This window comes from Pleurodeles waltl, chromosome 6 (genome assembly GCF_031143425.1).
Source record: "Pleurodeles waltl isolate 20211129_DDA chromosome 6, aPleWal1.hap1.20221129, whole genome shotgun sequence".
Classification (NCBI taxonomy): domain Eukaryota; kingdom Metazoa; phylum Chordata; class Amphibia; order Caudata; family Salamandridae; genus Pleurodeles; species Pleurodeles waltl.
The window spans coordinates 796097110-796241288 of record NC_090445.1 but is presented as its reverse complement, the minus strand read 5'-3'; the positions used below and the strand labels follow the sequence as shown (position 1 = coordinate 796241288).

The 144179-nt window shown below is 45.3% G+C and overlaps 1 long non-coding RNA gene across 1 annotated transcript; it reads right to left on the bottom strand.

Annotated features, from left to right (window-relative positions):
• Positions 1–43618: 43618 nt before the first annotated feature.
• Positions 43619–100218, bottom strand: LOC138302046 (uncharacterized). Its single transcript, XR_011205242.1, has 4 exons — positions 100140–100218; positions 53529–53613; positions 44784–45022; positions 43619–44079 (listed from the first exon to the last, which is right to left on the bottom strand). It is a non-coding gene; the product is annotated as an uncharacterized lncRNA (long non-coding RNA).
• Between the last annotated feature and the right edge of the window lie 43961 nt (positions 100219–144179).

Here is a 144179-nt window from a genome sequence, read left to right as displayed (position 1 = left end):
ATGTTATTAGTTGATACCTGGGATGAAATTAAGAGATTACAGGAGGAGGCAACAAAGGAAGAACTCAGAAAATGGAGTGGAACAGGTTGTGTACAAAGAGAGGAAGATGATGTCTGGATTTCAAATGATGGGAAAGTAGTTTTGCCAAATTGTTTATTGACCGTTACGGCTAGATATTACCATGGTCAAGTTCATCTTGGTAGAGATGCAAAGATTCATACATTCGAACAGACATGGTACAACTCCAGATTTACGTTAATTGCAGAAGCAGTATGTTACAGATGTGTTACATGTCAACAAATGAATGTAGTGAAATGCACTGTGGTTAATTTGAGCCACATAGGCAGATCGGGTGGTCCATTTAACGGAATGCAAGTTGATTTTGTTGAAATGTCTGCCTGTAATTGATTGAAGTATGTGCTGGCAACTATGTGTGTCTTCACATTGGGTAAAAGCCTACCAAACACGCAGGAGTGATAGTCGTAATGTAGCCAACTTGCTGCTCAGGGAACTGATACCTATGTTTGGCTTCCTGACTTCTTTGGAATCAGATTGAGGAACTCATTTTAATAACAAAATCATAAAAGTGTTGTACGCAGCACGTAACATTGAGCAAACATTGCACTGCAGTTACAGACCAGAGGCATCTGGATTGGTGGAACAAATGAATGGAACATTAAAAGCTTGATTGGCAAAGGTTTGTGCCTCTAAAACATTAAAGTGGACTGATGCATTACCACTTGTCCTGATGAGCATGCGTAGCACCCCTCTCAGGAAAACAGGATTGTCTCTGCATGATATCCTTATGGGGCGTGCCGTGAGGTTACCAGCAGTACCTGCCAATGCACTTGTAAATATAGCAGATGACTTAATGCTGGATTATTGCAAAGGTCTGGCTGATGTGGTTCACTCTTCATCTCATCAGGTTGAAGCAACAATGGTTCAAATGGCTCAAGAGCAGTGTCACGGCTTGAAGACTGGTAAATGGGTGCTCATCAAAAATATGTGAGGAAGACTTGCACCAAGGTGTAAAGGACCTCATTAAGTTTTCTTGTTGACAACAACAGCTGTGAAGTGTGCTGGTCATGCGAATTGGATTCATGCAGGCCACAAACGCAAAGTTCCATGTCATCTTGAATACACAGAGTCAAATCCCCAAAGAGTGAATGCAGAAAGTGAAGGGGTTCAGATTAACCAAGCTGTGAGGACTAACAAGTGGCTGAAACAGAACACAAGCGAGATGGTGAAAATGCAAGCATTCCAAATGCAGATAAAGCTGCAGGGGAGCAAAATCAAAGCCAACTGAATCCTGCCAACACAGCAAACATTGTGAGTCCTGTTGCACCTGGAAAGAGAACTGTAAAAAGAGACCAATGTCCTGCAGCCACACCTGATCTGGTTGCAGAAAATCTCCCAACTACAAACAGAGGTTGTTGAAGAGTTGAATCAAAGTGAATGTGAAAGTTGTTCTGTGAGGAGAACAAAAAGGAAAAGAGTGCCAAGCTGAAAAATACTCTTCACCTATCTTGTTGCAAATGAATCAGAGAACGAGTTTATGTCCTTTTGTTTTGACCGTGAGAATTCAGTTAAACATTCAGGAACTTTAACTAAGTTTTGAATGAACCTTCTCAATTGACCAACAGAGACATTACACACTGGAAGTGAAAAAATGTATCATCAGACAGTGATCTATTAAAGACAGAACACTTTGAACTATTTTTGAGACCCTTTTAGTTGAAACTTGATGAACTTTCTTGATGATCGAGAATTATTGTAAACAAGCGCCACTATGAATTGAAGTTTTTGCTCGCTTTTTGCTTTTGAATTTCTTTTTTCCTTTTTCTTTTCCCTTTCTGATTATACAGAAGCCATGAACCCAGAACAGGGTAAACGTAGCAGATGTAAATATGTCTGCAATGGTTTAGTTATACTTATGCACACAGATTCCTTCTTCAGTGCAAGAAGGGATCACCTGTTATGGCTTACCATTGATTTATGGCATTAGTTGCATGTCATTGTTAACACATTTGTACAATCAAGAGTATATTCAATATTGTTATTCAAAATTTGACCTTGTTTTCTCTTTTGTTCCTATTAATCAGCATTTAAGCAGCATTGCAAAGGCTAAGAATATAGATATAGCAGGTGGGTTCTTTGATCCTAAACTAACGTTTGGCACAGCATACGCACACAGGAATAATCTGACATGTATTCTTACACAAGAAGAGAAAGAGTTTATTAATCAAGTTGATGACAGAAGTAAAGCAATGAAAGAAAAGAAAGATAGAAAAGAGCATAGTTTTGCATGATTACAGAAATAAATCTGCTCATAACATGCCTGACACATAAGGATGCTTAGTTTTAGATTGGCAACATGTAAGGAAGCTTTGTATATATGGGCTGCAATCAAAACCTTACAATGAGTTTGTTAGGACGAGTGAATGCAGACATGTTTTTGTTAAAGAATGTACGGATTTTTATGTTGAATGGACAAGACCCTGTTGTGTCTGATGTATAATATATTTGTGGGAAGAACACTTATTACAGATTGCCAAAAGGCTGGTATGGCATATGTTATTTAGGGGTGTTTTTTCCTGAAAATCTATCAAGTAGACAAATATTGACAATCCAGCAGGGAATGAGAGATTTAAAATGAAGATTAAAAGAGGAGCAAGTACTTCAGAGATTACCAAAGATATTTTTGGAGCTTTTATTCCATCGATGGGTGCGATCGTGAATGACATAAATATAAGGAAATGATCATCCATGGTAGATAAACTGTCAACTGATTTCGCTAGTGCAGTCCTCCTAATTGATATGGAAACGGTTGCGGTAAGATCAATGGTTTTTCAGAATCGCCTTGCGCTACACATCCTTTTAGTGAAGGAAGACGAAGTCAGTCAAGTTTTAAAGATGCAACATTGTTGCACTTACAGATCTGACAAAAATAAAGAGTTAAGGAAATACCTTTCTAATCAGACGATTCTGAAAATTGACTTGAATGACCAGAAATAGACAAATATTTGGGAAACAACAGTTGATTTAGGAAATTGAGTTGTGGGAATGATCCTGAAACCTTTATTAATTGTGATAGTGTGCATAATTTGTGCTCTTGGATGTTATAAGATTTACAATTTCTGGAAGATGCAAAGACCAAAGGATAAACAGAGGATGGAAGATACTGAAATGGAGAATATGAAAAACACATATTACAAGACCTATGTGTTATCATACTAAAACGCTTTCAGTTGTCTCATTGTTAATGAGAATGTCCTTTTGTGAAGGCATAAATTGCCGTCAGAGGAGGGACTGATAGAGATCTAATTTTACTAACACATTAGTGCCATAGAAATTAGCAAATAGTGACTTACACATTTCATTTTAAAGGCCTAATTGAAAAACTAACATGAAATGTAAAAATGTGCATGTTTGCATTATGGCTGACATTGTGAGCTCCAGTCATTTTGGACATTGTGTTTTGCATGAAAATGCTGTCCATTTATATTCAGGTGGATTACTGGTGTGAATTAATATTAAAGGCAACAATGAAATAAGTAGAGGTGACAAATATATTATGAGCATTAAAGGAACATTAATTAATCATACTCATGTTGAACAAAATCAATTTACTAATGAGTTACATGTGTGCAAAAAAATGCATGTCTATACTGTTTCTTATGTCAATTATAATGATTGCAAATAAATATTTTGCTTTGCATATTTGTTTTAAAATGTAAGGTGTGCAAAAGGATTTACATGTATTGATTGCATTGAAATATGTATTCAGGCTTTCTTAGCTAGACTAGGCCTGAAGATTTATTTTGCAGCAGTAGTGGAAGGAATGCAAACTCAATATGTTTCTTTTGGCCTGAATTAGTTCTTAGGTAGCTGACGTGTGAGAGAAGGTCCTATTGTATTGAAAACAGAGGATTTGTTTTAATTAATAACAAATGTAACAATATTGGTGTAGTTGTTGAACAAGATAGGAAGAATTATTGAAACCTGCATGGGAACTGTAAGAGTCATCTTGTGTACCATGAGAAAGAATTGTAAAGTTATAATTGATAGATAAGTGTTATATTTTGGCTGAACTGAGTTGACTTCACATACACCCAGATACAATCCAGAATAGTTGCAAACTTTATGTTGTCAAGATTTTTCATTGGATACTGAGCAGTTTGCACAAGATGGGCCTCCACAGCCAAACAATCAGAACTTCATGGACCTTTCTAGTTAGGGAGAGACTGTTGAAACCTTTAGGGCAGTCTTGCTTAGGATCCCTGACTGTAATGATACTCTCTCATTCCTAAATTCCTTTGACCCTAAGACACTGTATGAAGGATCCAAGTCATTCTTTCAATTTGCACCATTTGCTTCTGCTGTTAAGTAGTAATATGCTCAACAGTGAATTCCTGACCTCCCCTATGTACAGCCCATGTTATTCACTGCCTCTGATGCTGCTATCTACTGATGCTGAGAAGCTGTGCACGATGTGACCTGGTCCTATCTTCTGTCCGATGAGGAGAGGTATAAAAATTGCAATGTGGTTCTCCGTATTTCCTTTCCCGCTTAGAAGATTACACCAGTGTATAATTATAGTGAGTTACCCTAGCTAGATGATTTTTCCAAATTATTTTTGTCTCTTCTTTTGTTTTGCCTGAATGTGTTAGTCCAGCCCCACATATGCAAGTCCAAATGCACATGACAGATAAGGATGGCCCAACCCCAAAAATTGATTGTTGTAAATTGCATTTTGATAATTTTCTGATGTCACCATTATCTGCTTTGACATCTGATTTTTATGTACATATTACAGTTCTGATAATTTGTGCTATCCTCTTCCGTGGTTAACAGTATTGATGTTTAGTAGGCCTAATCTTTATAGACGTTTTGGTCAGTCTATTATTTTCATGTATGTTTATAATTTAGTCTTGCGCATCATTTTTGTTACATTTACTTGTGGTTGTAGTAAAGCTTTGAAACTTTATTCAGTTTGGAGTTTGATTTTGAGGTTAAATTGGACATGGTGTTCAAAATTGTTTATGTTTCTTATTGTTATTTGTTTATGTTGAATGAATCTGATTAACACACTCCTCACTGAGTCCAAAGATCTGGATGACTTCTAGTGTATGTGGGACAGGTTGTGGCATCTCATCAGAGCCTCTGCTTCTTTTGAACCCTCTGTGGGAAGTAAACCTCCGCATGCACTCCAGCAGCTGAGCTAACTAGAACTTGTGGCCCGCCAAATAAATATCTGCACTATAATTCTCCATTTATATAGAAATTGGCAATAAAAATATATGACAACTCTTTAATATCAGCGTGCACACATAAAACCACAGGTGACTAATGTATCATAAGAAGAAGCTTTAGTTTGTCTCATATATTTTATGAGGCCTTTGGATTAAGTCACAACCTATTTGAAAAATGTATGTCAGAAACTCACATTACTTGTGCTTAGCCTCTTTCTTGTTTAAATGAAATACTGCTTGCGCTTAAAACTATACCCACTGATAAAGTGTGTACTATATAATGTTGCCCATACTGAATGAGATTTGCCTCCAATAGTACACTGTTTCTATTTCAGTATCAGTAGTTTGAATGATGTCATCAGTGACGTGATAAGCGATGTCATCAATGATGTCATTTGTGATGTGATGTCTTCAGTTACCTCAGTTAACATGTTATATTCATATGTCATACCTGCACATTCCGATACTCGCTGGAAACTAAAAGCATGAGAAGACATATTTATTCACGAACACCATCATTGCAGGGGTCAGTATAAAGGGTCGACACAGAAATCACAGAACAATGTCCTGCGGTGGCTTTCTACCAGACAGGCTCCTAGCCCTGGAATGTTGCTCCCTTTTGAGAGATTTGCTTAGCGCTTCCAAGGCCTTCACAGCGCACTGCTGAGTGCCTTCTGCATACATAATGGAATCTGCAGTTCAAATTTACGCGCTCTATGCCATCATCTAGTGGTGAGTCAGAGTGTTTCCTGCGGTAAATGCTTTTTTACTTTCCCTGATAATCTGCAAATGTCCTCTTCGGTTTTTTACACTGTAGCATCATGTTTATATTGTGTGACCGGAAAAGCCGCCATAACGCAGCCAATCATTAGGCCAATGCCGTTGTTCGAACATTTCTTTTTTTGCCCATACCATGACATGACTTTGGTTTCTCTTTTCTTTTGAAAACATCGCATGCTTACCCTTCAGTGAAAAGCCATTCATCACACACAAGAAAATGATTAAGGCTACAAGGTTACAGGCCGAGGAACTATCCATAGCTATTCTTCTCACTGAATTAAAATCCAAAACTAATTAAGAATCTGCTAAATCTGTCATTCCATGCACCCTTCCTTTTTTAATTATATCAAGGGCATCCGGATAATGTGATCTTCTTTACAGTATATCACTTGATTGTTTCCAAATGTGAAAGTCAAAATAGTAATGATTATCTCAGAAGTAGGATGTGAGAGGACTAACTTGTCAATATTCCCGATATGCGGTCAGTGATGAACCTCAGGCGTAAAGTGAAGATTATTTACAGTGGCCCGGTTGAGGCTTCTGTGTTTAACGCAATATACCAGGAGATGACGCCAGAAATAAAGACATGTGGGACTGGTTCCCTAGGTTGTTTCAAATACCTCGTCTGAACAGTGCTCAATGTCAGTAAATTGAATTTTATGTCACATTATATGCAGTTTTATAACCACGTTATCACTGCGAGCCTTTCTGGTTCGTTTGTTGCACATTCTACTGCTCTGTGTTAGTATACCATGGTATTGTGCGTGCTGTGAAATACACCCTACAGTGTTCAGTTGCAGGCTGGAATATAACTCTCCTTAAACGCAGTGTAAGCTGTGAAATTAGTGACACTATATTAGTTTACCACCTACATTCTGAGCATCCGTCCTACAGAACCTCAATCGTACTTAGGCCTACAAGCAAGTCAGATCGCAATAATACGTTTCTTGCGGTTGCACTTTCCCTTCTTTGTGAACGTTAACATTATGTTACGAGTGACGCTGACTTATTTTTTTTTTCAACCTTTTATTGTGTTTGCATGCATCAAAAGCCACCCTCAACAACTTGTTGGATAACTATCTCATTCGTGTCCTTTTATTATTTGACATGGGTGCCAGCACTGCCCCTAATAAACCGCTATTTGTGAACGATTTGAAAGGACCAGATAAAGCAAGTGTAAAACTGTCAGATGCCGTCATAAATAGAAAACAATCAAAACTTTGTTTCAATCGAGCATAGATCAAAATAACAAAGTGCACTGAAAGTAGAGCTATAAATATAAAAAGCAGACACGTTGAGGAAAATTTGTGTTTATTTGTTTGCCCTGCTATTCTCCTATACTTTCCTTGTTCCAGGAGACTTAAGAAGTCTTACTGGGATGAGTCCCAATACATAAAGATGCTGGAATCCATTGTTCAGGTATGTCGCTCTTTCATAAAGCATCTGGGTAGAGATGTTGATAGGCGTATGTCCAGATACTCCACCAGAAACAGGATACCCTTCTGTTCAGCCTCCTTTTCCACTGATCACTCCATTCACTGAATTACATCCCTAACATTCCATACAGAACATTTTTCAAGTTGGAAAATAGTTCCTAATGTCAAACATTTACCAGAGGTACGTACAGTATCAGGGAATCAGTGCCTCCTTCATTACAAAGGGATCATCATCAGAATACCTTATGGCCCACTCCAATGATTGCTTGGTAGTGTACAAAGACACAGGCCCTCATTATGACTTCAGTGGTCTTTTCATACGACTGCCAAAGCCGTGGGCGCCGAAAGACCACCAGTGCTGGTGGTCTTAAGACAGCCCTATTATGACTGATTTTGGAATTCCACCTGAATTCAGGAGGAATTCTGAGAACTGTCGTGCTGGTGGTTGGTGGTGAAAAGGTGGTTCCCCCGCACGCCATATTTTGACACATAATATGGCATGGCATGGCAGTGTCCTGATGGTGGGGTGCTGCTGGCGGTGGAAGTGCTGGGACCCCCCCTTCCCGGACCACGGATGTGGTAAGTGGATTGTCTGACAGGAGAGGGTGTGTGTGTGTGTGCGTGTGTGAGTGAGTGTGTGAATATTGTGAATGCGGGGGGGGGGCGGTGCTTGTGAATGCAATTTTCTGGTGTTTCTGAGATGTTGCAAATTCCAAGGGTTATCTGCTGTAATTCCACTGCAAAGATGGTTCAAATTCATTTAGATGAAATTGTTAAAATATTTCATTTTGTATTCATACATCTCTGGATGGACGGAGGACTCTGGGTGCTTTCTTATAATAAGAGAGTGCTTATATATTGAGGTAATGACATTTACACTTCTGATTTGCTAAAGATTTGTCACTTACCGTCATGCCATGATGAATCTTCTGTTTTAGCTAATTTGGTATGCAAAAATTGTGCCTAAGCGCCTTTCTGTTTTGGGGGTGAGCCAGAAGTCATTCCTCTACTATTAGGGATGCTGTCTGACTTTTTCCAATTTTGTTACTAATTTAGGATTTAGAATGAGTTATGATTTCTGACTATTCAGTATAATTCTACATTTGAGCCTTTATGAAATTATTTCGGTATCATTTGATTTTGAAAGTTCTGTAATAAATCCCCTTAACTTTCTCCCCATCTAGAATTCAATTATTAGTGGTCCCAGTTACTTGCTTTTCTACTCTGCCAAAGTAGGGGGCATTTTGCGCAATTTCTTATAATGGGTTAACCGTCTAAGGTAAAATTTCAGAGTTTCAAAAAAGTTGGGATGTTCTTAATATTGGGGTACCATTCTGCTCCTACAAATTGATAGCAGTGTAGAGTTGCATAATAAAGAGCACCTTCTCTTTGTAAGTGGTCCCAAAAGGGGCTTCTTCATCCCAAATGCCCATTCGGAGAGAATGGTGGATTTTCAAGAACCCCACTGGTGGTTCATGATGCCAGAGTTTGCCCAGGAGGACTGTCGTACAGTGCATTCCTAAATAATGTGGAGTGTGATTATGAATAGGGTAAACTGATTAATGTATGGTGTGTGCATTTGAAAATGTGATGAAGTATGAGTTTGTGAATTGGATTGCTATGCTTTTTGTGAGTTGTTTGAATATGCAATATTGATCATAGATTCGTCAGTGGATTGATCACTGTACTGTTGATGTTCTATTCATATTAATGACATTATTTTGTTCAATATTTGTTTGTTTTGCTAACAGAGTCATTAAAATCCAATATATGGAGTTATGGTGGTTTTACTTCTGTGCACATGGTAATGTATAGTATGAGGCACCACATGCACACAGATAGGGGTTCCAAACTTATCATTTTTTCCTTTTTCAGGATTGGGTGTTCAATCTAGGTTGGCATATGTCTACTTCTAAGTGCACAGAAGGAAGAGCATTAATCAGGGTGGATTGCCACTGGATGAGGAGCGACCTAGTCTGAATTGCAATTTTAAACAGGTCTATAAAGGGTTCTATTGTGTTGCTCTTCTTGTAATCAATTGTGAAATTAGATTTTTTTAGGTTGAGCAGACAGGGTTTATTTCATTTGAATTGGCTTGAAACAGCTTTCCAATTGTGTTCCTCGTTCATGGACAAGTCACCACAAGATTGGTTAGTCAGCCAGGGAGTTGCGCTGGGATTGGTGAGATGTCACCTCAAAGCTATGCTGTTGTTGGTTGTTTGCTGACAGAGGTATGCTGTGATAAGCTAGTTTTGATAAAGCAGTGCTGTTATTGGTTGTTGTTCCCCAGTTCATTTATTGTGAGTTTTACATTGTTTTAAGTGAGAATAGTGAAGAATGTACCAAAGAAGCCTAAGATTTCAGTTGAACCTGCTACTAAGGGTTGGACAATGTAGTGTCTTGCAAGTTGTATGATAGAACCTTTTTGGCTCCAAACTGACTCCGTAGCAGTGTGACATAATTGCTAGAATAGAATGTAATTAAAGCTTGGTTTGAATGTGGGAGTTCACAGGTACAGGCAGAAGAATAAAGACGTGTGATTTACAGCTCTCTGTGTGAATTAAGTCATTGGTGGGTACCAAGGTGTAACCGTGCGGGTGTGGAGAAACCACGCTAGACTGTGTTATAGTCTTAAAAATAGGAAATTTATTGATGATATTGGATGTGGCATAAAGCAGGTGAGTTTGTTTCAGTCTTGGGTTGCTGGGTTTTGGGTGGTGGGATGTTCTTGAGGTTTGGTCTTCACTCTTCTCTTTCTGTCTCCCTTGTTCACAGGTCGTTCCCCGGGAAGCGCATGTGGAGAGAAGAGAATAATAGCCGTAAGTGACCGTGATACTTGTATCTCGTTTGTTTCCTTATACTTTCTTTGTTGTCCCTGTCTTACTGTTCTTGTCAAGATTACATTTCTCACATTAGTTCAGGTTAGTACGTGCTTTTTCCACCTGTTTCTTAGTGGTCTAATTCCTATTCTTTCTGTCTTTGTATTTTCCTTCCAGCGCTCAACCGTTCCTGCGCTCGGGTCTTGGCTGGCCTAATTAAGGTGACCGAGTTCTATGGTGCCCGAAGGTAAGTCTTTTATCTCTCCCTGTAGGTTCTCTCCCTTGTCCTTGTCCGTTTCACTTTCCCACCCCTTCCCTTTTCCCCAGTGCTCGAGCGTTTATGTTTTCCCGGTTTTGTCCTTCCCCCTCCCTTCTCCCTGTGTTACCTTTTACCCCTTTCACCCTCCTCTCACTCCGCTCTTTTATCTCTTTTACTTTCACTCATTCAGGGACGTAGTCCCATGCACCTGAATGGTCACGCTTCTCCTGAAGCGTGGCGGGATGCTGCGTTTCGTCCTCCCGGTTGCCTGGAACAGGGTCGTCCGTCAATCGTCTTCCGCTTTCTCCTCCGATACCCGGACGGTACGGCTGGCGCTGGTTCTCAAGTGGGCTCCGCTCCTCGTCTTCCTCCGATGGCTGGTTCTCGGCTGTTGTCTTGTCACCCGCTTTCTCCTTCCAACCTCTGAATGCCGCAAGTGCTGACAGCTGCACATTTGACCTTCTGGCGTCCCGCCACTGCGGATCCACCGACCAATCACAGGCAGAGTGACCAGGAAGCTTCGGAGTAACAGGGGCAGTGTCAGCACAAGTGAGAGCCATGTGCAAGCGAACTGGCTCCAGCCCGTCACATACACTCCCCCTAGAGAGCGGCCTGTCGAGGCGCTCTAAAGCCGGATAACGGGAATGGAAACCCGCGTCACCATATGTTTCCTTGGCAGATGCTGGATCCGAAAGGAGAACGGCTGTAAGGAAAGGAACCAGCGGAGAACACGGGAATTAGTGTCCTTATGATGGGCGAGCCAGGTAAGAGGAGCGTGATCAGTAATCAGGGTAAAGGTTCTGCAAGACAGGTAATATCTGAGAGATTCAATCGCCCATTTAATCGCCAAACACTCCTTCTCTATAGCTGGATAATGTAATTCCAGCGGTAGAAGTTTCCTGCTGATGTATAATACTGGGTGGAGGGAATCATCATCCTGTGGTTGGGATAACATAGCCCCAAGCCCCACGTCGGAGGCATCGGTTAACAATACAAAGGGTTTACCAAAATCAGGATAACATAGCACAGGTTTAGACGTGAGAGCGGTTTTTAGCTGATCAAAACTACGTACTGCAGTCACAGTGGGGGGTCCAAGGGTGTTGGGACAGGAGGTTTTTAGCATATTAGTAAGAGAATCAGCAATTGTTGAGAAATTAGGAATAAAGCGCCGATAATAGCCAATCAATCCCAGGAAAGCCCTAATGTCTTTTTTCTCTTGGGAAATTCCATTTTAGAGATGGCATATACTTTTTCTACTTGTGGGCTAATCCGACCGCTCCCCACAATATAGCCCAGATATTTGATACTAGTCTGTCCAAGTCTACATTTTTCAGGATTGGCGGTTAAGTGGGCCTTTCGTAGAGCATGTAATATGGTACCGAGATGTGTCATGTGCTCCTCCCAGGTCTTGCTATAGATGACAATGTCATCGAGATAGGCAGCAGCATACTGCTTAAAAGGTCGTAGGATTTCGTCCATGATCCTTTGGAAGGTGGCGGGGGCCCCATGAAGCCCAAAAGGGAGGACAGTAAAGTGATATAATCCCAAAGGGGTAGCAAATGCTGTTTTTTCTTTGTCTTCCCTTCTTAGGGGTATTTGCCAATAACCCTTCGTCAGATCTAGGGTGGATAGGTACTGGCTTGGCCTAATCTCTCAATCAGTTCGTCGATTCTAGGCATGAGATAGGCATCAAAATAGGTTAAGTTGTTGACACCCCGATAGTCTACACAAAACCGAGTACTGCCATCTGGCTTGGGTACCAATACGACTGGCGAGCACAAAGGGCTGGTTGACGGCTCTATGATGCCAGCTGCCAAAATGGTTTGGACTTCTTCTTCAATTATCTTTTGTTTTGCTTCGGGGATGCGGCATGGCCGCTGTTGTGAGACAGTATTCATTTTCAGGCGAATGGGATGTTGGACTAGGGCGGTTTTACCCGGATATTTAGAGAAGACATCTTGATTGTGATGTACTAAACGGGTTAGTTGGTTGTGATACCCCTTAGTAAGATCGGGATTGATCCATAGTTGTACCTGGTTGGACCGGTCCTGGGGAGATATCTTGGGATACGGGATGTCGTCAATAACCTCTGAGTTGATAAAGTGAACAGAATTGTCTCCTGTGGGTTCTAGCCATTTTTTAAGTAGATTGATCTGATATATTTGCTCCCTTCCACTTCCTTGGGGAATGGCCAGCTTATAGGTGGCGGGGTTGATCTGTGCTATCACTTCAAATGGTCCCTGCCATATTGGCTAATAACTTATTGTCAGTGCTAGGGAGTAAGACTAGAGCTTTGTCTCCTACTGTTAAGGTGCGAACAGTATTTTGGGTATCATATATTTGCTTCTGCTTATTCTGTGCTTCCTGTAGGGCAGTATGGGCTTCTTCCCATACTGTATGAAGATTCTCTCTTAAATCCCTGGTGTAGGTTAAGAGGTCTTTTACTTCCTCTTCTGTGTCCTCCCACTGTTCGGCTAACATATCTAACAGTGTGCGTGGCTGTCGGCCGAACAACATCTCAAAAGGGCTATGGCCTAGGGACGCTTGTACATGTGTACGGATAGCATAAAAAACCAACTGTAGTTTCTTTTCCCAGTCCTTCCGAGCCTCAGATATACTTTTTCTGAGTAAGGATTTAATGGTTTTGTTGTACCTTTCTACTAGCCCATCTGTTTGCGGATGATATACTGAGGTACGGATTTGTTTCACCCCCAGTAATCGACATACTTCGGCCATTAACCTGGACATAAAAGGAGTCCCTTGGTCAGTCAATATCTCTTTCGGGAAACCCACCCTGGAAAAGAACTCTATCATTGCCTGAGAGATAGCTTTAGTGTGTATACTGGGAAGGGGAATGGCCTCGGGATATCGTGTGGCATAGTCCACCAAGACTAGCACATACTGTTTACCCCGAGTGGAAGCGGTAAGGGGACCGATAAGGTCCATTCCAACCCGGGTAAAAGGAATATCAATAATTGGAAGAGGTTGAAGGGAAACGGGTTTTTGTGGAGAGGGTTTGTACAACTGGCATTTGGGACACTCAGAACAATGTTTACGTATCTCGCCATAAACCACTGGCCAATAAAATCGGCTAAGGACCGCTTCTTCTGTTTTCTCCCTTCCCAAGTGCCCTTCCCCGTTATCCCCATGTGCTAATTGTAACACTTGTTGACGGTGACTTTTAGGCACTACTAATTGTAGGTTATTTCCTCTTGTGGGTGTGGGATTTGTATATAAGAGGTTATTACGAATCAAGAATCTGGGACCTACCCCTTGTGCTGCCCCGGACTCGGCCTGCTGCCATGCGTGTTTTAAGGTAGGATCCTCATTTTGATTCTGCCGGAAATCCCCAGTGATTGTGCAAACCTTCCCAATACCAATAGGACCGTCTTGGGATGGGCAGTTCTGTGTATAGGAACGTCGTTGCTCTCTTTTTTGTCTCCTGCTGAGGGCAATTCGTACCCGTTTGGGTTCCTCTGTAACCATTCCACTAGGTGCTTCCGTCCACCAATCCCTCAGAAGGTGCTCTTGTCCGGCTTTCTCTAATAAGGAGGAAAAATCCTCATAATCTGTCCCGAGGATTATATCCTCATTGAGGGTGGAGAGCACCCCTACCCGGAGGGTCTCATTTTGTTTTCTCCATTTCAACTTTATATTAGCCATGGGATAATACTGTTGATCACCATGTACACAGGTAATGAGGACCTGGGTCTCTGTATCTTCCTGCCCCAGCAATACTAAATCTCCCCTGATCATGCTCTGGCTACATCCAGAATCGATTAGAGCCATTCTTTTCACTTCATTGACAATGATAGGGAGGGTATATTTAGGTTTCTCCCCTCCAGTCCAGAATACTCTTCCCTTGGTCAGGCCTATCTCCATGGGCTCCTCTGCGTCTTTTTTTTTAGGGCAATGCCGGGATATGGCCCCACTCTGAACAGTGATAACACTGGGGACCATGACCTGCCTATCCAGAGGGACCTGGACCAGCTGGTTGTGATCGGTCAGCTCCGGGATTCACTACAGGCCGCAGCAGATGCATTCTAGGTATGGCCGGTCTGACCGGAGGTGGAGGGGCCCGACTAACGGTAGCCCGGAAGTCCGAGCCTCTATGATAGGCACAGGCAAGCTCTATGGCTGTTTCATTCGTGAGTCCAGGATGTTGTCGTACCTAGTTCCGGGTGGTAGGTGGTAAAGCATCTAAGTACTGTTCTAAGACTATGATGTCAAACATGTCTTCTCTTGTTTTCTCTGTGGGATGTAACCACCTCCCGGCTGCATGTTGGACTCTGTAATATAAGGTACAGGGGTTCTCCTGATGCTGCCATTTCATTTGTCTAAACCTGGTGCGATAACTCTCACTCTCCAAACCTACTCTTTCTAAAATGGTTTTCTTAAGGTCTTTGTATGGAAGATTACAACTCGGGTTAATAGCTTGGTATGTTGTTTGTAAATGGCCGGTGAGTAGGGGGGGCGATATACTGACCTCGTTTATCCTCTGGCCGGTTAACAGTGCTGGCCACTCTTTCAAAGTTTGTGAAGAAAGAGTCGGGGTCTTCCTGCTCCTGATAACGTTGCAACACACTACTCGGTACCGTGGGGTGTACTTTTGTATGAGCGATGGTATCGGTAAGTTTACCCAATGCTGTCTCATGTACCAGTTGGTTATTGCCCATAATCGTTGCCTGGCTCTTAAGGGCTGTTTGCAGCGCCTCCCGTTCCTCGTTCCTCTTTGGCTTCTTTCATTTGTTGTTCCCATATTAACTGGAGATGCCGTTGCCCTTCTGCCAACTGAGCAATTACATCTGCCATTGTTGCCTTTCCTTCCATGGTGGCGGTGTCTCCACAAATCCCACTTCTGACACCACTTGTAACCGTGCGGGTGTGGAGGAACCACTCTAGACTGCGTTATAGTCTTAAAAATAGGAATTTTATTGATGATATTGGATGTGGCATAAAGCAGGTGAGTTTGTTTCAGTCTTGGGTTGCTGGGTTTTTGGTGGTGGGATGTTCTTGAGCTTTGGTCTTCACTCTTCTCTTTCTATCTCTCTTGTTCACAGGTCGTTCCCCGGGAAGTGCATGTGGAGAGAGGAGAATAATAGTCGTAAGTGACCGTGATACTTGTATCTCGTTTATTCCTTATACTTTCTTTGTTGTCCCTGTCTTACTGTTCTTGTCAAGGTTACATTTCTCACATTAGTTCAGGTTAGTATGTGCTTTTTCCATCTGTTTCTTAGTGGTCTAATTCCTATTCTTTCTGTCTTTGTATTTTCTTTCCAGCGCTCAACCGTTCTTGCGCTCGGGTCTTGGCTGGCCTATTTAAGGTGACGGTGTTCTATGGTGCCCGAAGGTAAGTCTTTTATCTCTCCCTGTAGGTTCTCTCCCTTGTCATTGTCCGTTTCTCTTTCCCACCCCTTCCCTTTTCCCTAGTGCTCGAGCGTTTATGTTTTCCCTATTTTGTCCTTCCCCCTCCCTTCTCCCTGTGTTACCTTTTTCCCCTTTCACCCCCCTCTCACTCCGCTCTTTTATCTCTTTTACTTTCACTCATTCAGGGACGTAGTCCCATGCACCTGAATGGTCACGCTTCTCCTGAAGCGTGGCGGGATGCTGCGTTTCGTCCTCCCGGTTGCCTGGAACAGGGTCGTCTGTCAATCGTCTTCCGCTTTCTCCTCCGATACCCGGACGGTATCACGGGCAGAGTGACCAGGAAGCTTCGGAGTAACAGGGGCAGTGTCAGCACAAGTGATAGCCATGTGCGGGCGAACTGGTTCCAGCCCGTCACACAAGGCTTGGGAACACGCTGCGTCTGGAGAAAAAATAGGGGTTAAGTAACACAAAGAAAGACAGTGCTCTCCCAGAGAGACTGCTGTGGTCCAAACAAACTACTTATGCATGCCATGTGTGCCTTCAATGAAGTGCTGAGTTGATGGTTGGCGTATGTGGAATCAAAGCGCAAGTCAAGCCAGTATAAAGCATTTGAAGATAAAGAAAGCTTCACTGAGAAGTCTACACATTGTTGGTCAAAACACTGCTACCAAGGCCATACTAAAAGGTAACGCACAGACCTGCAAAATGAAGTTGTACATTGTACAGAGCTTTAACTCTGAAGTTTGATACACCCAGGTTTACAAAGTGCAATCAAAGATAATTATACCTTGCCAAAGAAAGTTGTGAACAGAAGTGCTGGCTGACAGAACAAGCAAAAAGGAAGCATAACCTTGATTACACTTTACACTTACCACAGTCTTGCTAAGTGGAGTGCTACAACCTCACCACAGGGCGGGGATACCAAAGAAGAAGCACAGGGGTTGTGCTTACTGAGCTGTCCAATACCCAAAGCAGCACAATACCGAAGCTGCCAAGTGGTGGTTCAGACCAACTACAGAGGCCTCCACAAGTGACGGGGCTCCCATGGAGACCAAGTAGACGGTCAAAACCCCAAAGATTGTCTTGGATGACACAGAGGCTGATTCAGTGCCGGGCCTCAGTGATGATGCAGATTCTAATGGACAGCCGACAGCATCTGAAAGAACTCCACACTCAATGCCAGCCACTGCCATGAACAGTTACTGAAACCACCACCACCTTTCAATACTGCCAAAATGTAAAAGATCAGTTATAGATGGACTGCTTGGATAGAGATATTTGAGGATTTCATTAATGCACTTGAAGAGACTTATAACAGAATAATTGTTATGTATCTCAGAAATCTTGCTGGTGATGGTGTCAAAGAAGTGATAAAGAAAAACTGACAAAGAAGTCTCATCAGATTAAAGACGTTTTGAATCTCCAGTTCAATCCAGTACCAAATGCTGAACACGAACAATACATTTTCAGGCAAGACCATCGAAGAGTTGGTGAAACTATCAATGAGTTTGTGGAAAGACTATATGCGCTCATCAAAACTCTGTAAGTTCAATTAATTCAATGATGAAGAAGTTATGCATTTTAGAGTTATTGATGGATACTTGTCAGATTCATTTGGTCAAAGAATACTGAGAGAAACTCTTATTCTAGAGCAAATGCTGATGGCTGCCAGAGCTGAGGAGCGTGCTGAAAGACAAGCTGCCAACATGGAGGCCGGAGATGCCCAGAGGGAATCAGTCATAAATTTATAAAAAGCAAGTCAAAGCAAAAGACTGAAGGGTACAAAGTGATGAATAACTTTAAAAGAAGTTACATTATAAATATGGATTTTAATTTCTACATTAAGGTAAATGTCCTACCATTGGACAGATATGTAAAGTCTGTGAGAAAGAGAGCCATTTTGTGAAGGTGTGGTAAGCAAGGGAAAAAGTAAATGTGCCACCGCTCGAAGACAAAATGGCTAGAAGTAATATTCGAAGCATGCCCAAAAGACATCAGTTGAGGCGAATTGATACTAAATGAAGTCGATCGTTATCTAAATCATCGTCAAATAGTTCCTCCATCTCAATATCAAGTGAAAGTGAAGAAAGTGATTGTGTCATGTCAATGTTTACCTCAGAGAAATGTGTGCATGTTTGACTGGTCACCTGTGAAGAAAGATGTCAGTCAAAGAAAAGTCGACATGCCAAAGCAGCAAAATCATACAAACACTGTCCAAAGATTATATTAAAAATAAAGGGTTGTTATATATCATTCATTATAGACAGTGGTGCATCTATAAACATAATGCCTGAAGAAAATAGAATAAACTGTCTCCATTGCTGTGGCTTACACCATTGAAAACCAAAGTACATACATGGGCAGCATAGACACCCAAAAAGAGTTAAGGTTCATTTGTAATGACAGTGAAACATAAGAAAACAAAGGTACAAGCTCAAACCCATGTGCTTCCACGTACAGCATCAAGTACATGCTTACTAAGCTTCAGTACAGCTGCTGATATAGAACTGATTTCTATGAATTACAACATGAATGCTCATCACAAAACAGTAAGCCAAATCACTTTGTTGTTTCATGGTTTAGGAATCCTTAAGACAATGAAAGTAAAACTGTATATTAATGAGGATGTCCATCCTGTTGCTCAGAGTTGCTTTTCAGTTACAATAAGTTGTTGAAAAAGAATAATACTTAAGCTTAACATTTTTTAGCATTCCACTGGTCCAACAGCATGTGTTTCTTCCATACTAGTAGTGTCTAAAAAAGACAGTAAAGGAGCTGTGTGTATCTGTGTTCAAATGCGTCAGGCAAAGAAGTCAATTGAACAAGAAAAACATCCAGGTCCACATATTCCTGACATCATAATGCAATTGAATGGGGAAATCTCACCTTGATGTTAAAAAGGTTAGAACTCGAAGAAAGTTGCAGGTACCTTTTCTACACGTGTTGGTTTGTTTTGATAAAAAAGACTTACATCTGATTTAAATATATTGGTGGATGGGTTACTCCATCACAATGTTGATGGGTATATCGGTCTGCTGAAATCTAAATCGCATAGGAAATAATGGGATTTAGATTTCAGGTGATGGGATATCCATCACCCATCCATCAATATCTTAATCAGGCCCTTGGTTTTGGTGTGTCATTGGCTGCAGAATGATTCCAAGACGTCATTCGACATATCATACAGTCTGTTGTGAATGCACTCAACTATAACAATCACATTAGTTTTCACAGCTAGACAAAGAGAGCATGGTAGAGCTCTCACTCATGTATGCCATTTACTAACTGATGCATGTTCGACTTGGAATGCAGACAAGTGTGAGTTCACCAGACAAAACTAAAATTCTTTGCCCATACCTTTTCTGATGGGGGTATGACCCCTGATACTGCAAACGTACAAACTCTATCAAATACTGGTCCCCCACAAGATGTTTCAATGGTGCGCTCCTTTCTTGGCATGGCCAGTTACTGCTCAAGGTACATAAAAGACTTTGCCTCTGTTTAGTGCTCCATTATGAGAGATGACAAAGAAAAATGTCTCCTTTCAATGGTCAGAAGAATCAAAGAAAGACGTTCGATACTTCAATCCAAAAGCTTCATACCGGGGTTGATGTTAGCCGGGTTGGGTTAGGCTCTATCTGTGCGCAACACAGTGGATATCCAAATGTTCAACAGCATATTGTGGCCAATGCTAGCAGAGGTTTGTTGCAAACAAAACATACTTACTCACAACCTGAGAAAGTAAGTTTAGCCGTTGTATGGGCCTGTTATCATTTCCATGTATTCCTGTACTGGAAGCTCACGATTTGTTCAAGAGCTTTGAGGAACAAGCAGACAGTTTAATGGTGATCTTCAAGTGGAGGCTGAGAAAAAGGGGGCTCAAAAAAACATTGCGTTTCCTGTGTTAATTTCTATATGATTCTTTAGATGCAACTACAGGCAGAACCACTGAAAGGAATTACACCAAATTTGGCAGAACGCTAGCTGTTGGTACGCAGATTATGCTTTTGCTTATCTAGAGTAAAACATATAGTAGTTTTTTTTAAATGTAGGCAAATTTGTATATCTCTGGCCGCTTGGTATTCGTAAACAAAGACAAGCTCGTGCAGGGAAAGGCACAGCTCTGATTGGCTGGCAACAATTCAAACCAGGAAGTGTTGGCAGCCATCTTGAGAATCGGCTTCAGCCAAGTCCCAGAAAGAAAGTAAAAAGTAAAATAAAAGGGGCCAGGGTAGGAACACCCTGACCCCTTAGCTCTGGTCAATCCCTAACAAGAAAACATTAAAAAAACCATGTTGATGCGTGCTTGCAAATTCACAGCAAAAACTTTAAAAGAAAACAAGCACAGGCTCCTGCACTTGTTTTTTTCTAGGGTGGTCCAGGTCCCAGGTCCCAGGTCCCAGGGGTATTAAACATTTTGTGTGGGGGGCCTCCAGGCCCCATAGCTCCAGGACCACCACCTCCCCGGAGCCTTCATTTTTTTATATGGCGGGACTGCAGCTTCAACCACTGCACTGGAGACCACCACCTCCCCAGAGCTGCCTTATTTATAATATGTTGGGGGTCCTTGGCCCCCTGCACCCCAGGATCACCACCACTGGGGCTTCTAATTAAATACATGCGGCCTCCCCTCCCGCGGGCAAAGTGTAAAAAAGGAAAGGGGGTCCATATTGGACCCTGTGCCCTGGGGACCACCCCTCCAAGGCTTTGTCCTGTTGGAGGGGGGCCATGCGGCCTCCCTCTTGGAGCCACTGATGGCCCTGCAGACCGCCACCCCCAGAGCCAGCTCCTGCTATGTCCCGAAGTGCCAACCCCTGGAACATAGCTGTTTGCTATGGCTTGGGTGCAGCGCTGCAACACACTGCAGTTTGACAGCAGGACCTTGAAAGCAGGTCCGATGTCAAACAGCAGAGCTTTCAACTCTGTCCCCTGCACGCGTGCAGGGAAGAGAAATTAAATGCTTCAGCAAACATGGAGCTGCTGTCAAAGCAGCTCCGTACTTGCTGAAGCAATGGCACTGCGAGGGAAGCCTTAAGCCTTACCCCGCAGTGTCAGGTAGCCTGTAAAGGGCGTTTTATTAAAACAAAAAAACAAAACATAAACATTCTTTTTTTAATGTAATTAAAAATAGATATAGGGACTGCAGCAGAGCCCTTAAGGCTTCACCAGTGGTGCCAGATAGCTCTTAAAGGGCTTTTTATTTTAAATAACTAGAATGAAAGCCCATAAAGGGCTAGGAAAAAAATAAAGGAAAAGAAACCCTCATAGCGACCTTCACACTGTGCTATGGGGGATCGAGTGCAGCTGGACTCATTACCATTTTTTTTTTTTTATTAAAAAAAATATTTAAAGAAAAACAAATACATTTTTTTATTTCAAATTGGAGACAAATAACTCATTCTAAGTATATCAGACATCAAAACCTTAAAATATCTATCTCTCTCCATCTCAATTTCTCTCTCTCTCTCTTTCAATCAATTCTCCAACTCAGAGACCCACTCAGACACTAACCTAGCCACTCACAGACCCACTCAGACCCTAGTGCACGCACTCAGAGCCCTAGTCAGAGCCTCAATCACCCACTCAGACCCACTCAGACAGTTACACATTCACTCACACACTCACTCAGACTGTCACACACCCACTCATGCACCCACTGACACCCTGATGCATCCACTCATAGACTCACGCACATACTGACATTCACTAAAACACGGATGCATGCACTCTTCCACCCAGACAGCCACACTTACCCCCAGAAACAGCCTCTCACACCTATTTTCAAACCCATAGATGCTGCAGCTAACTTCCACTGTGTATTTGCAAAGAGCTGTGCACAACTTTAGTTAGGTTCTGAATTTACTTGTACAAAACCATAGAAGTTCAGCAGTTCTAGTTAGAGTTCTTTCAATTAACTAAAACTTGCTCCCTAAGGTAACTATAGGTAAGGTAAGGTAATTATAATTTTTCATTTAACAGAGGTGTAGTGTTTTACAAGTTGCATTACTGAACCTTTTTGGCTCCAAACAGACTCTGTAGCAGTGTGACGCAATTAAAGCTTTGTTAGAATGTGGGAGTTCACTGGTACACACAGAAGAATAAAGACGTGTGTTTTTCAACTTATTGTGTAGTGGAGTCATTGATGAATACTCAGGCTAGGGAGGATGCTTCAGACAATACCAGCTGAGGGGATGCCTGCATGTGAAATGATTGGGGATGGTGAGTTCTATACCTGCACCTGGATTTCAGAATGGCATGAATTTACTGCATCTGATAAATACTTAAAGTTTCCTTTACAGGGAATCTTTAGCATTAGAAAGCTGGATTTCCTTACATAAACCATGGTTGGCTTGAATTCGATTCCTAGACCAATATATCATGAAGCACTAAATAAATGGAATTGAATGGTTATAGAGAAGGTGAGCAAGAAATTGTTAAAGCAAGTGAAGGATTCATTTAGTCACTGGCTGGAGAGTAAGTGGGATTGAGAATATATACTGGAGGGAGGATATTATAGAAGAGGTAAGACCTTATCCTGCTATAGGCAAAGAAACAAATGATTAAAACAAGACAAAAGAAGGAGAATAGCATGGCAATGATTCTGATGAACAAGATAATTTCCTTAATGATCTTATGAATTCCAGGCCTTCTCTATATACAGAAAGAGCAGTGGGAACAAATAGTTCTGAACTTGATGGGAGCGGGGAGGAGGTGGAACTATAGTGCAAGCTCCTATGTTTGTAGTACAAAGTACACCAACTGAAACTGAAATGCCATCCATATAGAATTATATTCCCTTTGGTGGAATGATATTCCCGTTGGCTCCCTAAACCCGCGCCTGCAAGCTTGAAAGAGATTTGCCTCTTGCTAGCGCGATATCCGGCCGCCACTGAGCCTATCAGTGCCATTTTGCGATGATGTAAGCACAAGTAAAATTTCCACTCAAGAAACAGCTAAATCAACTCAAAAATAGCTTTTCGAGTTCATATTCCTCGCGTATGGACGGTTCAAGTTGTTCTTTAGTGCAAAAAGTATTTTCTTCATTTTACTTTTTGTTTCAATAGGAAGGAAGTGCCCCAGCATCTCCAATTTCCTTTTCCTATCCAGAAGGCTCCTCCCAGTGCTTTGTCTATCTCCCGGTCACTTCTCATTTGGATTTCAAGGTGTAAGGATCACTTTCTTTGTCTGCACATATTGTACCAACCACTTGAGTAGTTTTAAAAAAAAATTCCCATATCTGCATTGCATAGTGTGCGGTGTTATTAAAAGTTTGGACATGTATTTTTAAGTTTTGCATGTTCTGATAGTGTAATACTCCCATGTTTGTTTTTCACTACTGTGAGGCCTATCCCTCCCATGGGATAACATTGGTGACTCTTTATTGCATTTATTAAATTGTAATCCCTAATTGGGATTTTCATTACAATTTTGAAAATGCCACTTTCAGAAAGTTAACTAGGTCTGTGCATAAATATCATTCTGCGAAGGTGGCAGAATTTGGGTAACTCTGCATTACACCTGTAACACATAGCTCCTTTTAAATTTTGCAATCCAGTTGTGGTGGAATTATATTCCTGTTGGTGCATGCAAGGCTCCATAAATACATGATGACGAGCACAAAAGAGATTTGGCACCCGCTAGAGCGATCTCCGGTCTCCACTGAGCCTTCCCACACCATTTTATGATGGCCAATATTACAAGTAGAGTTTCTACTCGAGAAGCAGCTAAACAACTTGAAGATACCACTTTGAGTAAATATTCTGCTGGAACAAATGGTTCAAGTTGTTTTTTAATGCAAAATGCAGTTTATTAATTTACTTATTTTTTCAACTGAAGTGCCCCAGAGACATAAACTTCCTCTTCCTGCCCAAAAGGCTTCTCCTAGTGCTTTGTTCATCTCTTGGTCACTTTTCATTTGGAACTCAAAGTGAAAGGATCACTCTATTTGTCTGCAATTCTTGCTGCATATGTAATATTGGATTTTACGGACTTTTTTTGACATCACAACAAGTAAGATAAAAAGTGTGTGGATAATGGTGTTGTTTGATAGAGGGGCATGTACCAGTATTTTTATTTGTACTTTTTTTTACATTTTTAGAATTTGATTGTCGTTGTGGTGAGTGGCCTCTAGATGCAGTATGGGCCTCGTATTTTCTTTTGGCATTTAATATTTTACCTTTTGTAAGGGAAAAAGGATGCACTATTGAGTATATTTTCACCATTTGTTTAATTTGCACTAGTCATGCATTTTACCATGTGGCCTAATCTGCCTACAGTCCATCCATCCAGTAGTGATAATGGGGTATATCTAATAACTGTTTCTATGGCATATAACCATATACCATTTATGGTTTAGGCCTGGGTGGCATTGGATTAAATGGAAAACTTGTTTTTTATTTTACTTTGTTTTTCTGCAACATGTGTATTTTGGTCGAGCAATATCATGCCTTGTGAGGCTGTGTGTTGCTGTAAACATTTATTTTCATGTCGGACTTAATTTTTGTTTTAGCATTGCTAAATTAATGGTAGTGTTTTTTTCATCGTTTACCATGCTTCCTTTGACTGGCTAATGTGTGTCTGTGTTTGTTTTCCAAAGGCCACTATTTCGTCGTCGTTCTCTATGCCATGTGGCAGGTGGCCATTTTGTGTAGTCGCTGTCCATCCATAGGCCTGTATATGTTCTTCTTGTCCATGCTTCCGTGCTTGTTGCTGTTGTTTGACCATGTGGTCAGTAGCCATTTTGTGAGGTCAGTCAGTGTGCTTTCTCCATAGACCTGCATGTGTTCTTTGTACTCCATGCCTTCTTGCTTACTGTTGTTGATTGACCATGTGGCTGTCGGCCATTTTGTGTACCAACTCAGTGTTCTTTTGCCATTGGTCTGCATTTGTTCTTTGTTCTCTGTACTTCCTTGCTTCCTCCTGATGTTGTCTGACCACCATGTGGCCAGCGGCCATTTTCAACCAGCCGCTTGGTGTATATTATTTTTTTATTTTCCAGTTGTCAAAGCCATTTCCCTAGGGACATTTATGGAAGAGGTCTAGTAATTTGTTTACTTTTTCTCTGATATCAGTTTATGTGCTTGAGGATCATTGCAGTATATTTATGAACAGTGTTGATAGTAATATATGCATTATTTCAATTTTTCCCAGCACCTTCTTGCCTCCCAGTGGATTTCTCATAGTCCCTAGTGATACACTAGCAATGACTATTTTTTACTTTCATTTTCCCTCCACCTTCTGCCTCATATAGGTCTTCATGTCTTAGGCCATGGACGCACATCAGCATTCATTTTGTAAGGATAATGCAATTTTAGCCTGCACCCCCAGCATACCATAGATACACCACAGAATTCATGTTTAAGGAATATGTAATTTTTCCCTGCACTCCGTGCCTCCCATAACTGCCACAACACTCATTTTTTAAGGATTATGCCATTTTCTCCTGCAAACCCTGCCTGCCATAGACACACAGCAGCATTCATTTTTTAAGGATTATATCATTTTCCCCTGCACCCTCTTCCTGCCATAGGCACACACCTGCATTAATTTTTTAAGGATTGTCATTTTCCCCTGTGCCCCTGCCTACCATTGGCGTGCACAAGCACTCATTTCTTAAGAATTATTTCATTTCCCTGTGTATCCTCCACCTGGCATAGGTGCACACAAGCATTCATTTTTGTAAAGATTATTAAATTTTCCCCATACCCACTGCCTGCCAGAGTCACACACCAGCATTACATTTTTAAGGATTATTCAATTTTCCCCCACACCTCCTTCCTGCCATTGGTACCTCCTACCTAGATGCACATAAAGCAAAATATTACATCTTTATGTTGTTATCCTGATTGAAATAACATGGTGTGGATCTGAATAAATACACTATTGTTGTTAGTTATTTGGATACCCTCACTAAATATATTTATTGTCTGTGCTATGAATAATTCAAAATGAAAAATGTTTTACCAAATGTTTTTCTTGTTTCTTTGCTTTTAGGTGCACAAGAGACATCACCAACAGTATTGGCAGATAGAAGGCCATCACAAAGTGACAGCACACCACCCCACCTCAGTCCTCCTCTACCTGCTTTCACTTGTGCAGCTAAGTGCCAACTGACTGAGATTGAAGATGGCCTCAAAGAAAGATCTTCCTGCCAAGAAAGTGGCCAGTGAGGAGGCTTAGAAGAAGCAGATTGCCACCACTGAAGTTCCACCCTCCGCCTTTTTCAGGAAACTTAGTGGGCCTGCCATACTTTCTACAAGACAGCAAACTGGAAGCAGCACTCCCACATCAACAATGGTACCACCACCAATGTAGGGTCAAGCCCTTGTCTCTCAGCGGGGCAGCCACTGCAATCATGATGCTGAGCAGTGAGTCTCAATTGAGTTGTCTAAATCACAATCTAGTACCCACTCATAGCTGAGGAAAGTGAGCAACATGAGCCACAACCAGCAATATTTCTTCCTGAAATAGGAGCAGAACAGGAGGTTGAGCTTCGTGTTGAGCAAGAAGCAACTCTTTTTGAACCATTGGTTTTCCAATCTCCAGCAAAAAAAGACAGGGCACTCCACTATCTTCTCCAAGCCCCCCTTGTGATGATCATGACATGGATTGGACCCCGGCTGAGTCCGAGACCCACCATGAGAGACAAGGGAAAAGGAAAGTTCCTGAAAACCTTAGAGTTAATGGAGGGTAGGAGGAGGAGGAGGCAGTCATTGTCATGGAAGCTGGCTCAGAGGACACAGATATTACCCATCCTATTCAACCTGCTGAGAGGAATGTGACATTGGCTCATCCATTACCACTACTGCCAGCTTTTATGCTTGTAAGGCCACCACTGAGACCTGCATCCACTACCTTCTCAGATGAGATGCACACTGCAGAGAGGCAGTTGTCGACACACTCTTCTTCCTCCAGTTCTTTTGTATTGGCAGTGGCACCAGTGGCAACATAAACAAATTCTCCTCTACAGTTTATGACTCTTTTACAGTTAGCAAGCAGGAGGATAACATTGCAATAGGCTCCATTTGCCATGTGAGTGTTAGTTGAGGTAGGCCTGATTTACACTATGCTACTGGAAGCCAAACGACCAATATGAAAAAAACATCATGCAATCCAATGGGAGGAGCACCTTAAAGAAATTTCTGCAGAGGTGTTGTTGATGAGAGCAGTATATCAGCTCTGATCATGGTGGTAGGAGATATATATATATATATATATATATCTCTACACATACATACTGTAGGAAGATATACTTAGGACCTAGTTTCCATTGGAAACACATTTTTTTGTTCTGCCTATAATTCTTGCAGTATTTCAAAAATACGTATGCTATCTCACTTCAACTGCTGTCTTGAAAGTTTTGGGGTGAGTTGTCAAGTGGGTGGCGAGAAAAACGGAGGCCCAAAACACATTTTCCCCATGCATTCCCAAAGGGTCCTTAAAGACAACTGATGCTCAAACCCCTGAATGGGATTACACCATATTTCACAAGAAGCTAGATTTTGGTGTTCAGATCATGCTTTTTCTTATTTTGTGCAAATCTGTCAGGAGTTTTGGAGTTATTAAAAGAAAAATTAATTTGTATATCTAGGGATGTGGAGCCTCTCCGGTCCCAGAGATCTCATCCTGAGATTAGATTGGTAGCCAACACTTCAACCAGGAAGTGTTCGCAGCTTTTTTGGGATTCGGATTCAGCTCAAAAAGGATCCAAAACCCTAGATATCTATATTTCTTCTTCTTTTTTTATAAAAAAAAATACTGAATGGATTTATACCACCACCAAGAGCTACCTTCCTGCCATATTTGGTGTAATTCCGTCCAGAGGTTCAAGCTGTAGTCAGGTTCAAAATCCATAGGGGAAATTGCATAGGGGCAGCAAGTGAAGTGAGTGAATTTTGAAAAATGTGTTAAGATGTGTCAAACGCCGCCAACGTTATTGGCAAAAAATTTAATATGATGATGTGCAATTGGTGCCTGTGCTGTCTCCTTCTGCCATAGAAATAGAGTAGTGAGAGTAGTGGAGGAAGGAAGGAGTGAGACTGGAGTGAAAAACAGGGTGAAGACATACAGGATAAGCCAGGAAAGGAATGAAGATTAAATAAAGTACAAATAGTTTGGACAAAACATAAAATAAACACAAAAATAAACACAAGGACAATGGTGCAACACCAAACAAAGGATAGAAATGCTGGGATTCAAGAATAGGAAAGAGTAGATGTGGTTGGATGGATTGAGGTAGAGAAACTAATGCAGTCAGCAAGGAAAGAAAGAAGAAAAAACACAAAATGGCGACGCCCTTGAGGACAATGTGGTGTCATTCCTACTGATTTTTTTGTATGACACATGCTACTGGCCTGAAAAGCAACACAAACAGGCAGGTGAGCATTATTCTGTCCATTCACAGAGTTCCAAGGAATCTTGCTGAGTTTTTTTGTAACTCCACAGAATTCCGTGGAGTAAAACGCTATGAGTTCTGTCTAGGCCTAAGGTTAATCAAGGGATTGGATCCTCATAATGCAGAAAGATTAGACCACAAATAACTGATTAATAAAGTAAAGTACCTTGGCTTGAATAAATTAGAACAATTACCTACTAGAAAGATCAAGATAATTAATTTCCATGATCACAATTGTTAATCATGAACTCATTAAATTAATTTTCATAAACATCACATATATATCATGCACAACATGAACTGTTTGTGACAAAACAGTTTACCATTTATAATACACACATACCCACAGAACTTGATTTGTGCTGTACCTACACTACTATGTGATAAATAAAATGTGCATTCAGTAACATACACATAACTCATTCCAGTTCAGTTCATGATAGCCTAATATGAAGGTACAGTCAAATGTCCAAGTTCCAATTGTAATGCCTATAGTTAGTGTTTTAGTTGACTAGGTGTTAAAATAAGTCCTTTGTCAAGGAGAGTCCTGTCTTTGGGGGAGTTCACTTCTTATACAGTTTCTTTCAATCAATACCTTAGCAGCAAATGTCGATGCACTGTGACCCACTTGAATTCAGGGTCTCCTCAGGACGTGGAATTGGAGTTGATAAGACATTTAAAAAGTTTTTGTGAAAATGTGCAAACGCTGTGGTAAACAGATATATCAATGATTTGTGAACAATGGTGCCACTCCAACAGAGCAAAAATAATATACCTTTACCTAATACCATTGGCAGATATATAGGAAAATTCATTTTAACTTTCCTAGTCAATGCAAGGCTAGATGATACTGTGTTTTTCAAGTTTTGTAAGTATAGATGAAGCTGGCTCAGAGGACACAGATATTACCCATCCTATTCAACCTGCTGAGAGGAATGTGACATTGGCTCATCCATTACCACTACTGCCAGCTTTTATGCTTGTAAGGCCACCACTGAGACCTGCATCCACTACCTTCTCAGATGAGATGCACACTGCAGAGAGGCAGTTGTCGACACACTCTTCTTCCTCCAGTTCTTTTGTATTGGCAGTGGCACCAGTGGCAACATAAACAAATTCTCCTCTACAGTTTATGACTCTTTTACAGTTAGCAAGCAGGAGGATAACATTGCAATAGGCTCCATTTGCCATGTGAGTGTTAGTTGAGGTAAGCCTGATTTACACTATGCTACTGGAAGCCAAACGACCAATATGAAAAAACATCATGCAATCCAATGGGAGGAGCACCTTAAAGAAATTTCTGCAGGGGTGTTGTTGATGAGAGCAGTATATCAGCTCTGATCATGGTGGTAGGAGATATATATATATATATATATATATATATATATATATCTCTACACATACATACTGTAGGAAGATATACTTAGGACCTAGTTTCCATTGGAAACACATTTTTTTGTTCTGCCTATAATTCTTGCAGTATTTCAAAAATACGTATGCTATCTCACTTCAACTGCTGTCTTGAAAGTTTTGGGGTGAGTTGTCAAGTGGGTGGCGAGAAAAACGGAGGCCCAAAACACATGTTCCCCATGCATTCCCAAAGGGTCCTTAAAGACAACTGATGCTCAAACCCCTGAATGGGATTACACCATATTTCACAAGAAGCTAGATTTTGGTGTTCAGATCATGCTTTTTCTTATTTTGTGCAAATCTGTCAGGAGTTTTGGAGTTATTAAAAGAAAAATTAATTTGTATATCTAGGGATGTGGAGCCTCCCCGGTCCCAGAGATCTCATCCTGAGATTAGATTGGTAGCCAACACTTCAACCAGGAAGTGTTCGCAGCTTTTTTGGGATTCGGATTCAGCTCAAAAAGGATCCAAAACCCTAGATATCTATATTTCTTCTTCTTTTTTTATAAAAAAAAATACTGAATGGATTTATACCACCACCAAGAGCTACCTTCCTGCCATATTTGGTGTAATTCCGTCCAGAGGTTCAAGCTGTAGTCAGGTTCAAAATCCATAGGGGAAATTGCATAGGGGCAGCAAGTGAAGTGAGTGAATTTTGAAAAATGTGTTAAGATGTGTCAAACGCCGCCAACGTTATTGGCAAAAAATTTAATATGATGATGTGCAATTGGTGCCTGTGCTGTCTCCTTCTGCCATAGAAATAGAGTAGTGAGAGTAGTGGAGGAAGGAAGGAGTGAGACTGGAGTGAAAAACAGGGTGAAGACATACAGGATAAGCCAGGAAAGGAATGAAGATTAAATAAAGTACAAATAGTTTGGACAAAACATAAAATAAACACAAAAATAAACACAAGGACAATGGTGCAACACCAAACAAAGGATAGAAATGCTGGGATTCAAGAATAGGAAAGAGTAGATGCGGTTGGATGGATTGAGGTAGAGAAACTAATGCAGTCAGCAAGGAAAGAAAGAAGAAAAAACACAAAATGGCGACGCCCTTGAGGACAATGTGGTGTCATTCCTACTGATTTTTTTGTATGACACATGCTACTGGCCTGAAAAGCAACACAAACAGGCAGGTGAGCATTATTCTGTCCATTCACAGAGTTCCAAGGAATCATGCTGAGTTTTTTTGTAACTCCACAGAATTCCGTGGAGTAAAACGCTATGAGTTCTGTCTAGGCCTAAGGTTAATCAAGGGATTGGATCCTTATAATGCAGAAAGATTAGACCACAAATAACTGATTAATAAAGTAAAGTACCTTGGCTTGAATAAATTAGAACAATTACTTACTAGAAAGATCAAGATAATTAATTTCCATGATCACAATTGTTAATCATGAACTCATTAAATTAATTTTCATAAACATCACATATATATCATGCACAACATGAACTGTTTATGACAAAACAGTTTACCATTTATAATACACACATACCCACAGAACTTGATTTGTGCTGTACCTACACTACTATGTGATAAATAAAATGTGCATTCAGTAACATACGCATAACTCATTCCAGTTCAGTTCATGATAGCCTAATATGAAGGTACAGTCAAATGTCCAAGTTCCAATTGTAATGCCTATAGTTAGTGTTTTAGTTGACTAGGTGTTAAAATAAGTCCTTTGTCAAGGAGAGTCCTGTCTTTGGGGGAGTTCACTTCTTATACAGTTTCTTTCAATCAATACCTTAGCAGCAAATGTCGATGCACTGTGACCCACTTGAATTCAGGTTCTCCTCAGGACGTGGAATTGGAGTTGATAAGACATTTAAAAAGTTTTTGTGAAAATGTGCAAACGCTGTGGTAAACAGATACATCAATGATTTGTGAACAATGGTGCCACTCCAACAGAGCAAAAATAATATACCTTTACCTAATACCATTGGCAGATATATAGGAAAATTCATTTTAACTTTCCTAGTCAATGCAAGGCTAGATGAAACTGTGTTTTTCAAGTTTTGTAAGTATAGATGTACCCTAGATGGAAAGGGAGGGCACAAATAAGCTTCAAAATACAACATGACACCCATTCTTAGAGTGAGGCACATTCTGTGCAGGTCGAATTGAAAACATATCTTTGGATGTTGGCAGCTGCACACCCTTCTTCGATGTGATGGACTGGGCTCAGGCGACCGAAGTGGAACACGGATTTCAGTTTTTCTGCAATGCACGAATGCCAGTGGGATCATTTTTTGAGCAGCCTATTTGGATATACTGTTTTCAAGCGTGATAGTGTTTATTAGCGTGATGACGCCTTGACCAGCTCGCACATATGAATACATTATGCAGGAAACATGTGAGCTGCAGTGCCCAACTCACTGTATAACAATGACTTAAAATTATCACAGACATAAATTAGTATTAAATGACTGGAAAATTACCAGTAGAAAAATCATACATTTTGAAGTTCTGACATTTCACTGAGAATTGTATTAAATTGTAGAATTAGATTTACCTCTCTTCTTGTTAGATTTCATTTCAAATCACTTCCTCTGGGTCAGTGAATGACAGACAGCACAGTCCATTTCAGATCATTCTCAGTGTGGTGACACCCACAAAAGGGATTAACAAGTACTGCTTATGTCACTTTGTGATGAATCCAAAATGTTGCTTTATTATTCTTTGTCGGATTTCCTGGTTTCTTTTACCAAAGTAAACATTTTGACAGACACATGATCCAATAGACGGTGCCTTTTTTTTTTTTGCAAGTTGAAAATGGTCTATGTATGCATTTATTGCTATCCAATGTGCATTCAGATCCTTCAATAGTTTAGTCCCGACCACACATGTTCTACATTTGTAGTGACCTTGTAAGGGAGGTAAATTCCAGTGTTCGTGTAATGTGCTTTTTGCATCGAAGAAGAAGTGAATGTTTTGACCAGTTGCTTTCCAATGCTATGGTTCTTCTTTAAAACAATAAGGCCCATATTTATACTTTTTTAGCGCCTCATTTGCGTCATTTTTTGACGCAAAAGTGGCGCAAACTTACAAAATACAATTGTATTTTGTAAGTTTGCGTCGATTTGGCGTAAAAAAACGACGCAAATGCAGCACTAAAAAAGTATAAATATGGGCCCAAATGTGGTGTCAGGTCTGCATAAAATCTGCCAATTTTCATCCGTGATTCTTTTAAAGTGATTGGGCAAATGGTAGAGACAAATAACCCTTTTAGATTTCACTTAAAAATTTTACAATTCATAACGCTGGTTCTAAAGACTGGATTTTGGTGCTATATGATTTATTATCATTTACTCTATTTTTCTTGTTTTGTCACTTTCTTACTCTTTGTGTGCTACATTAGTACTTTATACATTGCCTCAATGTTAAGCCAAGCTACTTAGGGTGAACCACAGGTGGATTTATTGACTTTTTGTGGTTTACTCTGTAAGGAAATGTGGCTGTTGCTTAACAAGGTCTCACACCAAAGTGAGCAACCAAACTTCTCACAGATAGCATTGTCTGGTACTAGTTTGTAATCTGCTGCTCACGTTTAAGTTGATACACCTGAATAGTAGTGGTCAAAGAGCTTCATATATTTATTAAGAGTGGCACTTTAAAAAACAAAATTGGGGAAATGTTACAGGTAGACATTGATTTAAATCGACTGTTGATAGTGTCAATGAAATTAGATATTTGATCAAAGAAGCAGCTAGGAATGCAACTGAAGCAGGAACAACTAGAGGATTTAGCTTACGAATGTGAGGTGGATATCAGTAAATGAAAAACATGTATTGAAGTTATAAAATGGATTTGACTCATGATAAAATTTAAAAACTTGCTTAATCACTTTCGGAGCTCATATTAGAGATTTAACTGAAATAACAAGTGAATGGGGTGACCTGAAAAAATCCAAAGAAAGGTGGAAGAAAGGGAAGGTGAGGTATAAGAAAGTGAAGGAGAATGAAGGTAGAGTAAGGGGTACAACAGGTGATTTGGAAGTAGTTTTAGAAATTCCTTTAAGGGAAGCGCATGGAGGGAATCTTGTGCATGGACAATGGCTGATCATTCTGCCTTTACTACAAATTTTCTAAAATTGAGATAGGAAATGGAGAAGTGGTACAAAGAGTACTCCAATTGACAAACATATTGCAGGTGTTGTCCACTGATTTAAATTCAAAGTTCGAGATAATATTGATTTGTGAGCAGAGTTTGAGGTAATAGTTGCATGGCCAACTGAAGACTCAGCAAGGGTTGCTCCTAATGCCTTTTCTGAATAAGCAGCCAATGAGTACAGAAAGGTAATTATTTAGCACCTGAAGAAAAGAGTGCCTGGAAAGGAAAATAAGTAAATACTCTAAGACTTCCACAGGAACCAAAGGTGTCTGTGTATGTATGCTCATGTAGATATTCAAGAAACTCAAAAGACTTGATTATCTCAAGAATAATATTGTCTGTGATTTTGTTGCTGCTGTTGTTTTGTGTTTGCAACCAGGGCTTAGTAATCATATACAACAGAGTGATTTATGCTGTGATGATCGCAACCGTGCAAAATTCTAAGCAGGGTGTGAAGAATCAGAAATCATTTCAAATGTCAATGCCTTCTGCTTGGTGAAGCAGAAAATAAGAGAAATAAAATGCCATATAGCGTAGCACACCAACAAAATCCATTGATTCTGAATGTTGATTCATCTCAATCAATCAATCAAGAAAGGAATTTGTAAAGCACACTACTCATCCATAAGGGTCTCGAGGCACTGAGAGTGGAGGAGGAGAGGGGGTGCTGCTACTGCTCGAACAGCCAGGTCTTGAGAAGTCTCCTGAAGGTAAGGAGGTCCTTGGTCTGACGTGTGTGATTGGGAAGAGGGCTCCACGTCTTGGTGGAGAGGTGCAAGAATGATCTGCCGCCTGTTGTAGTTCTGCGGATGCATGGGACGGTTGCGAGGGTGAGATCGGCGGAGTGGAGCTGTCAGGTCGGGGTGTGGAAGGAGAGCCATCTGTTGAGGTATTCTCGTCTGGTGTTGTGCAGTGCTTTGTAAGCATGGGTGAGGAGTTTGAAGGAGAATTCGCAATGATCTCTGAGCAATTAGCAATGATTATGCTTGAGAGAGGAGGAGGCCTGCTTACTTGGAGCAATACAGAAGTTAGACCAAAGTGGCTAATATGTTGACGAAGAAGTCAGTGGTCCATCCTGTTTCATGTTTGATCGATACAAACACTAGAGTTCATTCTGTAGAAGATCCATATTACCTCTATCAGGAAAAGAATAGGTGTGGGCAGAAAAAAGTCACTTCCCTTGTGGAGTTTGCTGAATTTCGGAACTCTGCGCTACACATATAACACGGAGTTCCCAATAAATTCTGTCATCCGGGGAGTGATGGACTTGTTTTTTGGTTGACATACACAGGGTTAGTTCTGGCGTGTGTTGTTAAGCACCATGATAATTTTAGTCCACTTGCAAGTGTGCATGAGATTTTGCATCCACTAGTATGGCTTCAGCCCCTATCAGTGCCTTTTTCTGGTGACTTTTTTATGCCGCTGGCAAGGGCAAGTGACCGCGGCTACACCTAGAGCAGCTTCTGTACTCAAGAACCAACTAAATCTACTTGAAAAGACATTTACCAGAGGATATTCTACTCCAATGGACCATTCAAGTTGTTTTTTAGTGTGAGATGCCTTTTTGTTCTTCTTTTTCCAACATAAAGAAAGTGCCCCAAAGATTCAAACTTCCTGTTCCTGTCAAACAGGCTCCTCCCAGTACTTTGTCCATCTCCTGGTCAATTTTCACTTAGATTTTGGGTAGAAGGATCACTCTCTTTGTCTACTACATATTTAACATTGGATTTAATGACTTTGTTTTTGTGATATCACAAGTAAGTTCAAAAACTATTGTAGAAAGGTGTTGTTTATTTGATAGGGCATCCACTAGTATTTCTTTGTATTTTTATTTGATTTTTCAATTTCATTGCAGTGGTTGGACTAGAGTTGCAGTAGGAGGCTAGTTATTCTTTCTTTTCATTTTTCATCTTTTGTGAAGGAAACAGCGAGGCTCTGGCATTCTCTACCACTCACTATCAAGATGGAGGAGATGTACTTACATTATCGAAAGCGACTTAAAACTTGGCTATTCTCAGATTAGACTCAGCATTCCTTTTCTGCAGTTCTTGTGCTGTACTTTACCGAGTTTCTAGACTCGGATGGCTCTTGTATTTTATTTTATTTTGATTGTTATTTCACTATATTTCTCCTTTCAATGTTCGCTAGCGCTTCAATGCTACAGCCGGAATGCGCTTTATAAATAGCTTACAATACAATACAATACAAAATGTTGCACAGTTCAGATAATTTTCTCCATGTTTGCTAAATTGGCAGTATTCATTTACTTTACTCTGTGGCCTTGTTTGACCATGGGCCATCCAGTCAGTAGGTCCAGTACTGGTCATCAGTGCATGAAATAACTGTTTCTGTGGTATGTGTGGCTTTAATTTGTAAAAAAAAACATAATTCAGGATACGGATGGCACTGAATAAAATTACAAAATGTGGGCCATTGTTTGTAGTTCATGTTTGTTTATTGCTAAAAATATATAGGTGGTGTAATATTTGATGTCATGGGAGGATATGTTTTGTTGTAAAATGTTTATACCTCAGTTATTTTTGGTGTTTCACATTGCTGAAATAATGGTAGTGTTTTCTTCAGTATTATCATGCCTTATTTGTCTGGTTAGTGTGTGTGTATGCGTGTGTTTTTTCCATAGGCCACCATTTGTCCTTGTTCTCCATGCCATGTGGCCAGGGGCCATTTTGTGTAGTTAGTGTCCATAGGCCTGAATGTGTTATTTGTTTTCCATGCACCCCTGCTTGTTTGTTGACCATGTGTCTGATGGCCATTTTGTATAGCAAGTCCAGTGTGCTTTGCTGTAGATTTGGATGTGTTATATGTTCTCCAAGGCTCCTCACTTGCAACTCTTGTTTTACCATTTGGACGGTGACCAATTTGTATAGCCAGCCAGTGTGTTTTCTCATAAGCTTGCATGTGTTCTTTGTTCTCCATGCTTTCTTGCTTGCTATTGTTGTTTGACTATGTGGCTGTTGGCCATTCTGTGCAGTTAGTCAGTGTGCTTTTCCCATAGGCTTACATGTATTCTTTGTTCTACATGCCTGCTTGCTTATTGTTGTTGTTTGACCATTTGGCCGGAAGCCATTTTATGTAGATAGGCAGTGTGCTTTGCCATAGGCTTACATGTGTTCTTTGTTCTTTATTTCTCCTTGCTTGCTGTGGTTGTTTGACCATGTGGCCAACGGCCATTTTGTGTAGCCAACTTGAGGATTATTCTAGTCTATGTATATAATGAACAAACAGTGCTTTATATTGCATGCATTTTCTTTTTTTTTGCTTTTTTCACCTGCACCTCCTTGCCTCCCGAAGGGTTTCTCACAGTCCTCTATACATCAACAATTAACTTAAAAAATGTTTTATTTTATTGTTATATTTTATTTTAATTGTTTTATTTGAATTATTATTTTACTTTTTTTTATTTTGTTTTGTTCTTTTCAATTTTCTAATTATTTTGTTTACTTTTTTTTGTTTTTGTTTTTTGCGTTTTACCTCCATCCATCTACCCCCTGACTGCATTAGGTATACAGCCGCACAACAAGATTCATGTTTTTTAGGTATTATTCCATTTTCCCCTAGTCCCCCTGCCTGCCATAGTAGGTTCACCACACTAGCATCATTCATTTTTGAAGGATGATTCCATTTCCCCATTGACTCCTTTGTCTGCTGTAGGCACACAATAGCCCTAATTTTTAAAGGTTATTCCATTTTCTCATGCACCTCCTTCACCGTGCACAGAATAGATGCAAAAACAACAAAGAGTTGCATCTGTATGTTGTTATCCTGATTGGAAATTTTATGTTATTATAGCATGGTTTGACTTTAAAATGGATGGATATTAATTAATTATTTAGGATATTAACTTAAATAGACAACCACACTAAATTATATTGTTTTTATAATGTCTTTGTAGTATTTCAAACTGCAAAAATACCATGCTTCACTAAATATTTTTCTTTCTTGTTTGTTTTTAGGTGCTCAAGAGAAGAGACATCACCCACATTACTGCCCGACAGAAGGCGTGTACAAAGGCACATGATCACGCAACATGTGACGTGAGTCCTCCGATACCTTCCACTTGTCCAGCTCAGTACCACTGTCAACTGACAAGCTTCAAGATGGCCACAAAGAAAGGTGCTACCAAGAAAATGGTCAGTGAGAAGTAACAACTTTCCACTAATGGCATGCAGACTGTAACATTTTTATGGAAACTTGTGCCTGCCGCATCAGCCTCTAGGGAGGAATCTGGGAGCAGCACTCCCACATCAATATTATCATCCCCCAAACTAAGTCCAAGCCCATTTGTATCAGTGAAGCAAATACTGCGATCATGGCAATGCTTATGAGCAGCGTCATTGTATTGGATTCTTCCCTTTTGCAAACGAGAACCCAATTAATGCGGGAAACTGAACAAAGTGAACAGCTATCGCAGCCAGAAATAGTAGATGTTCCTGAAGTAGGAGCAGAACAGGAGGTTAAGCTTCCTGTGGAGCAATAACCTCCTCTTTTAGAAATAGTGGCTTCTAGATCTCAAGCAAGAAAAAGGAAGGGTACTCCACCATCTTCACCAAGCACTCCTTTTGATGATCTGGAAATGGATTGGACCCAGGCAGAGTCTGAGACATACTAGGAAAGGCAAGGAAAAAAATCTTCTTGAAAGCCTCATAAATATGGAAAGGGATGAGGAGGATGTCGAGCCAGTTATTGTAATGGAAGCTGGCCCAGAGGAGACCGACATTACCCCTCCTTGTCAACCTGCTCTGATGGATGCAGCACTGGTACCGCCACCAGAGTCAGCTCCCATATTTGTAAGGTCCCTGCTGAGACCTGCATCAACCCCTAACTAAGTAGAAGTATGCACTGCAGAGAGGCAATCAACAAAACACCTATTTACCTCCAGTTCTTCTTTAGGCATTGACATTGGCACACTAAGAATGTTCTCCTCCCCCGTTTGGGACTTTTTATGATTAGCAAGCAGAAGGATAACATAGCAATATGCTCCATTTGCCATGTGAATGATCGTTGCGGTAAGCTTGGTTCACACTTTGATACCCATCTGAAAAACCATCATGCAATACAGTCGGAAAAGCACCTTTTAAAAAGATGCAGCTGGTGGTCATGAAGATGAGGAAAACTTGAAATCACCTCCAATAAAGGTGAGAGGGGAAAGTGGAGGGTCATATCTTTATGCAAAGCAGCCCTGTCCCTAGCAGTGTGCTAGTATCACCCACCTCAGCAACCTCGAAATGGCATAAGAGTTAGATGGAGTCACCAAAGCATACAGTGACTGCCAAAGATGCACATTGAATCTATCACCTCCTACTTCTTGGAGGCCGTCTGTGTCAGTGGTCCCAGAAAAAAAAAAATCCATGCTATTACGGGCATGTTTAGGCAGGAGGTGCCTCACGACCACAACCACCCAAGTGCACTTTTGTACAATGGGAAGATGGCTAAAATGTTAGGGCTAGACCTCCTCCCTTTTTCTTTTATGGAAGGAGTGGAAATTTTGGAACTTGTGGCAGCTATCTGCCCAAAATGGAAGGTTCCTAGTCCGACCTATTTTGCCAGAGCTACTGTTCCAGACCTCCATCATGATGTGATGCAATTGGTTGAACAAGCTTTGCAGTAAAGTGCTGTTCACACTATCCACCTGACTGCAGACATGTGAACCATTTGTCAAGCAACTGATTAAATGTGTATCACTGCACACTGTATCTCTTCTGTGGGAGTTTGGAACAGCTATGTACAGGTCTTAGTGCTAAAGAAACTTCTATGGCCGTTCAGAGGCATACAACAGTATCCCTGTTCTCCATGGAGAAATCCAATACAGCTGCAAACATCTTGGAAGACATTAACAGCAAGGTGGGTGAATGGCTGTGACCCAAAGGTCTCAGAATTAGATTTGTTGTCACAGACACTAACAGAAATATGGTTAGGGCCATGACAGATGGTGGCTATTTCAGGGTTTGGTGTTTGGTGCATTGCATCAACCTGGCTTTGCAGGACTTTCTGAGAAAAAAGAAGACATAGTAAGCAACATACTGGCCACCTGCAAACAAATCTGCACTCATTTCAGCCATTCTTTTAAAGCCCAGATGGAGTTGAGGATTATTCAGTGTGCTAATAGAGTTCCAGTTACAGCCCTCATACAGGAGGTGCCAATACTTTGGAATTTGACCTATTACATGTTGCAACATCTTTTTGAGCAGTACAGACAGATCAATGACTATGTCAATCAAAGAGGAGGGTATGCAATTTGGAAAAGCATGACCACGGATGCACACCCACATAGGACCTAGTCAAATGGCTGACACAGATGCTACTTCCTTTTGAGGTTTTCACATGGGAAGTAAGCAAGGAGGACAGTACAATGTGCCAAGCTATCCCACTGTTGCATCTGCTACAGAATCTAAAAACAAAAGGTGTCTGAAATGTTTTCAAGTGTGAACCAAAATGCAGAAGCACATGCCTTGTACCTTTCTTTGGCTGTTAACACAAGGCTGCAAAAGACATCAGGTTGTCCAAAAAATACATCTGTGCTGTTCTACTTGATCCATGGTACAATAAAATTCTGGTCACTTTCATTCCTTTTTCTGAAGAGGATGTACAAGACACAGACTTTTGAGCAAGCCTGAAACCTGAAAGAAGAATGGCCACTCCCGGGCACGAGTTCTTGGGGGCTGCCTTCAACTTCCAGAGAGGGCAGTCTTGTCTCACAGCAGCCAACATCAGCAACAAGAACACCAGCAACGGACACAACAACAGGAACAGAAGTACTGGCCCCAACCTCTGCATTTGCTTGGGTTCAAGCGGCAGGTCTTAAGTCCAGTGCAGAAGCGAAGGCAAAAACTGTTGAGCAAGTGGCAGCATCAATGACCACTTAAAGGATGTTCCAGGAGTATCTGGATGACCCAAAAGAGGTATATGGGGAACAAAACCCCTTGATTTATTGGAATGTGAAGATGCACCAATGGCCAGAGCTCAGCAGGCTGGTAATAAAGTATCTGGTTTGTCTGGTAGCCAGTGATTCTGCTACACGTGTTATCAGTGCAGCTGGTGCAGTTGTTACAGTGAAAAGAACCAGTCTCTCATCTCAAAACATGGAGAGATTGAACTTGATCAAAATGTACCAACACTTTATAGCACATAATTACACTGTTCTGGAAATGCCACAGGAGGAAGATAATGATTGGTCATACTCAAGTGTGTTCGTTGACCAACTTCTGGTTGAACCACCCGGGCTGTGTTATTTATTGAAGTGTGACATCATTTGCACCATAAATGGATCACACACTTGGTGGGGCGGATGTGGACACAATCTCTTTCCCTGACTGAATAGGCCACCATAGTATATTTTAATTGTTTATTGTCAAACTTCTTTCTTTGCCAAAAAAGCATATAGCTAATGAAACATTATGTTTGTATCTGACTTATGTTGCCCCACTATATTTAGGCACATATGGCCGGATTGGAGTTGGACGAGTGTTCAGTGAAGTAGTTTCCCCATTCCCTTCAGATATTATAGACAATGCTTGCCTCCCTCCTATGTCTATCCTTTTTTTCATCACCCAGCAGGACTGTCCCAGAAGGTCACTGATTTACAAAATTGGCAAATTTTAATGTGTTGCTTGCATCAAAGAGGAGAAACAATTGTGCGCCTGCCACAGTGCTTCAAATTGGAAGACTTAACTATTGCACAAATCAGTTATGATATATTATTGAGTGATTGTGACTGACTGATGATTTATGTGGTAGTGGACAGTGAGGGAGTGTGTTCAACAAATGAGTAAACTTGATTTCAATGATTTGCACTGTTTGGGGCCTGATGGGTGATCATTTTCCTGAAGGTGATTGGCCCTTTCAAACTCAGTGAAATTTACCTGCAGGGTCCACTCCTTTTGTCTGATTCTTCAGAGACCAGTCCAGTTGCTTTAGTTAACAAACACAAATCTTCACAAAATACTCCAGTTGTGCTTCAGTACTTGTTCTTCAACAGCAGTGCACTACAGTTCGATCTCGTTTGGGTCAGGAGTGGGACAGAGTTACTCAAGATCAGGAGGAGGAAGGGTGGGACTACCTCAACAGCCAAAAGAAGGAAGATCGACTTCAAAGGGAAACCATGATAATGATGACTCTATGGGCTAGTACTCAGCTCTGTGTAGGGAAAGGAGATGTGTTGATTTGGGAAATGCTGCTGAGTGTATGTGCTGCACTGCTAGGTCAAACTTGAAACTCCTCTTATGTTCTTGCTCTTTCTCTGAGACTTCTTGGTACAGTCCTCATGAACCTTACCTTTTGTCCTTCTCGTTGACTCCACAATACCAGTTCTGTTTTACTATCCACAGTCCTTCTCCTCTCCTAAACAAAAGGTAGAAACTCTACACTCCTACTCACCGACCAGACCGGTTCAGCCAGATAACCGAGAGTGACAGACATTCCAAGAAAAATGCAGAAGCACCATCCAATTTCACAAAGCAGTATCATTTTTCTTTTATCAGTCATCATTTTTAGAACTGGATGGGTTCATTTCACTCCTCCAAAATTTTTCTAATCTAGATGAGAGAACTTTAGGATATCTAATAATATGTTGGGTCTCCAGGCTGAATGACTATTTGCAATGGATTTAACAAAACCGTGTAAGACTCATTCCTTCATTTCCTTCCACAAGATACTGATGACTATATGCTGCTGATGGCCCTGATGAATTTTGCTGTTTTGTTGTGTAGTATTTGTCTTTGTCACACCCTTCCTCCAATCCTCTTCCCCATTCATTCACCAAACCCTTAACTCTCTTACCCCAAGCTGTGTGATTTACTGAAGTGTGACGTAATTTACACAGTAAATGGATTACACACTTGGTGAAGCTGATATCAATAAACGGCATACCAACTCACTGCAGGACCTTCAATTATCTGAGCAATAGCCCACACCAGCCCAATATACCCACCCACTCATAAAAGGGATTTATATTTTAGCTGTAGAAGAACACTATTCATCAACGTCAACATCATCATTCAGGCCTTGCATTGCATAAACGTTTAACCTTGTCCACTTCAGACTTTGTGTACAGTTTTCCAGACTCGAGGAAACTTTAGTTTTAAATAAATTCCATGCTCCCCATTGCTCTGAATAAGTTATTATTGCTAGTTTTTTGTTATAATATCTTCCACTCTTTGTTGTGTTATGGTGGTAGTAGTCTGGTCTCAGTCTTTCTAAAGCTATGATACAAATATATGACCAACTAACTTTGTGTTTTTCTTTCAATTATTTGCCTGTGATGGGTAATCCTTTTGATTAATCCTACAGTTGGAGGTCGCCTAGGTTGGAGTGGAACCTCACTTGTGATGCCTTTCCTGTTAGGGTACTACTACCACAATTGAGAAGGCACCTTGGTAACCTTGCAGTAAGGAAGAGTGAGGGAGGTAGCAGACATCCTTTTATATATTCAGATAAGAGAACTATGGCGTGAAGTGAACCTGTTTAGTTAGTAAATAACTAACTTCTACTGCAGATAAGTTAATTCTTGTTTATCTAGGTTGATGGATTCAATATAAGCTATGCAGAATATCCCCCAGTGGTCAATATAGTTAGAGAGAGTCGTAGGACAAGGGTAAAACTTATTATAACTAACGGGCATTCACTTTGATAATTTAATTAAAATATGCTACACAAAAAGGCTGCAGTGCAAAGTAAATGTAAAACACAAAAATGATTGAAGGCATAAAGAATAGGAATAATTTTCCCTTTATTCAACGAGTTCCAACAAGATGCCCAATCCTCTCTTCTTACAACAGGCACCCCCCCCCCTCCAAACAAATCACCCTGTCCCCAAACAATGTCAAAAAGAGTCCAAAGAGTCCAACAAAAATTCCCTACAACAGATCCTGGTACTTTCCCAATTCCCACATTCTCCACCCACAACAAAAGTCCCTTCCACTCAAACAAAAAATAAAAAAGGGGCTCAGAAGAGGGCATTGTCCATTAGGGTACGCAGTTCTTGCTGTTGGGCCTCGAGACATGCCATCAGACAGTCCAAGAGAGACAGCTTATGTAGCATGCAGGGTTGGAACAGACGGTCTCAGGGGGCAGCAATGGTGTTATATGTGAAGGTGGCTGCCAGTTGTGCTGGTGATGAGGTGGCCCGGAGAATGGAGGTGCAGGAAGCTGACAGGAGGAACTTGGGCAGGGGCATGTGCCTCGTCTCCTCGTCCAACCATTGGTACTCTGCCTGGGTGGCTTCCAACTTCTGCCATTGCAGCAATCACAACAATACAAAAGGCACATTGTAAACAATGCTCTGTGCAAACGCTTATTTAAAATTATAGAGTACTGATCGCCTAGGGCCATTGGAATTTTTGATGTGATTTGGAGAGTCACAGGGATATTATGTTACCCACACATGCCTCACATAAAAGCTCTGATTGGCTGAAAGGAATTAAGGCAGCATAGCACCAGTTTAAAAAAACGAATAACTTTCATTCTTGTAAAGGATTTCCTAAAAAACAAACAGAGACTTTGGACCTCATTTAGAACTTGGCAGATGAGTTATTCCATAACAACTGTGCTGGAATTCCACTCTGCTGAAATTTAAATCCCATTTAATGGGAGTTAGATTTTGGTGGAAGGGAGAGCCGTCACTGTTGTGATGGAGTAACCCATCCTCTGAGTTCTAAATCAGGCCCCATTTGTGGAAAAATAAAAATAAATTAACTCACATTAATGATTAAGGCATCATCCTCTATGGAGTACAACTATGCATGTTGTAGTAAATTAAGGGAGACATGATAACTAGCTCATCGAGTACTACTTTGCTACTCTCTGCAGTCTGCAGCTTGGGCAGCTGCAATGGACAATTATCTTACTTTAACTCCAATGGCCTTGCTTATCTCCAAATGCCTTTCAATTCTACCCTGTGTCCAAAGTGACACACGAATAGTGTCATGCACTCACCTGGTTCCAACTGTGTGGGCGATGCTGGACCTCCAATCGCACCTGAAAGAGGGACTGAATAAAGGTAAAGTCAACCTTTGTTTCCCCACTGCCTCCGTGGGGGAAAGAGGAAATGGGGGACTGGTATGAAACAAAGAAAGATGATCTTGAGTCACTGATTAACTGCTCGTCTGTCTCGTACACTGCCAAGTAGAATCAGGACTCCCTGGATCTCTTATCCTCAATGCCAGTGTGATACACTAAAACAACAATAGATAATGTAACCCATAGGTTCCCAATTGAAAATGATCTATTTATTATTTACACATTTTGTATACTTGCAGACTTTATCATAAATGTGGCAAGAAAGACAGCAGAAGAACAGTCTGAAGAAATAACTGGAGATTTTCAGGTACTCCGAAATATACTGGATTCTGATTCAAAACTCGAACACAGTTTCAAACTCAAGAAGTTTCTCCCAAAATACTAGATACAACTTGTCAAGAAAGTACAGAGGCAAACCTTCAGTTTAGGTATAATAGAGTTCAGAGTGCTGCAACAGAGGTTCAGTGCGCTGGGCCTCAAGGGGATGAAAACTCAAATAATGTCTAATATTTGAAATGATCCCACACCTTCAAAGGTAACAGTCTTTGGAACAATTGCTAAACTATGGTTTAGTGTGCACAAACCTGAGGGGAATGTACTTAGCCAAGACAGTACTTGAACCGGAATCCAAAGACAACCGGAAACTCAGTGCAAGAAATTAAAGAGCAGGCTGACTCGTAGCTCATGAAGGACACTTGGATGACAAAATCATCAGGAAGTCCTGGAAGACTAGAGCACTGGGAGTTTCCAAGTCACTCCTTAGATGAGTACACGAGTGAAGCTTGTATTGAACAGGAATGCAGGAAGATCTGGGTGACTCAGGAAGTGAGTGTAGGGATGATGCTTTCACAGGACTATAGTGAGGTCAAGTGCTGATGCAGGTTCAGCGGGGTATATATACAGGAAGCAAAGAGTGTTCACGAAAGGAATGTGTCCCACATGGCTGTGTGAGATATTCCAATGAACCAGGGGAAAATCTTGTGTGACATACAACGGATATGAGGCCTAGCAGGTGCAAACGTTAATTTTAAAACAGTAACAAGTACTGTACAACAGAAACCCAACTGCATGATGGTACAGTCCAATGGTTCATAGTGGAAATGTGACTATCCTAAATAGGCATGTGATATTTGCAGGTGCAACCTAGACTAAACTTGCATAGCAACAGAACACATGATCAGTGGTTCAGGCTCCCTGGGAAGGAAATCATGGAGAGATTGGGACTGGAAGGCACCACAAGGGTAGCATGACTGAGAGTATCTCATGGAAGGGAGGCGACACAAGGTACCTATGACATGAGGCCGGCAAGTAAGACCCAACACACATAGGGCACAAGATGGAGTCATGGCAGTTTTTCCCTGCAAAGATTGACCTAGAAGGCATGGTTTGTCAGGATGACTGGCATGAAAAGAACTAACCAGGTGAGGGACATGAACATTACTAGCTAGTTTTCATAAGTTTTCCTCAGGGCCAATACCCCTGCCATGTGATTAGGCAAAACAGAAGGCCCTTAACAATCTGTGAATCTAGAATCCTTCAGACTTCAAACTCTAGGGGGCCATCAAGTGTTACAGGTTGAAGACGAGGAGTGGCACGGTTTTGGGCATTATATGGTTTGAGGAGGGAAACATGAAACACAGGGTGAACAGGCAAATCATCTGGCAGCTGGAGTTGGACTGCCACCGGATTAATGACATTTTTAATTGGAAAGGGACCAATAGATTAAGGTTGCATTTGAAAGGACCACGTAGTCGTACGTTTTTAGTGGCAAGCCAAATCTGATCGCGGCTTTTGTACTCCGGTGGTGATCAACAAAGTTAATTAGCATTTCTTTCCATGTTCACTTTAGCCTGTTGTAAGTGTTGTAAGATCTATTGTTGTAAACAGTAAGGTGTGCAAAAAGTCTTGTATTGCAGGTACATTTACAAATGTTTTAACAATATTTTCTGGTAACATCTGTGGATTAGGACCTGTTACACAATAGAAAGGAGATACCCCTGTGGCAGAATGCTCTAAATTGTTATACGCAAACTCTACAAAAGGTAACAAGGACTCTCATTCATTGGGAGATAAGATTAAAAAGCATTGCAGAGTTGTTTCTAGTACTCGATTTACATGCTGTGTCTGCCCATAACTTTGTGGATGATAAGCAAACGAGAATCTAGCGTAAATGTCCAATGATGTACAAAGACTGTGCCAAAACTAGGAAATAAACTCCGGGCCACTGTAGGAAATAATGACGGAGGGCAGATCAAATAACCACAGGATATTCTGCCCAAACAGGGTAGACAAAGTCTTGGCATTCAGTATTTGTTTTAGGGCAATGAAGTGTGCTATTTTAGAAAACAGGTCAACAACTACCCAAATATAGTATTGTAACCAATGGAGTTGGGCAATTAGTGATAAAATCCATGCTTATAGTATGCCAGGGAGGTGGGAGTGGAGGCAAGGTTTTTAACAGACCCGCAGGGGCAGTGTTTGAGGTCATGCTCTCAGAACAGATGGGACAACTCTGGACTTAATCATCCATATCTTTGGACAGGGTTGGCCACCAAAACCATTGCTGACAATTAGCTAGGGTCTTGTGAATCCCAGATTGACCTTAGTGGGAACAAACAAGGTGTTCCCATGATATGGGAGACCATTATGAACATGATTATCTTTACCTGTTACTCAAGAGTCTAAGCCCTCCTGACTCATGCTTGGTCAAATCCTGTTAAAACATTACTCTTGTTCACAAAGCCCTACAATGGGTTGAAGCGCCATGATGTTCTGTGGTGTCTGGTCCTGAGAACTCTCATTTGAGTAACCCCACCTGTATAGTAGGTCTGCCTTAGTCTGTTGTGTGCTGTACGATAGATAATGATGAAATTGTATTCGCTGAAGAACAACCACCTTGCTTGTCTAAGGTCAAGGCTTTTAATGATAGCAAGAACTGTAGATTCCTATGATCAGTATATATTGTAGTGGTATGTTGAGCCTCTAATAGGTATTTTTGCCATTTGTGAAAATATTATTTAATTGCCAGTAGTTCTTGTTCAGCAACTGTATAGTTCTGTTCAGATGACAACAACATTATGGAGAAGAGTGTTACTGGATACATTTGTCCAGTTGTGCTGTCACAGTGTGAAAGAATACCTCCTACTGCAGCCTGAAAGAAAAGTATGGTGAGTTGAGATCTGAATGTCTGAGAACCGGGACTATTATGAATTTCTCCTTGAGCAATTTGAATGCATCATTGGCTTCCTGTAATCAAACAATAAGCACCTTTTTTCATAAAAGTCTGGTAATCGGGCTTACTGTGTGTGAGAAATGGATGATAAAGCATCCATAAAAGTTTGTAAATCCCATGACACTTTGTAACTCTTTGACTGAGATTGGTGCTAGCCAATCTAAGATTTCGTGCACCTTTTTTTGAACCATGATAACGCCTTCTGGGGAGAGATAGTATCTCAAAAAACTCTACAGATTGAGTGTGAAAGGTACATTTGTCTAGTTTAACAAAAAGATCATGTTCTCAGCACCTTCCTGACATACTCTATGTGTTCTGCCATGTTTTTGGAATAGATGGGGATGTCATCGATGTATACAACTACACAACTGTCCAGGAGGTCATGTAACGCTTTGTTGATCAAATACTGGAACAGTATTAGGGCATTACATAACCCAAAAAGCATGACTTTATATCAGAATAATCCAGATATGGTTCTGAAGACTGTTTTCCGCTTATCACCTTCCTTTACATGGATGAGATTGTATGCGCCTCGCTGATCTAATTTAGTATACAACGTGGACTTCCAAACCTGATTGAGCAATATTGGCATTGGAGCAATGGATATCTGTTCTTAACGGTGACCTTATTCAAGGCCCTATAGTCAATGTACAACCTTAACTCACTGTTCTTCTTTCGTACGAAAAAGAGTGATGAAGAGTCAGGGGAGTAGGATTGACAGATGGACCCCAGGGCTAGTAACTCATCCAGGTATTTTGTTAGGTATTTTGACTCTAGTTCTGAAAGAGAGTAGACACGATTGTAAAGAAGGGCTGCACCTGGGATTAATTCTATGAAGCAGTCATATTACCAGTAGGAAGGTAATTGTGTAGCCTTTTGTGCTTCAAAAACATCATGAAAGTCCTGATATTCTACAGGAATTTGAGGTGTGCATTCTTGTGTTAATGCTGCACACATCAAGGGAGACACAACATCCTGTGGCTCTTTATAACAATGGTTTTGACAAAAATGAGAACCCAGGGTGACAAGGTGATGGGACCAATCAATGAATGGATTGTGAAGCTGAAGCCAGAGGACCCCTAGAATAACGCTAAAGTTGGGTGTGTCTATGAGATCAAAAGTCAAGGTCTCAGTATTGCCATTTTCACAAGCAGGAGTTGAGCCAACCTATGGTCTAACTTAAAAACTCAGGCCCTCATAACGACTTCGACGGTCTTTTTGCAAGACCGCTGAAGCCGCTGCCACCAACAGACTGCCAGTGTTGGTGGTCTAAAGACCACTGTATTTGAAGTTGCATAGACTTTCTGCCTGTTCATGGGTGGAAATCCAACCCTGACGGCCTGGCGAATGGTGGAAGAGAGGTGGTTCTTCTGCCAGCACCACCACATCAACAGGAGTCTTCCTGCCGTATTACAATATGTAATACGGTGCGACAGGTGTCCTGTTTGGTGGTGCGTTGCTGGTGGTGGAAGATGCCAGGACCCATCCCCTCCCAGACGACCACCTCACTGAAACAGGTAAGTGGAACGTCCAAAAGGGGGGGTGTTGGGTGCTTGTGTGTGGTTTATGCGTGTATGTGTAGCGGAATGGGTGTGCGTGAGTGCCTGTTTGTATGTATGTGTCTGAAAGCAGAGGGGAGGGGGGTGTCAGGGTGTGAGTGCATGTGTGTTTGTATGCAGAGGGGTGGCGGTATCTGAATACATGTATGTGTGTGAATGGGGGTGTTTGAGTGCATGTATGTGTATGAATGGGGATGTCTGAGTGCATGTAAGTGTGCGCATTGGGGTGTCTGAGTGTATGTATGTGTGCGAATAGGGGTGTCTAAGTGCGTGTATGTGTGCGAATAGGGGTGTGTGGATGTATGCGTGCGGTTGGGGGTGTGTCTATATGTATTCGGAGGGGAGCGTGTGTGCTGCAGTGAGAGTGAGTAGATGAAAGTATTGGGATGCATACGAGTGGGGGTGCATGTGTGCAAGTCTGTGAGTGATTGGGGGTGTGCAGATGAGGGTGCCTGGATGCAAGTATGTGGATGAGGGTGTCTATGTGCAAGTGTGCGGATTAGGGGGGTCTGTGCAAGTGTGCAGATGAGTGGGGATGTGTGCATGTATATGTATGTGGAGGGAGGAGTGTGTGAATGTATGTGTATGCAGAGAGGGGCAGTGTGTGAATGTATGCCTATGAAGAGGGGGTGGGGGTGTGCATGTATGCGGAGGGAGTGGGGGTGTGAATGATTGCAGGGGGTGTGAGTTGGGATGGATGTATGTCAGTGTGAGAGCGGGTTAGGGTGTTAGTATGGATGTGTACAGTGGGTGGGTGCTTGGAAGTGTGTAGATGGGGGGGGTGTCTGCATGTGTTTGGACATGTGGGGGTGCATGTGCCAGTGACATGAATGGGCATTCCTGTCACTGGGTACTTTACAGCCAGAGTTTTTGTGGCAGTTCACTGCCTCCTAATACAGCTGGCGGCCTTAGGCCTGCCGCAGGCCAGGAGGAGCTCACGGCCGGCCACGTCATTGCAGCTGCCCCGTCGGACCGCAGGTGTGTTATGGAGGTTTGGCTTTGGCCAAAGCCCACAACTCGTAAAGCAACGGACTTTACCAACGAGTCAATAAACTCGGAACAGTCCATAGGAAGAATCACAATGTGCACTAAAGCGTCTTTCAGGTCATCAAACCTCTATAAAAGAGGGAGGTTTGCTTCTCTTCTGTTCATTGGGTTTCTGTAACCAGTCTACAAAAGGTCATAGTATAAGTCATCAGGTCCTTACTACCCTAATGTAAATTCAATAACTCATTATTACTAGTCTGAACAAAGGTGTGTTTAGTAAAGAGATGTTGCATCACCTCTTTAACTCGTCCAAAATCACATAAGCCAGGATAATTATTTTCAGTGAGTGGAATTGCCCAGTAAGCAGCTGTACCCACAAGATAGGATATAATAAAAGCTATCTTAGCTGTGTCGAAAGGAAAGTATTGGAACTGGCACTGACTCCAAAAGCCATAAAATGTACTATTGTCCCCCAAAAAACTTTCTGGCTGGGCTAGAGGCACAGGAGTACTTACAGTGACATGCCCAGGATTTTGCATTACCAATGGAAGGATCACTAGTGGTATTCTATGTTTTGTGTGCTGGCCGTAGAACAGGCCACATATCCTTATGAATGGGCCCAGCCCCTGCATCAGCTAACCAGGGTGACTGGCGGGGCGACATCTAACAAACTTATCCTTAAGCAGCAGATTCTACTGTTGCAAGGAGAAAACTATGCCTTGCACAGCAGATAATGCCTGAGCTAAATCATCAACCTGTAAATGGTCGTCCATATTGTCTGAGCTGTGGAAAGTGCCAGGCTCAGCCTTTTGTCACTCACTTACCTGGCCCCAACTATGAGGACAATGCTGGACCTCAAAACCCACCTGAGACAGGGACTGAACTAATGTAAAGTCAATCTGTGTTCTACCACTGCTTCCGGAGGGAATGTCGTGATAGAAGAAGGAAAGATCTTGTGTCACTGAGGAACTGCTTGGTTGTCTCATACACTAAAAGTAGGGTAGGGACTCCCTGAAATCACTGGATCTACTATCCTCAATGCAGGTACGATACACTAAAACAACAATAGACAATGTTGAGCATAGGTTCCCAATCCAAAATTACCTATCTATTATTTACACATTTTGTACACTTACAGATTTCACCATAAATGTGGCATGAGAGAGAAAGCAAAAAAAAAACACGCTTTCAAGAAATAACTGGAGATTATCTGATACTCTAAAACATACTGAATTCTGATTAAAACTCAAATATAAGTTCAAACTCAAGATGTTTCTCCCAAAATACTAGGTACAACTATTCAAGAAAACACAGAGGAACACCTTCAATTAAGGTACAATAGAGTTCAAAACGCTGTAGTTCAGTGCACTGGGCCTCAATGGGGAGAAAGCTCAAATAATGGACAGTATACGAAAATTAGCACATACTTTCAAAGGTAGCAGTCTTTGGGACAATTGCTGAACTATGGATTAGTGCACACTAGCCTGAGGTGAAAGTATTAGCCAATACAGTACTTGAACAGAAATCCAACGACAACCAGAAACTCGGTGCAAGAAATTCAAGAGGATGAGGACTTATAGGGCATGAAAGAAGACACTGGAAACATTGCAGATGCCTGGATCATGGAATCATCAGGAAGGTTTGGATGCCTAGAACAAAGGGAGTGTTCCAGAAAGCCACATGTTCCACATGGAAGTATGGAATATTCTAATGATCTTGGGGAAAATCACGTGTTACATACAACGGATATGAGGTCTAGCAGGTAGGAAGTGCAAATGGTAATTGATAATACAGAATAAAATGGAACCCCAAGTGCATGATGGTACAATTCAATGACTCACACTGGAAACAGGACTATCCTAAAAAGGCATGTGATATCTGCAGGTGCAAACTAGACTAACCTTGCATAGCAACAGAAAAGAGGGCCAATAGATCGGGTTTGCTGAGAGGGAAATCATGGAAAGATCGAGACTGGAAGATGACACAAGGGAAGCATGGCTGGTAGTACTCAGGGCTGGAGGCATCACAAGAGAAGGGTGCCATGAGCCTGGTGAGTAAAACCCATCACACAAAGTGCACAAATGGAGGTCATGTCAAATAATATGTCACACTCATCATGTATAACATGCAGATAATTGATATCCTGTTTTCGGTATGTAGAAGGTGGGAAAAATAATGCAATGCAGTACAGGGAAAAGAGCTGGATACATAGATTTTATTGGACATGTTTGTCACAGAGTATCCCATCTGCAAAACATGAAATCAAACACTTAATTCCACTTTACTCCCTGGCCTCACCCTCCAACAGAAATTATTTCCAACAAACACATTTGCTTAACTTACTCTACTGCTGTAAGAGGGAATAAGACGAGTAGGTGGAGGTTTTACTGTAGAATAGTAGGGTTTCACTCATCATCTTTATGTGCCTAATCTTTGGTTTGGTGAGACACTTTAGTTGACAAGTGTCAAAAGGGAAACATTTTAACAGTCGTAAATCCATTATGGAAGCCATTAAATATGGCCAGAAAAATGTGCACAAGCCAAGAATGGATTTTTCAATTTTATTGGTAGACTGGAACATAACTTAGGAAGAATAAAGGAGTAAAGTACTAGAAAGTGGGCACTGGAAGGGAAGGGAAAAACAACTTGTTTTTGTTTTGGTTTGCAATGCATTGAAAACTTTGTAGATGGCACATTAACTGAAGCAGAGGCACATTGCACAGCCAACACTGCAGTGTTGAATTGAACCATGCTGCAGTTAGGTCATGGGTTGCAAAATGCCATAGGCAGGGAGGTAAATAATGATGATGGGTGGGATCTGCCTTGCCTACCAGATACAGTGTGTATACTAGTAATTGTCAATAACAAAGCAATGTGACTTACCACCATCTGTCCATGCTACTGCGTCCTCCAACGGCCTCTGCATCTGGCGCACTGGTGCTGGCCCCTGCACTGGTGTTCTGTGCGGCTAGGAAAAACATGACTCCTTTTAGATGCCAGATACGTCTCCCCTTATAACTTTCTTTTTAACAAAATGCAATGCAATACATCACCACAGTTCGGTTAGCAGTATCTTCTCTTCTATCAAAAATATCACTTTGGGTATTTTGTTGGTTGACAATGCAGCCAGGTGTTAAAGCCAACCAAAAACGTTTCAGAATGGAGGGACACAGCTATAATGACTGTTATCCATTTGAAGGGCAATGAAGAGGTAGAATAAATTGGTCAATGAAGGACACATGGTTTTGGTTGGGAAATGCAATGGGGCCATCCTCATACTACTTTCCTGACTGCTGCACTGTCATTTAAACTGATGGTATAGTGATCAGTACATGCAACACAACATTGGGAGGGTCACCCTGACCATGGCCATTTTCTTCTTTTACTGTTTGAGTATGAGCAGGAAAAAAAAACTTTCTCAACAAATATGTGTAGAATAGCTTGCTTGGATCTGCAATATTCGCAGCAGAGTACCTAAAATCTATTTCTTAGGCCCTCATTACAAGTCCGGCGGTTCAAGGACCATCAGACTTGTGGTGGCATTTGACCCACAGCACTCCAGGCAGTCCAACCACCTCATTACAACCCTGTTGGTCGGACCACCAGGGGACCATCGTGCCCACCAGGAACATGGTTCCAGACGGTGTGACGGCAGTCGTAGTCGTGGTCTGCTACGGTGGTGCTGAGTTCAGTGCCACCGCACTGATCACAAATACAGTTTACACCAGTATTTTCACGGCGGGGACCCTGCCATAAAAACGCTAGGGGAAACATAGTGCACGGACCCCCTGTGCAGAATCCTCTGAATGTGCACTGTCTGCTTTGCAGACAGTGTGCATTTCGAGGGTGATGGTGTGTTATTGTATTGCTCCCTTAGGAGAGCCCAGACCAGTACCATAGCACTATTCCTGCCAGGCTGACTGGTAGGAATGTTGTAATATGATGTCCACGCCAGTCAACCTGGTGGGAACATCCTAATACGGTGGGGGGTGAGGCAGCCAGTTTGACACCCACCTCATCCCTGCAAGTTTTCCAGTCAGCTCGTCCGACCTCCAAACTCGTAATGAGCCCCTTACTCATAGAGTACCAGTACACAGGATATATAAGGTAGGGTAGAAGGAATGTTTAATAACAAATTAGGAGACAACTACAGAGTAAATCAGATAGGAGGAAGTCAGCTACAGAATCATGAAATATAGAACAAAGGATAATGCAGGGATAACAAGAATTAACAAATATTAGATAGAGCCAAGAGGATTAAAAAAAACTGTCACAGTGTAAGAAAAAAAACAAGAACAAAAATCTAAATATGGAGAAGTACAAGGTAGGGAAACAATATGAACAGGGGGTGTTATTGGGGCCAGCAGAGTTGTCAGTCGTAGCACTGATGGTGACAGTGATATTTCCTCTGGCTGCGGCATTGGGCACAGTAGCCCTGGCTTCAGCCTAACCCTCCTCCAAAGCCTTCTTTTTGCCCTTGGGTGCTCATGTAAGAAATAAAGAAGATAACAAAAATAGATTGGTGAAACAGTTAATCTCCCAGAAAATATTTTGACAGGCAAAGACAATAACATATTACACTTTTCTAAATCAGATTGCCTATGTCACCATTATTGAGTTGACCTATTTCTAATTTCTTAAACCTAAGCCCTATTCCAAATTTCCTAATCTACATTTGGAACCCCAAATGCAGTCTAACGAAAGATCCTTGCTTCTCAACCCTCTTTGATGGGCCAACACAGTTTCCCTTTTCAATGCATAAATGCATAATACACAGCACAGGGAGATTGTTCGGGACTATACGAACTACGTAAAGAAAGACACAGAGAACACTAACTCTTTGATATTACTACTACCACTATCTTAGTGACAGGACAGAGGAGTCTGACAGTCAGCCTAAGCGAGCACGGGGGAGTACAATTAGATAGCACCCGGCTTGCTCCATTTGGATCACATAATAACATTACCTACGTTTTACTTACCCCTGAGTGTGAGCTGCATGCTATTTACAGCATTGTAGAACACAACAATTAAATAATTACTCACAAGCCCCACAAACTGGACACCCAGCAAATCGAGTGGGTCCTGCTCATGGTCGAGGATGTTGGCCCGGGGTGTATCAACTGCTGTATGCTGTGCCTCATGCCAGTCCTCCTCCGCATGCACCCGCTCACACAGCAATCAATGCTCCCTACGGTTATACCCACTCCAGGGCCTGCCGTCTGCTGCAAGCATGGAGGGGAGGTGTCACTGCACATAACAAAATGGGTGTGGCCACCTCTGCCTCTGAAAAATGGCACAGGTTCTGTAACCCTTGGCTGCGCAGGTGATCACAAAGTGTGAGGTTACCAGACACACTGGTACACCCTCGTCCATGCTCTGCCATGGTGCTGGGAGGGGAAAAAAGAAATAGGAAAAAGGAAGCAGGTGGAAAACTGAAAAAAGTACAAAAGTCACAAAAAAAATAGAAAAGACACAAATGTCAAAATACCTAAACACAAAGACACACTAATAAAATAAAGGTAAAAGAGGGGTGGATGAATGGGATGGTGGAGGATTCAAAAGATTTAGGATGGATTGAGAAAACAGGCCTAGCATCATGCACAGAACAGGTAAAACAAAATGAATGTGCACATGCATATCAATGGTCTCCCTCATTTTGCAGCACAGAATGTACTACTGCCACCAAGCAGCAAAAACAGGGGGGCGAGCAAAATGCTGACTGTTTGTACAGTGAGGTAGAATCTCACAGAGTTCTTTAGAGACCCCATGGAACACTGCATAGCAAAACTCTGTGAGTTTTTCTCAGGCCTAGAAAAGAAGACCAAGTTATAGTGATCAGTAATAAACAAATTGTTAATCTGGTTATAGCTGTTGCCCCAGTTAACAGTGGTTAGATGGAGATTAAACACCAATTCCTTCTGTGTGATTCCGGTCCTGTGAATCTACTGAAAATCACTACATACTCTTAGATTCAATGATGTTCCTAATGGGTAAATACCTACATAGCCAGACACATGCAGGTAGAGATAGCATAATACCTATACTTGAAAATATTGTGTAGATACAGAATTTAGAAATGCGGCTCAGGCTATAAATCTGGAAGGTGCCTGGTATGTCCAAGAAACAATCAAAGCAAAATAACATTGTCTATGATAAATCCCCTTGGCAAATCAGAAGGTCCATTTAGAAGACTGCAATCATTTGTAGAGGTGCCAGTATGAAATGGTTTGAAATACATCTTGGTCATTCTCTGCTTGTTTTCTACATGGCTAAAGGCCTACCCCATCTGGAGACTAGATAGCCTTGTAGTTGCCCAACTTTTGTTGAGGGAATTATTGGCCATATTTAGAATTCCATCTTCTATTGAGACAGGTCATTGTATGTGCTCATATACAAATTAGGTTCTGCAAATAATATGTACACCATTCCAGATAAACCAAAAAGTCCTTTGCAATTAATGTCCTTAAAGTTTGGGTGTGGTGGAAAGAGCTAAGGGAGCTCTCAAGAACAAATTGGCCAAAGTATCTTTGCCAACTTGTTTAAAGTGGCCGGACACACTTCCTTTTCTTTTTATGATCATGAAAAGTACTCTTGACAAAAAGATTGGTTTAGTGCCCCATAATGTGATCATGGGAAGAGCAATGAGTCTTGCCTACATTCCTTCAGCTGCATGAGTTTCAGTAACTTACTCCATTGTGCTAGAATATTGCAAAGGTCTGGCTGAGATGATGAAATCTGTCTCTCAAAATGTTGCTTGTCACAGTCTGGATCCCGGAGACTGGATAGTGGTCTGGAAGCAAGTCAGGAAGAACTGCTTATAAGAATGGTGGCATGGATCCTATCAGATAATACTTAAGCCTAACACTGTGTTGAAGCCTGCAAGATTGCCGCAGTGGATCCACACTGATACAAAAAGAGTGAAGCATCAGTAGAAGTGGTAGAAACAACAACTTAATCAATCACTGATCCATAGGATTAAGCACAAAGTGGAGTTCAAAACTAAGCTCAAATTGCAGTGTGGATTCAGAGAGGGGTGAGAAGTTTGGAACTGGTTAAGAAAGAAATAGACTCATAAAATGTGAGGTCATTAAAAGTTCTGACAAAGAACCTGAACAGCTTAAAGTCCACTTTCAAAGTAAGAACCAGAGTGAACAGCTTTTGACATCTAGGAGCCAAAAGCATGAGTAGAGCAAGAAGTAGCCTATTATTCAAACGATGAGAAATTGCTTTTTGAAAGCTGAAGAAGATATTTCATGTAAAGGACTATGTAAAAGAAAGCACTGCAAACCAGAGAAGCTTGAGGGACAATTGGGTCTTAAACCAGTTAGAGTGAATCACTTGATGCTTAAAGGTAAAAAAAAAAAGAGAGTTCCAAATAGAAAATATGAGTTACCTGAATGGGTATATCCAGCTACCGTGTCAGAAGAAGAAGAAGAAACAGAAGAAGAATCAGAGATGGAAAGCTACGAATCAGTGAATCATTGTCAATACAAATTGAGAGTGCATATAAAATTGAAACAGAGACAGAAGAGCCACCTTGAGATATGAAGGAGACTGTTAGGAAAAGGTGACATTGAGAAATCTTTGTTGAACAAGGTAAAGACTAAAATTCATAGCCCGAAACAATGTTTTGGGAAAGTAATGAAAATAATTATTTAGATTTTTTTTGTTTTAATTACTGCTTTAAAATAAATCAGAAGAAAATAATAATTGTTTTCCCTTTGACTTTTTGAGCCTCAAAATATTTTGATCTCAAATAGAAAATGGAGAACAGCAAATGCTGTGAAATTGTAGGGTAAGTGACATTTTCTTTATTAGTTGGGCTGCTGTTGCTCTTACTGGCTCTGGTGGTGCATGTCTTTGTGAATGCGGAATTAACAGGTGCTAAGAGTAAATACAAACAAGATATGCTACAGTATCAAGAAAACTTTGTGGATTTCAATATAACGCCTATACTAAAATGACACATGAACATGTAAACAATATGAAGATTAAATGGTGCTTCATTTGTGCTTTTCTTCCTCCTTCTAATGGTCAAAGATCAAAGTACAATAAACTTTCAATTTCTTATTCATTTGTCATGTGAAGTGTATGTTGCTATATGTTAGACTTGGCATTCTTGGTGTGGTCTTCCCAAACATTTTGCCTCTGTTTCCCAGATTGCTCATGTGTGCTGGACTCTGCTTTCGCTGTTTTTGTTACTCTGGGCAATTTACAAAAGTACTATCCAGTGCTAAAGTGCAAGTGCCCCTTTGTAAAATGTATGTCTAATTGGCTTACAATGATTGGCATATTTGGTTTCGTAGTGAGTCCCTAGTACAGGCACTGGAGGTGACCTGGGCATGTAAATCAAATGCTACTAGTGGGCCACCCACATTAGTAACCCTGTAAACATGGCTCAGACCTGCCACTGCAGTGTCTGTGTGTGAAATTTTAAACTGCCTATTCGGCTTGGCAAGTGTACTCACTTGCCATGCCCAATCCTTCCATTTGTATATATCTAAGGCACCCCTAAGGTAGGCCCTAGGTAGCCCCTTGGGCAGGTTGCAGTGTATGTTAAAGGGGGGGGGGGGTTGTACTGATGTGTGTTACATGTCATACCAGTGAAATACTGCTAAATTCAGTATTCACTGTTGCAAGGCCTATCTCTCTCATAGGTTAACATGGGGTCTGCCTTTAAATAACTTTAAAGTGCAGATTCCCTCTGGGGGCAGATAGAAATATGGAGTTTAGGGTCTCTGAACTCACAATTAAAAAATACATCTTTTGGTAAAGGTTGTCTTTAGATTGTGTGTTTGAAAATGCCACTTTCAGAAAGTAGGCATTTTCTTGGTTAAACCATTCTGTGACTCTGCCTGCTCGTGGATTCACTGCCTGGGTCGGTTTGACAGATGGGCTATTTGCACCTCTCCTCTAGACAGTCACACAAAGGGAGCTGGGATGTAGCCTGCATATCCTGATGAGCCATCTGTGCTAGGAGGGAGGGGAGAAGTGGTCACTTACACTTGAAAGGGCTGTGCCTGCCCTCACACAATGCAGTCTCAACCCACTGGTGTGTGTCTGGGACCTGACCTGGGACCTGACCTGGGCAAGGCAGGATCTTACAAACAAGAGACACTTTCCTTTGAAGTTTGCCTACTTCAAAGGCAGAAAGGGTTATAAGTAGTGGACCCAAAACCCCTGAAAATAAGTTCACTTCTGGAACCAAGAGCAATCTCTGCCAAGGAGAAGAGCTGAAGAGCTGAGGAGAAGTGCTGCCATCCCTATGACCGTGCTTTCTTGGGCTATCCTGCAGTTGCCGCTTCTGCCTGTGAAAGGGGAATAAGGCTGGACTTTGTTGTACATTCCTGCTTGAGAAGAATCTTGAAGGGCTTGAATTGAGCTTGCCTTCTGTTGTTAAAGTCTCAGAGTCATCAAAGACTTCCCCTGCCAACACCTGGATTCTCTGCTGAGACTCCTGCCTTGCCAAGTGGTGCCCTATCCAGACCCTTGAAAGGTAAAGTTGGTAGACAAGAACTGAAAATCCACGCACAGAACACTGTGCGGGGAAATTTTACATGCACCTTCCGCAATGCGGCTGATAAACGACGTGCCGCTGACTTCTCAGCTGAAATCAATGCTCCACCTGCATCGCATTTGGGAGATCGACCATGGTGGCTGGAGAAACGATGCACAACACCCGTTTACGGAAGCTGATAATGACGCAAACCCCATGTAGCGTGGTTTTCTGATACCGTGCGACTGGATTTTTGACACATCGTCCCTTGCCGTCAAAGTCAACCCAACTCTACACCGACCCGAGGTGCCCCGTCCGGAAATTGACGCATCGCTTTCTTGTGTGGGAGAAAAACAATGCATTGCCGACCTGACCATAGAAGAAAACAATGCACAGCCTCAATTGCAAGTAAGGAATCAATGCATCGTTACCCTTCCCGATGCACACTCGCCAGTGCAGCTTTATTTTTTATGCTAACAGGGTACTTTGTGTAACAACAGAATTCCCACCGCTTTCTAAGGATTAAGGCCCTCATTACAATCGTGGTGGTAAATGCCGCCTACTGCTGTGCTGCCGGCTGCCAACATATTGTGCCTGCTGCGGTATTCCGCCACGGGTATTATGACCCACACTGAGAATTCCGCCACTATGCAGACACCCACACAGGTCTGCCACACCAAAGGTCAGTGATAAACTGGCGATAGCAAAACCCACACCGTTATGCTAACAGGAATACGCCCACAGTATCACAACCCACGAATCACTGCGGCGGTCTTTCAAACGCGGTAAACTATGGTCGGTACACACCGCTGCGCTCAAAATACACACACACTTACAAAACTACACCACATTGGACAATTCAAAATACACACACCTCACACACATACACACACCACACCCACACACCCAATCCAATATAAAACACACACCCACATTACCCACAACCCCTTACAGCAAAAAAATAGATATCAGGCCGAGAGAGACAAGCCAGGAGTACCCACTCAATCAGAGGCACAGAACACCATCACCCATACACCATTCACGCACATCACAGCATACACCCCAATACATCACCCCACACATCACCCCACACATCCTCACACATATCACTCGCACCACATCCATTGCACCCCAAAGACACCCCAGGTTTTCTGAGGAGGGGCTAAGGGTCATGGTGGAGGTAATCATCTGATTAGAGCCACAGCTATTCGGATCACAGGTGCAGCAGGCATCTATTGCAAGGAAGATGGAGCTATGGCGGAGAATCATGGACAGGGTCAACGCCGTGGGACAGCACCCAAGAACCGGGGATGAGATCAAAAAGAGGTGGAATGACCTACAGGAGAAGGTGCATTTCGTGGTAGCAAGACACCAGGTAGCAGTACAGGGGACTGGCGCTGGGCCCCCACAACTAACAACATGGAAGGAGCAAGTCTTGGCGATCATGCTGTCGCGTGGGCTCTCATTATCCTAAATGAGACTACTGGATTTCTAGGTAGCAAAGTCGTTCCTGGTGTGGGGGACTGAGTCTGACCCACCTAGAAGGACCTTTGTCACCTTCAATCTGGTTTTGCTCCGGCTAACTAGCAGTGCCTCATCTCTCCCAAGGAGAAGGGATGATTGGGCAGCCGAGCGCATGACATCTTTAGAACTTCTCAGGGAAGACGTGGTCACTCAGGTCCCAACCAGCTCTCTCATTTACAGTATGATCTCATATATAAATGACATAGGCAGTTTAAGTTTTATATATTGTTTTTAATAAAACAACTGCATTTTAGATAATAAGGCGTGAGCCGCAATAACCAGAACCATACAACACAGTAGGATTGAAATAGTCACGAGGAGAGTGAAACATAAGAATAACGCTATCATGGTGTTAATAATTTCTACTCTCTCTCAGCTAGTTCTATTTCGAGCACAGCATGTTAAGCTTCTAACTTGCCTTTCAGATTCCCTGGGAAGCCATAACCCCTCATACCTGAGTAAAGGCCTGTGATCTGGTTAAGCATCTGCAACGAGGCAGTCAGCGTCTAGTTGTGGTTCCCTGGTCGGAATCTCCCTCTTACGTGTATTGGGACAAGGAAGTGTTTTTATAACTAACATGTCAGTGTGATCACAAAATGTCCCTACGCAAGAATGCCAAAGACTAAACTCCTACCACGTCTATCGGCAATGTACCAGACTGTTTCCTTGACTAAAGCACAGATCTCGTTGCGGTGGGACAGACATTGCGGAAGAACAGCAGCAACAGCAAAACAGCAGCCAACAAAGCCAAAGTAATCGGAAATCCCCCAAAAATGCTTCCGAAAATAGAGTGAATAGCCGAAGGTATTAAACCGAAAATAGAAGAGAAGGTATGAGCAAAACCAACACCAACGGCTTTGAAAAAATGTGCAATTCCAGAAGTGCTGGATGCATTAAATATACGTCCCATGAGTTCACCAAAGTGGCTCGGAAAGTTAGTATTTAAAAGGGACTGTATTTCCGCTGATGACCTTGCCACCTGAAGTGGCTAGGTCTCGCTAGCAGATGTAAGGGCCACATGCTTTTGAAACAATAGAGCTTTCAGTCGACTCAACTTGTCGAAATTCACCTTGGAAATAGCAATGTGAGGCCAGATGTCTGCTACCTCCCTAAATTGAGTGGGGGGAAACAACACATTTCCGCAGCACGTAACAGCCTTGGTGACAACGACCACGTAAACTATTCCGGCAGGCATGCCACAACAGGCTTCACTTTTAAGAAGGATGTAGCTGCCGTTTGAAAGCACCTGGAATGTGTTTCTAATCACGGGGACTGGAACTCCCTTTAGAGAGCAAGCTAAATTCGCAACCGAGGCATTACACGCCCCATGCAAAGACAGCTGCTTACAAACCATTGAATGGCTGACAGAAGTTTCACATTCGCTACCGCTAGGGAAAACCTCCCTCATACCATTAAGACATCTGTATAAAAAGGGAAGCTCCCACACCTCATGTATGTAACTGTCTCCCAATTTCTCATATCTGCCCACCGGAATATGCTTCAAACAAGAAGTGAATTGCACAGTGGAAATAGGCAAATTTATAACCCTGTGTATCAACCATTCAGCTGACGGAATCTCAGCCACAGTAAAGGGCAACTTCTCCAATTTTTCAATATTTAACATAACATATGTCGCCTCCTTTTTGGCCATCAGCTGTTGTTGACGCGTCAAATGAAAGGAAAAAAATATCTCCCTGGCTCTGATGTGCTGCCACGGAACGCGACCCGCCTTCAATGTCTGTAGTGTCCAACCCAACTGCATAATGGAGCGCGTTTGACTCTGCCCATGATATAAAGAAGACATATCTGGTCTAATAATGTCTATAGCAGAAGAAACAATGTTGTCAATCGTATATACACGGGCGGACAAGGTATGCATTCCATTATCTACAACAGACAATGCTTGTTCAAATTCTCCTGATCTATCTGCCTCAACCGGGCTGCTGCCTCCTGTTGTGAAAGCTTCCATATCTCATTTTACACTTCATACAAAAAACGTTTCTTCCAGGGCACTCTTGGACCTGACAAAAAATCTTGCAAGTCAGTATAATTAGACAGTAAAGTGAGATGTGTCTTAACTGCATCTAGCGTAGATGACTTTAACCATTGTTGACAAAGTTTCCCCACGCTATATGTAATAATGATATCAGCGTGCTCTGGTGATATGTAGCGAGGGTCCGCCCTACTAGTCCTGAAACCTCCCGAAGAGGTGACAAAACGTTGATGACACCCATTAGTGTCTATGGGCCACAATACCCACCCGCCTGAACGTGTCAATGAAGTGTTAAGCGTACCATTCTGGACCCATTCTGTAAGCTCACTAAACGTGGCATTTATATAATGTTGCCAATCTTTCAATTTGGAAGGGACAGGTATGCCAGGCATATTTAATTCCCTAATCGTTGCTAAGCCTAAACAGCTAGTCTGTTGTACAGTGTCATTTAAGAAAATCATCTGGACAGGAATATTACATGCCCTAAACAATGTGTCCCTACCCCGCATTTGCCAATTTTTCGTTCCCCAAACACTTTTCAAATCAATGGTTTTGGACCAATATTCATACACCTCAACCGATAGCTTGGATACAAACAAATTTGAATACAGTAATTTAGTATAAGTCAACAACATTTGCTTATTAACATGCGGAGTAACTCTAAAATAATATGATTTAGCATTCTGTTGATGATGCCCAGAAAAATATGCAAATTTATCAGAATACGTTTTAGAACTCCCCTGTGGAGGAATCGGGCAATGTTCCCATTGCATATACTCAAATATTGATTTAGGGCTACTGGCTTTATGAATAAAGTGTTGTCCATAATAATTGTAACAAAACATGTCACTATAATTATCTCTAAACTGGTAAGCATCTTCATTTTCATAGACAGTATAATACTGCAATTCTGTCAACATAGAATCAACCGTCTTCACATCCCAATCATCAGATACAATGCCTGGTATAACAATGTCATTCATAGATAATTTGAGAACATACGGTATTTGAATTATTTCAGTGAGACCATATATATCAAACATTACTCTATCCCATACAATCCCGTCCAGAATCGGTACAGCAGAAATGTTCACAAAGGACAAGTCTCTTCCAACCATATGTGATGAAAAATGTGGTTTCAACACCTTCTCCACCTGCTCAATCTCAGATTGTTCAGGAAGAAAATGACCATGTATCACCAGAAAAAAGGTGACAACAAACCCCAGCCACAGGAAAAAAGCCATCACAGTCATGAAAAGCCACAGATAGTTCAAAGGAAAAACAAAATAAGTATGTTTGAGCCAATACATCAGCTTACGAGGACCCAGGGCTGGTGTTGAAGAGGACGAAGAGTCCGACACGGTATCATTATTGTTATTAAAGCAGCCGGAGGCAGTTCTCGCAAAAGGTGCAACAGTAAACAAAGGAGCAGATTGTGTCTCTCGCCATGGTACACTGTAGATAACACCGTCAGCAACATCAGTAGTTACATCAACTTGATCAAAAGATTCCAAATTATTCGCCGTGAGTGGAACAACTGCAAGATCAGCTTCCACCCTCCCCAAGCTCGGAGAGGAAACAGCATCAGTGCAAATCACCTGCAGCGGAACATCATCCCCAGTAGTGAGAGGGATTCAGGAACTACTGGGCGTTCCTCTTGGTCTGCTGTGCAGAATCGGCCACATGCTGTAACTTGACATTGTCGATGGATACAAAGCGATTTCCTTTGGCCCCTTGCAACAGTGGCAAAATCACAGTTCTTGTGCCGTTGACCCCTAGTACAGGGACTGGCGCTCGATACGAAGGGCCAAATTCTTTTTTTACTGCGACCTTTTCACGCACAAGATCCCCAACTCTGGGAATCCAACCAGTGGGCGTCACTGGTTCATCCTTAATTCCTGTGGAGGCAGCACTGGCAGAAGTTATCTTCACGGAATTGTTGTAAATCCTGCAAAACAGTGACACAATCATTTATGTCAAAGGGCGTATCTGCCGCCTCCACACCAGGACCATCTAGATTAGGAACATACATTCGTGTTCCAAACAGGCACCATATGAAGTACGACCCCCCAGGGACCTTCTAGGCAAGTTATTCAGTGCTCTCTGTACTCCATACAGGTGGGCTAGCCCGTACCTATAACTCTGGCTGTTAAGGACTGCTTTAAATCGCGATTTAAACGCTCCACGACAGAATTTTCCTCTGGATGAAATGGAGACGAGAACTGGAGTTGGACCCCCAACGAAGCCATGGTGTCCCTGAATGCCTTAGAGGCAAAAGCAGGGCCCTGGTCCGAATGAAAAGCCGCAACTGCATATGTATCGACAAAGATGCGCAAATCTTTAATAACAGTCCGAGCGTCAGCCGAGTGCTGTGGCCAGATCCACACAAATCTGGAGCACGAATCTACAGCTACCAATATATGTTTGTATGCACTATCTGGGGACAACGGACCACAATGATCCAAGTACACACACTGTAATGGTTTATTTGATATTAGAAGGGGCGTCTGCTGCGGGCGTCAAGCCGTGGAAACTTTAATTTGTTGACAGATGTCACAACAAAGGACATACTGCTTCGTCTCTTTATAGAGACCAGGCCACCAGTAACGGGCCTCTAAGAGTGAAATCATGGCTGCCACGCCAGCATGTGCAGATGCCGCCCCCTCATGAGCTGCAGTAATCAATTGAGGTCGCACAATTTTATTGGACATGTTGCGTACACCAACGTCTGGGATCTTAACCTCAGCATTCAGCATACTACCCATGGAATAATTATATTTTGAAGGGAATCCTTTAGGATATGGCGTGCCATCAGCCGTAGCCTTTATGGCTGCCAAAATCTCTGTGTCTGGTTTGGAACTCGAACGAGTTACTGCGGCCACAGTGGCAACTGCCACTGCCGATTTCGTGGCTTCATCAGCCAAAGTATTTCCAGCAATGTGTATTCCAACGCGCTGGTGTCCAAGTGTATACACAACATGGACCTTAGGAAGCGTTTACTTCAGATCCGCAAACTTCCCCCACAGTAACCTGTGTTTTATGGTGTTGCCTTTGGAAACTCTGAACCCATTTAACCTCCAGTAATGTAAATATTAATTGAAAGACTGAACACAGTAATAGGAATCACACACAAGCAGTGTGAACTGTGCTGGATCCGCATGTTCCAAGGCTAACAACAGAGCTTTCAGCTCAGCCAACTGTGCCATACAGTCTCCCAAGGTCTGTGTATAAGTATGTTGGGGGCAGAATTTCTCCCCCTCCATATAGCTGCTCACCACCGCACATGCAGCAGAATACTGTTGTTTAGTCCCAACCGCTGGTTGCGCAGAGCCATCGGTGTACATGACCACTCGATATTGATCAATAGGCAATGTGCCAGCGGGAACTGGGTACTCCATTTCATATTGAAGAAATTCCTGAGTCTGCAGTTTTGGGTCAAAAATGTAATCTACATCCGTGGCTGTCAAAGACATAGCCCATTGAATCCATCGCGGGTGTAGCGCTTTCACATTAGGAACACTTGCTTTTGTAACAGCCTCTAAGGCTGGAATCGGGGAAACGACAATGATGCGTTGGCCCTGGGCAAGAGGTCTTTCTTTAATCACAGCTTCTGTACAGCAGTGAGAATTTTCTCCGTTTGCGCAAAACGTTGTTCTGCAGCAGAATACAAGTGAGACTTGTATTCTATCGGGACTGTCTCACCCTCATTAAAGGTGACATATGTGAACCCAACGGCCCCAGCTATAACCCTGATGACCAGCTGGGTCTTATTGTCCCGTGTGTGTAAATGGTTTACAGCTAAGAGATCAGTTTGCAAATCTCGAAGAATATGTGTCTGCTCAATCGTCCAAAATCTACTCGAAAAATTTGGGCGAATCAACTCGTATAATGGCTTTATACGTGTAGCATAATCAGGAATGTAAGTTCTGCCAAAATTTAGAAATCCCAACAACGACTGGAGTTTCTTAATCGTATTAGGAGGTTTCAACTGTGCACATTTTTCCAAAAAGTGTGGCGCTAAGCTCTTGCCCTCTTTCGACAGCTCATATCCCAGGAAAATGATGCTGAGGAAGGCAATTTTTGATTTTCCCACAACAATGCGTTCTACCCGCCTTAAATGTTGTAGTAACTCGTCATCTGTCAGATATATATCATCGACATATCACAAAGCTTCAGGGTCCAACTCGTGCAAAATTTCAGTCACACGAGCCGAAAACAGTCCTGGGCTATTCTTATACCCCTGAGGGAAACGACACATTTTTTTTCTGAGAGCCAAACGCACTAAAGCTAGTAAAATCCCTACTTTCAGGTGCTATATTCTGGCAGAAGAAACCATTCGAGATATCTAAAGTTGTTTTGTATTTTTTACGCACAATGTTATTCATGAGCGCTGCGCTGTGTGAATTTTGTATTGCATATGTGCGTGTATGTCCATTTAAATGTCTGTAGTCCACCACTATCCTATAAGAATGGTCCGGTTTAGCTACAGGAAATAAGGGATTATTCATCGGCGAGACACAGGGTTCAATTACTACCTGGTACTCCAATTGTGTAAGTATTTTCCTCACTGATGCCCTTGCTTCAAATTTTATAGGATATTGCGGTTGCGGCAGAGAAACGCCCTTAATCGGAATTACATGATAAGGTGAATCCCTATCCCACCCCACATGATTTCTATATAAGGTGGGTGCCTGTACCAGAGCCCATTTAATGCTATAGTACTCTGCGAGTTCTCCCGGAACAAGTGGTGAGAATGAAGGTTTAATAACCTCCTCCCCAACTGGACAGTCGCAAACAAAGTCTGGGGGCCAATCCTGTTCAGCCAGCAGAATGTCATACAGTTTGACTACACGATCCCAAAAGATGGCGTTTATAGTGCGCTCAATGTCCCCTTCTAATTGCAAAGTTACTGTATAAACTCTATCGGGATCAGAGACACCCATATCTGCTGTTTTGACTTGTATGAAGTCATCAGTTGCTTTCACCTCCAGATGCTCTAGAAGATTCCGGCGAACTATTGTGACCTCTGCCGCGTTGTCTTACAGTGCTAATGCCCATGTCTTGTTCTTCAAGAGAACTCTCTTCTTGTGTGGCATGTCTAACTGAGACTGCCGCCATCTTCTTCTTTTTAAACTGCTGTTTTTGTTGGGTCGGTTTCTCTTCCTTTTTGACAGAAACCTCAGATGAGCGTTGTGATTCCTGTCTCGGTTTCACGCACTCTGTTCTTCACTCTGACCGCCTACCTCTCTCATTTCTTTTTTCCGATGAGTCCTGAAAGGAACGAGATTGGCGTGTATCAGTATATTGATATCTATCAGGCGTCTTCAAATTATCCCTATTTCTGAGATTATACCTAGCCTGCAGGGTCTCCGGTCGCGGAGATTCTCCGCTTTCTTTTTTAGGTGTTTGCTGTTTTTTCTCCCAGCGCTTTTTAGTACCCTCAGGTTGCTGTTGTTTAGTAGTATCCTTACCACCCTTACCCTGAAACTGTGTTTTTTGCGGTCTAGCCCCTAGGCTATCACGACCGATACTCGAATATGTTTCCGCTATTATTCTCGGCAGTTCCCGCTCCTGATTTAGTTGCGGGATGTCTCGAAGACGCATATGCACCACTAGTGCCACTGCCTCCCCTTTTAGATTACTCAATATAATAGAAGAAACCGTTGCAAAATTGCCCATCTGTTGCATCCCTAAATCTAAGGCTGGGGCAGCCCCATATTCATCTTGAATTTGTTTGAGCACTTCCGGTAAATTAGCCAATGTCGGTGTACCGTGTGCTGTAGTGTAGAGCGCGGCAAACACCGTGCCCCATGTATTACAATGGTCCACGGTAGGAACCATACCAAACGGCAAATACATTGTCAATATTCTATGTTTATCCTGAGGTCCCGTATGGGGAAATACTGCTTCCAGCGTATAAATTTTTTGCGCCAGCCAAAATGGAGTTTCCTCTTGTTTAGCCGGTACTTTGCCCATCACCGAGTGCACAGTGGCCAGATTGATACCCGGAACCACTGCATGTGGTTGAGCCGGAGCAGCACGCACTGGGTTTGTGTTAGTGTCTGCATCACAAATTGCACTAAGCGTCTATATGTAGCTGGTAATTCTGTATATAACCGACGAACTTCAGCCACTGCCAATTGAGCAACCGCAGGATGTGGTGTATATGTAGCCAATAAATGCCAGGTAGGACCATTGTTACTTAGTGGGCCTAACCTAACTGATGCTATGGTGTGGGGTAGGGCACCATCAAGCCAATTATTATGTTCTTGATAAGATAAAGGTATCTCTAAATATGCATATGCCCTGTATTGGCTTAGGGGCATTTGCAACAGTATAATCGTGAAATGTGTGTGAAACCCCATCAACTGCTGGAAATACGACCCAAGAATAAAAAAGTTCTGTTCTATAGGCTGCATGGGCGTCCACCACAAACGTGACCGGACCCCCCTGGTTTGTCAGACCATGTGCTAACAGATGCACCGTGAGCGGGTGTCGCATATTAACTGCAATGTTCATTACTTGGGGATTCGCCATTATGAAAACAGCGCTAGTTCACAGAAGGCACACCAATATCGGGGATTTCCTTTCAGAGTTCAAGCTTGAACAACCAACCACAAAATAATAGGATTTACCTATATTGTGGTGGCGGAAATCCTCAGCGCCACGGACGTCTCCATTAACGGAACCGAGGAGTCAATATATATATGAGACCGAGAGAGTCAGCCGGACCCGAAAATTAGAGCCAGACCAATCGTTGGCGGCTCCATGTCGCATGGGCTCTCATTATTCTAAATGAGACTACTGGATTTCTAGGTAGCAAAGTCGTTCCTGGTGTGGGGGGCTGAGTCTGACCCACCTAGAAGGACCTTTGTCACCTTCAATCTGGTTTTGCTCCGGCTAACTAGCAGTGCCTCATCTCTCCCAAGGGGGAGGGATGATTGGGCAGCCGAGCGCATGACATCTTTAGAACTTCTCAGGGAAGTCGTGGTCACTCAGGTCCCAACCAGCTCTCTCATTTACAGTATGATCTCATATATAAATGACATAGGCAGTTTAAGTTTTATATATTGTTTTTAATAAAACGACGCATTTTAGATAAAAAGGCGTGAGCCGCAATAACCAGAACCATACAATACAGGTGGATTGAAATAGTCACGATGAGAGTGAAACATAAAAACAATGCTATCATGGTGTTAATAGATTCTATTCTCTCTCAGTAAGTTATATTTCGAGCACAGCATGTTAAGCTACTAACTTGCCTTTCAGATTCCCTGGGCAGACATCAACCCTCATACCTGAGCAAAGGACTGTGATCTGGTTCAGCATCTGCAACAAGGCAGTCGGCATCTAGTTGTGGTTCCCTGGTTGGAATCTCCCTCTTGCCTGCATTAGGACAAGGAAGTGTTTTTATAACTAACATGTCAGTGTGATCACAAAATGTCCCTACGCAAGAATGTATCCTTGACTGGAGCCCAGAGTGAGCAAAAATGTGTTATTGAGAACTCCAGCGCTGAAGCTGGCTAAACAGTGTGATATCAAAAATAAAACAAGACCGTAGAACTGGCTATTTGAAAAATAACAGTACGAAGCTGAATAAAATGCATTTAGAGCAAAGTGCACCGGGACTCAATGCTGCAAGCAAAGGAATAAAATACATCCAGGGCAAAGTGCACAAATGCCTAACGCCTGAAGCAAAAGTGCAAAGGACACATAAACCCGACCATACTACAATGCGTCCTGAGGGCCTCGCAGGAGTAGCAGGAGGACTGGATTCTGGTCAGTCAAACATTAACTACTTTATCCCCCCCCACCCTACCTGCATACCATCACAAACTTATACCCCTACCCTCACCCCATCAGTCCACCACCTCACATATACCCCAACAACACAACCCACCCATCCCAATTCCAAGCCCTGCATGCAACAACAATGCATCGACACCCATCACAGACCTGCATGGACACCCATCACCATAGCATGCCCAGTAGAGAGACTCACCCAGCCCAGAAAATCACCACTCACACAAGGCCAAGTTGACAGGAAAATCACAACCAAACAGGGAAACACACCCATACACAAGATGGCACACGCAGACACATGAACAATGCATTTGCATTCCCACAGGACCCATACTCCTCGTTAATGGAGAGGAGGTGCCAGCCACAACCAGTCTCCCACCTAAAGAGGCTCACAGTGACAACAGCAGCTCTGCACGCCTAGATCAGGGTGACCAACCTGGCCCATCTGGAACCTCCGGACAGTCGGTTCCCCTGCCACAGTCCCAACCCACCACAGAGATTCCCCCCTCAGGAAACACCAGCACAGCACTCACCCAGCAGGCCCATGCCACTGTCCCCAGGACACATCAATCAGTAGTGTGTCCACCACTATAGGGTCCCCAGGCGACCCCACAAACCCAAGACAATCAGGGACCTGGGGTCAGTGGCAGTGGGCACACGGTTCAGGGGACAGAGGCACAGGACAACAGGGAAACTGGGAGGACTACTGTGCAACAGGGGGAGGACAGGCCCAGGGAACCGACTCTCCACAAGGCACGCTCCAACATCCTTGGAGCATACCGCCATTCCCAGGAGACCATGAACCAGATAATGGCCAAGTTTCAGGAGACCCAGCAGCTGCAGGAGGGACAGTACCTGGGGATCAGGGAGGACCTAACAAAAATATACACCATCCTGGTCACCATTGCAGGGGTGCTGGCTGACATGGGCAAGACCATCAGGGAGGCAGTGGCACAACAACGGGCGCCTGACAGTAGCCAAACCGAGGAACAGCCTTCCACCTCCTCTGCCGCTAGTGGACAGGTGGCCCCGCCACTGGAACAACAGGCCACCAGCACCCAACCCCCTGCAGAAAGAGAACCACCCCGCAAACGGTCCCTGCTAACCAGGCAGAAGCCAGAGAACATTGCCAAGACCCCTGCCAGGAAATAAGACTCTTGTGATTGTCACCCTTCTGTCCTACTCTGTCACCCTGTCCACCTTGAACTGCCATTACTCCCCCTCCTATGCCCCATTGGACAATGCACCTGTGATACCAAGAGACTGGACTCTACCCTGGACTTTCCTCCACCATCCCCCCAGCCCCTTGCACACCCCCCTCTACTTATGAGCACCTAAATAAACACCCTTGGAACAAATACCAATTTGGAGTCTGTCAAATGATTCACAAATGTATTAGTACAACACTATCAAAGCATTGCAACTCAAATGTACAGTGACATATACTTTAGAATGACCTTTGGTGGGCAGCAGTACACACAGCAGGAGCCAGAGTGGGTCACAGAGATCTGAAAATAGAGATTCCAAAGGGAACAGTCAGTGACCGTAGAACAGAGGTCTTCAATCTGTGGGTCGCTACCCCCAGGGGGGCCGTGGAGCCCTGGAAAGGGGGTCGCACATTGGCCCAGACGATCGTTAACTTTTATTGATTGAGTCTCCTGTGCCGTGAAAGGAAGCTGCACAGACAGCTAAAGAAGCCATTGTGCTTGCTTCCTGAATGAAATACAAATGTGAGTTAGGAGTTGATCTGCAAATATAAATGGTAAAATAAACAAATGTAAACAATGCTTTGGAGCCGGTTCTGGCTTTGTGATGACAAATATTTGTTCTCTTTGAGTGGTGGTGCAAAGAAGTGTGTGCTTTTAATTGTGATTGTATATACAAAGAGCCAGATTTATGCTGGCCTTGCGCCATTCCAATACCACATTAGCGTCATTTTTTTTACGCTAATGTGGCATTGGAAGGGAAAAAAAGCTGCGTCATATTTACAAAGTGGCGCAATGCTTGTATTGTATTGTGCCACTTTGTAACCCCTTGTGCCTAATTATGCCTGCGCCTGGCATAATGTATGCAAGGGGGGCATTCCGACACTAGGAGGGGCCGTAAAAATGACGCAAAAGAATCTATGAGATTCCTTTGCGCCATTTTTAACAGCATTTAACGCCAGCTAAGTGCAGGCGTTAAAAAGAGGCTTTCATTGATTACACTGGGCCTCTGGGTGCTTTGCAGGATTAGCGTCATCATTTTTTACTCTAATCCTGCAAAGGGCCGGACTAGCAAAAAATAATGATGACGCTAGTCATCCTAACTACCACCATGATGCTCCGTATTTTAAATATGTTGCTATGCTGTGGCGTTAGGGGGGGCACAAGAAAAGTGGAGTTGCACTAAATGCAGCACCACTTATCATAAATCTGCCCTGTAGTGCTTACTACCCCGGAGGAGGTGTTGAAGGGACAGCTATAAAACCAAATAATTACATATGGTCTGGTATTACTTAAATCTACATTGTGGAAATTTTATCTTTAACCTTTTTGTGCATTTTTAGTGCCCTATCTTATACTTTGTGTAATACAAATATAAAATAATGACTTACATCTTCACAGTGCTTTCTGTCACAGCTGTGACCTCGTGGCACTGAAAATACACAAGTCACTATTCTCCACTGCACCAACCAAGATTGAATTCTGTGACTGTCTGGTTACACACAGACCTCTGCAGTGCATTAACTAATAGAGGTTTCATAATGCACTACAGTGCATTTCCCAATGAGTAACCACTTTGTATTTATTTTTCCTTTCAGCTGCCTGTTATTTTATATGTAGCTACCTGACAGTGAAAGACTTAAAAAAACATACAGAATATTTTGGGGCATATCTGAGGGGTTGCACCACCAGAGCATCACTTTTATTGATTCTCCGGCAGCACAAGCCTCTCATTCATACCTACGAGGCGACGCACAGCCACCCTACGGGGCTTTGCATGGCCTCATAGATATGGAGTATGTCAAAGCAGCACAAGCCACTGCGTTGCCTTACACTGTGTCAAAGAGGCGTTCCATGGGTGTTGCAGTGGGTGTTCCCATGCAACACCCTAGGATTTTGACGCTGCCCAGATTTAAAAAATCACAAACTGAAGCAGTGCCAAAACCGTACGCAGGCGTTATGAGTAGAAATGTTTTCATTTCTCCTCATTTTTTCTCTCTTTCCATGTGTGTTGCACTCTGCTGCACACATGGAAAAAGGAAAATACCTCTCAGGATTGCTTTTGTTCAGGAAGGTGCCTCTTCATGCACAAAAACAACCCTGCCTACATTGGCGCTACGCAGCAATTTGTGCACCAGCGCAGGGGGAAAGGGCATGAATGCACTGTATTTCATAAATACTGTGCATTCCTGCCCTTTTATATTGGCATAGGGCAGTGTGCCCAGAAGACTTGCGGCGCTGCCCCACGCCAATTCCTCATAAATGAGGACCTTTGTTCTTAGCCACACCCTTGACCACACCCCCCCACTCACTGACCTTTGGTTTGCTAAACACTGTTTCATATTATTTTGTCACCGTAAAAATGATTTGCAGTGGGAATTGGGGACGTTTATGATTGTCGATGATGAGGAGTACCAAGTTCTAGAAGTTTTTGGAAGGAGCGGGTCCTTATGCCTAAAAAACGTTTGAGGGGGGGTCCCAGCATCAAAAAGTTTGAAGACCTCTGCCGTAGACATAGGGAAAGAGGCTGCCTTGTACAATGTCCAACAGATAACTGAAATGTAAAGTGGAGTTACAGGGTCTTACCTGTGTGTCACTGAAAGTACTTCAGAATTATATTGGTTCTGTTGTCCACATCTTTTTCATCTGCATCCTCTTCCTCATTGTCCACAGGCTCCACCGCTGCCTCAAGACCATCTCCAGGCATATCCTCCTGCAGAAAAGGCACCTGGTGTCTCAAGGCCAGGTTGTGCAACATGCAATGATGATCTGGCACACCTTTCTGGGTGAGTAGTACAGGGATACACCTGTCGGATGGAGGCACCGGAACCTGGCCTTCAGGAATAAGGTCCTTTCTATAATCTTCCTTGTATGCCCATGTGCCTCATTGTAACGTTCCTATGTCCTTGTCCTGCCATTCCTCACTGGGGTCAGTAGCCATGAGAGGTTGGGGTAACCAGAGTCACCTGCAAATATCAAGGGATACCTGTTAACCACACATTCACCCTTAGGGACAACCCCATACCCATATACCAATTCATACTGGGGGACCTTTGGCTTACCTATTAGCCACACCCGGTGCCTCTGGAGTTGGCCTATCACATATGGGATGCTGCTATTCCTAAAGATAATGGTGTCATGCACAGAGCCAGGATATTTGGCATTCACATGGGAGATGTACTGGTCTGCTAAACATACCATCTGCACATTCATTGAGGGATAGCTTTTTCTATTCTTGTAAACTTCTTCATTTCTCCCTGGGGGGGACAAATGTCACATGTGTACCAATAATGGCACCAATGATGTTGGGGATATGTCCCAGGGCATGAAAGTTAGCCTTCACTGTGGCCAAATCCTCCACCTGGGGGGAACACGATGTAGCTGCTTATGTGTTTAAGCAGGGCAGACAGCACTCTGGTCAGCACGTTTGAGAACATTGGCTGAGACATCCCTGATGCCATGGCCACTGTTGTTTGGAAGGAACCACTTGCCAGGAAATGGAGCACTGACAGGACCTGCACTAGAGGGGGGATTCCTGTGGGCTGGTGGATAGCTGACATCAGGTCTGGCTCCAATTGTACACACAGTTCTTAGATTGTGGCAAGATCGAGTCTGTAGGTAATAATAATGTGTCTGAACTCCATAGTCGCAAGGTCCACCAGGGGTCTGTACAGTGGAGGATGCCGCCATCTCATATTCTGCCTCAGCGGTTGAAGCCTATGGAAGGAAATGGTGAGCAGAGGGTCATATTCACACATCTTTTGCACTAAAGATGATTTGTTTACTTTACAGAAATAGTATGTGAAGTCGAGAGTCAGTTGATGTGCCAATGTCTGCTGTGACGCAGTTAGGTTCCATGCCCTGTGCCCCCATGAAATAGCGGCTGCCTGACCTGTGAGGAGGGACTATTGGAAATGAAGTCATACCGCTGGCGTTGTGCGCCGTCATGGTCGGCAGTCGATGACTGCCACGCAAAACTGCATTGGTTATCATTGGGCCCTATGGATTCCAGGAGCCGATTGGCGATGTACGCCGGCGGTGACGGTACGCACCGCCGTGGACGTCACCACCATTTTTTATCTATTCACTCACTTGCTACCTGACCTTCAACTGGAGAGGACCTACACTGCAAGTGCTGCTGTGACCTGTGTCTGGAACCGACCGTGGCTCATGGGCCCCTGCCTTCACTGCGGAGGAGTTGGAGAAACTGGTGGATGGGGTCCTACCCCAGTACATGTTACTCTATGGTCCTCCAGAAAAACAGGTGAGTACATTGTGAGCATGACGCATGGGCCATGAATGTATGTATTGCTGTGTGTGTGTAAGCCACATATAGGGAGGGGTGCTGATGTGTCCTGGCCAGAGTGCAGCATGTAAGGTGGTCAATGTATGTGCATCAGGGGATGGGTGGGATCTGGTGGGCAATGAGTATGACAGTCCAGACGGGTGAATAATTCTATTTTCTGCTGTCTTTTCCCTCCAGGTCAGCGCCCACCAGAAAAAGGGTATTTGGCATGCCATCGCTAAGGAGGTGCAGACCCTGGGGGTCTTTGACAGGTGGAGCACCCACAGCTGCAAGAGAAGGGAGGACCTGCGCCGCTGGTCAAAGAAGACGGTGGAGGCCCAGCTGGGGCTGGCCTCCCAACGAGGAAAGGGTGCCTGTTCACCGTGACCCCCCTGATGTTCCGGATCCTGGCGGTGGCCTATCCAGAGTTGGATGGGTGCTTGAAGGCATCACAGCAGCCACAAGGGGGTGAGCACAGAACATAAAACCTGACTCTGCACCCATTAGGAGGTACCTGGGTGGGGGATGTGGGCTGTGGATGCCCCTAGGCCAGGGCTAATATGGCAGGGTAGGTCCCTTGTTGGGCAGGCTCTGGAGCACTCCAACCCCAATAATGTAAATGGGCATCTACTACTGGGTAGGGTCCTGTGGGTTTCTGGTATGCAGATGCTGGCGTTAGGCATTGTACCCCATGGTCTGGTGACTGTCTTAGTAAATGGTTGGGCATGGCCTAGTGTATTGGGGCTGCTCCCTGTGTGTTGTGTACGCCAACGGTAGTGGTGTTGCTGGCATTGACCAAGTGTTTCCTCTGTCTCTTACCCCCCCTTTTTTTTTTGTTACCTTGTCCTTATGTGCATTAGAATCATCTGGCAGAGGAGCAGAGGCACCGGTGATGGAGGGAGCTGCATCCCACATGGGCCTGGAGGCCGAATCCACTGAGGGTGAGGGCACCAGTGGGACGGAGGGCGAGGGGAGCACCACGACGGGGACAGAAGGGGAGACCACAGACAGGGACTCCTCCTCCGTTGGAAGCTCCCTGGCGGTGGCGGACACCTCTGTGCCCACCCCAACAACAGGTACAGCCGCCAGTCCCTCTACCTGCACTGCCCTCCCAGCAGCCCCTCAGCTTGTTTCCTGTGCCCGCTCACCCAGGAGGGTGGGCATCTCCTAGCCCCAGGCACCTCCGGCCCTACCCCAGTCAGCCCTGCTGCCCTCATTGAGGAGGCTATTGACCTCCTTAGATCCCTCACTGTTGGGCAGTCAACCATACTGAATGCCATCCTGGGTGTCGAGAGGCATTTGCAACAAACAAATGCATACCTGGAGGGCATTCACTCTGGTGTGGCAGCCAAACAGAGAGCATTTCAGGCTCTGGCCTCAGCACTGATGGCAGCCATTGTCCCTGTCTCTAGTCTCCCCCCTCCAACTTCCTCTACCCAGTCCCAATCCCCTCAATCCCAGCCAATCACAAGCACACACACAGACCAGCATTCACCCAAATCACCACACAAAAGTGGCTCAGGCAAACATAGGCACCACACTTCAACTCACAGGCACTCATACAAGAACCATACACATGCAAACACACCAACATCCACTGCCTCCACTGTGTCCTCCTCCTCCTCTTCGTCCACCTCCCTCCCAGTAGCGTCTATACTCACACCTGCCTGCACTACATCTTCATCCACTACCTCCATCACCATCACGCCCATCACAACACACCCCTCACAAGCAGTCACCACTCCCACAGCCATGCACACGTCCCCTGTGTCCTCTCCCAGTGTGTCTGTGACCCCTACTCTCAAAGTATACAAACGCAAGCACCCACCCAACAGCCATCCACCGCACAACAGCATCCAGCACATGCACCTTCACCCAAACTCAGCAGACAGACACCTCCTACAACCACTCCCTCTTCCTCCACGCCCAAACCCTCTCCATCTTCCCGTCCCAGTGTGTCTAAAAAACTTTTCCTGGCAAACATTGACCTGTTCCCTACCCCTCCCCCCGTCCTTCCCCTTGGGCCAGGGTGTCCAGAACCCAGGCCAGCACCTCAACCACCAAGTTGGCATCCACTGTAGTACCTGCAACTCCCAGAGAATCAAAGGGGCACCTGTCAGGCCAGCCAGTGTGCAACTGACCCCTGCAAAGGACCAAACCATTCTGCCACGTGCCAAGGTGAAGAAGGGGACAGCATGTAGCAAGGGCAAGGAGCATGACTCACCCAGCAAGGCCTCCTCCAAAACTCCAGCTGCCAGAGCCAAGGTCCCAGCAGCATCTGCCAAGATGAGGAAGGGGCAGAAGAGCCAAGCCAAGGCACTTCAGGCCTCGGAGGCTCCAGGTGAGGGCCTGGTGGCCACTATAAGAACCCACAGCCCCGTCACCTGTACCATGGCCAGCACCACCAGCATCCCCACCGCAAGTACTGCCACCTGCACCGCCGCCTGCACTGCTGCTGCCACCACTACTGTCAGCAGCAGCATCCCCAGTGGGCAACCATCTGAGGCTGCATGCGACGGGCTGTTGCCTGCCTCCACCACTGGCAGCACCGGCACCTGCACCACGGGCAGCAATGCCAGCATCCCCGCTGCAAGCCCCGCTGCAAGCACCACCATCTGCTCCTGCTGACAGTAGAACCACTACCAGCAGCAGCAGCCACAGTGGGAAGCCATCCGAGGCTGCAGGAAATGGGCTGGAGCCTCCCACCACCACTGGCAGCACCCCCACCAGCACCAGCACTACCACCAGTTTGCAGCATTCGGCCATCTAACTGTTATCAAAGGTAGAGGGAAGTTTGGCTGCAATCATCAGTTTCCAGAATTGTCAGCAGGTTACCAAGATCTGAATGTGTCACAGTCTTGTAAATTGAATTGTTAACAAGACAGATTTTTTCATCTCATAATAGTGCTTAATTGTCTCGAAGTTTCTAACCGAAATGCATAGGTACTTCCTGGATCACAGTAAAAGTGGTATTAAATCTGAGAGTAAATATTAATTTTTAGTTGATTCTTACCTCCCAGATAAATGTTCTGCTCAAAGCAGGCACCTTTGCACTATAGTTCAATAATGCCTGCATTGGTGCAAGGAGAACATATCTGCATAGGCGCTGGGGGCAACGCAGGGGTGTGTCATATTCCAGAAAACACAGCGCATCCCTGCGTTTCAAAAGTGGCGCAGTACGATGCAACTATTATTGCCACTTCACCGAGCTGCACTACTTAAGAAAACATCAGGGTCTCAGTATGCATCTTGTGGAACACAACCCACAGAGCGTGGCCCAACAACAACTCTCACACACGATGAGCCATTTGGGAATGGGCACAAAAATTAACAACATATTGGACATGTCTGTGATCATCATTTGTGCTGCTTTACAAGTAGCTTCAATTTCACCATGTAATAAGGCTGTCTGTGTTGTGTGAATGGTTTGAGTTGTGCATAAAGGGACACCTTCATGTGTAAGAAGTGGCACAAGTGGCATCAATGTTGCACTACGGGCCCAATGTTATTTGACCGTAATTCAACTGTACGATCAAACAAACAGCTGCCCATGTGAATCCAACCTGCCCACATCAACAAAGTCTCAAAATGCAAGCATTGATCCACATTGTACATCCTCACACCAACATATGTCTGTGGCAGATATGCTGTTTGCAAAGAAATGTCCCAAATGTAAGGAGGGACGAACTAATAGGACAGACAATCCATAATGGTTGCAGTAACACAAGCATTGTAAGCCATGGGCCTACCTGTGCTTTGCTGTACTAGTGCCATTATTCATGGTGCCAATGCAGTAATGCACCAAAAGAGTGACAACACACATTACGCTACTGTATGAATGTCCCCCATGGTGAACAGGAAGGTAAATTATATGTTACCATGTTGTTAGTGGCAGGGGCAAGGAGCCTGCAAGGAAGATGATGGTGTCTGATTAATGCACAAAATACCTCAAAAGATTGCCCCATGTGTGATGCACAATGCAACACATAATTAACAACTACGACCTGGGGTCTGTAACATGTCACTCAGTGTCCAGTAGCAAGTAAATGATGAGCCATGTCAACGACCACTGCAGGTAAAGATTGACAATTCACTAACTCATTGCAGAGGACGATGCCTTTCTTCGTTCTGACCTGCCTGTCCTGGATTTTACAGATGACACAGAGGACCAGCTACCGACCATTAATGAAGAGACTCTCCAGGATGTCCTGGGTTCCCTCCAGACACCACCTCAAGTCAGAGGGAGGACACACAGCATTGCAGGGTCTCGACATGAACCACCCAACTACCAACACACAGCATCAACCATTACTGCCACAGCCCTGGACTCTGAGGATCCAAACATCATCTTTCAGAGGACAGAGGTAGGAGTCCCCTGCAGCTGTCCAAGAAGGTGCAGGTGGGGATGGAGACTATGGCAGGCAGCCAAGAGGGACAACTCAGCTGCCATCAGAGGCACTGACTCCGGCTACGTGGACTCAAGCAGTCCTGGGCTGACATAGCTGCTGTCATGAGGCAGATGCTTCAACAATTGCCCTCCCAAAGTGGCAGCAGCATGATGACAACAGGCTGGGGGCTATACAAAATACCCTGGAGTCCATACAGCAGGAAATGGCCAACCTCATGGAAAGCATGGCTGCCTACCACCATGATGTTGCTGCGGTGTTGAGAAATCAGCAGTTCCTCCATGCTGCAATGATGCCTTATGTGTTCCCAGAAATGGCAGTTGCTGGACCTTTGATTTCAGATCTCTATCCACTAATGTGTGTGTGGCCCCCTCAACTTCCACAACAGTGCCAGCCATGGCACAGAAAGTACTGCACATATCAGAGGATGAAGATGTGAAAGGAACACCATTCACACAGAAAACAACCTGGTAGCACCAGTTTGTGCCACATGGAAGTATCTCCTCAGTTCTGTGCTTAAGATCATTCCAGGGTTGTGACAGCTGGCAATGTGCCCTCTACACTCAACCACTGTTGACTTATCTGCTATTAACTGTCATTACCTCAATTCCTTTCTATGGTCAATTTGGACACATCCTCACTAAAGCACACTTCTCCTACCATTGTTTCATGACATGTCCCTCACCCCCGGACTCTGAATGTACAACAAATGGCTCTGGATCTCTCATGAGGTCTGTGAACTGGACATTGTATTGCTTTGGAAAATACACTTGCACATGTAAATAAATCTCCACTTACACAAGTATTATGTTAACTTTTACTGTGACCCATTAACTCATCTAAATGTATGCATTGTGTAAAGCTATGTCAATGAAAACAGAAACAAATTACATGGGTGGCCTCTAGTCAGACATAATGCCACACACTAGGACGCTAACATGAAAAAGATGACTGATGGAGCTGTTGGCTACAACCAACATACAGAACATTAAAAGCATGTAATGAACTGATATCCATGCAAGTTGACGTGGCATTATTGGGACAGAATCAAGGCCCTGCTTATGACCCTGGCGGACGGGCCGGCCCGAAAATAAAATGGAATTATGACCCTGGCGGTTACCGCCAGGGTTGTCTGCCACTTCTCCACTCTGACCGCCAGGACGGTGATGACCGCTGGGCTGGAGAACAGACCTCCAGCGGTATCAGGACCATGCATACCGCCATGGATTTCGGGTGGTTTAGAACCGCCACGAAATCCATGGCGTTAGGCACTATCAGTGCCAGGGAATTCCTTCCCTGGCACTGATAGGGGTCTCAACCACCCCGAGTCCTCCCCCCAACCCTTGACCCCCGCCATCCCCCTAAGGTGGCAGGAATCCCCTCCCCACCCCTACCCTCAACATGCACAGACACACACACCCTCCCCACCCCTACCCCCAACATGCACAGACACACATCCCTGCACGCACACATACACTACAACAACACATACCTGCACACATACACACAGACATGCACACAGACCTACCCGCACACATTTCTCATACACACAACACCCCCCGCATGCATACACGCACTCACACACCTCCTCTACATACTCATACGCACACCCCTATGCACTCCCACAACACACAACACCCTCCTCCCCCTCCCCTAATGGACGATCAACTTACCTTGTCCGTTGATCCTCCGGGAGGGGACGGGATCCATGGGGGCTGCTCCGCTGCCAGCTCCCCATCACCAGAACACTGCCACACCGAATCATGGAACGTGATTCGGTGGGCGGTGTTCTGATGACGGGGCTGTGGAAGAGGAGCAGCCTCCACTTCCCCACCGACCGCCAGTATGGCTGCTGGCGGCTCTCTGTCCGAAAAAGGATGGAGGGCTGCCAGCAGTCAAAAATACGCAGCGCGGAAAATCACCTGCACTGGCGGTCTTCAGCACAGCTGTACCTCAGCAGTCTTTGAAAAAGACCGCCGAGGTCGAAATGAGGGCCCAAGTGTCTGGAATTTTCCCTGATGCGAGCACCCGTACAACTAATATGTGTGGAACAGAAGAGGCAAATTTGATCAGTGACGGGCAGATGTCAGTTTGCCAGGATACATACCACAAATATGTCTAAGAAATATGTGCCACACTTTACAAGATTTCATCTGACATACCTCACCAATGACAGTTGATGTTCCATACTTAACTGTCAAAGATTCTGTATACATACACAATGTGAATGTCAGGAACTAACTATGACACATGTTTTGAGTAGCTGATGGCATATTGCAGCCAATCTGACAGCTCCTTGGTCATAGTGGATACACATAGTCATACATGTAAATCAAAACAGAAAGCATACCCTATGGCATTCCACTAACTTGTCCAGTGCACACATGAGAAGACCTAGACACTCAGTCAACATGGAGACCTAATTGTCTAAAACTAACACGATTTATTGACACATGAAAACAACACCTTCCTAAAGTAGAGGTGCTGATGATGTGGAGGAGCTTAGGCCAGCTGAGGCCTCCCTGATCCCATATGTTGTGCCCAATGTGCCCTGTACAGTTGCGGGTTGTTTTCGAGGTCCTCCATTTTGAAAGACAAGCTAAGCCCCCAACGATTTTTCACATCAATACCTCCTGGCCATCTTCCGGTACCCTGCCTGTAACTCCATGATGAGACAGAAATGCTCTGCCCTCTTCTTAAGAGCATTCTTCTGTGCTGTGGTCATAGTGGCAGCTAAAACATGAAGAGAACATTGGATCAAATACTACACTGGGAAGAGGTTGAACAAACATGCAATGTACACAGCATCCTCAGATGACACATGCTGTGCACCAGACATTCCACAACAATGTCAATCTCCAATTCTAGACTAAACTTCCTACCAGCCATCTAATTTATCATGTACATGTCAGTGTGTTAACAGCTATCTGTTGTAGACCATTAGTGCCTGGAAGTAAGTGGACTACTGCCTACTTGCACAACATCTGTGTCATCAAACTAGTGAGGATCAAGTTGGCCAACAAGTCCCAAATCCCTGTGCCATAGTCACCAAGTGGCTTAATGCATGGATTCCACCACTTTGACCCCCCATGCTCTACATCAATCATTGGGCAGGCATCATGGATGCAAGGTGGGGTTAACCTGGTAGGGGGACAGGAAAAAGTGGCCCTGGGAATTCTAAGGAATGCCAATGCATCAATCATGTGTACTTGGGTTAACACTTGCTCAGAGCAGCCATTACAAGGGGGGCACACCTTTGCTTACAATTGGCCCCTATGTACCGTTCAGTGTTAGTTCCCATATAGTTTGCTCTAAGCTTGAAAAGTACATCTACATTGTCTATAGATATTGCACCTATTTCCCCCTACCTTGTGGTATGGTTTGCAAAATGTCTTATGTGGTGCACACATGCTGGCTGTATGGGTGCCCTAAGGGGCACAGGAAGAGTGACACTGCACTGGGTGCTGTTACAGTACAAGTGTAGCTCGTACAGCAGCCCCCTAGAGACCTCAACACATGTACACAATATATACAATTTCCTGAGTACCTTAAAGCAATGTGTGGCACACAGTGCTGTAAAAAATGCAGTGTCAAATATGTTGGCAACAGGCATGCTAATCAGATAAACTGCACCTGTGACACATATTTTGACTGACATCACTGTGAATGTGAGCATGCTTCCCTTTTTCTAACACCTACAATTCCATAGCAACACAGGTTGACACTTGTGCAACAATTTACATATTCTGCATCCACAACATTGCATCAGACATGATGTCTCTATCCTAACTCAGATGATGTCATCTCATTGCTCACACATGCCATTTCAACACTGTATTGTACACATCATATCCTCTCACACAAAACCCGGGAATGACACATGTGACACACAAGGAGACACTTACTGGCTGCATAGCGGTTTTCAAACTGGAACACCTCTCCAATTGTTTAGGGTGGAGGTCAACCTGCAAGACATGACAGGAACACATAGGCGGTCATTACAACATTGGCGGTAAAAGCCGCTTACCGCCGTACAGAAGACCGCCAACACACTGCCGCGGCCGTGGAATTCCGACACAGCTATTATGACCCACATTTCGGAATCCGCCAAAATTCAGACACCCACACAAGTCTGCCACACCAAAGGTCAGTGATAAACTGGCGAAAACAAAACCTCCACCATCACGCCAACAGAAATACGCCCACACTATCACGACACACGAATCAACGCAGCGATCTTTCAACCGTGGTATTCCATTGGCGGTATACACAGCCGGGCTCAAAATACACACACTCTTACAAAACACAGCCACATTAGACAATTCCAAATACACACACCTGATACACATACACACACCCTTCCCACACACACAATACAATATAAAACACACACCCACATCACCCACAAACCCCCATGACAAAAAATTCCAAAAGAAGACCAGAGAGAGAGCACCAGCAAGAACAACAGCATCCACAGACACACAACACCATCAACCACAGAACTTCCACGCACCTCACACAACACATCACTACATATCACCCAACTTATCACCACACACTCCACCCCACACATCACCTACACCACCCCAGGGCACGGCAAAGACACCCCAAGTTCTCGGAGGAGGAGCTCAGGGTCATGGTGGAGGAAATCATCCAGGTAGAGCCACAGCTATTCGGATCACAGGTGCAGCTCCATTGCAAGGAAGATGGAGCTATGGCGAAGAATCGTGGACAGGGTCAACGCAGTGGGACAGCATCCAAGAAATCGGGAGGACATCAGGAAGCGGTGGAACGACCTACGGGGGAAGGTGCGTTCCGTGGCCTCAAGACACCACCTGGCGGTTCAGCGGACTGGCGGCGGACCCCCACCTCCTCCCCCACAACTAACAACATGGGAGGAGCAGGTCTTCACATATGTCCCAACATCACAAACCACCCATCCCAACACCAAGCCCTGCATGCAACAACAAAGCATGGACACCCATCACTAAAGCATGCCCACTTCACATACCCATACAACCCCCTAAACCATCCTCACACAAGGTCCCACACAGGAAAGCAAACACTGGGGTACACGATCACCCACCCATTGGACACCATGACACACACAGATGTAATAACCATCCTTTCATACCCCTGCAGGACCCCCACCTAACGACACCGGACAGGAGGGTCCACACATGTCCACACCACCAACAGAAGAGGCCCACAGTGATGACAGCAGCTCTGTCTAACTGGATCTAGATGACCAGCCCGGCCCATAGGGCACCTCGGGACAGTCGGTTCCCATCACCCAGTCACAGGCCACTACAGACCTTCCACCCTCTGGAAACACCAGCACAGCACCCACCCAGCGGGCCCATACCTCAGTCTCCAGGACATGTCAATCAGCTGTGTGTCCACCACTACAGGAAACCCACGATAACCCACCACCCCAACTACAACAGGGACCTGGGGGCAGTGGGAACACAGGGGAACTGGGAGGGCTGCTGTGCGACAGGGGGCAGACAGGCCATGGGAACCCACTCTCCACAAGGCCCTCTCCTCCATCATGGGAGCATACCACCACTCCCAGGAGACAATGGCAACGGTACTGGCCAAGTTTCAGGAGACCCAACGCCTGCAGGAGGAACAGCATATGGGCTTCAGGGAGGAACTCAGAACCAACAGCTCCACCCTGGGCACCATCGTAGGGGTGCTGAAGGAAGTACTCAACACCAGGAGGGACACTGTGGCACTACAAGGGGCCCCTGACACTAGCATGGACGATGAACTGCCCACCACCTCCGCCGGCGCTAGTGGACAGGACGGCCCGCCACAGGACCACCACACCAGCGCCCCACCCCCTGTAGAGGGAGAACCACCCCGCAAACGGTCCCTGAGATCCAGGACAAACACAGAGCACGATGCCAAGACCCCGCCAAGAAATGAAACCACCCTGATTGTCATCCTACTGTCCCACTTTGTCACCCTGTCCATACTGAAACTGCCCCAGCTCCACCTCCTATGCCCATATCGGCAATGCACCTGTGAGACTAATAGACTGGACTCTGCCATGGACATTCCTCCGCCATCACCCCTCACCATTTCACTACTCCCTCCAATATTGAGCACTTAAATAAACACCCTTAAAGCAAAAAACAATCTGGAGTCTGTCTGTGATTTTGAAATAGTGTATTAGCAATTACAGTGCAAAATGCTCTTTCAAGTTTTATGTCAACATACCTATGTAACACAGCTCTAGTCCATGAGGAATCAAAGCAGATGTCACACAGTGGGTCCCACATCTGTGAAATCATAAGGGAAAGTGACAACTCAGTGACCATACACTGGGTGAAAACGACAGACAGTTGAGAGGTAGTAGTGTTAAAGTACATGTAGTAGGCAGGAATGTTTTCTCACCTGTGTGTCACTGGAAATATTGCTGGATAACTGAGTCCCTGTTGTCAATGTCTTCCACCTCTGCTTCCCCCTCATCACTGTCCACATGCACCACAGCTGCCACAACACCGTCATCTGGACCATCCTCCTGCAGAAACGGCACTTGTCGTCGCAAAGCCAAGTTGTGAAGCATACAGCAGGCCACGATGATCTGGCACACCTTTTTTGGTGAGTAGAATAGGGAACCACCTGTCATATGGAGGCACCTGAACCTGGCCTTCAGTAGGTCGAAGGTGCGTTCGATCACCCTCCTAGTCCTCCCATGGGCCTCATTGTAGCGTTCCTCTGCCCTGGTCCTGGGATTCCTCACTGGGGTCAGTATCCTTGACAGGCTGGGGTAACCAGAGTATCCTAATAGCCACACCTGGTGCCTCTGGAGTTGACCCATCACATAAGGGATACTGCTATTCCGCAGGATGTAGGCGTCATGCACAGAGCCAGGGAACATAGCATTTACCTGGGAGATGTACTGGTCTGCCAAACATACCATCTGTACATTCATGGAATGATAACTCTTCCGGTTTCTGTACACCTGTTCACTCCTGTGGGGGGGGGACCAGAGCTACATGGGTCCCATCAATGGCACCTATGATGTTGGGGATATGACCAAGGGCATAGAAGTCACCTTTAACTGTAGGCAAATCCTCCACCTGAGGGAAAACGATGTAGCTCCGCATGTGTTTCAGCAGGGCAGACAACACTCTGGACAACACGTTGGAAAACATAGGCTGGGACATCCCTGATGCCATGGCCACTGTTGTTTGAAATGACCCACTTGCAAGGAAATGGAGCACTGATAGCACCTGCACTTGACGGGGGATTCCTGTGGGATGGCAGATTGCTGACATCAGGTCAGGATCCAACTGGGCACACAGTTCCTGGATTGTGGCACGGCCAAACCTGTAGGTGATGATCAAACTTCTTTCCTCAATTGTCAACAGGTCCACCAGCGGTCTGTACACCGGAGGATTCCGCCATCTCCTCACATGTCCCAGCGGACGGTGCCTAGGAAGGACAACAGCGACCACAGAGTCAAACAACTCAGAAGTATGTACCCACAGTCTACACAGAACACCATTCATACACAAAATGTGGCCTGTATTTGTGTTGTGAGACAAGGCCTAGGTATGTGTGACGCAGTTGTAAATGAAGCCATGTGGGCCCGTGAAATGGCGGCTGCCTGACCTCTAAACTGGGACATTGGGATGTGAGGTAACTGCGCTGGCGTTGTACACCGTCGCGGTAGGCGGTCGAAGACCGCGGCGCAATGCTGCATTGGTCAACATTGGACCCTATGGCTCCCAGGAGCCAATGACGATGTACGCCGGCGGTGATGGTACGCACCGCAGCGGACGTGACCACCGCGGACGTGACTGCCATTTTCTATCTGTTCAATCACTCGATACCTGATCTTCGACAGGAGAGGACCTACACTGCGAGTGCTCCTGTGACCTCGGTCTGGAAGAGACAATGGCTCGTACGTCTGGGGAAAGGTCCCCTGCATTCTCTGCAAAGGAGTTGGAGAAGCTCTTGGACAGGGTCCTCCCCCAGTACACGCTACTCTACGGTCCTCCAGACCAACAGGTAAGTACACAGGGAGCACGTTGTATGGGCTATGCCTGTGTGGAGAGGGCTGGTTGTGAGAATGAAGGGGACACAGATCTGCGTGCATGAAGGACTGTGAATGCATGTGCCACATGGCAAGGGTAGGGATGTGGGCCACTCACTTAGACGGTGCAGTTGGTAACGACTTCTCTTCTTCCCCTGTACATGTCATGTAGGTCAGCGCCCACCAGAAGAAGGATATTTGGCGTGCCATCGCAAAGGACGTCCAGACCCTGCGGGTCCACCACAGACGGAGCACCCACTGGCGCAAAAGATTGGAGGACATTTGCCACAGGAGCAAGAAGACGGCGGAGGCTCAGCTGGGCCTGGCCTCCCAACGTGGGAGGGGTGCCCGTCGAACCATGACCCCCTTGATTTTCCGGACCCTGGCGGTGGCCTACCCTGAGTTGGATGGGCGCTTGAGGGCATCACAGCAGACACAAGGGGGAGAGTACAACATCATTCAGCGGACTTTGCTCGCAGTGAAGGTGTCTGGGTGGGGGAGGAGGGCTGTGGGTTTCCCTAGGCCAGGGCGATTTCCGTAGGCTAGGTCCCTCCGTAATGCAGGCCATGTGGCACCCCACCTCTGTAGAGTGCCAAGTACAGGTATTCATGCCCCTGTGTCATCTATGTGTGCAGATGTCGTCCATAGCCATGTAGGCCACATCCCAGGAATTGCATCTGTAGAGCCCAACAGCGCGACGTAGTGCAGGGGGCTGCTGTGTCTGTATTGTCCGCCAACGGTAGCGGTAAGCCGTGCACTCAACCTGTCTTTCTTCTGTCGTCCCCGCCCTTTTTGTGGTCTCTCTGTTCTTGTGTGCATCAGCATCATCAGGCAGAGGTACAGTGGCACCGGAGCACGAGGGAGCTGCATCCCACATGGCCATGGAGGGCCACACCACAGACTCAGAATACACCAGTGGGACGGAGGGCGAGGGGAGCACCACGGCGGTCACAGGATCTGCAACCAGCAACACTGACTCGTCCTCCGATGGGAGCTCCCTTGTGGTGGCGGCAAAATCTATGCCCCCCACTTCTACAGGTACAGCCACCACCCCCCCTACCAGCACCGCCCTCCCAGCAGCCCCTCAGCCTTCACCCCTTGCCCGCTCACCCAGGAGGGTGGGCATCACCTTTGCCCCAGGCACCTCAGCCCCTGCCCCTGTCACCTCTGCTGCCCTCAGTGAGGAGGCTATTGACCTCCTCAGGTCCCTCACTGTTGGGCAGTCTACCATTTTGAATGCCATCCAGGGTGTAGAAAGGGAATTGCAACACAAAAATGCATTCCTGGAGGGCATTCATTCTGTTCAGGCTGCCCTTCATCGAACCCTGCAAACTCTGGCCTCAGCACTGATGGCAGCCATTGTCCCTGTCTCTAGCCTCCCCCCTCCAACTTCCTCCACCCAGCCCCAATCCCTTGTACCCCAGCCTATCCCAAGCACACCATCAGACCAGCCTGCACACACCTCACCACACAAGGGAAGCTCAGGCAAACATAAGCACCACACATCCCACAAGCACTCACGCAATCATCACACACATACAGACACACCAACATCCACTGCCTCCACTGTGTCCCCCTCCTCCTCATCTCCCTCCTCCCTCCCAGTGTTGTCTACACTCACACCTGCATGCACTACCACTACAGCCACTACGTCCCGCACCAGCACACCCACCACCACACCCCGCTCACGTGCAGTCACCACCCCCACTACCATTTCCACGTCCCCTGTGTCCTCTCCCAGTGTGTCTGTGACACCCCCTCCGAAGATACACAAACGCAGGCACACACCCACCCAACAGCCATCCACCACACGACAGCCTCCAGCTCATGCACCTGCACCCAAATCCACAAAAGTTACACCTCCTACAACCACCACCTCTTCCTCCACTCCCAAACCCCCTCCAGCTACCCGTCTCAGTGTCTCCCAAAAACTTTTCCTGTCCCCCCTTAACCTATTTCCCACCCCCCCTTCCAACTCATAGGTCCCGAACTAGCACCTCAGCCAAAACAATTCTGGGACCAGTGGTGCCTGTTGTTACAGGTATGTGGAGTGCACCGGCCACCAGGACAGCCAGTGTGTCACGGAGCCACAGCACAGCCAGTCCCCCCTTGAAGCACCAGAAGTTGGACAGTGCCCGGCGGGAGAGGGGGAAGACTCCAGCCAGCAAAGCCGCTCACAAAGGTCCCGAGGGGAGTGTCGACTCAGCTGTGACTCCTCCCAGGGTGGGGAAGGGGCAGAAGAAATCTCCAAAGTCTGGGAGAAGCAGCACGGCGGAGAAGACCGCCATCATCCCCGCTGCCCAGGAGGCCACCGCCAGCCCCATCGTCACTGGCCAGGAGGCCACCGCCAGAGTCACTGGCCAGGAGGCCAGCCCCATGGTCACTGGCCAGGAGACCACCACCAGAGTCACTGTCCAGGAGGCCAGCCCCATCATCACTGGCCAGGAGGCCACCGCCAGAGTCACTGCCCAGGAGGCCAGCCCCATTGTCACTGGCCAGGAGGCCACTGCCAGCCACAGCCCAACTGGCCAGGAGGGCCCCGCAAGCCACAGCCCAGCTGACCCATGAAGGACCGCCAGCCACAGTCCTGCTGGGCAATGAAGGACCGCCTTGGCAAGGACCGCTGAACAGGCCAGGGACCGCTGAACAGGGCAAAGACCGCCATGGAATGCACCGCTGAACAGGTCTGACACTGGCAACTCAAGCACCGCTGAACAGGCCAGGGACTGCTTAACAGGGCAAAGACCACCATGGAATGCACCGCTGAACAGGTCTGACACTGGCAACTCAAGCACCGCTGAACAGGCCAGGGCCCGCTGAACAGGGCAAAGACCGCCGTGGAATGCACCGCTGAACAGGTCTGACACTGGCAACTCAAGCACCGCTGAACAGGCCAGGCACCGCTGAACAGGGCAAAGACCGCCATGGAATGCACCGCTAGCCCATTTGCGGCAGGGGCAGTGACGCAACTGGGACCGTCACGGGTGTGTGCACTCTGGGCACTAGTCCCCCTCCAGAGCCAGTGGAGAACAGCATCCACTCCGTCTGTCCTTGGCAGGATGAAGCACTCTGGGCACAAAGCCCCCTCCAGAACCAGTGGAGGAAGGCATCCACTACCTCAGTCCTTGGCAGGATGAAGCACTCTGGGCACCATGCCCCCCCCCCCAGAACCAGTGGAGAACAGCATCCAATCTGTCTGTCCTGCACAGGATGAAGCACTCTGGGCACAAAGCCCCCTCCAGAACCAGTGGAGACTTGCATCCACTCCGTCTGTCCTGCACAGGATAAAGCACTCTGGGCACAAAGCCCCCTCCAGAACCAGTGGAGACTGTTATCCACTTGAGAGACTGTAGCTTTGCACTCCCCAGGATGGTACAGTGGGCAACCCACCCACTGTAGAGACTTGAGAGACTGTGGCTTTGCACTCCCCAGGATGGTACAGTGGGCAAACCACCCACTGTAGAGACTTGAGAGACTGTGGCTTTGCACTCCCCAGGATGGTACAGTGGGCAAACCACCCACTGTAGAGACTTGAGAGACTGTGGCTTTGCACTCCCCAGGATGGTACAGTGGGCAAACCACCCACTGCAGAGACTTGAGAGACTGTGGCTTTGCACTCCCCAGGATACAACAATGGGCATGGAGCCCCCTCGTGGATCTGGTGTTGTGCACTCATCCGGCTGAGGTGCCCCCTTCCCTTCCCCCTGAGGTGCCTGTTGTATTTCTATCTGATGCCACTGCAGTGCTCTCTCCTTTTTGATCGGGTATCTTGTGTGGGCCTCGTCCATGCATTTTGGGGCCAATGGTCCACGGACTATGAATGGTGCAATACCTGCACTACTAATCATGGTGTATATTTTGTTTATTGTGTATATATATATATATATATATATATGTATATATTTGCTTACTGTATTTTGATATATTACAATGGTTCAACTCATTTCCTTTTGTCTTTGCATTCTTCCGGGTGCTTTGGGGGGTGTTACTGTAATGTATAGATATGCATTGGTGTGTGTGTTGTAGTGGGTGAGGGTCGGGGTGGGGGTTGGGATGTTGGTTGTGTGTGTCCCTGTGTTATTGCCTCCCCCTCCCCTATGTCGTAGGTGCAGTACTCACCGTGGTCTTCTCCGCCGGCGTTGATGATCCTCGTATAGGAGCAGGAAGACTATCGCAGGGAGAATATGGAGTTCCGGCTCCATGGTGCCCTCCTTCCTCGTGGAGTGTGTAGAGGTGAGCGTTTTTCCTTCGAAATTCCTGTTTCCGACGTGTTTTTATCCGCTGTGAATCCGTCCCGGAAAAGGTGGCAGATTGGTAGGTTGTGATACTGTGAGCGGTACATTGTCCTCCGCCTGTCTGTTGCCGGTGACTGCCGCGCTGTTTGTCTGTACCGCAGTGGCGGTCTGAGTGTTAAAGTGGCTGTCTTTGTTGGCGGTTTCCGCCACGGTCATAATTCAAATTTTTTTACCGCTGGCCTGTTGGCGGTCTTTCCGCCACTTTAACACCGTCCGCCAGGGTTGGAATGACCACCTTAGTGACCCTATGTACCAGATTATGCCTGTGCCAGCGTGCATGATTCACACAATAGGAGAAGTAGCACAATTGGTGCAGAGGATTCTCTAAGGTCCCTAGACATGATTTATCACAGACACTTTCAACACCTGCATAGTGCAGATGTTAGGAGTGGGCACACCATAGTTTAGAATGGGTCCCTATGTACGGTGCATGAAATGGTCAGGTATGTCCTCAATACTTCTACAGATTCCAACTATGGCATCCATTATCTTGACACTATTGCACCAACTCTGCACCATGGTGTGTCAATTATTGTATACGGGGCCCACATGGTGACAGTAGGGTGTGACAAGGGGGCACAATTACAGTGGTTACTGTTGATGCTGCACCACTTTCCTCAGTCACTTCACTTTAGACTCGCAGATGAGTGATGTTCTGGGACTTTTAACCTATTTTCTGTGTTGTGTGCCATGACTCAGGTGTTATGCCCTGTGTGTAGCATGGGTTTCCAACCCTATTTCCCTTGTAAAAGATCCCAATCACACAGTTTAGTTGTTGGCAGTTGCTGGCTGCCATACGTATCTACATTTGGATCAACAGCATAGTATAGCACTGTTGTGTGGTGTCTTAAGTGATGTACACAAGCATTTTCAGACACCTGTGTGACAAGAGAGGGTATGATTTGTTTTTCTGCAATGCCCTGCATCACATGACTAGTCCTCCTAAGTCCCATGTCTCCTCAGTCACATGCATCTCTGGCCTCTCCCAGTACATGGTCAGTAGTCCAGCTCCCACAGTGCCCTGTTGCTACCCTGGTATCATGTTAAGAGTTATGGAATTACTAGGTATGATTGTAGGAGTGCTGTGAGGTATCCATCCCTACAAATGGTCTTTCATGGCTGGTGATGTTGTATTCATATGTGTGCAGCACAATGCACCAGACAGGTGAAAGTAGACACAATGAGTATGCCTGGTAAGTTTAGGTGATATGTAATTGGTGATGGGAACACTTGTATGGTATTTGATACAGGTGCTGCCGGAGGCTTCTACACCATCCACCATCACAAATGTGGGGCTGTGCCTATATGTGACTTCCTTTACATTGACGTGGCCAATGGCATTCACATTACTGAGCTATTCCTTGTTTGGTGTAATGTGTGTGGGATCTCTATTTAGTTGTCAACCAGTGGACACTTGGGCCTAGCTTCAGTATGAAAAGGGGATTATAGCTCCACCTGTCCTTCACGTGGTGTGTCACTCAGGTTGAGCCTGTATTATGTACATATGAGTGTATATATGTGTGTGATGTGCATTGTATGCGGTGTAGTATGGCACGTGGCATGTGTATTGTTGTCTGTACATCTGTGTCCCCCCGTCCATCTGTGTTTAGTGGGGTGAATGTATTGTTTGTCCTACTAGTTTGGTGTGTTGTCTGTGTAATGATTGGTATGGATGTCTTACCTACGAGTAGGCCATTGCCATATTGTCCATCCTGGATCTGCTCATTGATAATAGAGTGACATAATATGTAGGCATCATGGATGCTGCTGGAATATTTGGCTATGATGTTTGTGAAGAGCCACAGTGGTCCACAATGGCCTGCACATTTATAGAATGGGTGTGATTGCGGTTTCTGTAGAGGTTTTCCATTGCAATAGGTGGCACAAGTTGGACATGGGTGCAGTCCATTGCATCCAGCACATGCGGGAACCCAGCAATTTGGTAGAAACCTTGCTTGATGTCCTGCTGCAGTTGCTGGGTGTTGGAAAAGCAGATGTGGTTGAGTGTGAGATGCAGGGTCGGCTCCTCCATGAGGGTGGAAGAGCTTCGTCCCCCCCAACAGCGGCAGCTACAAAACCTTCCAAAGAAAACAATAATAAACTATGTTTATTATTGTTTTTTTTAAAAGGGGCTTGGCCACGGGAGTGATGTGCACTGAGGGGAAGTGCTGCACATGTATGTTTGTCTGGCCGTCTTGGGCTGGCCAAACACACATGCGCACAGGGTTCTCTCCGGCCCAGCAAACCCGGTTGCTGGGCTGAAGAGAGCCTGCATAGGCTCTCAGTCCGCCTGGGAGCACCCTGGCTGGGCGGTCCGAGAGAATCCTAATGCTCTAAGCAGCATCAGGATTGGCTGCAGGGCAGGCTGGGAGCCAGTGCCTGCACAAAGAAAATGGAGGAGCGGAGTGGCGTGAAGGCAAAGAGATACTTTTTTTTACCCTTATTTCATTTATTTTTCATTCCCCCCTTCCGGGCACCGCCCTGCCCCTTCTTCACCCTACGAACCACCACAGATAAGGCATATGATTGCGTCCAGAACCTTTAGAAGCAAAGCTGAGAAGTATGGCTGGGAGATACCACCCACTTGTGCACCAGTTGCCTGGAATGATCCTGACACCAGCATATGGAGGACAGCAAGGAGTTTGGTAATGGGTGGAATAGTTGTTGGAGTTTCCACCCTTGCAGTGATGTCTGACGCAATGTGGTGCAGCAGGCGTACAATGGTCTCCTGCTTCAGATGGAAGGACCTGGTGACATCTTGTTCCCAGAGCGCAAGGATGGTTGTGCGCTGTCAAAATATCCTCTCCTGGCTTCTGCTCTGCCTTTGTGGCTGCTGTGGTGGTTTTTGGGGTTGCTGTGGTGGTGCTGGTATGACCGCTAAGCTAGAACATTAACATTTCCATGATGTCCAGGGAGTTACCAATAGTCCTTCTGTGTTTTCCTTATGTAGTAGTGTGTGGGCCTCAGTTTAATACCTGGTATGACCAGGAGTTAAAATCTGATGCTAATCGGACTTTGCATCCTTTTTTGGGACCGGTTCCTTAATGTGTGTCGTTTTCACGTCGAACAGTAAATATGGCACTGGAAGGCTAGCATCATTTTTTGGGAGGGAATGCCTACCTTGCATATCATTGTCGCCAAACCACACAAGGTGGGGAGGCACTTCCAAAAAATGACACAAACTCTGACATTTACACTCTAGAGTGACAAAATATAAATATGGCACTAGGTTAGTGCCACTTTTGCCTCAAAATGCATCGCGCAAAGGTGACAGTAAATACGGGCCCAAGTACCACCACCTAAAGTCAGCATAAATCAATGCCACATCCAATGTTCCTTGTAAGGTGCGCGCGCGCGCACCTTTCATTCCCCCATCGCGCAGGCCCCTTCGGCAAGCGCGCACGTTAATAAATAAGCCTTTTAGAGCAATAGTCGTGCTCCCCTAAGGCAGATAATGCTCATAATTGAATCTGGATTGAAGTGAATGAAAACAGTGTTTAAATGCCGCGGGGAGTGTTTTAAACATCATTTGGTGTACTTTAGCATACAAGCGAGCAAGTGATATTTATGTTGAAAATTAATGGTTAATGAGCTAGGAAATGCTTCAGAACAGTAGGAAGTGTGCTGTTATCAACTTTTCCATCATTGTCATACTTCATAGTTGTTTATATGCATTATCACTTTCTCAGATCAAATAAGCCTTTTAGAGCGATAGCCGTGCTCTCCTATTGCAGAAAATGCTCATAATTTAATCTGGATTGAAGTCAATGAAAACAGCGTTTAAATGCCGCGGGCAATGTTCCTCTGTTTTCTCTAACTGGGGTGTAGGTGGCACTTAACAGGTCATGTTCTTGGGGTGTGCAACCAGGTCACAAAACTGCCTTGATGCCCTATTGCATGGACCAATGATATCCCTTTTTTGCTTTAGTGGTATGGAGAGGCTAATGCCAAAGATCTTGGCTAGTTATGCACTGCGCTGCGAGCACGTGAATGGTCAATTTCTTGGCGCACGTATCCTTGGCTGCAGCGCACAGAGACTGCACTCTGCCGCACACAGTGGAAAAAAATTAGAGGGAACATTGGTCACATCTAAACTAAGCTAAGGAACAACCTACTTGTTTGAATTTAATATAATGATGAATGAATCACCATAGCACCATCAAAGAACAGCACAAGGAGCACTAACTCCCACAAAGACTTGGTTCAATCAATCAAATTCTAAACAAAAAGTAAATAAAAGCCTTCATTCAACCATGCCCATATACTATGTGGACATCAAAGGCCTGATTTATACTTTTTTAGCGCTGCATTTGTGTCATTTTTTTACACGAAGGCAGCGCAAACTCACAATATTCAATTATAATGATGCAAATGTGGTGCAAAAAAAGTACAAATCAGGCCCTTAATTCAAAAGTTTGTTTACTATATCAACAAAAAACAATTACTTAACATAATTCTCCAAACAAACTCATTTGCAAACAGACTTTATGGAACCCTGAAAAAGGCTCCCTACAAACGCATCCAGACACATTGAGTCACCCCTTATTAATGCCCAATTACAATTATATGAAAGTAATATCTCCTCAAAATGCTTCTTGTTGATTCACTGGGCTGGAGAGATCTACTAAGATACAGGGACAGCTGGAGAAGCGTTAAGGCTAATTGGATATTTTGTTACATCTGATAAACTAATGAATGATTGTGAATAAATCATTGAGGACCGGTGTCAATAAAAGTCCTCAGTAAAAGTGCATTGCTGATGTGATAAACATTGGTGAGCAGAAAGCATCCTCTTTGTATGGTTTACGGGCATCCGTGAAAGTGCCCTTTAACTGAGTCATCATACATCAATTTCACTGAGTGGCAAAAGAATTGAAAGTTTAAACAAAAAATGGGCAGATTCCTCACATCAGTTTGTACACAGGAGTGGCCTTGTAAATAATGTCATTGGCAGGTGAAGTTTCTTCTACTGTACATTTGTAATGAACTAAGGAAAACCTCTGTCCTGCAATGAGAACAGCTCAGTTTTCAAGGTTTCAAGGTGTGCTTTGCTTTTTATCAGTGGCAGAGGCAGGTTTTTATGCCAGAAGGGGCAATATGTGCCTCAAAGGACACCATGGTGAGTTATCGCTGTTGAACATCTAAAATATCTGTGACAGGAACTGGTAAAAGATATATGGATTGTCAGCCTTACATTTCTCTACCCACATGACTTATACATCACTGCCCTTTCACAGCTACTGCACTTTTGCTGCCCATGTTTCTGCCCTGCACAGGGTACAATATACCTACCCCTCCCATGTCACTAGAAAAAAACAAGGCAAAGTAATCAGTACCAGCCCTGCTGGACACTGATACCATGCAGCACTCCTTCCCATGCCTATTCCTCCTCATGCCAGGAGATACCAGAAACATATTTCCTCTTCACCCAACTACTCCAGTGACCCTCTGCCATCCTCTCCTTTAGTCCCTCAGACCCAGTTGTCCTCAGGATTTTAGATATCATGATCAGCCCCCACTCTCTCCATGTACCAGAGTCCATCCTTCTGGCTATTATAACTTACATGACAGCATGTTTGCCTGACCTCTTTAGTGTGGTTCTATTTTTCTTTGTAGAAGCAGTGTGATCCCAGAGACACTGTACATCCTGTACTCTCTTATTTCTGACTGTACAGTCTATCCTCCCTGCTTCATGACCATGCCTGTACCCTGCACACACTAACAACCAAGAAATGCAATGAATTGCACATTAATTCCCTTAGAATGCAATCAAAATTTAAGGTAAAAGTATATATATACTAAAATATACAGTAAAGCAACAGCAGGGAATATGATACTCCAGGCTAGCAGTTTCCATTCAAACAAAACGCAGAACAAACGAGGAAGTGAGCTTCCGTTTTGGCCATGATGCACATTTCATAAAAAAATTAATCTCAACAGAAATATCGATAAAACATTAGCAGTCAAATTATTGAGGAAAAACTGTGCATGGTGAGACCATAAGTTATAGTTACCTTAGGCACCGATTTTGTGTGAGTAACTTCAGAAGCTAACTGTTATATTCTATGTAGTGTTGATAACTGTAGAATGTGGGGATAGCGATCATTCCGATCGAGTTAGTTGGTGTCAGCTGGCTTGGGAGGAGGATCGCGTTTATTTTCGATGAATAAACTTCATGTGTTTCTAAATATAATCAACTTCGCGTGCAGGCCGTTACAAAATGTTTGGCGACGAGTGCCAGCTACACCGAAGTAAACACGATCCAAACGGATCCATTTGTGCAAGCGGACGGTAGCTGACGGCGAGCTGTGTACCGCATGAGGACCATTGTCGAGGCGTCAATTTCGGGGCAGAAGAGGATCCTAAATGAAATGCCGTCATGGAGGAACGCGCATTTTTACACTTTACTCAAAAATTGGTAAATATGTGCTTACCGTTTGACTGCCACGACAAGTTCTCTGTGTTGTTGTTGTGACGGCCAGCCTCAAATCGCAGTGGGGAAGCCGATGAAACTATAAGCCCTGCCCTATTCTCATATTAGAGGAAAGTACACTATTTGCTCTTTAGCTAAGGGAAAGGAAAGGCCCTTAGCAACCAGCAAGTTTGAAAAGAGACACTTAAATTCAACATTGTCATGGCTTCTGCTATTAACATTCCTGCACCATTTTTGGATAACAGAGGTCAACCCTCCATACAGTGGGAAAAATGGATAGATCTATTTGAAAACTATGTTGTGGCATTGGATGGGCAAAATTTATCTGCGCACAGGAAGAAAGCACTGTTGTTAGGCACAATTGGCAGAGAAGCTCATCATATTTTCAAATATCTACCAGAAATTTGCAATGACAATGGACAACCTGTAGGTGATGTCTATGAAGAGGCAAAACTACGTTTAGAAAAGAGATTTGCCAAGGAAGAATATATAGTTATGTCACGTTACAAGTTTTATACTAAGCCACAAAAGGAAGGAGAGTCACTAGAAGACTTTGTTTCTAGTTTACGTGAATTGTCAGTGAAGTGCAAATTTGGACCTATGACTGATGAGCTAATTCGAGATCAACTTATTGTACAGTGCAGGAGTAAAAAAATGCAAGAAGAGTTATGGGCTGCAAAGAACCCTTCTCTGAAGGATGGAATTTCCATTAAAAAAATCGTAGAGGAATCAGACTTGTAGATATGAGAAATGAACAAAAAAGGGAATGGAAGTACTGGAGATGGAGAGGAGGTGGCAGTAATATCTAAGAAACATAATCTGCCAAGCACGGTGTTGCTGCAAGCAGTAAACATGGGACTAAAGATTCATGTGTGTCCAAACCTAAATTCTGCGCAAGGTGTGGGAGCTTTGCTCATACCAGCAATGCTAAATGGTGTTTTGCTGTTAATAAAGACTGCAGGAAGTGTGGTCGCAAGGGGCATTTTGCTCGTATGTGCAAAGACGGTTTCAAATCAAGAGTTGCTGTAGCTGATCCTGCTGAGGAAAGCTGCGATAGTGACCGCATCTTACTAGTTAAAGCTTGTGGAACAGGGAAAGGGAGAAAAACCAGGCCGAAAGGAATCTTTGCCACAGCTGACAAAGAAGTGGAACTAATGGTGGACTCTGGTTCACTGTATTCTATTATTCCAAATTCATTGTGGATTGAGCTATGGCATGATATTTCTTTGTTACCTAAAGATATGAATCTTAGAGTGTATCAAGGGGTGGAGATCAATGGTGTAGGTTATTTTACCTCTTGTATTAAGTTTGGCAATCGATGTGTGGAAGGGAAAGTTTATGAGTCTGGACCACCAATTTTGGGATGGGAGCATCAGTATGATTTGCAAATCATCATTGATCCCCATTCTGACAATAAGGTTTTGATATTGGAAGATGAAATTTTGGAGATAATTCTTGACGATTTGATGAAAATTTGGGGGAGTTAAGAGGGTTTGTCCACAAAATTGTACTGGAAGAGGGTGCTGTAGCGATGAAACACAAAGTAAGGAGAGTACCGTTGGAAGTAAGAGAAGAAGTGAAAAGAAAGTTACAAACCATGATGGATCAGGGCATAATTGAACCTGTGGAGGCCTCACCTTGGGTTTCACAAGTAGTCATTACAAATAAAAGGGATGGCAAGCTTTGCTTCTGTGTGGACTTACGTAGTTTAAATAAGTTTGTGGTCACAGATTCCTTTCCTCTTCCAAACATAAATGAACTCTTGTCTCTTCTCAAAGGGGGGAAGTCTTTTTCTAAATTGGATATGAGGAGTGCGTACCATCAAATTAAATTACATGACGATTCTTGTGCACTCACTGCCTACGTGCCCATGGAAGGTACGTTTCAGTTCACCAGAATGCCTTTTGGGCTGTCCTCTGCAGCAAGTGTGTTTCAGAGATGTTATGTCGAGTCTGTTCTCGGGATTACATAACATGTTGTATTTTCAAGATTATATTTTTATTTTTGGTCAGACAGTAAGTGAACATAATTCTCTTCTTAAAGCTGTTCTAAACAAATTGAAGGAAGCTGATTTGACTTTAAAGAGGGACAAGTACACATTTGTGGTGGAGGAAATTGATTACTTAGGTCATACAGTATCTGGAGAAGGGTACAGACCCAAGGAAGACTTGTTAAATGCTATTCGTTCAGCACCCATTCTGGGTTACAAAGATTAGCTGTGTTCATTCATGGGGTTGATAGAGTATTACAAAAATTTTGTTGAGAATTTTGCTTGGAAAACTGAAAGTTTAAGAATGTTGCTGACGAAGGGGTCCAATTTCAAGTGGGGAAGTGAACTACAGATTGCTTTTGATACGGTAAAAAAAAACATTTGTGGAGCAGATATTTTGTCTCCTTTTGATACTCACCTTAAGACAATTCTAACTGTGGATGTGAGTGAGTGTGGCTTTGGAGCTATTCTTTCTCAGATATGTAAAGGGAAAGAGACTACTGTGGCTTTTGTATCACGGTCTTTGGCGGCGTGTGAACAGAATTATTCTGTAATTGAACGCAAGGCTTTGGCTGCTGTGTGGTCAGTTGAGTACTTCAGGACCTTCATTGGGGGCATTCGTTTCACCTTATGGTCTGATCACAAACCGTTACTCAAAGTGTTGAGTTCTGACTAGCGAGGTTAGCTGCCAGACTCCAAGAAAATCGTTTCAGTATGAGCTATATTCCTGGTTGGGAGAATGGCCGGGCAGTTTGCCTCTCTAGACTGCCTTTAGACTCGATGGGTGTGGGCAAGGCAGAGGACTTACTCAGAGAACAAGAAGGAGCAGTAGCTTGGTTGAGTGACATTGAGGAGTGGGGTGAAGGCACTTTTTCGGCAGAGGAATGGAGGATTTGTATGGAGAAGGATTCAGTACTTAAAGGTGTTGTATGCATGATTGTGGAAGGTAAAAGGAGGGACAGCACTGTTGTTCCTTCTTTGAGATCTTATTTAAAATTGGTGGATGAGTTATCTGTTCCAGATTCGCACTTACTTATGAAAAATGACAACTTTATTCCACCGGAAGGTCTAAGGAAGAGGATTTTTGTGTTGGCACAAGAGGGTCATTTGGGTCAAACCATGACTAAGAAGAGAGTCAGGGAATACTTTTGGTGGCCATGCATGGATGGATGGTGGTTTGTAGATTGTACAACGTGTAAAGAGAGTGAAAAAAAGATTGAAAACAGGTGCGCATTGAATCCAGGGTCATATAGAAGATCCTGGGTTACCCTGGTGGAATGTGTGTTTGGATTTTATTCGTCCCATGCAAGTGTAGGGAATGCATGCAAAAATGCTGTGGTCATGGTTGACTCTAGATGGGTGGTTGTGACGTTTGTGCAGGAAATTACTACCAAGAGTACTATTGATGTGTTGAGGGAAGTTTTTCTGGAAGAAGGTTTTTCTAGAGTCTTGATAACTGATAATGGCACTCAACTTACATCTCATGAAATGAAGAAGTTTTTAGAGAACTGTGGGATTATTCATGGGCGTACAGCTCTATATAATCCTCAAGCCAATGGAATGGTAGAGAGAATAAACCGATTGGTGAAAGGCACTATTTTAATGGGTGCTCAGAGTGGAAAAGATGTAAAGGAAATTGTAAATGAGATGGTTTGGGCCCACAGTACTACATTGAATAAATCTACGGATGCAACTCTGTTTGAAAGAATGAGGGGAAGAAAGCCCGATTCGAAATTACTGCCAGCGTGGTTAGTGGATGGTGCTGTGTGTGATACAGGGTACACAAGGGAAAAGTTAAGAGGAAATGATGTAGTGGAAGGTGATTGGGTAAAGATCAGACATGGTGGAGTCATTGGTAGTCTTTCTAAGTTCTGGGGTCCTTTCAAAGTCAAGAAGGCGGGTGTAAATCATGTGGAGTTGGAGAATGGTGACAAATGGAATAAAAGAAAGGTTGTGTTCTACCAAAGGAGGAAAGAAGGTGACGTGGCAGTTAAGGACAACCCTCCCTTTAGTAAAAGTTACAACAGTTTTATGTTCATGAGTGATGAAGAGTTCAATGTCAAGTCAGATGGGAATGCTTCTGGGAGAGTAGAACACTTGATGCATAGTCCAGATATGAGTAGTACTGAGCATGTTCAAGTGGGGACAGAATCTGTTTCAAATGTTGGCACTACAGATGGTGGTCGCAACCTAAGGACTCGCAGACCACCATGTTATTTACGGAATTATGTACAATTTGTTTGAATTGTATCTTGGAACTCTTTTGCCTTCTAGTTATTAACATTACTTTAATTCTCCTTTGTTTTAGGATATAGTGCCTGATTACAACTTTGGAGGAAGGTGTTAATCCGTCCCAGCCGTATTACGAGTCCATTATATCTATCCTATGGAACTTGTAATACGGCTGGTGGTTTATCCGTCACATTTGGGATGGATTAACACCTCCTCCAAAGTTGTAATCAGGCCCATAGTATTATTGTATTTAAATTTTTTATCAGCATTTCTTTTTATGTGTGTGTGTGTTGTGTGTGTTGGGGAAAATTGGAAGGGAGGGAGATGTGTTATATTCTATGTAGTGTTGGTAACTGTAGAATGTGGGGTTAGCAATCGTTCCGATCGAGTCAGTTTGTGTCAGCTGGCTTAGGAGAAGGATCGCGTTTATTTTCAATGAATAAACTTAATGTGTTACTAAAAATAATCGACTTTGTGTGCAGCCCGTTACTACACTAACTATAATGTCCCTGTAACCTTGGTGGTTTTAAGTTAATTAAAATAGCATAGAAATTCACTTAAAAAAACTAAGGTACCTTTAACTTGTGCCTCCGTCATGCACAGTTTTTTAATGAATAAATTTACAACAAATGTTACAGTGATATTATCAATGATGTTATAAAAGATGTAATTAGTGCTGTAATATCTGGAGTAATTAGCAATGCATAGGGAGAAAGTGCGAGATTTGTAGGAAGAGAATGATTTAGTCTTTGATGAATGATGTGTGTAGAATGAGATATCTCTGGACAAACTGAAAAGAAAAATGCTTTTGTCAATTAAAAACTATGAGATCACCTTTCAGTATGAAACGTAAATATTTTTAGTTGAAAAGAAACTAAAGCAGGAAATGACCAGAGACTCACCTAGACAAGAATCCTTAACTTTACCATGCATGTCTCAGACCTTAACCACAAGGCCAAAGGTGACTCCTTAGTACAGAGTGCCCAGACTTAGATATGGCATTCAACCCACAGATTTTGAGGGAAAAAGGCTTTAATATTCCATCATTAGAAACGTTTAACAGTGAACACTAGTAAATAAAAAAAACACTGCAAAGTGATACAGGAATTGAACCTTCAACCTACTGACTAATAGCACACAACATTGACCATTAGGCCAGAGGTGACTTTGTTCTGACCTGCATCCAAACGTAATTATAAAGTTCGTATCAAACATCTTGCTAGCCTGATTCTTTAAAGTCATTGTATGGAGAGACCTTTGAAATGACAATCACTCTCTCTCTCGCTCCCTTTTCCATCCCAATATTACTATGGGATGGAAGAGAGAGAGAGAAAGAGAGAGAGTGACAGAACTGCGGACGGAGCCTCATGACCCACACGGTCCTAGCCGGTTCCCGCATCCTGTGGAAGCCGGCATTACTCACACAAGTAGGGAACTGCTTTAACTAGAAGCTCCCTGCTTGCAGGAGCAATGTTTTCATCTGTTTCCGTGCATACATCTGTTTGACTGCTCACACTTGCAGAAAGGGAAGTATTTACTCTGACTTGGCGGGAGCTAACCAAGTTCCCAAGTCAGAGCAAACAGCTATGCCCCAGGGGTGGGCACCCTAGGACAAAATAGGAGCCAGCCCTGGGGGTTGGCAGTCCCCAGGGCCATCTATGGCTCCTCGAGGGGGGCCATGCAGCCCCCACCAACAATCAAGTAGCCTTGGGGAGGTGGTGGTCCCTAGGGCTGTGGAGGGTCCAGGCGGCCCCCAACATTTACTTTATTATTAGCAGCGGGGAGGTTCCGGTCCCCAGGGCTGCAAGAGGCCACGTGCCCCCACATTAAATTTGATTTCAGCCCCAGGGAGGGACAGCCACTGGGCTAGGGGAGGCATTTAGCTCATTAAAGCACCAGGAGGTGGTTGTCCTTGGGGCTGTGGGGGGGGCATGTGGCCCCTCCGCAATATATTTGATTTCAGTACAAGGGAGGTGGCGGTCCTCAGGGCTGTGGGGGGGGTGTGCTGCCCCCTGCTTAGTATTTGATTGAAGCCCTGGGGAGGTGGCAGTCCTCTGCATTAATTATAAATAGGCCCTAGGGAGGTGGCGGTTCCTGAGGCATCAAACTGCCCTAGGAGGGGACCTCGTGAACCCCCTCCCTAATTTTCACATGCCCCCAGGACCTGAACTGGCTGGGGGCTTTTTAAAAATCCAAATACTGCTGTGCATTGCCAGTGAACCCAAATAACCACCCAAACCCCCTAATGCAAAGTCTCATTTGTTAAATCTGGTAATTTGCTCAAATGTACTCCTTATAGACCTTTTGAACATATATTTGAGGCCTTAAGGTCAGATGTCACTTCTTCTGATGTCACTTCCTTGATGTTATGGGTTGTAATGCCACCTCCTTTGATGCCACTCCCTATGATGCCACTTGCGATATCAGGTGGCAAGATGTCACATGTTGATCTATGAATGGTTGCAACAGGGTGTGACTGGGCCTGTGAATGGGTGCATGAGGGCCTGACTGGGTCTAGTAATGGTACATCAGGGTATTAGTGGATCAATGAATGTGTGCATGAGGGTGTGACTGTGTCTACGGATAGGTGCATGACGGTCTGAGTGGGTCTGCGAATGGGTGTATGAGAGTTTGAGTGGAAAAGTGAATGGGTGCATGAGATTGTGACGGGGTCTGCAAATGGGTGCATCAGGGTGTTAGCGGATCTGTGAATGCGTGCATCAGGGTGTGAGTGAGTCTCAAATGGGTGTGTCAGAGTGTGAATGGATCTGTCAATGGGTGCATGAGGGTGTGAGTGGGTCAGTGAATGGGTGTGTGAGGGTGTGAATGGGTCTGTGAATGGGTGCATCAGGGTGTGAGTGGATCTGTAGATGGGTGGGTGAGTGTGTGACTTGGTCTTCGAATGGGTGTGAGGGTCAGACTGGGTCTGCGAATGGTGCATCAGGGTGTGAGTGGATCTATAAATGGGTGCATGAGTGTTTGACTGGGTCAGTGAATGGGTGCATGAGGATGTGGGTAGGTCTGTAAATGGGGGCATCAGTGTGTGAGTGAATCTCTGAATGGGTGCATGAGGGTGTGACTGCATCTGCAAACGGGTTTGTGAGAGTGTGAGTGGTACGCTGAATGGGTGCATGAGTGTGCTATTGGGTCTGCAAATTAGTGCTTGAGGGTGTGAGTGGGTCTGCAAATGGGTGCATCAGGGTGTGAGGGAATCTGTTAATGGGTGCATGAGGGTGTGCGTGGGTCTGTGAGTGAGTGCATCAGTGTCTGAGAGGGTCTGTGAGTGGGTGCATCAGTTTCTCAGTGCTTCTATGACTGAATGAATGGATGTATAACTAAATCTCTCAAAAATTATTCTTCTTGTTGCCAATATTCGGGATTATGTTGCGATGTTAGACAGGGGTCGTGCTGAGTGCCGCGATGTATTTACGAATATCGCAAGCCTTGGAAAAAATTATTGAAAGGTCATAATTTGAGCTACAAAGACTCCTTTATGACAACCCTGTGGTCATGGTAACTCCACTCTGACCCATTATGCCAATTTTCATGTCAGTTATCAGCCCCGGGGACCGTGCCCCATTCCCTGAAATGGCAGCTGCAATGTTTTACTGAGGTTGTGGCCAACCAATCACAGCATTCCTGCTGGTGTGCGCATTCATGAATATGTTGTGATTGTCATTAAAACATTGCAACAAATTTGCGACCAGTGAAATCCAAATGTATTTTCCCTTTAATTTCTCAAAAACTACTGATCAGATTTACAAAATACATGAAAATACAATCTGTGTGTTGAACGCTAGATTTCTGCCAAATGTGGTGTAATTCCGTCTATGTGAATTAACATGGGAAATAACATGGGAAAGGCAACTTTTTTGACCCCCCCTCCCCCTTTTTTCTCAGCCTCCGGCTCAACCTGAAACTTTCTGTGTGCAACAATAATTACCGGACAACTTTTTGGGGGAAAATTTCATAAAGCTTTTTCTAACGTTGCAAAAGATATAGGCAAGTCAAAAGGCACTTCTCCTATGGAAACATGGTCCTCACAGTAAGTACTACTAACTAGTTTGTGTGTATAAATATAAATATACATATATATATATATATACATATATATATATATATACACATTACAGGGACATTATAGTTAGGTTCAGATTTTACACGCACAAAACCATGGAACTATAGCTGTTAGAGTTAGTTCAAGTAACTATAACTCGTGCCTAAAGTCTAGGTAGGCACTCCCTCACGAAGCGCAGTTCTCTCAACACTAATTTTACTGCAGATGTTACAGTAATATTATCAGTGATGTCAAAGAAGATGTCATGCGGGATGTAATAACTGGGGTAATAAGCAGTGCATGGCTGAATTTCTATGTTTTGTGCATGTAAAATCTGAATGTAACTATATATATACATGTATATGTATATATATATATATATATATATATATATATATATATATATTTATATATATATAATGTTTACTGGGTAACTTTATGACTATAAACACGTTTACTCACATAAAATTAGAAAAATGACAAATGCAAGAATTAATCATATTACAAGTAATGCTCCACTCCAAACAATGCCAGAGTAGTAAAGTTAAGTCAGAATTACTGTTATTAAATATACACCTATATTCATGACAAACGTTCGCTTCAGGGGAACAATACAGCTACACTGGGCACTTAGACCGATAATTTATACATACAGTATTTATTTTGTACAGACATTAAAAATGTCTATCATAAGAGTGCATGCACTTATATTCATCCATAAAAGTGCATGTGCTTAAGTTCATTGGCTATCATAGTGATATTAATCAGCTTTTAATATTTTACATCTAATGTGCCAAGCATGCTAGAAGTGCCTTGCTACTGATAACATGAACCTCAGTATTTTCAGAACTTAATTTACGGATAGCATCTGTAAGTTGTGTTATACAGAGCAACTGACAAACCAGGATTAACCACGTCTTTCTAGCTTTCACATAGATGGGATATAAAAACATAAAGGCCCTCATTACAACCGTGGCAGTAAATCCTGCTTACCGCTGTGCAGAAAACCGCCAACCTACCGCTGTGGCATTCCACTACAGGTATTACGACCCACAGCCCGGAATCCGCCACAATACAGACACCCACACATGTCCGCCACACCAAAGGTCAGTGATAAACTGGCGATAACAAAACCGACACCGTCATGCCAACAGGAATACACCCACACTATTACGACCCACGAATCAATGCGGCGGTCATTCAACCGCGGTAAACCATTGGCGGTACACACCGTCGCGCTCAAAATACACACACATTTACAAAACACAACCACATTGGAAAATTCGAAATACACACACCTGATACACATACAAACACTACACCCACACACCCAACCCAATATAAAGCACACACCCACATCACCCACAAACCTTTACTACCAGAATTTTGAAACCACGCCAGAGAGATACACTACCAAAAACAACACCAGCATCCACAGACACACAACACCATCACTTACACAAAATCCACGCACCTCAAACAACACACACCAACACCCCCCTCACACATCACAACACACACCACCTAACACATCACCCACATTACATCATGGCACCTCAACGATACCCCAGGTTCTCTGAGGAGGAGCTCAGGGTCATGGTGGAAGAAACCGTCCGGGTAGAGCCACAGCTATACAGATCACAGGTGCAGCAGACATCCACAGCAAGGAAGATGGAGCTATGGTGCAGAATCGTCGACAGGGTCAATGTAGTGGGACAGCATCCAAGGACTAGGGATGACATCAGAAAGAGGTGGAACAACCTACGGGGGAAGGTGCGTTCCGTGGTCTCCAGACACCAGATTGCTGTACAGAGGACTGGCGGTGGACCCCCACCTCCTCCCCCACAACTAACACCATGGGAAGAGCAAGTCTTGGCTATACTGCATCCTGAGGGCCTCGCAGGAGTAGCAGGAGGACTGGACTCTGGTAAGGCAAATCTTTACTACTATATCCCCCCACCATACCTCAATGCCATCACATACTCCCACCCTTACCCTCACACCCATCACCCCAACAACACAATTGTCCCATCAATGGTACCAATGATGTTGGGGATATGTCCCAGGGAATAGAAGTCACCTTTCCCTGTGGGCAAATCCTTCACCTGAGGGAAAACGATGTAGCTGCTCATGTGTTTCATCAGGGCAGATAACACTCTGGACAACACGTTTGAGAACATTGGCTGGGACATCCCTGATGGCATGGCCACTGTTGTTTGAAAAGACCCACTGACCAGGAAATGGAGTAGAGACAGGACCTGCACTAGAGGGGGGATTCCTGTGGGATGGTGGATTGCTGACATCAGTTCCGGCTCCAACTGGGCACAGTTCCTGGACTGTTGCACGATCAAGTCTGTATGTGACCAGGATGTGTCTCTCTTCCATTGTAGACAGGTCCACCAGGGGTCTGTACACCGGAGGATGCCACCATCTCATCACCTTCCCCAGCGGACGTGCCCTATGGAGGAGAATAGTAAGCAGAGAGTCATCCAACACTGTGGTATCACAATGTTTTATTTTCAGAAACGTAATTAATCCGCAATGTGCCGGTATCTATCTATATTCCCGGCCTACATAGGTGTGACGCAGTTAACATCCATCCCATGTGGCCTCCTGAAATGGCGACTGCCTGACCTCTAAGGTGGGACAATGAGATATGAGGTAACTGCACTGGCGTTCTACTCCGACGCGGTGGGCGGGCGAAGACCGCGGCGCAATTCTGCATTGCTTAACATTGGGCGCTATGGGTCCCAGGAGCCAATGACGATGTACGCCCGCGGTGACAGTATGCACCGCCGTGGACGTGGCCACCATTTTCTGTCTTTTTCACTCACTGGATACCTGACCTTCAACAGGAGAGGACCTACACTGCAAGTGCTGCTGTGACCTGTGTCTGGAAGCGACAATGGCTCATGTGTCTGGGGAAAGGGCCTTCACTTCAGAGGAGTTGGAGAAACTAGTGGATGGGGTCCTCCCCCAGTACACGCAACTGTACGGTCCTCCAGACAAACAAGTGAGTACGCTGTGAGCATGCTGCATGGGCAATGCCTGCTTTGAGTGGTGTGGATGGAAGATACATTGGGGGGGGCTGAGGCCTGCATGTGCGGATGGTGAGTGTATGTGCGTCAGGGCATGGGTGGGAACTGGTGGGCAATGAGTATGACGGTCCGGACGGGTGAGTAATTTCCGTTCCTCCTGTACCATTAATCTAGGTCAGCGACCACCAGAAGAAGGGTATTTGGCATGCCATCGCCAATGACGTCCGGACCCTTCGGTCTACCGCAGATGGAGCACCCACTGCCGTAAATGATGGGAGGACCTGCACTGCTGGAGCAAGAAGACGGCGGTGGCCCAGATGGTGATGGCGTCCCAACGTGGAAGGGGTGCCTGTCGCACCTTGAAACCCCTGATGTCCTGGATCCTGGCGGTGGTCTATCCGGAGTTGGATGCGCACTTGAGGGCATCACAGCAGCCACAAGGGGGTGAGACCACTCTCATTCAGCTGACTCTGTGCACATTACGAGGTATCTGGGTGGGGGAGGCGGGCAGTGGGTTCCCCTTGGCCAGGGTGAACTTGGTAGGCAAGGTCCCTTGTGAGGCAGGCTATTTAGCACCCCAACCCCACTAGTGGTAAGAGCCACCTACACCTAGTCAGGCTCCTGTGACTTCCAGGTGTGCAGCAATTGGGCTTAGGTCTCGTACCCCATGGTCAGGTGAATTTTCTAGGAACTGTTAGTGCATGGCGTAGTGCTGAGGGCTGCTCCCTTTGTGTTGTGTCCGGCAACGGTAGTGGTGTTGCATGCACAGTAGTGGTGTTGCATGCACTGAACATGTTTTTCTTCCGTCTTTCCCCCACCTTTTTGTGGTCTCCCTGTTCTTTTGTGCAATAGCATCATCAGGCGGAGGAGCAGTGGCACCGGAGCAGGAGGGAGCTGCATCCCACTTTGCCCTGGAGGGTGAAGCAACGGAGTCTGAAGCCACCAGTGGGACGGAGAGCGAGGAATGCTCCACGGCGGTGACAGGAGCATACACCAGTGACAGCGACTCATCCTCTGATGGGAGCTCCCTTGCAGTGGCGGGCACCTCTGTGCCCACCGCATCAACAGGTAAACCCGCCACCCCCCCACCAGCAACGTCCTCCCAGCAGCCCCTCAGCTTTTATCCCGTGCCCGCTCACCCAGGAGGGTGGGCATCTCCTTCGCCCAAGGCACCTCAAGCCCTGCCCCAGCCAGCCCTGCTGCCCTCAGTGAGAAGGCTATTGACCTCCTGAGATCCCTCACTGTTGGGAAATCTACCCTTTTGAATGCCATCCAGGGTGTTGAGAGGCATTTGCAACAAACAAATGCATACCTGGAGGGCATTCATTCTGGGCAGGCGGCCCAACAGAGAGCATTTCAGGCGAGGCCTCAGTACCGATGGCAGCCATTGTCCCTGTGTCTAGCCTCTCCCCTCCAACTTCTACCACAAGACCCAATCCCCTGTACCTCAGCCTATCTCACTCATCAACACACAAGAGTGGACATGGCAAACATAAGCACCACACATCCCACAGCACTCACACAAGCACCATCCCCATTCAGACACTGCAACATCCACTGCCTCCACTGTGTCCCCCTCGTCCACGTCCTCCTCCTCCCTCCCTGTCTCATCTCCACTCACACCTGCATGCACTACATCCTCAGCCACTACCTCCATCATCAGCATGCCCATCACCACACACCGCTCACGTGCAATCACCATCCCGACTACCATTCACACATCCCCAGTGTCCTCTCCCAGTGTGTCTGTGAGCCCTCCTGCTAAAGTACACAAACGCAGGCACACACCCACCCAACAGCCATCCACCTCACAACGGCCTCCGGCCCATGCACCTTCACCCAAATTCAGCAGATGTACACCTCCTACAATACTACCTCTTCCTCCACTCCCAAACACCCTCCATCTTCCCGTCCCAGTGTATCTAAAAAACTCTTCCTGGCTAACATTGACCTCTTCCCTACACCTCCTCCCCCCCATCCTTCCCCTAGGGCCAGGGTTTCCATGTCCCAGCTCAGCACCTCAGCCACCAAATCCCCAGGCACAGTGGTGCCAGCAACTGCTGGGTCATTGAGCGTGCCACCCATCAGGGCTACCAGTGTGCCACGTAGCAAGGCCAAGGACATTCTGCCACCTGCCAAGGTGAAAAAGGTGCCCACATCCCAGAGGGAGAAGCCACACCTACCAGCCACCAAGGGCTCAGCAAAAACAAAAGGGGATAGTGGCAAGACAACTGCGGCATCATCAAAGGTGGGGAAGGGACAAAAGCACAAGAGCAGGTCAGGAAAGGGCACGGTGGCACCGACTGAGGGACCAGTGTCACACCCTCTGTCCACGACCACACCAACCTTTACGGCGTCGAACACCGCAAGCTGCCCCGCCACCTGCACCGCCACCTGCACCGCTACCTGCACCACCACCTGCACAGCCACCTGCACAGCCACCGGCACATCTACAGCCTCAGCAACAGTCCACAGCCTCTTCCCCAGTGGGCAGCCGTCCGAGGCTGCAGGAGACGTCCTGCTGTGTTGTAATTTAATAGCGATTAGATTAAGCATTAGTGGAAGACATCTTGTATTTAGCAACTATTGTGAACATTTGGCGGAATCCATTTTGTATTCATGGCAGCCATTTTCTCTGCCATGTGCTCGCCATGTGGTCTGTCCTACCTTTCTGTTAACTACTTTTGAAAATCCGTCTAGTGACAAGTTATATTTAGCATCTCCCACTTTCGCACATGCCCAGAAAGATCTGCAGCTGTTAGTAATCAGTAACAGACAGTAATGTGTCAACTAGTCCTTGAAAACTGTTAGCCCCTTCTACTTGTCAACTGTGCATTTCCATATGACCTTACATGTGGGTATAAAAGGACCATGCTCTCTTAGTTCAGTGTGCTACTTCAAACAATACCGAAGGGTGCTGTTTGAACTGTAGTACCACCTCATGAGGTTTAATAAACTTTGTCTTTTATTTCAGTTTCTGTGGCAACTTCTTCTTATATGGTCTGAGGACTTTGTGCAGAGAAGGGCGAACCCCTTGCACTAGTAGGCCTTGCTGATGCTTACTTCAACAAATCCGAACAGGGACTCATCAGCGACTCAGACGCCCGACGGATTAGTCGCGATGAAGGATTGGGATCTCGCTGCGGACGATCAATGCCTGAGGAGACCCGAGTCTTGGCAACCACAGCGTTTTTCCCTTCTTTCTGATTTGATCATCCAGGTGGCGCCGGTCCTCGACTGAGATCCGTTTTGTTCATTCATCATGCAGTGACCATTTGGTCGATTTTAGAACTTGGCAGTTGGAACCTGGACACCTTGTTATTGGTAAGAGCCGTTTTACGGCACTTGCTGTGGGTTTTGATGCCTTTGTTTGGTAATGAAGTTTAGCACTACTTACTGTGGCTCTCGTGTTTTGGGTGACTAGTCAATTTGTGTCTTTTGAATTGATATATAAATTGCAATTTATATAGGCAGGTAATGAGGAGAATTTTCTCCAATTTAATTTTGATTTGAACGGCACCTTAAGTGCTACTTTGATTATAATATTGCATATTCTGCACTATTTATGGCATGCCTGTTTTTAGCGCACTTCGTGCAATGTGTTGCTTTTGTAATGGTACCAATTTGAGACTGGAAGAATCGCAACCGGCACCCTCAGTGGGGACGCTCAATAGAGATATGTATGTTAAACATGGTCTTTCTTCTATAATGTACAGCACATTAAGGAATAAATACACTTGTGCGGATCCTGAGTTACGTTGGCCTATGCATGGGTCATTTGATTTGCGAAAGATTGATTATGTGGAACAATGTATGTGTAAGCGAAGGTCTAGGCAAGATATGTTTGACTGTGTACGAATGTGGGAGAAAGAAGTGCGTGGACGAGTGAAGCGTGAGCAAGCCTTGCTTGAGAAAGAGCAGTAATAAATGACTTAAAGGAGCTAGAAGAGAAAGAACGTAAATTACAGGTAACTGGCCAATACACCGTTAGGCAACCTCTCTATCCTATCCTTAATAAACCACACGATGATTTTTTGTTACTAGATCACCCTCCACCTCCGTATGTCATTCCTTCTGCCCCTCATGAGTTAGCTAAGGTCTCCGGTTCGGAGGAACAGAAGATACGAGACAGTCGCTCTATGTTGCCTGCTGACCATGCGTCTGAGCTTAGTTCTATTGCTCGTAAAACAATTCGTAGCGTTGTCTCTGCTTCTGAACTTTTAGACAACATGAAAGGGTGGACGGAAAAGGAGCAGCTATATTTTACTGAGGCATTTGGCACAGAAGTTATTGAACTATATCGGAAATATTCTGATGAGTTAGAGCCCGATGATGTAGCAGCTGATCATAAGCAAATGCGTGATGGTCTTTTTGTTTTCTCCCAGGTGGCTGATGCAATCAGGCGTTTGGTGAAATTATGTGTTGTGGCAGTCCGTTTGCAAGAGGAGAAAAGGGCCGTGGACGAAATTGCATAGACATCTCAGACCAGCGGGGTGCAAGCTTCCATCTTCGGAACAGATAAGCCAAAAACAACACCAGCATCCACAGACACACAACACCATCACTTACACAAAATCCACGCACCTCAAACAACACACACCAACACCCCCCTCACACATCACAACACACACCACCTAACACATCACCCACATTACATCATGGCACCTCAACGATACCCCAGGTTCTCTGAGGAGGAGCTCAGGGTCATGGTGGAAGAAACCGTCCGGGTAGAGCCACAGCTATTCAGATCACAGGTGCAGCAGACATCCACAGCAAGGAAGATGGAGCTATGGTGCAGAATCGTCGACAGGGTCAATGCAGTGGGACAGCATCCAAGGACTAGGGATGACATCAGAAAGAGGTGGAACAACCTACGGGGGAAGGTGCGTTCCGTGGTCTCCAGACACCAGATTGCTGTACAGAGGACTGGCGGTGGACCCCCACCTCCTCCCCCACAACTAACAACATGGGAAGAGCAAGTCTTGGCTATACTGCATCCTGAGGGCCTCGCAGGAGTAGCAGGAGGACTGGACTCTGGTAAGGCAAATCTTTACTACTATATCCCCCCACCATACCTCAATGCCATCACATACTCCCACCCTTACCCTCACACCCATCACCCCAACAACACAATTGTCCCATCAATGGTACCAATGATGTTGGGGATATGTCCCAGGGAATAGAAGTCACCTTTCCCTGTGGGCAAATCCTCCACCTGAGGGAAAACGATGTAGCTGCTCATGTGTTTCATCAGGGCAGATAACACTCTGGACAACACGTTTGAGAACATTGGCTGGGACATCCCTGATGGCATGGCCACTGTTGTTTGAAAAGACCCACTGACCAGGAAATGGAGTAGAGACAGGACCTGCACTAGAGAGGGATTCCTGTGGGATGGTGGATTGCTGACATCAGTTCCGGCTCCAACTGGGCACAGTTCCTGGACTGTTGCACGATCAAGTCTGTATGTGACCAGGATGTGTCTCTCTTCCATTGTAGACAGGTCCACCAGGGGTCTGTACACCGGAGCATGCCACCATCTCATCACCTTCCCCAGCGGACGTGCCCTATGGAGGAGAATAGTAAGCAGAGAGTCATCCAACACTGAGGTATCACAATGTTTTATTTTCAGAAACGTAATTAATCCGCAATGTGCCGGTATCTATCTATATTCCCGGCCTACATAGGTGTGACGCAGTTAACATCCATCCCATGTGGCCTCCTGAAATGGCGACTGCCTGACCTCTAAGGTGGGACAATGAGATATGAGGTAACTGCACTGGCGTTCTACTCCGACGCGGTGGGCGGGCGAAGACCGCGGCGCAATTCTGCATTGCTTAACATTGGGCGCTATGGGTCCCAGGAGCCAATGACGATGTACGCCGGCGGTGACAGTATGCACCGCCGTGGACGTGGCCACCATTTTCTGTCTTTTTCACTCACTGGATACCTGACCTTCAACAGGAGAGGACCTACACTGCAAGTGCTGCTGTGACCTGTGTCTGGAAGCGACGATGGCTCATGTGTCTGGGGAAAGGGCCTTCACTTCAGAGGAGTTGGAGAAACTAGTGGATGGGGTCCTCCCCCAGTACACGCAACTGTACGGTCCTCCAGACAAACAGGTGAGTACGCTGTGAGCATGCTGCATGGGCAATGCCTGCTTTGAGTGGTGTGGATGGAAGATACATTGGGGGGGGCTGAGGCCTGCATGTGCGGATGGTGAGTGTATGTGCGTCAGGGCATGGGTGGGAACTGGTGGGCAATGAGTATGACGGTCCGGACGGGTGAGTAATTTCCGTTCCTCCTGTACCATTAATCTAGGTCAGCGACCACCAGAAGAAGGGTATTTGGCATGCCATCGCCAATGACGTCCGGACCCTTCGGTCTACCGCAGATGGAGCACCCACTGCCGTAAATAATGGGAGGACCTGCACTGCTGGAGCAAGAAGACGGCGGTGGCCCAGCTGGTGATGGCGTCCCAACGTGGAAGGGGTGCCTGTCGCACCTTGAAACCCCTGATGTCCTGGATCCTGGCGGTGGTCTATCCGGAGTTGGATGCGCACTTGAGGGCATCACAGCAGCCACAAGGGGGTGAGACCACTCTCATTCAGCTGACTCTGTGCACATTACGAGGTATCTGGGTGGGGGAGATGGGCAGTGGGTTCCCCTTGGCCAGGATGAACTTGGTAGGCAAGGTCCCTTGTGAGGCAGGCTATTTAGCACCCCAACCCCACTAGTGGTAAGAGCCACCTACACCTAGTCAGGCTCCTGTGACTTCCAGGTGTGCAGCAATTGGGCTTAGGTCTCGTACCCCATGGTCAGGTGAATTTTCTAGGAACTGTTAGTGCATGGCGTAGTGCTGAGGGCTGCTCCCTTTGTGTTGTGTCCGGCAACGGTAGTGGTGTTGCATGCACAGTAGTGGTGTTGCATGCACTGAACATGTTTTTCTTCCGTCTTTCCCCCACCTTTTTGTGGTCTCCCTGTTCTTTTGTGCAATAGCATCATCAGGCGGAGGAGCAGTGGCACCGGAGCAGGAGGGAGCTGCATCCCACTTTGCCCTGGAGGGTGAAGCAACAGAGTCTGAAGCCACCAGTGGGACGGAGAGCGAGGAATGCTCCACGGCGGTGACAGGAGCATACACCAGTGACAGCGACTCATCCTCTGATGGGAGCTCCCTTGCAGTGGCGGGCACCTCTGTGCCCACCGCATCAACATGTAAACCCGCCACCCCCCCACCAGCACCGTCCTCCCAGCAGCCCCTCAGCTTTTATCCCGTGCCCGCTCACCCAGGAGGGTGGGCATCTCCTTCGCCCAAGGCACCTCAAGCCCTGCCCCAGCCAGCCCTGCTGCCCTCAGTGAGGAGGCTATTGACCTCCTGAGATCCCTCACTGTTGGGAAATCTACCCTTTTGAATGCCATCCATGGTGTTGAGAGGCATTTGCAACAAACAAATGCATACCTGGAGGGCATTCATTCTGGGCAGGCGGCCCAACAGAGAGCATTTCAGGCGAGGCCTCAGTACCGATGGCAGCCATTGTCCCTGTGTCTAGCCTCTCCCCTCCAACTTCTACCACAAGACCCAATCCCCTGTACCTCAGCCTATCTCACTCATCAACACACAAGAGTGGACATGGCAAACATAAGCACCACACATCCCACAGCACTCACACAAGCACCATCCCCATTCAGACACTGCAACATCCACTGCCTCCACTGTGTCCCCCTCGTCCACGTCCTCCTCCTCCCTCCCTGTCTCATCTCCACTCACACCTGCATGCACTACATCCTCAGCCACTACCTCCATCATCAGCATGCCCATCACCACACACCGCTCACGTGCAATCACCATCCCGACTACCATTCACACATCCCCAGTGTCCTCTCCCAGTGTGTCTGTGAGCCCTCCTGCTAAAGTACACAAACGCAGGCACACACCCACCCAACAGCCATCCACCTCACAACGGCCTCCGGCCCATGCACCTTCACCCAAATTCAGCAGATGTACACCTCCTACAATATTACCTCTTCCTCCACTCCCAAACCCCCTCCATCTTCCCGTCCCAGTGTATCTAAAAAACTCTTCCTGGCTAACATTGACCTCTTCCCTACACCTCCTCCCCCCCATCCTTCCCCTAGGGCCAGGGTTTCCATGTCCCAGCTCAGCACCTCAGTCACCAAATCCCCAGGCACAGTGGTGCCAGCAACTGCTGGGTCATTGAGCGTGCCACCCATCAGGGCTACCAGTGTGCCACGTAGCAAGCCAAGGACATTCTGCCACCTGCCAAGGTGAAAAAGGTGCCCACATCCCAGAGGGAGAAGCCACACCTACCAGCCACCAAGGGCTCAGCAAAAACAAAAGGGGATAGTGGCAAGACAACTGCGGCATCATCAAAGGTGGGGAAGGGACAAAAGCACAAGAGCAGGTCAGGAAAGGGCACGGTGGCACCGACTGAGGGACCAGTGTCACACCCTCTGTCCACGACCACACCAACCTTTACGGCGTCGAACACCGCAAGCTGCCCCGCCATCTGCACCGCCACCTGCACCGCCACCTGCACCGCTACCTGCACCACCACCTGCACAGCCACCTGCACAGCCACCGGCACGTCTACAGCCTCAGCAACAGTCCCCAGCCTCTTCCCCAGTGGGCAGCCGTCCGAGGCTGCAGGAGACGTCCTGCTGTGTTGTAATTTAATAGCGATTAGATTAAGCATTAGTGGAAGACATCTTGTATTTAGCAACTATTGTGAACATTTGGCGAAATCCATTTTGTATTCATGGCAGCCATTTTCTCTGCCATGTGCTCGCCATGTGGTCTGTCCTACCTTTCTGTTAACTACTTTTGAAAATCCATCTAGTGACAAGTTATATTTAGCATCTCCCACTTTCGCACATGCCCAGAAAGATCTGCAGCTGTTAGTAATCAGTAACAGACAGTAATGTGTCAACTAGTCCTTGAAAACTGTTAGCCCCTTCTACTTGTCAACTGTGCATTTGCATATGACCTTACATGTGGGTATAAAAGGACCATGCTCTCTTAGTTCAGTGTGCTACTTCAAACAATACCGAAGGGTGCTGTTTGAACTGTAGTACCACCTCATGAGGTTTAATAAACTTTGTCTTTTATTTCAGTTTCTGTGGCAACTTTTTCCTATATGGTCTGAGGACTTTGTGCAGAGAAGGGCGAACCCCTTGCACTAGTAGGCCTTGCTGAGGCTTACTTCAACAAATCCGAACAGGGACTCATCAGCGACTCAGACGCCCGACGGATTAGTCGCGATGAAGGATTGGGATCTCGCTGCGGACGATCAATGCCTGAGGAGACCCGAGTCTTGGCAACCACAGCGTTTTTCCCTTCTTTCTGATTTGATCATCCAGGTGGCGCCGGTCCTCGACTGAGATCCGTTTTGTTCATTCATCATGCAGTGACCATTTGGTCGATTTTAGAACTTGGCAGTTGGAACCTGGACACCTTGTTATTGGTAAGAGCCGTTTTACGGCACTTGCTGTGGATTTTGATGCCTTTGTTTGGTAATGAAGTTTAGCACTACTTACTGTGGCTCTCGTGTTTTGGGTGACTAGTCAATTTGTGTCTTTTGAATTGATATATAAATTGCAATTTATATAGGCAGGTAATGAGGAGAATTTTCTCCAATTTAATTTTGATTTGAACGGCACCTTAAGTGCTACTTTGATTATAATATTGCATATTCTGCACTATTTTTGGCATGCCTGTTTTTAGCGCACTTCGTGCGATGTGTTGCTTTTGTAATGGTACCAATTTGAGACTGGAAGAATCGCAACCGGCACCCTCAGAGGGGACGCCCAATAGAGATATGTATGTTAAACATGGTCTTTCTTCTATAATGTACAGCACATTAAGGAATAAATACACTTGTGCGGATCCTGAGTTACGTTGGCCTATGCATGGGTCATTTGATTTGCGAAAGATTGATTATGTGGAACAATGTATGTGTAAGCGAAGGTCTAGGCAAGATATGTTTGTCTGTGTACGAATGTGGGAGAAAGAAGTGCGTGGACGAGTGAAGCGTGAGCAAGCCTTGCTTGAGAAAGAGCAGTAATAAATGACTTAAAGGAGCTAGAAGAGAAAGAACGTAAATTACAGGTAACTGGCCAATACACCGTTAGGCAACCTCTCTATCCTATCCTTAATAAACCACACGATGATTTTTTGTTACTAGATTGCCCTCCACCTCTGTATGTCATTCCTTCTGCCCCTCATGAGTTAGCTAAGGTCTCCGGTTCGGAGGAACAGAAGATACGAGACAGTCGCTCTATGTTGCCTGCTGACCATGCGTCTGAGCTTAGTTCTATTGCTCGTAAAACAATTTGTAGCGTTGTCTCTGCTTCTGAACTTTTAGACAACATGAAAGGGTGGACGGAAAAGGAGCAGCTATATTTTACTGAGGCATTTGGCACAGAAGTTATTGAACTATATCGGAAATATTCTGATGAGTTAGAGCCCGATGATGTAGCAGCTGATCATAAGCAAATGCGTGATGGTCTTTTTGTTTTCTCCCAGGTGGCTGATGCATTCAGGCGTTTGGTGAAATTATGTGTTGTGGCAGTCCGTTTGCAAGAGGAGAAAAGGGCCGTGGATGTAGTTGCATGGACATCTCAGACCAGCGGGGTGCAAGCTTCCATCTTCGGAACAGATAAGACTATGATAGTTCACGCGAAACTAATGCGGGAGGCCGCGCCTTTGTATGTTCCTCCTAAAGGATTGGGTACAAGTGATGATAAAACTTCTGTTGATGCTAAGGGTTCTTTTATTTATAATTGGGTGTATACTCCTTGGAACAGGGCAGATGTAATGGCACTTAACACAGCATTACCTTACCTGTGGAAAAATCCAGCCGCCTTTTATGAGGAAGTTGAGGGAGCAATTAGTTCTTGTACTATGACTTAGGCTGACATTGATTTATTTTTCAGATTGATATTACCACCAGATATGTGGAGAACTGTTCGTAAAGTTGATGATCGTGTAGTTTTTGGGGCGTCATGGAAAGAATTAGAACAGATGGACGGGGATAGGGAACCTGCGAAAAAGCCATAACAGTTGATTCTAGATCTTCCCGCAGCTATATTAGTTAAGTTAAAAACGATTACTCCCCCTAAAAAGATAGATTGGACTGTTTTAGCGTCTTGTAAGCAAAAGGCAGACGAATCGGTCTCTGATTTCTTTACAAGCTTTAAAGAAGCATTTCATGATTTTAGCGGCCAGTTATTGTCAGATGATAGGGGCAGACATTTGTTTGTCGATAAATATGTTGCAAATCTGTTACCAGGAATAGCTAGTCGTCTAAAAGCTAGTGAAAGTTCATGGACTACTTCTACTCCGGTTTCTCTTTTGACTATGGCTCAGTATTATGAACGTCAGGAATTAGAAGCAAAAGGTAGCGAGGATAAAAAGATTAAAGAATTAAAGACAAAGGTTATGTTGGCTCAAGCTTATGGTCCGCCTTGTAGAGGTAGTGATAGAGGTGGGCGTGGATCCTATGGTTCTTCTTACACTCGTTCGAATTTGTCTGTTGATCAGTGTGCGTATTGTACGAAATTTGGGCATTGGGCTGCCGATTGTCTAGCACTACGTGTTCAGCAATGTTCACGTGGTTGGGGACAAATGAGAAATCGCTCAGGATATTCAGGGCCTAGAAGAAGCATGAATGATCATGCTAGGGTTGATGCTAATGTACGAGGGCAGGATGGTTTTAACGCTGTTGATAGACGGAACCAATACCAGATGTCTAACTATGTGCAGCCTGATTTCCAAGATTCTGCTTATGCATAGGATTGCCTAGGATGGGGTAAGGAATCAGTTGAAGTTCCAGTAGATCAGAGGGGTCCCTATGTTACAGCACATGTTTTGGGTTCTACTGATCAGTTTCTGGTTGATACAGGAGCTACTCGCAGCGCCTTGTCTAAACAATTGATTCCAAGGGCTCCCCTGTCTGGCTTAACCATTACATCAATAGGTTTCGATGGAACACCTTCCCCTAGCCTATTGTCACAACCACTTGCATTCCATGTTGATACATTTACTGCTCCATGTCCATTTTTGCTTTCTCCAAATACACCAGACAATATTGTGGGTCTTGATATGCTCAAGTTTTTCAGGGCTTCAATACAATGCTCTCCTGAAGGGGTGCGTGTTATTTTAAATGATAATCATCCTGTGATTGAAAGAGTTTGTCTTGTTAAAGGGGATATTGCATTAGCTTCACTCCCTAGTACTTTGTGGGCTACTTCAGATACTGATGTGGGACAAATGATTACTCCACTGGTACATATTAGTGTCAAGGAGGGAGCTGTATTGCCACGTTTGCCTCAATACAAAATTTCACAGGAGGGCGAAGAAGCACTCACACGAATTGTGCATGATCTTATTGCAGTTGGAGTTGTTGAGGAAGTTCTGTATAATGTTTGTAACAGTCCAATTCTTCCTATTCTGAAAAAGGATACTGATACTAGGATTTACCGATTCATTATTGATTTACTAGAAGTCAATAAGATTGTGGTACCACAATATCCTGTGGTTTCTGACATCACGACACTTCTTACTTTGGTTCCCCCGACAGCAACTACGTTCTCTATTATAAACTTGAAGAATGTTTTCTTATTGATCCCTATTCATCCTGACAGCCGATATTTGTTTGGTTTTACTTTGAATAAACGATCATGTAGATTTTGCAGAGTTCCTCAAGGCTATACTGAGAGTCCTAGTATTTATATTCAAGCGTTAAAACAACAACTTGATTCTTTTGTTTTGCCTGAAGGTGTGGCTCTCATACAATATGTTGATGATATTTTGTTGGCAGCTGATACCCCTGAGCAATGTGAAAAGTGCACTTTGTCCTTACTTTCTTTTCTTGCTTCACACCATCATAAAGTGTCACAAAAGAAATTGCAATATTGTAGACCAAATGTAACCTATTTTGGTCACCTTTTGTCTAAGGAGGGCCGTGCATTTACATCAGATCGTATTCAAGCAATTTTAGACACACCAGTACCCTCTACTCAGAAAGATTTTTGTGCATTCCTTGGTCTTACTTCTTTTTGTAGGCAATGGATATTAGGGTTTTCACACATTGTCAAACCTTTGCTAGCACTTTTGACTGAAGATACTCCAATGCCCCTCCCATGGACAGATGAATGTGAGACTGCTTTCCGGCAGCTACGACAAACCCTTTGTTCAGCACCAGTGTTAGGTACTCCAGATTACATGAAGCCTTTTGCACTTTACGTACATGAGAATGATGGATGTGCATTGTCAGTTTTAGTACAGACACATGGCGATAAGCAGCGTACCTGTGCATATTTTTCAGCAGTACTTGATCCTGTCACTCCAGCGTTGCCTGGGTGTTTTCATTCAGTTGCCGCAACAGCTGTGTCATTACGTCAGAGTGAAGGGATAGTTTTGTCACATAAGCTGTTGGTGTTAGTATCCCATGCAGTTGATGCTCTTTTAAATCAAACAAAGACACAACATTTAACTAGCGCTCGCCTGACAGGATATGAATTGACATTGCTGGCTCCTCACATTACACTGAAGAGATGTGCAACACTAAATCCAGCCACTTTGTTGCCATATCCAGTGACTCAGCCTCAGTCACAAGAAACACATGATTGTATATTCCTTACCGAAGAACAGACAAAGGGTCATATTGATTTACAAGATACGCCCCTTCCAGATGTAGATGGGGAATTGTGGGTTGATGGGTCTTGTTTGAAGTTGCCAGATGGTACGACCTCAGCTGCATATGCAATCACCACAATACACACGGTAGTGGAGACAGCTCGTATACCACAGAAGTCAGCTCAAGCAGCTGAACTAATAGCTTTGACACGAGTATGTGAGCTTAGTACTGACTTATGTGTGAACATTTATACAGACAGCCGCTATGCTTTTAGAGTGGCTCATGATTTTGGTTTGCTTTGGAAGGAGAGAGGCTTTCTCACATCCCACGGGATGCAGATAATGCACAGAGAATTAGTGCATAACCTCTTGACTGCATTGACATATCCAAAGAAACTAGCTATTGTGAAATGTAGTGCACACAAGAAAGTGACCGATAAGATAGGGCAAGGTAATGCTCTTGCGGACCGCGTAGCACGTAAGACTACGATGCAGCGAAGTACTACTTCTATGTATGTAGTGAAGTCACAAGCTGAACATTGGCATAATGCTAGACAAGACGTATTAGATATACAGAAATCTTCTTCTGTGGAAGAACGTGAGCAATGGTCTGAAAATGGAGAATTGGATGATGAGGGCTGTTGGCGGAATAAGCAGATGGATAAATGGAAATTGTCTATAACTTTTTTACAACCTATGGTTCAGATGGCACATGGGCTGGCACATGTTGGAGCTTCAACAATAACGAAGTTGCTTACGCAAGTTTGGGAGCATCCAGAAATTTCCAGTACAGCTAAGAGAGTAGTACAGTCTTGTTTGATCTTTTTACAATACAATCCTGGAAAAGGGACACGTACTCCTGCGGGAGGGTTTGCTACACCAACTGCACCTTTTGAAGTTTTACAAATGGATTATATTCAGCTTGAACGCTGCAACAATTTAAAGTATTTCTTGGTGGTGGTATGTGCCCTCAGTAAATGGATAGAGGCGTACCCCACAAAGGATAATACTGCCATTACCACAGCGAAAGTGCTTTTGAAATAATTTTTCCCTAGGTTTTGTGTTTGCAGATTTTTATGGAATGATAACGGACCCCATTTTGTTGGGGAATTTATTAAGTATGTCCTGAAAGGATTAGGGATCAAACAGAAGTTCCATGCGGTTTTCCACCAACAATCAGCAGGGTTGGTGGAAAGGTATAATGCTACTTTGAAGCTGAAGTTAGCGAAGATACAGGCTTCCACATCCTTAACTTGGCCGGATGCATTACCATTGGCATTATTGTCTATTAGGTCAGTGCCACACTCTTGACTCGTCCTTAGCCCATATGAAGTGGTTTTCGGGAGGCCAATGAACATTTGGGGAGTTACTAAGCCAAATTCTGTATATGATGTACCTTGTGTCCTGATGAATGATTATTTGGCACAGTTAACCAACAATTTGGATTCTACTCATCAACAGGTTTGAGAAGCACTTCCTGACAGATCTACAGGTGAAGGCCATGAACTCCGACCTGGTGACCAGGTGATGATTAAGTCCTTTGAAAGATCAAGCAGCTTGGAACCAAGGTGGCGAGGCCCAGAACAGGTGCTCCTTGCGATAAGGACAGCAGTTCGAGTGACAAACCGAAAGAATTGGGTCCATAGTACTCACTGCAAGAGAGTGCTACCTACCTTGGTGGAACCTGCTGTGCTGACCGATCATCGAGAGATTTTGACTACGGAGAAAGGCTGTGCTATATCACCTGACGAATCTGCGGAGTTCTTCCCGGACCATACGATTTCTGGAGTGTCGCGATATAATTTGAGACCGAGGAAAGACCCCGTAGTGCTGGTTGAGCTACCGCCCTGGTTTAGTGAAATGGAGAGCCAATGTGGCAAGGGAGGGGGATCAGCCATGCATTAGAGTAGTGACACCCGTCTTGGCCCGTGCTGAAGAAATAAGCGGCTGCCCAGGGATAAGAGCTCCAACGATTGTTTTTAATTAATTTCTGAAAGGGTCGATTATCACTGTTGCTAAAATGAATAACAAGCTGATCATTAGTACTATGTGGTTTGTTGTTGTTTTGTGGTTATAGCAATAATCACCTGGTTTGTTGAAAAGAATGCTCCTGCTTGTGAGTTTTTTGTTGCCACTACTCCAGTACCAGAGGATCACTATTACTTTACAGTTCCCTATCAGGAGCAGAAGCACCGTCAATCGTACTTCAATAATACTTTCATTCAGATGTTGCATCATACTCATAATGCTACAAATACTACTAACTGTTGGGTATGTGGAATTATACCTGCGCATCAAATGAAAGGGGGAACACCTTTCATTCCTCTTCCTTTTTCACACAATGGTTCTTGTCAAGCTTGATATACGCTTTTGTTTGCATCTGGAAAACGTATAGAGGGCGGACTTCTTTTTCACCTTAATAAAGTATGCTACCAAGTCAAAGATGGGTATCCCCAAGCCAAAGGAACTAAATGGGAATGGGAAGAGTATCAACCGGACAATGTTTCAATACCATATGTCTTCACAAATATAAGAGACTCTGACAAGAAAGAACAATTTGTGATTTCTGTTACAAAAACTAAAGCAGATTTATGTATACGTAGCATTGGGCGAATTCCAGTAGGGATAAGCGATTGTACCTTGATTTTAACTATTGAGGGTGTAAATAATAGTAGTTTTACAGCTTCACATAATACATATTTTGTTTGTGGTAACTATTGATATTACCAACTACCTGTTGGGTGGTGAAGTGTGTGTTATGTATCTTTTCTATTACCCCCTGTGTTTTTGGCCCCTGCATCATATCACCGAGATTTTAAACTGTTCAATGACATCATTAAAAATAGATATAAAAGGACAATAAGTACAAATGAGGTAGACCAAACGGACACTAGCCTGCAACAATATGTTGACTTTAATTTAGGGTTGTTCTCCTTTGGGGGTGCTGCGTTAAACAGTAGGAAATTGAGACGATTGACTAGGGTTGTGGAAGCCGTTACCAATCAGGCATCTCTGGCACTTGGGAATATTACCGAGGAGCTCCAAATTGCGAGGATTGTAGCGCTCCAAAATCATATGGGACTAGATGATATTAGCTGATCAAGGTGGTGCATGTCACATCATTGGTAGTAGTTGCTGCGTTTTTATTCCAGATCACTCACCTTCAGTATATGATGCAATATCTAAATTGCATAAAATTGCTGCAGAAATCCACACAGAGACTGGTACTTGGACTTTTTCTGGATGGTTTTGGGCTCTTGTTTCCGCATGGGGATGGAAACTACTGACTATCCTGTGTGTAATGATTGCAATATTTTTCACATGCTGTATCTGTCTTCAGTGTGGTCCAATGTTCTGCTCCATGTGTATTAAAGCTTGTATGCCTACCAAAAGAAATATTACAGAAATGAAAGCACAACACATGTTAGATAAGGAAATAGCTGAAATGATAGGCATAAATATACAAGATGAATATTTAGATTATCCCAGAAAGACGAATGTCTTCAGCTAATGCTGAAAGGGTTGTCTGTTGTAATTTAATAGCGATTAGATTAAGCATTAGCGGAAGACATCTTGTATTTAGCAACTATTGTGAATAGTTGGCGGAATCCATTTAGTATTCATGGCAGCCATTTTCTCTGACATGTGCTCGCCAGGTGCTCTGTCCTACCTTTCTGTTAACTACTTTTGAAAATCTGTCTAGTGAAAAATTATATTTAGCATCTCCCACTTTCGCACATGCCCAGTAAAATCTGCAGCTGTTAGTAATCAGTATCAGACAGTAATGTGTCAACTAGTCCTTGAAACTGTTAGCCCCTCCTACCTGTCGACTGTGCATTTCCATATGACCTTGCATGTATGTAAGTCTTGCTTCTATAACTGTACCACCTTCTTTTAGCCCCTCCGTGGGTATAAAAGGACCATGCTTTCTTAGTTCAGTGTGCTACTTCAAACATTACCGAAGGTTGCTGTTTGAAGTGTAGTACCACTTCATGAGGTTTAACAAACTTTGGGGGTCATTACAACATTGGCGGTAAAAGCCGCTTACCGTCGTGCAGAAGACCGCCAACACACCGCTGCGGCCGTGGAAATCCGCCACGGCTATTACGACCCACATCTCAAAATCCGACAAAATCCAGACACCCACACAAGTCCGCCACACCAAAGGTCAGTGATTAACTGGCGAAAACAAAACCTCCACCGTCACGCCAAAAGAAATACGCCCATGCTATCACGACCCACGAATCCACGCGGCGGTCTTTCAACCGCGGTATTCATTGGCGGTACACACGGCTGCGCTCAAAATACACACACATCTCCAAAAAACCACCACATTGGACAATTTGAAATACACACACCTGATACACATACACACACCACTCCCACACACCCAATACAATATAAAACACACACCCACATCACCCACAAACCCCTAAAACCACAATTACCGAGAGAAGGCCAGAGAGAGACACCACCATCAACAAACTAGCAGCCACAGGCATTCAACACCATCACCCACACAACTTCCACGCACAAAACACCACACACCACTACATATCACCACACTTATCACCACACACACCACCCCACACATCACCTACACCACCCCATGGCACAGCATAGACACCCCAGGTTCTCGGAGGAGGAGCTCAGGGTTATGGTGGAGGAAATCCTCTGGGTAGAGCCACAGCTATTTGGAGCACAGGTGCAGCACACCTACATAGCTAGGAAGATGGAGCTATGGTGAAGAATAGTCGACAGGGTCAACGCAGTGGGACAGCACCCAAGAAATCGGGACGACATCAGGAAGAGGTGGAACGACCTACGGGGAAGGTGTGTTCCGTGGTCTCAAGACACCACATCGTGGTTCAGCGGACTGGTGGCGGACCCCCACCTCCTCACCCACAACTAACAACATGGGAGGAGCAGGTCTTGGCTATTCTGTATCCTGAGGGCCTCGCTGGAGTCGGTGGAGGAATGGACTCTGTTAAGTCGAATCTTAAATATCCTATCCCCCACCCAACCTGCATGCTATCACAGACCCCCACCCTCACCCCCTCCCCTATCACTACACCTCCTCATAAATGTACTAATAACACAAACCACACAACCCAACACCAAGCCCTGCATGACACAACAAAGCATGGACACCCATCACTAAAGCACGCCCACTGCACATACCCATAACACCCCCCTCAACCATCATCACACAAGCCCCCACACAGGAATGCTAGCACTGGGGTACACGGTCACCCACCCATTGCAAACCATGACACACACAGATGCAATAATCATGCTTTTACACCCCTGCAGGACCACTACCCAACGTCACCAGACAGGAGGGTCCAGACATATCCACCCCACCCACAGAAGAGGCCCACAGTGATGACAGCAGCTCTGTCCAACTGGATCCAGATGACCAGCCCGGACCATCGTGGGCCTCGGGACAGTCAGTTCCCCTCACACAGGCACAGCCCACCACAGACCTTCCACCCTCTGGTAACACCAGCACAGCACCCACCCAGCGGGCACATACTTCCGTCCCCAGGACACGCCAATCAGCTGTGTGTCCACCACTACAGGGAACCCAGGATAACCCACCACCCCAACAACAACAGGGACCTGGGGGCAGTGGGCACACGGTTCAGGGGACGGAAGCACAGGAACACAGGGGAACTGGGAGGGCTGCCGTGCGACAGGGGGGGGACAGGACAAGGGAACCCACTCTCCACGAGGCCCTCTCCTCCATCATAGGAGCATACCACCACTCCCAGGAGACGATGGCAACGGTCCTGGCTAAGTTTCAGGAGACCCAGCGCATGCAGGAGGAACAGTATTTGGGGTTCAGGGAGGAACTCAGAACCATCAGCTCCACCCTGGGCACCATAGTAGGGGTGTTGAAGGAAATAGTGAACACCAGGAGGGACACTGTGGCACTCCAAGGGGCCCCTGACACTAGCATGAACGATGAACTGCCCACCACCTCCGCCTGCGCTAGTGGACAGGAGGCACCGCCACAGGACCACCACAACAGCACCCCACCCCCTGCAGACGGAGAACCACCCCGCAAGTGGTCCCTGAGATCCAGGAACAAGACAGAGCACGATGCCAAGACCCCCGCCTAGAAATGAGACCACCCTGATTGTCAAACCACTGTCCCACTTTGTAACCCTGTCCATATTGGAACAGCCCCAGCTTCACTTCCTATGCCCATATGGGCAATGCACCTGTGAGACTAATAGACTGGACTCTGCCATGGACATTCCTCTACCATCACCCCTCACCATTTTACAACCCCCCTCCAATATTGAGCACTTCAATAAACACCCTTGAAGCACAAAACAATCTGGAGTCAGTCTGTGATTTCGAAAATGTGTATTAGCAATGACAGTGACAAAATGCGTTTTCAAATGTAATATCAACATACCTATGTCACACATCTCAAGTCCATGAGGAATCTAAGCAGATGACACACGTTGGAAACCATACCTGTGAAACCGTAAGGGAAATGTACAACTCCGTGACCATATACTAGTTGAAATCGACAGACAGGATAGAGGTAGAAGTACTTGTAGTAGGCAGGAATGTTTTCTCACCTGTGTGTCACTGGAAATATTGCTGGATAACTGAGTCCCTGTTATCAATGTCTTCTTCCTCTGCTTCCTCCTCATCACTGTCCAGAGGCTCCACAGCTGCCACAACACCGTCATCTGGACCATACTCCTGCAGAAAAGGCATCCGTTGTCGCAAAGCCAAGTTGTGAAGCATACAGCAGGCCACGATGATCTGGCACACCTTCTTTGGTGAGTAGAATAGGGAGCCACCTGTCATATGGAGGCACCTGAACCTGGCCTTCAGGAGGCCGAAGGTGTGTTTGATCGCCCTCCTACTCCGCCCATGGGCCTCATTGTAGCGTTCCTCTGCCCTGGTCCTGGGATTCCTCACTGGGGTCAGTAGCCATGACAGGTTGGGGTAACCAGAGTCCCCTAATAGCCACACCCGGTGCCTCTGGAGTTGACCCATCACATAAGAGATGCTGCTATTCCACAGGATGTAGGCGTCATGCACAGAACCAGGGAACATAGCATTTACCCGGGAGATGTACTGGCCTGCCAAACATACCATCTGTACATTCATGGAATGATAACTCTTTAGGTTCCTGTACACCTGTTCACTCCTGTGGGGGGGGGACCAGAGCTACATGGGTCCCATCAATGGCACCTATGATGTTGGGGATATGTCCAAGGGCATAGAAGTCACCTTTCACTGTAGGCAAATCCTCCACCTGAGGGAAAACGATGTAGCTCTGCATGTGTTTCAGCAGGGCAGACAATACTCTGGACAACACGTTGGATAACATAGGCTGGGACATCCCTGATGCCATGGCCACTGTTGTTTGAAATGACCCACTTGCCAGGAAATGGAGCACTGATAGCACCTGCACTTGAGGGGGGATTCCTGTGGGATGGTGGATTGCTGACATCAGGTCAGGCTCCAACTGGGCACACAGTTCCTGGATTGTGGCACGGTGAAACCTGTAGGTGATGATCAAACTTCTTTCCTCCATTGTCGACAGGTCCACCAGCGGTCAGTACACCGGAGGATTCCACCATCTCCTCACATGTCCCAGCGGACGGTGCCTAGGAAGGACAACAGCGACCACAGAGTCAAACAACTCAGAGGTATGTACCCACAGTCTACACAGAACACCATTCATACAGAAAATGTGGCCTGTATTTGTGTTGTGAGACAAGGCGTAGGTATGTGTGACACAATTGGTAATTAGGCCATGTGGGCCCCTGAAATGGCAGCTGCCTGACCTCCAAACTGGGACAATGGGATGTGAGGTAACTGCGCTGGCGTTGTACACGGTCGCGGTCAAAACCGCGGCACAATGCTGCATTGGTTAACTTTGGACCATATGGGTGCCAGGAGCCAATGACGATGTACGCCGGCGGTGATGGTATGCACCGCTGCGAACGTGACCACCGCGGACGTGACCGCCATTTTCTATCTGTTCAATCACTCGATACCTGATCTTCGACAGGAGAGGACCTACACTGCAAGTGCTGCTGTGACCTCGGTCTGGAAGAGACAATGGCTCGTGCGTCTGGGGAAAGGGCCCTGACTTCACTGCAGAGGAGTTGGAGAAGCTCATCGACGGGGTCCTCCCCCAGTACGCGCTAATCTACGGTCCTCCAGACCAACAGGTAAGTACACAGAGAGCACGTTGTATGGGCTATGCCTGTGTGGAGAGTGTTGGTTGTGAGAATGAAGGGGGCACAGTTCTGCGTGCATGAAGGACTGTGAATGCATGTGCCACATGGCAAGCGTAGGGATGTGGGCCACTCACTTAGACGGTGCAGTTGGTAATGACTTCTCTTCTTCCCTTGTACATGTCATGTAGGTCAGCGCCCACCAGAAGAAGGATGTTTGGCGTGCCATCGCAAAGGACGTCCAGACCCTGGGGGTCCACCACAGACAGAGCACCCACTGCTGGAAAAGATGGGAGGACATTCGTTGCTGGAGCAAGAAGACGGCGGAGGCTCAGCTGGGGATGGCCTCCCAACGTGGGAGGGGTGCCCGTCGAACCATGACCCCCCTGATGTTGCGGATCCTAGCTGTGGCCTACCCTGAGTTGGATGGGCACTTGAGGGCATCACAGCAGACACAAGGGGGTGAGTACAACATCATTCAGCGGACTTTGCGTGCAGTGAAGGTGTCTGGGTGGGGGAGGAGGGCTGTATGTTTCCCTAGGCCAGGGCGAGTTCCGTAGGCTAGGCCCCTCCGTAATGCAGGCCATGTGGCACCCCACCCCAACTCTGTAGAGTGCCAAGTACAGGTATTCATGCCCCTGTGTCATCTATGTGTGCAGATGTCGTCCATAGCCATGTAGGCCATATCCCAGGAATTGCATCTGTAGAGCCCAACAGCACGATGTAGTGCAGGGGGCTGCTGTGTCTATATTGTCCGCCAACGGTAGCGGTAAGCCATGCACTCAACCTGTCTTTCTTCTGTCGTCCCCCCCCCTTTTGTGGTCTCCCTGTTCTTGTGTGCATCAGCATCATCAGGCGGAGGTACAGTGGCACCAGAGCACTAGGGAGCTGCATCCCACATGGCCATGGAGGGCCACACCACGGACTCAGAATACACCAGTGGGACGGAGGGCGAGGGGAGCACCACTGCGGTCACAGGATCTGCAACCAGCGACACGGATTCCTCCTCCGATGGGAGCTCCCTTGTGGTGGCGGCAAAATCTGTGACCCCCACTTCTACAGGTACAGCCGCCACCCCCCCTACCAGCACCGCCCTCCCAGCAGCCCCTCAGCCTTCGCCCCGTGCCTGCTCACCCAGTAGGGTGGGCATCACCTTCGCCCCAGGCACCTCAGCCCCTGTCAGCTCTGCTGCCCTCAGTGAGGAGGCCATTGACCTCCTTAGGTCCCTCACTGTTGGGCAGTCTACCATTTTGAATGCCATCCAGGGTGTAGAAAGGGAATTGCAACACACAAATGCATTCCTGGAGGGCATTCATTCTGGTCAGGCTGCCCTTCATCGAACCCTGCAAACTCTGGCCTCAGCACTGATGGCAGCCATTGTCCCTGTATCCAGCCTCCCCCCTCCAACTTCCTCCACCCAGACCCAATCCCCTGTACCCCAGCCTATCCCAAGCACACCATCAGACCAGCCTGCACACACCTCACCACACAAGGGAAGCTCAGGCAAACATAAGCACCACACATCCCACAGGCACTCACGCAAGCATCACACACATACAGACACACCAACATCCACTGCCTCCACTGTGTCCCCCTCCTCGTCGCCTCCCTCCTACCTCCCAGTCTCATCTACACTCACACCTGCATGCACTACCACTACAGCCACTACGTCCCGCAGTAGTACACCCACCACCACACCCCGCTCACGTGCAGTCACCACCCCACTACCATTTCCACGTCCCCTGTGTCCTCTCCCAGTGTGTCTGTGACGCCCCCTCCGAAGATACACAAACGCAGGCACACACCCACCCAACAGCCATCCACCTCACGACAGCCTCCAGCCCATGCACCTGCACCCAAATCCACAAAACTTACACCTCCTACAATCACCACCTCTTCCTCCACTCCCAAACCCCCTCCAGCTACCCGTCCCAGTGTCTCCCAAAAACATTTCCTGTCCACCCTTAACCTATTTCCCACCACCCCCCCTTCCAACTCATAGGTCCCATACTAGCACCTCAGCCAAAAAATCTCCGGGACAAGTGGTGCCTGTTGTTACAGGTATGTGGAGTGCACCGGCCACCAGGACAGCCAGTGTGCCACAGCACAGCCAGTCCCCCCCCCTGTGAATCACCAGAAGTTTGACAGTGCCCGGCGGGAGAGGGGGAAGACTCCAGCCAGCAAAGCCGCTCACAAGGGTCCCGGGGGGAGTGTCGACTCAGCTGTGACTCCTCCCATGGTGGGGAAGGGGCAGAAGAAATCTCCAAAGTCTGGGAGGAGCAGCACGGCGGAGAAGACCGCCATCATCCCCGCTGCCCAGGATGCCACCGCCTGCCCCATTGTCACTGGCCAGGAGGCCACCGCCAGAGTCACTGCCCAGGAGGCCAGCCCCATCGTCACTGGCCAGGAGGCCAGAGTCACTGCCCAGGAGGCCAGCCCCATCGTCACTTGCCAGGAGGCCAGCCCCATCATCACTGGTCAGGAGGCCACTGCCAGAGTCACTGCCCAGGATGCCAGCCCCATCGTCACTGGCCAGGAGGCCAGCCCCATCATCACTGCCAGGAGGCCACCGCCAGATTCACTGCCAGGGAGGCCAGCCCCATCGTCACTGGCCAGGAGGCCACCGCCAGAGTCACTACCCAGGAGGCCAGCCCCATCGTCACTGGCCAGGAGGCCACTGCCAGCCACAGCCCAGCTGGCCAGGAGGTCCCCGCAAGCCACAGTCCAGCTGACCCATGAAGGACCGCCAGCCACAGCCCTGCTGGGCAATGAAGGACGACTTGGCAAGGACCGATTAACAGGCCAGGGACCGCTGAACAGGGCAAAGACCGTCATGGAATGCACCGCTGACAGGTCTGACACTGGCAACTCAAGCACCGCTGAACAGGCCAGGGACCGCTGAACAGGGCAAAGACCGCCATGGAATGCACCGCTGAACAGGTCTGACTCTGGCAACTCAAGCACCGCTGAACAGGCCAGGGACCGCTGAACAGGGCAAAGACCGCCATGGAATGCACTGCTGAACAGGTCTGACACTGGCAACTCAAGCATCGCTGAACAGGCCAGGCACCGCTGAACAGGGCAAAGACCGCAATGGAATGCACCGCTAGCCCATTTGCGGCAGGGGCAGTGACGCAACTGGGAACGTCACAGGGTGTGTGCTGCACTCTTGGCACCAGTCCCCCTCCAGAACCAGTGGAGACTTGCATCCACTCCGTCTGTCCTGCACAGGATGAAGCACTCTGGGCACAAAGCCCCCTCCAGAACCAGTGGAGACTGTTATCCACTTGAGAGATTGTGGCTCTGCACTTCCCAGGATGGTACAGTGGGCAAACCACCCACTGTAGAGACTTGAGAGACTGTGGCTTTGCACTCCCCAGGATGGTACAGTGGGCAAACCACCCATTGCAGAGACTTGAGAGACTGTGGCTCTGCACTCCCCAGGATACATCAATGGGCATGGAGCCCCCTCGTGGATCTGGGGTCGTGCACTCATCCGGCTGAGGTGCCCCCCTTCCCTTCCCCCTTAGGTGCCTGTTGTATTTCTATCTGATGCCCCTGCAGTGTTGTCTCCGTTTTGATCGGGTATCTTGTGTGGGCCTCGCCCATGCATTTTGGGCCCAGTGGTCCACGGACTATGAATGGTGCAATACCTGCACTACTAATCGTGGTGTATATTTTGTTTATTGTGTATATATATATGTATATATTTGCTTACTGTATTTTGATATATTACAATGGTTCAACTCATTTCCTTTTGTCTTTGCATTTTTCCGGGGGGGTTGGAGGGTGTTACTGTAATGTATAGATATGCATTGGTGTGTGTGTTGTAGTGGGTGAGAGTCGGGGTGGGGTTTGGGGTGTTGCGTGTGTGTGTCCCTGTGTTTTTACCTCCCCTATGTCGTAGGTGCAGTACTCACCGTGGTCTTCGCCGCCAGCGTTGATGATCCTCGTATAGGAACAGGAAGACTATCGCAGGGCGAATAAGGAGTTCCGGCTCCATGGTGCTCTCCTTCCTCGTGGAGTGTGTAGAGGTGAGCGTTTTTCCTTCGAAATTCCTGTTTCCGCCGTGTTTTTATCCGCAGTGAATCCGCCCCGGAAAAGGTGGCGGATTGGTAGGTTGTGATACTGTGGGCAGTACATTGTCCTCCGCCTGTCTGTTGGCGGTGACCGCCGCGCTGTTTGTCCGTACCGCCGTGGCGGTCTGAGTGTTAAAGTGGCTGTCTTTGTTGGCGGTTTCCGCAACGGTCATAATTCCAATTTTTTTACCGCCGCTTTAAGACCGTCCGCCAGGGTTGTAATGACCACCCTAGTCTTTTATTTCAGTTTCTGTGGCAACTTCTTCCTACATGGTCTGAGGACTTTGTGCAGAGAAGGGCGAACCCCTTGCACTAGTAGGCCTTGCTGAGGCTTACTTCAACAGCTGTGTACCTCAGCAGGTGCTGACCCATGCACCACCGCCAGCACCGCCGTCACAGACACCGCCGCAAGCACCGCCACCAGCACTGCGACGTGCTTGGACAGTGACACCACGGCTGACACGGCTACCATCCCCAGTGGTCAGTCGTCCGAGGCTGGAGGAGACTTCCTGGACCCTGGCCAGCTTCCATGAGGGATGACTTCCATCACTGTTTGCACCTGCATGTGGAACAGGTGGAATACTAAGCCGCAGCAGTGTGGGGTATGTCGCTGCCTCCATGACGTATCATGCTACCTGTACCTTGACAATCCCGTGGCACACACACCCAGGTTAGGGAATTGTACCGGCCACACTGCACGTGGAGCACTCTGGGCACCATGCCCCCTCCAGAACCAGTGGAGAGATACATCCACTACCTAAGTCCTTGGCAGGATGAAGCACTCTGGGCACCTTGCCCCCTCCAGAACCAGTGGAGAGATACATCCACTACCTCAGTCCTTGGCAGGATGAAGCACTCTGGGCACCAGGCCCCCTCCAGAACCAGTGGGGATTGACATCCACTACCTCAGTCCTTGGCAGGATGAAGCACTCTGGGCACCAGGCCCCCTCCTGAACCAGTGGAGATTGACATCCACTTGAGAGACTGTGGCTTTGCACTCCCCAGGATAAAGCAGTGGGCAAACCACCCACTAGAGAGACTTGAGAGACTGTGGCTTTGCACTCCCCAGGATACAGCAATGGACATGGAGCCCCCTTGTGCAGCAGAGGCGTCAAGCGTTCATCTGGCTGAAGTGCCCCCCCTCCCCCTGAGGTACCTATACATTTTCGATCTAATGCCCCAGCAGTGTTCTCTCCGTTTCCAGTCAGGTATCTTGTGTGAGCTTCGCCCATGCATTTTGGGACCAGTGGTCCACGGACAATGATTGGTACACTATCTGGACTTGTGTAGTTGGTGTACATATTTGTATATACTGAATTTTGAACTTTGACTATCAGATTTTTCATGATTACAATTGTTACAATAATTTCCTTTTGTCCTTGCGTTCTTCCAGGGGGTGAGGGGGTGTATATGTAATGTTGCTGCATGTATATGTGTGTATGGTGTTGTGGGTGAGGGTGGGGTGGGGGTATTGCGTGTTGCATGTGTGTATCACTCTCTTTTCCCTCCCAGGTGTTGTATGTGCAGTACTCATTGTGGTCGTCAACGGCGTCTGTCCTGCTCCTGATAGAGCAGGAGGAAGAGCAGCATTGGTAACACCTGTAGTTCGGGCTCCATGGCGTCCTGGTTCCTCGTTGGGTGTCGAGAGGTGAGTGGTTTCCCTTCTGTGTACTGTTTCTGCCGTGCTTTTGATAGCGTTGGTTCTGCCCCGTAAAAGGTGGCGGACAGGCGTGTTGAAATACAGTGGGTGGTACTTTGTCCTCCGCCTGTCTGTTGGCGGTTACTGCCGTGGTGTTTGTTTCTACCCCCATGGTGGTCGGAGTGTTAAAGTGGCTGTCTATGTCAGCGGTTTCCGCCATGGTCGTGTTTCAATTTTTTCCCGCCGGCCTGTTGGCGGTATTACCGCCGCATTAACACCAACCGCCAGGGTTGTAATGAGGGCCTAAGTCTCTAGCATGATAGATTTCGAGGGTAAGAGAAATTGAACGAAAGATCTATTCAGTTTCTTTACAATTGCCGCCTCATCGTGCTGTAGGGACATCTGACTTTTCCGTATTTTTGTGGTCCATTGCTAGATATCATTACGCCCAAATAATAAAAGTCTTTGACTTGTTCCAGATTGCTGGATTTGAGCCTCACTGAGCCTCATTTTTTCTATGAATGTCTTGTGTGGTCGGAAAGTTATAAATTCTGTTTTGAGGGAATTGTTTCTAGGCCAAATTCCTCACAAGCATCTGAGAAACAATTCAGGATATTTTGTAATCCCACTGGTGTCTTGGATATTAGCAATGTATCTTCTGCATAGAGGAGAGCAGAAATGTGTTGGTTTGCTAGGTTGGGAGAGTCCCCATTACAATTATATAGTATATCAATTAATTTATTTATGTAGAGTGCAAACAAAGTTGGAGCTACAACACATCTCTGTTGTACCTGACTATTTATGGCTATGCATCCCATCAGTTTGCCCTCCTGCCCTACCTCATTTGTGCATAATTCCCATTGTGTAAGTGGATTAATAGATGTAACAGTCATTCTGGCATCACCATCTCCTTACACAAGCCAAAGTTTCTCTCAGGGAATCAAATCAAAGCTTATGATTAGCTCCATGGAGAAAGTAACTGGAGGAACACTGCCCCAGTCCTAAGCTTCAGTCAAACTGCCCCTTTCAATAACAGCTCTCTCACCTGTCTCTTTAGTAGAATACAACTTGATGAAATGTTGTTCCCAAATGTGTGGTTGAATATGAAACTCACCTTCGTTTGCAATGAATAGTACCCCTATAGCAAGCAGATGCCAGAATGACCTGCTATCTTTCATTGTAGCTGCTCTGACCTGTTCTCTGCAGTTATTATCCTCCGATGTCTTCTTGGCAAGTACATATGTTCTTTAATACAGTTTCCTCCCTTTACCTATGGTGATTCTGCTGTCACTTTTCACAGCGGTCACCAACTTCTACTTGTCTACCTTACAAGGTTTATCAAACTATTGTGACTCTTTTATTCTAAAGGTTTTCCCCATTGAGGTACTGTAAAAATATTTCCTAACAGATGCAAATAAGTTGTTGAATTGGTGCATAAAAACTGACACTGTTTCCACTTGGTTACCAAGTATGCAATTATTATTATTATTATTTTTTCTTTTATACTTGTCAATTGCACATCAACCCAGAGATCCACCCGGAGATTACTGGGAAAAAAAACAAGCTATGGGGCTTGGAAACCTGTCCCCTGCTATTAAATTCACCAGGGCTTTTATTGCTCTCATTGCATGTACTGGGCTACATTTTGGTTACAGTGCAAACTCTTCTTTGCAGAGGAATTGAAATGATGAGTTACGTGATAATTATCACACTCTTACAGTCTTGCTCTGATAGACTCTAGTAGGTTGCACATTCCGAAACTCATTGTGGGTGCAGTGGGGAAGAAGGGAAAAAGTCTGTTTAAAAAACATACGGATTTCCGTTTGTAGAATTCTGACTCCAGCTGTTATGTTTAAGCTGCAAGTTAAAAACTGGGAATAAGAGGAATTTCCTATAGGTGATAAATAGCTCAGCTATTGGGTAATAATTTTTACTATGGGTAATAAAGACCTCTCCCTATCCCACGTAACTCATAATGAGGGTCTAACATGTGATTTCATTTTCCATATGTAAGCTGTTTACCTGAGTTGTTCTCAGTGCTTATAAGGCTGTATCTTGTGGTATTTCATTACCTAACTTTAATCTTGGTTTTAATTATTTGTTGGAATTGCCTTGTGCTTCCCTGTTGCTTTATTTTCAGCAGAAGTCAAAGTGATCGGGGTATGTGGAGCACGCCGTATTGTTTCACATTTTAAAAAAATGTCCCTTAGTTTTTGTTAAAAGAGTACGTGTTGTGATGTCTCATTGATCTTTGCATAGCATTTCACATTTCAGGTTCCACTGCTCTGGAATATGGAATGCAGAGATAAGCTGAAGTGAAATGAACTCCATACAAAATAGTTGGAGGTTGGAGTCTGCAGTGACTATGGCCAATAGATGTGATGCTTCAGTCCTACAATTTGTCTGGCGTTTTGTGAAGTAACACTACTGTTAGCGCGTCAGACCTTAATAAGTATACTTACAAGGGGACGCAAATAGGTCGCTAAACCTTTTGACTCGCAATTAGGAAGTTCTTACCATGGCTCCAGTACACAATCAATAATCAATGCGCAATGATCAATAATCATTAGTAATCAATAAAATCAATAATCAATGGAGACAGTTTTATCATGCACCATGACCCTTCACCCATGAATAACCACACCTTTAGTAAAAGTTTTGTCAGTTTATTTCCCTATATTAACAATGCTAAGGTCATGTAGATTAATCTCAATATCAAATGAAACACATATAAAAACAACACTGGTTGTCCAAAACGGCAGAATAAACACAATCTAATTAAAGCTTGGATTACAACACATTCTAAAGTTACAGTGCAAATCAACAGCAGAGTCAGCTGCGGAAATGAAATGTAATACATGTAATTAAGCAGAGAAATCCATCATAGATCGGTCTCTTGTCAATAGTCAGAATCCTCAACTATCCTCAAAATAACATCAGCACGTTGGGCTTCATGCAAAACAATTTAGTAACACAATTTTGGAATAACACCTAACTATGATTCTATCAAAACAGCGCAGTTGGTACCTAGAAATAAAAAGCAAAATATGTATAGCAGTCACAATTTATCATATTATACATATTTTCGGTATGGGTCAGCAAAGCAGAATCAGTCTTCATCCTCAGGTCATCAATCGATCTGCAAGGCATCAGGCTCTCAGTCAGTGAATATGAGCCCAATGTCGGAATGAATGTCTCTCTCCTCCAATCTGTAAAATCTCTCCCTTTGCTCAATCAATAAAAAAATTTGTAGAGCGCGATACTCACCTGTCAGGGTCTCAAGGCGCTGGGGGGGAGAAAAAACAAAGGGGGGGCAGGGAGGGTCACTGATCGAGAAACCATGTCTTGAGGTTTCTTCTGAAGAGCAGGAGTTCTTTGGTATTGCGAAGGTTGGTGGGGAGGGTGTTCCAGGTTTTGGGTGCGAGGTAGGAGAAGGACCTGCCTCCTGTGGTGGTGCGTTGGATGCGGGGGACTGTGGCTAGTGTGAGGTCGGCTGATCGGAGGTTACGTGTTGGAGTGTGGAAGTTCACTCTTTCGTTGAGGTAGGTTGGGCCGGTGTTGTGGAGGGATTTGTGTGCGTGGATGAGGATCTTGAATGTGATTCTCTTGTCTATGGGGAGCCAGTGAAGAGATTTTAGGTGTGGTGAGATTCGTTTGTGGCAGGGGAGGCCAAGGACGTGGCGTGCAGCTGTGTTTTGGATTCTCTGGAGTTTGCGTTTAAGTTTGAGTGTGGTGCCAGCATAGAGGGCGTTACCGTAGTCCAGTCTGCTGCTGATGAGTGCGTGGGTGACTGTCTTCCTGGTCTCTGAGGGAATCCAATTGAAGGATTTTTTTAGAGTGCGGAGTGTGTGGAAGCAGGAGGAGGTTAGAGCATTGATTTGCTGTGTCATGGAGAGGGAGGTGTCCAGGATGATGCTGAGGTTGCGTGCGTGGTTTGCGGGGGTGAGTGCGGTGCCTAGGGCAGTGGGCCACCAGAAGTCATCCCATGTGGTTTTGTTGGGGCCGAAGATGATGATCTCGGTTTTGTTGGAGTTGAGCTTGAGGTGGTTAGTTGTCATCCAGTTGGCGGTGTCGAGGAGAGCAGCGTGTAGGTTGGTTTTGGAGGTGGTGGGGTTGCAGGTGAGGGAGAGGATGAGTTGGGTGTCATCTGCATAGGAGAGGATAGTGATTCCGTGTGCTCGGAGGATGTTAGCTAGGGGGATCATGTAGATGTTGAAGAGTGTGCGGCTGAAGGAGGACCCTTGGGGGACTCCGCAGGTGATCTTGGTAGTGTTGGAGTGGAAAGATGGAAGGCAGTCTCTCTGGGTCCGGTTGGTGAGGAAGGAGGTGAGCCAGTCTAAGGCTTTGTGGCGAATTCCTATGTTGTGGAGGCGTGTGCGGAGTGTGTGGTGGCAGATGCTGTCAAAGGCTGCGGAGAGGTCTAGGAGGATGAGTGCGACGGTCTCACATTTGTCGACTTTGGTCCTGATGTCGTCAGTGCATGCAATGAGGGTGGTTTCCGTGCTGTGGTTCTTGCGGTACCCAGATTGTGAGGGGTCAAGAGTGTTGTTTGCTTCGAGGAAGTGGGATAGGCGGGCGTTGACTAATTTCTCGGCAACCTTGGCGGGGAAAGGGAGGAGGGAGATGGGGCGGTAGTTGGAGAGGATCTCCGGGTGGGCTTGTTTTTTTTTACAAGAGCGGTGATTTCCGCGTGCTTCCAGAGGCCTGGGTAGGTGGTGGAGTCGAAAGAGGAGTTGATTATGTTGTAGAGTATGGGGGCGATGGTTGGGCTGGCTTTGTTGTAGGTGGGATGTGGGCGGGGGTTGAGGGGGATCCGGAGTGGATGGAGTTCATGGTTTTTTCGGTTTCTTCGTGTGTGGTGGGGGTCCAGGTGGAGAGAGTGGGGGGGTCAAGAGTGACGGTGGGTTGGGTGAGTGAGGGGTGTGTGTGGTGGATGTGTGTGGTATGAAGCTGTTGTGGATGTCCAGGATATTGTGGAGGAAGTGGTTGGAGAGGGCGTCCCATAGGGGCTGTGTGTGTGAGGAGTCTATGTTGCTGGTTTTGGGTTTGGCGAGTTCATTAATGATGGTGAAGAGTTCTTTGCTGTTTTGAGAGTTGTTATCAAGGCGTGTCTTGTAGTGATCTCTTTTGGCG